Source organism: Thunnus thynnus, chromosome 2, assembly GCF_963924715.1.
Source record: "Thunnus thynnus chromosome 2, fThuThy2.1, whole genome shotgun sequence".
Classification (NCBI taxonomy): Eukaryota; Metazoa; Chordata; class Actinopteri; order Scombriformes; family Scombridae; genus Thunnus; species Thunnus thynnus.
The window spans coordinates 35,104,276-35,220,762 of NC_089518.1; the positions used below are offsets into that span (position 1 = coordinate 35,104,276).

Genomic DNA, 116,487 nt, shown 5'->3' on the forward strand with positions numbered 1-116,487 from the left:
TCTGCACTGATTGCCTTGCATGGTAAAGGCTACAAGAAGTCGCTGCTCCCGGCTAAGAAGTGGTAAAACCCTCTTAAAACAACATTTGATTGTTTTCACACTTTGGTTTTCTCACGGATTAAAAAAACAAGATATATAACGTGTAAATTAGTGAGCTGTAGAGCTGACAGGGGTATCAATCTTCTCATCTAACTCTTGGCAAGAAAGTGAGTAAGTGCATTTCCCAAAATTTTGAACAGTTCTATTTGTATCCGCTCTGAGCAGTTTGCACAGTGTCTAAAGATGGAAGATGACGATAACAAAAAAAAATCTGAATGGATTGAAGGTGCATCTCAAAAACTAAACAGCATGCAGGACAATCTTCTGGGATCAAGCGGGCCTGCCAGGTGCACTAAGAGTGAAAGTAAGTCATATCTACTTTTGTGAATCTCTCACACCATGTTTGGCATTTGACTAGAGGACATCGAAGAATTTAAACTGAGTGTGAAAGACTACCTTCCAGCACCAAGACGGACACAATACCAATATATTTTCTCTTTGAAAACAAATATGTTTTATTCTAAAGTCAAATTCATCCATTTTGAAATGCAGTCAGCATCCCAAAAAATATTTTGTTATTTGTACATGTTAAGATAAATCCCTTAGTCACACTAGGTCTATATTTTCATCTGGGGAATGCCATATGTTGAAATGAAACTCTTGTCTCTATCTTTTTCATTGGAATTGTTGTTGTGTTTCTCTGACGTGTTTTGAAATTTGCTCACTCTGACTAAGTGTCTACCACAGAGGAACTAAACTCCTCATAGTGTAACTTACTCCACTTCTGTCTGCTGATAAGAGAATTCACTGATTACAGGCACTCTGCAATTAAACACACCCTTAACATAATTTTTCATTATGGGGCTTGGCATGTGATTGACAAGTACCAGCAGGAACAGCTCCATAGAGTATCATGCAATGAGCCTTAAGTTTTGTTCTTTGTCATTGTTTATCAGTGTTGAACGCTTACAGTAAGTTTCAGGTTCAGGCTTGTTTTAAGGGTTTGACGTGTGGCCAGTGGTGTCTGGTTCCATTTATCAGAGCATTGTTCTTCCTTCCTTTTTTTTTTTTTTGCAAAGATGTTTTTTTGCAAAAATTATCTCAAGGATGGGTAATTTCCAATAACCACAACCACCGCAGGCTCGGTTTAAAGTCCTGTTTTGAGAAAGTACTTCTGATTTGTTGTACTTGCCAACGGTCACGTGAACTTGCCTCAGTCTTGGCAATGCTTGACTTGCTTGACCTACTTATGTGAACATGAACAACAAAAGATCTTTTTTTCCTGCTTGTCCACCTTTGGGGTTTTCCATCTAGGTACCTCCTATATTTTCAAGAGATTAAATCTGTGTATTCATGCAGTTTTCCCTCAAATGTCTGCACATTATTTGACTGGAAATCTGAAAGGTTCAGTGCAAATAGAGCTTCTTTTAGCTTTGGAGAGATGCTGTTTGTTGCTTGTTTTGGTTTTAGGCTTCATCTGTCACAAACCCTTCAGATATGGAGTCGACCTGTCCTTGGAACTGTGTAAGGCAAAGAAAAAGGAGAAGACTGTGTTCCAGTTTAACAATGCCATTGAGCATCGATTTGGTGCTTTGCAGTTTAAAAGATATTTATGCATCTAGAATAAAACTGGACTAAATTTGGTGGAAAATGAAACAATTCTGGTGGAAATTGGTGCATTTTGTGTCCCTGGGGTTGGATCTGTGCAGTGGGTTAAGGACAGGGTTCAAAACTGTCTGCAATAGTGTCTTTTTTGATACAACCACCAGAAGACATCAAAATCAGATGTTTTAAAATCCTACACATAGCAGCTTTAAATGACTACATTTCAATGTAAATACACACTGAAATAATGACAATCATTATGTCTCCTAGGTGTCTCAAAAAAATTTAACTTTTCAATCAAATCTATCACAGGTCCACATGTCTAGATGTCTTTTGACCTGCAAATCATCATAATCATGCTACTGTAGCTACTGTGGATATTTAACAAAAGAGATCTTTATTTCGCTGCCCACCATATAGATGTGTCTCTATGTAAGACACTTTTGAGGATTTATTGCTATAAACATGCTTTACCCTGATCTTGTTTTAAAGTTTTTTTCCCTCATGCATTGGAAGCGTGAAGTCAAAACTTAAGGCAGACTACATTTCGTAAGCCTTTCATCAAGAGAATCCTGAACTGAGCAACAATGGATGAACTCTAACCGCCAATAAAAGAAGTAGATTTTCAGGTCTGACATGCATTAACATCATTTGATTATTGCATAATAACATATTGCACATATGGAACTTTCCAGTAAGCTTAACACAATAGATTAAGCTTTTGATTATAGGCTTCTGTGTGCACCCATAATGACAAATATCCATCTGAAAAGAGTCACTTTTTCCACTGGGATAGGTGGAAATTCAACCAGAATATGGCACATCATGCTAGTATTTGAGGACAAGAATCAGTTATACGAGACCTAAAACAGTGGTTGTCAAAGTGGGGACCGTGGACCCCCAGGGGTCCTTGAGTGGGTTCCAGGGGTCCTCAGCAAAAAGGGGAATAATTTATTTTCAGTATAATCCCATCCATAAGAAACACAATGACAGAATGTATGATAATTTTGGTCATGGGTTTCATACACTTTCTGTAATAAAACAGATGGGGGACCCTGGGAGAAAATCTTACCCAATGGGGGTCTGTGGTCTAATTTGTTTAGGAGTCTTTGACATGAAAAAGTTTGACAGCCACTGACAGAGAGTAGTTACATTTGAAGAAAGTATCATTATAGTATCACTATCACTAGCTGATGTTGCTGTGATTTGTGGTTTATCTTACCCAAAACAAACCGCACCACCCACACAGCGGTTTTGATTTAATCCCCTTGAAGTTTTATGCTCAAATGAGAATTGCTGTCACCAAGTGTCTCACACAAAATGCTACAATGTTCTTGAGTTTAACTACTGAGGTTTCTGCCTGGGAAACACTCATAAACAACTGGTGACATTTGAGAATTAAGCGCTCCCAGAGCTCCCCCTGCTGGAGAAGGAAGAGTTACCCAGAGCAGCAGGGCATGAAATACTGACATTAAAAATGCATTTAAGGTTCAGGTTGAAATGACACTGTGCAATGTATTAAAGGTACCTCAGTGACTAGAATAGGTATGTGCAATATATTGAAAACAGACCCAGCAAAATGAAAGAAATGAAAATTATATGAGTCACCTTGAATCCTGAATTTTAAACATTTTCCTCTAAGTGATTCATAAATTTGCATGTACACCCTGTCATACTGTAATTTCTTCAGAATATGGTTCAAGGTCATACACCCCAGAACCAAGTTTGGCCATTTTTTAATGCGCCATGCAGTGATTTGAAAGTCTCGCGAGCCCAGGCCGATGCTGCAGACTTATTGATGCATTTTAGCAAGATGTCTCATCCTATATTGTTGGAAATCTAGTCCTCTCTCCTACACACAGCTGATGGGTGGATGAGGTGATAGTGTGTCATCTGAAGTTGGAAAAGCTCAGACACGCTATTCAGGGCCATTCCTGGACTATCACAATGTAAAAATGTCTATACTATACAGGAACTTGGGGTTTGTATGTAAATGTTTGAAAATCCAGTAAAAAACATGTGAAAAATATCATATGGCACAAATGTTTTGGACCATGTTTGGCCCTCAGCAATGTAAATACTCATTATTCATTTACTGCAGTGAGTGCAGGTGCAGTGAGTTTATCATGTATCTGATTCTCTGGTTATCCAGTAAGTGATTCAGAATATGATTTGTGCTTTTTTAAAGGTGATCAAGCCAGTCAGGAGTTCACTGGCATCTTGTTTGATGTAAAATTCAAATGATAAAATTCCTCGTGTTGTTTATATCAAACGAGATGCATCTGATGTGTCATGATGCACACACACAGTTATTCAATAAACTCCCTCCTATGCAGAACATTTCTTAAAACTACCACAGTAACAAGACTTCACACTGTCAACAAGATGTTCAGTATGTCATTTTACTTCCTTTATGATCTGTTTTCATATTGTGTTATCAAACCTTTTTGTCTGTACTGTTTTGTTTCACTTTATTGTCTATCAACAACATTAAATTTGTATAGTCCTTTAAAATTTCTATTTGTAATAATCTGTATTATAAAATCATTACAAAAGATATAGTTATCTTATTCATTATTTATGTGTTTTGGTCATATTCATGTTTTTCTTCTCCTTTTCAATCTTTCCAATTAAAAAAACTCCCTCAAAATAAAGAAAAAAAGAGGAAAAATGATAATGATGATAGCAAATATATGATAATACATACAAGCCATAACGCATATCTATAATAGTGATGTTAACTGTACAATAAAACAAGTGTTGTCAACATCACAGTCATGATAAGTAGCCTACAGTTAATTCAATATAAAACTTGTAAAAACAAACAAAAAAGGCAAAATACCACGAACAGTACGACAACAAAACAAATGTTATGTTAGGATACTCTAAAACTATATCAATACAGCACATTTCATCAAGTTATAGGGTCAATGGAAAAATGTAAAAACAAAAGTACAAATAAAAAAGATGAAGGAATGTTTCAAACATTTGTGGTTTATCTTGTTCTAACATAAGAAATTGGAATAATTTAATTTGTCAGTGTTTCTTAACAGGTTCAGACAGGTTCGCAATTTTTCAAGTCCGTCTTAAAACAACATTCAGGAGAACAGTGAAAGAGGTTTTCCTTGCTGTAATCATTCTTCCTGTTCATACTTGCTATTAAAAGATCCCCTTCAAATGTACTTTCAATGTAAGTGATGGAGGCCAAAATCCACAGTGTGTCCACACAGTCATTTTGTGCACAAATGCATTTAAAAGTTCAAAGCTTCAGCAGTCTGAGTTAGTCATATCAAGTGGATATCTGACACATTTACAGTCTTTTTAGCATCAAATTCCCTCTTTGTCTTTCCCTATTGAGCTACAGTGGAAGTATAGTAACAGAAAGAGGGACTTTGGCACTAAAAAGACTGTAATGTTGAAAGATATCTACTTGAACCTAACAGGAGACAAATATTCCTACAGTCTGTTTTTTGTTTTGTTATGGTTTGAGTTTTTTTTTTTAGGAAAATGTGCTACCCCATTTATGTGGTATTTATTGATGCATGGTGCCTCATTTTTTATTTTTCTAACTGTACTAGTGTTTCATGTTTTGTATATATTGAAAAAGTTATTGAAAATTAATTACAAAAAAGATATCTACTTGATTTGACTCATTTGGATGCTGCAGCTTCATATTAGCTTCAGATAAACTTTTAAATACATTTTTGCACAGAAGGAGGACTGTGGATTTTGCCCCCCATCACTTACATTATGAGTGCATTATGAAGGGATCTTCTAATGGTCAGTATGAACAGGAGGAATGATTACAGCACGAAAAACATGTTTCAATGTTCATTTGGGCTCCTGACTGTTGTTTTAAGACAGACTTGAAAAATGGTGACCCTGTCCTCTAACTATAAACCCTCTAGTCACAAGCGCACCTCTTTAACCATCATTTTGCAGGGCAGCAGCGTTTGCAATAGTGATTTAGGTCCAAGTTTAAGCATTTTATATCATTTTGTTTGCCTCATTTACTGTAGCTCTACAGTACTTTTCTGTACACAGTCTTTTTGATAGATTAAGCACAGCCTGCACAGCATTCAGATGTCCAGGAAGTTTAATCATATATAGTATATTACCACTAAATATCATCCTCTGGTGACAAATATACAAAACCATTGAAAAACATTGATTGGATTTAAAGGTGGACTTGAGCTAAAAGAGATCCAAATACACACATTTATGCATCTAGATAATTTCATTTTATGTGTTTATATGCTAAAAAAAAAAAAAAAAAAAAGAATAAAGTGTGCATATTTTGTCTCCCATCACTTACATTGTAAGTGCATTATGAAGGGATCTTCTAACGGTCAGTATGAACAGGAGGAATGATTACAGCAGGAAAAACATGTTTCAATGTTCAATTGGGAACCTGACTGTTGTTTTGAGACACACTTGGAAAAATTGTGAGCCTGTCCTTTAACGTGTCTTCTTCCATTCGTCCAACAGATGTCAGGTTTGTCCTTCAGATGTGGCTTACCTCGGCCGGGTTTGAGAGGAGGATGCTGTTTGGAGGAAAACCAGCTCTGGGACGCGGTCGGGACTAGCTCTGCTTATTTGGATGGAAAAATGGCCACCGGTAGTGAGAGGCAGTGGGCACCTTTGGATTAAAGCGTTGTTTTGAAACATATGGATGTACACGGAGGGCCCCGCGTCGACAAAGACAACGCATTTGCGGATATTAACGGCTTTGTGATCGACGCATTTTGTAAATGCTGCTTACAGGTGAGTGGATGACGGACACCCGAAAGACAGTGGTCTCTGGAGTGGCTAGTTAGCACTGTGCTAGTTAGCATAGGCTCGCGTTAACGTTAGTTGTCAACTAATTACAGCAGTATTAAAGCCAATGTTAGCTTGTCAGGATACACATTACGTGTCCAGTGTTAACAGTGAGACATAAGCTAGCGTTTGTGTTTGTGGTGGATTTATTAAAGGCCATACAGTTACATGAACGTCACAGTTTAGCTTGACAGTTGTCGTTCAGACGCTAGTGCTGTAAGCTAAGTTAGCTGGCAGCATTTTAGGGGCTACATATTACAGGTTTGCTGCTGTTGTGTGTTTTCAGTTGCAGTGTCCGTTTCCTGTGGAGCTTGGGGGGCTAGAAATTTAACTTATTACAATAACTGGCAAACACATGAACACCGCCGGAGTGTAGCGACATGGCTAGAGTATGTGACGTTGGCTGGATTTATTAGTCAACATTGTGTTATGGGTGGCTAAGAGAGGCTGCTGCCCCGGCCAGCGGTTGTGGTTCGTGTCTGGTATTAAAGTAGCAATGATGATGATGATGGTGGTATTTTTAGTTCGTTTAAATCGGCCTCATTTCATGCTATATGCGCCTTATGTGCAACTTAGTCACCTGTGTGTGTGTGTGTATGTGTGTGCATTGTTCTTGATCATAAGGCTGGCAAAGTGCCTGTCTGCATATTCCAGGCTGGGGATAAGTGAGGACTATGGTGGAAGAAATAACCTTATACATTAAAAGGACGCGTTCATAATTTTTCCAAGTCTGTCTTAAAACAACAGTCAGGTTCCCAAATGAACATTGAAACATGTTTTTCTTGCTGTAATCATTCCTCCTGTTCATACTGACCATTAGAAGATCCCTTCATAATGTACTTACAATGTCAGTGATGGGAGACAAAATCCACAGTCCTCCTTCTGTGCAAACATGTATTTAAAAGTTTATGTGAAGCTTATATGAAGCTTCAGTCGTCCAAGTTAGTCAAATCAAATAGATATCCTTTTTTGTAATTACATTTTTTAATAACTTTTGCAATATATAGGCTACAAAATATGAAACACAAGTACAGTAAGAAAAATAAAAAAATGAGGCACCATGCATCAATAAACATGAATGGGGTAGCACATTTTCCTAAAAAAAAACAACAACCTCAAACCAAAACAAAACAAAAAACAGATTGTAGGAATATTTACTTCCTGTTAGGTTCAAGTAGATATCTTTCAACGTTACACTTTTTAGTGCCAAAGTCCCTTTTTTTGTTATTATACTTCTACTACAGCTCAACAAGGAAACACAAAGAGGGAAATTGATGCTAAAAGATTGTAAATGTGGCAGATATCCACTTGAAATGACTAACTCAGACTGCTGAAGCCTCATATAAGCTTCAGATAAACTTTTAAATGCATTTTCGCACAAAATGACTGCATGGACACACTGTGGATCTTGACCACCATCACTTAGCCTATATCGTAAGTGCATTTGAAGCTAACCTCTTTCAGTGTTTCGGTGTTTCATATGGGCACCTGACTGTTGTTTTAAGGCTTGCAAAATTGTGAACCTGTTCTGTAAGAACATGACAGTGGCTTCTGTCATGTTATTGTAGTGTTTCTATGAGATGAGGCACAAATCACATGATAGAAATGGGTTTACTTGCTAGTAATCATATGCACTTCCCCAGAAAGGGTGTAGGAAGCGTTAAAGTAAATTTTGTGATGTAAAAAGATACAAAATGTGTTAAATACCTGTTTAAAGTTAACAGTAAACCATAGATCAAAACAACAGCACAGTACAATGCTGCACTGAGGGTAATATATATAATGAACATTCAGTTTGTTTCCAAGCAAAATTGCTTCATGTACTTAAATTACTGGAAAGGACATAGTAGATAATATTCCAATTATATTTGGGAAAGAAAGTACTCATTTGTGCAAGGACAAAATAACTTAAATGTGGAATACTGTGAAACACGTCTTCGTGCTTCTGTCATTTGTGCAATCAAGGCATTCCTGTTGGCTTCCCCCACAGTATAATAATTACGATTCCCCCAGTGCCTGAAGGCTAGCTGTAAACATTTGCAGGCAGGGCAGAAAAATAAAATGATATCCTCTGCAAACACGTTATCATTTAAAGTGGGTGTTAGGGTTGGGCCGATGGACAATGGCATCGTCCATTGGCCCAACACTGCTGGGCTGACTGCCCAATTCACTGGTATATTCAGCAGTTATATCACTACGATTAGTATTTAAAATGTATTTTTTATAAACAGATGATCTGCTTAGTGAGGTAGTTTAAGCATAGGCTATAGGGAGGAAAAGTAAGGAAGGACAAGGTGAGTAGGTGAGGATTGGCTGTGAATGGGCTCAAATGTGCAAATAATAGAAAGGGTAATTAATATCCAGCATACATACATATAAAAATTATAGTACCTTTTTATATGAGTAGTCCATAAGATGATCCCCCCACCATCAGTGGCACCATCGTCCATCAGGATGTTTCATGGTGGACGTTGCCCAACGCTGTTGGTCCTAGAAAAACGTATTCAGCCACAGTCAACATTTCCTAGCATTTCTCACTGTGGTGGACAGCATCATGAATGGGATGCCTCGTGTGTAATCGGGTTGGAGACCGTCTACTGGTTCAGTGGCTTTGGGCCACGGCTTAATCTTTTCCAATTACATACCTGTTTCCCTTAATAATTCTCAGTGACATTGTTAATTTAGTCACACTTATTAGCAGCGTAATTGAGCACTGTAAATGTTCTTGCAGCTCAATTGTTTATCTTGGTTGTCTCACCCGTTAACCCGTTACACCTGCCCAAAAAATAAAACAACAACAACAAAGATTCCCATTCATAACTCTTTGTTGCAGATGTACAAAGCCTGAAAGGATAACTTTTAATCCACATGGACAGGTACAGCAGTCTTAATCATTTCGATAGCAGTTTTCTGAAAAGAAGTTTAAAAACGAACAATGGATTGACTCAACACCTCTCACAATGTCAACAAAAACTGAACATTATGAGCTTCATGAGATTCACCAAGTCTTCTTGCTTTTTTGTCAGCCCATGAAAATACAATTTAAAGAGTTTTAATAGAAAAATGCAGGAAATTAAAACAGCAATGAGTACCGACAAATTGTGGATGTCAGGAAAAATGAGTGTGTATTCAAAGAGAGCGTATGGAATAATGGAGTAGTCTAGAAAGTAATGATTTAAAATAAACAGTGGTTTCATAAAGTTTAACATAGGCATTACTAACCTCCTTTGACTTTGGAATTAAAATGACATTTCCACTAATCATTAGATACACCATCCTCATTGGCAGTCACCCATCTTTGTACAAAGTTTTTGGCCTAGAAAACACTGATTTGTCAAACTTGAATTGTAGCAGAATGTTGTATTGGGTGGGTGAAAAAACACCAGCCGGTTAGGTTGTCATTGTCACTCCATTTCAGTATATTTGGCCATATGAACGAATTATCAGAGACGTCAACGCCACCGCTTCAAAGAAAGGCAGGACATAAGTAGACTGAAGAACGAAAAGCAACCACCAGCGAAATGTTGTTAAAGCGTCGGATGTAAATACAGTACATTTAAGTCAGTTTTTCGTCATCAGCGACCTTTGGAGGTAACTGATCATCATTCGAATCCCCTGATCTAATACAAACACTTGATTAGTTAAAGTGGCTGTTGACGTTTGTGCTGCACCAGCTTCAGTAGCATTGAGACAGAAAATTGAATTTCTTCTTGCATATGTCTAGTATGTATGGAAGAAGTAAGAGGCTCTGATTTCATGTACTTTGTAGTTGTCATCTTTTTTTATCTAAAAAGGTAAGTCAGCAATCTAACATCTGAAATAAAGCAGAAATGATTTATCCATTTCTATTTAATATGAATATATTTGGGCTTTTGCACTGTTGGTTGGACAAAACAGGCAATTTGAAGATGTAATACTGAAATCATTTTTCACTAATTTGCAACATTTCAAGATTATTTAATTAATCAAAATAATTAACCAGTAGATTAATCAATAAAAATAATAATCATTAGTTGCAGTCCTTACAAAAATGATCCCATTGACACCAGCAACTGGTGATGTAACCATCATGATGGAGCCTTAAATGTGGACCGTCGTTGTCCACATAAAGTATTTTAAACTCGCCAGGCAGAACTATTACGCATGAAACTAGATCAAATCAGTTGAAAAACAAGGAAGTGTAGAAATCTGATTACTGTTAATCTCCAATAACTGTGAAATGTCTCCATATTACCCTACTTTGCTCCATTGACAAGCTTGTTCAAACATTGAGTTACAGCTTTAAGGTCTAGAAGTAAATAGACTTGTTGGGACATGTTGTTTACAGCGTGACCACATAGTTCAGTTTACTGATGTGACGCACTGATCAAATTACAATTAATTATTGTTTAAAAGGTAACTTAACGTCACATGCAAAGCCTTATATATAGATAAGTGTGGAAAACCTGATACTGCCATCGGCTAACCGTTGGTGCTGTGGATTGTTTTGGTACCTCATGACCTGGTGGACATAAAGAATGGCTTTGTTAGGCATGCGGGGCTGAATCTTGGTGGGCTTATGTATCTGGATATGATGCAGATTTTTGGTTCAGATAAGCAATAATGTCATATATTCGCCAGTGTTGTAGATTTTGTAAAAAAAACATCTTCTGAATTATAGGGCAGAATAAAGTTAGCAAATATGTTTGTGAAAGCCAAATGACCAACCCACAAACATCCGAGTTGTTACTGTATTATTACTATTATTTATTTACACAGAAATGAAACACGTCAAATCATCGTGAAAGTCTACAGAAGGTCAGAAACTTGACCAGGACATTTGTTGACGTATTTAGATTCGAAGAAAGCAGAACTGGAGCTATTTGAATTTCTACAGAAGTTTAGTCACCTTAAATGGCAGCCAGTGAACATTTTGTGATATTCTCCCCCATTTCTGTCAGCTGTTGTTTCACTTTTCTACAATAAGTAATATGGCAATTTTTACTGTAATTTTTACTGTAATTTTTACTGTAATACAAGCTGTAATTACTACCATCCCTCCCCTACCTTAGTTACATGAACATAAAGGCTAGACATATCTCTAAGCTACAATAAGTATTTAGTATTTTTTTCCACTACAGAAACTGACTGTTCAGTTCCCATTTTGCTGTGATATACTGAGATTACTCATGACCTGCCGGTAGTTTGTATGATGAAGTAAAGTCATAACTGAAGCTTCGAGGCCTTTTCTTTCTTCTGCTTTCTTCACACTTTGCTTTCACTGACCGTTGGCTCTTATCACCAGTTATCAGTCATTCAGCTGGATTTACTCTCTACGGCTAAAGCAAGGGTTGATATGATCTACTATATACACACAACAGTCATCATACTTATATTTACAGCTGTAGTTTTCTTTATTTGCATTTATTTTTGCATTTTGTTGCCAGAGGAGCTGCAGTAATCCAGTAGATATAGGTCGAGATTAAACACGCGGTATTTTTATCTGCATTGTTTATAGAGCCCCTGTATGCCTCATGATTGTCAGCAATAACTGGCTTGTATGAAATTGCTTTTTATTGTGATTGAACATTAAACAAGGTTCTGTGGTAGTTAAACTAATGTAGTATGCCTTTGCTTACATTTTTTAAATTTGTCATCATCCAAATTCTGGTAAATTATTACCTGTGAGTGAAGTTTGTGTTTTGCACCTGCTGCTTATAACCAAGTGTTGTTTGGAGATCCTTGGCAGCTTTTTGGGTATTAAATATTTAAAAGTTGCCGGTAAATATTTGGAGACTCTATCAGCCATACTACCTGGTAAACAAAATAAGGACTTAACATAGCCTGAGATTCTGACCAGGTGCAGCATACACTCATTTACCAGTTTGTGAGGTACACCTAGATAAAACGAATACAGTATAATACATGAAGATGAAAACGCTCAGTTTTTATTTAATCTGTTTTAGAGAGGTGTTTATTTAGTTTGTTGTCATTTTGGAGGATGCATAGGGCTGCAACTAATTATTTAATCTATTATCATTTGTATTTTTAAATTACATTACGTTTACATTTTAATGTTTAAAATGAAGGTATCAAAGCAATGTCAGAGCACATAGAAAGTTTTTTTTTTTTTAAAGGTGTCCTGTGGAGGTTTCTTGTAAACAAACAAATTCATGTTTACATTCATTGTTTCCTACCAAAATGCATTATGCGTATCCACAAGGTCTAACAAGTGTGCATTTCCTCCCTCATATGATGTTCACAAAGCTGATTGTTAAAAAATATTTTAAACCCTGCATTGTTTCCATCCATGTTTGCTAGCTAATTGTCGTTTTCCTCACTGCCTTTGTTGGTGCATCGCTATACTTCTTACTTCTCGTTACCGCTATTAACTGTCGATCAGCAGAATAGCATGAAATTTGTATCGCAGTACCCAAGTGCTCGCACATGCACTTTCCAGATATGAACAAAGTAGGGACCCATTAGTAAAAATATTCAAACACTCCATAATGCTACTAGTGTTAAAGAAACAGAAAAGCACATTAATCTTCACACTTTTAAACCTATAATAAGTATTTGTTTACTATTGTCAGTCGACTAATAGTTGCAGCAATAGTTTTGTGAAGTGGTTCCGTAGAGGAGAAGATACAGCAATGTGGATAAGTGTTGTAGGTGCCGTGACAACATTTGGAAAAGTGAAACCTCAAATCACAACATTGGAAAACAGATCGGAAAACATACCCCTACATTTCAAGGGTGTCATTGAAAAGCCTCAGACCGAAGGCTCCGTGCAGAAAAGCCGAGTGCGACCAAAAGGCCTGAGATAATATTTTTATCCGTGCGTTTCCCTCTCTGTGGTGGAACGATGGCACTGATTTGTATTCCGTCCTCTTGTGAGGCACTTCTTATTGATAAATCGTAGCTGGACAGCTACATTACAATCTTGCGGATAAGGCAGCACAAGGCCAGTTCTAATTTCCCTCCCAGTGCACCCAGTAAGCTTTATAAACCTTGTAAAATGCATCACAAAGAAGGAAGAGGCCTCTGTTGTGTGTTTTGGTGTTTCTCAATAAAGATGCCAAACCAGACACCAGACATAAGTTGCAGTTTTGCCAGTTGTTGTCTTTCTTGAGAAGAAGCAGCATGCGGTAATAAACCAGGAGAGGATAAATCTTAATTAGCCCCCAGGGGAAAGGTCTGCACGTCACGAGAGCCAGCAGAGCACAAAAACCAGTGTCAATGCACGCACAGTCTACTACACTGTGTATGTGTTACTGTATACAAACATACACATACATGCAGTTTTTCTGTCATCATTTCACAAAAGATGAGGTTAGCAATATTCTATATTTTTCTTATCAACAAACATTTCGTTTTTATTTATTTAACCTTTATTTGTCCTGGTAAGTCCCTTTTTAGGTTGGAAACCTCTTTTGCAAGGGATACTCGGCCAAGACAGCAGGATAACGAGTTGCAGGCAAATACAAAATAAATCAACAGAAGTATTGTCTGTGTATCCAAAGCCTGATTTACGGTAGCCATAGAGTTCCATTGTCGAACTAACCGTTTGAGTGATGTTCGCTAAAAAAGCTATTTTTGGCAATAACTGAGCCTTAAAGAAAAAAAACTACATATTTGTGATGTGTTTTTAAAGATTTACGTCTTCAGTCTGAAGCAGTGGGCTTGAGGCTGAGTGCCACAGACAGGGTTTAGAGGTTTTGATCTTTTAATTGGAATAGTTTAATAATAAAGTTAGCCTTATCGCTTAACGGATTCATTTTATTTATTATATACGTACATGTTGTATAAAATCTGCTGCAGTGCATGAATAATACAGCAGTTCATCCAAAAGCCTTACCCTCTGTGTTGCTAAATGGAAACTGGAATTGTGATGCGTTTTTAGAAGCTGTCAGGTTGTCATAATCACAGAGAATCACATCCTAACTGTAGAGAGATTCGAGTTGCTGAGAAACCCTCAGGCTCTGATAACACAACAGGTTTCTGTGACTGTAGTTTCAAGCTTCTGGCACTGTGGGTTTTTCACTTTCTAGTGCATATTCAACCTTGCCGCCGGTGGTGGAGATTGTATAGCAGGTGCTCATTCGGTAGATGATCTGCTTTCCCCGCTGACCTGGTTTCCATATGGCCGTAGTGTCCTCCTGCTAGAGACCGATCTTCAATATCTTCATAGTGAACCAGAAGAATCTCTGGTTCTCAGGATTTTCTGATTTTGTTTTCATATATTTATCAAATATAAACATGTCAGTATTAGGTGGCAAAATCCCCATGTTTATCAAGCGAGCAGAGTGTCTAGAGAAAACTTTTTCCATTTCACGTATGTGTCTCCAGTCGTACCTGAAGTCGTAATTATACAAAACCTAATGTGGACACTGGAGCTGGATGTACATAATGAAAGCTAAATCCCCATAAAATTACATTTTAATGGTGCTTACTGGTGTCCACCCCCCCCCCCCTTTTTTTCTTGACTAAATGGTATGTTCCTCACGGTGTGACGGCCATGCATCCCCCCCACCAAACACCCACACACACACACACACTCCACCCTCCCTCTTCTCCCTCCAAAGCCCTGTACACCCCACCGGTGTCAGGGAGGGATCAGCTGTGCCAGTCCCGGCAGGCCACACACACACACACACACACACACACACACACACACACACACACACACACAGTACGCTGGCTGGCGAACAAAGCCCCTGGTACTGCCAACGAAGCCATGCCTCCGCGCTTAGCCTCTCCTCTTCTCACGCTGCCGTGAGAGGAAGGCATGACACCATTGTCGTCACCTTTCCTCAGTAGAGAGACAACAGTTTTAGGGGGGGGGGAAGAGAGAGGACTCCGTCTTCGGCGTATAGTGGAATATTTTTTTTTCCTCTCTTTTTGCCGCTGATGAGTTGAGATGTTGGCGGAGCGTAGAGACAACAGCAGGTAGGTAGAAAAATCAAGAGCCGGATGCTGAGCCTGTCTCCGCGGCGACCGGGGAGGGGGGGGGTTTGTTTACTGTTAGCGATGAGCCTTATCTTAGTGGATTTATTGTCGTTAACGGTGTAAAAACATCGCCTCTCGGTGTCACTGCCAGACTTATTTACATGTATACTTAACATTTAAGCAGTGAGACGCTTACATCCGGAGTGACAGTCGTATAATGAGCTCCTATCGCGATCGTTACCGCCAGGCAGCAGCGAGGGATGCAGTCGAGGGAACGGTCGGAGTTAGTGTAGGTATCAAAATACCCTGGTGTCTCTAGAGCCGTCGTATGCTGCATAAAAAGGAAATAAATGTTTGCTAGGGCTACATGTGTATGTGTAACAAGTCTTAAGATCAGAACATTAAGGACTTATTTTGAAGATTTTGAAGTCTTTTAAATAATCGATGTTTAATCGATGCCACAAATGAATAAAGCATCCAAATCCAGCAAAGGTTAGGACTGGAACATTTTGTTTTCATGATTATTGTACAGTATGTGTAATTTGAGAATAGTCAAGTGAGTGATATTCATTGAAACTCCAGTTTTAGAATATTAAATGCCTCCATTACAAGCAACAAATGATTAGACCGAAACAAAGGCTAAGATGGAGAAGGAGGCACGAAAAGAATAAAACATGATTCTGTTGCAAGTAGTGAAAAGATCCAAATTCAGATGTTGTGAATAGTGGGTTGTAGTTGGTTAGGTTGAAATTGTAAATATGGACCCACAAGGCTTTGTTGCTGATGCTACAGACATGTAAAAATGGTAAATACTGTATTAGACAGAATATAAGATGACAGCACTTGTTTTTGTTAAAAGTCCTACTGAAGATAAACACAAACTTTAACACTTGTCCTTATGGGAAAGTTTCCCTGAGATACTATTTATCTAATGAGAAGAGAGTCCTTATAGTTGAAGCCTTTTCTCTAGTAAAAGTGAAAAACTTCCCCTAAAAGCAGATCCCACATTTGTATATCTTGCTTATTTCAGTCACATACTCACACTCTCTCTCTCTTTTCTGTCAAGCGTTGAAATGATTTTCTCAAGCAGATATCATTTTTCAGACGGTCTTTGAGCTCCTTGTCATCCGGGGTAATTCTTTGCTGCTCGACACATCGGTTTGCAAATCCGTTTCTGCACAAAAAGACGTCGCGAGAAACTTTGGACTCGTTTTCACTCGTTAAAATTATGTCCTCCGTGGCAGAAAAAAACACACTACACAAGCCCTCGGAAACACTTTTAGGGCTGAGTGACTTGAACAGACTATAAATGGACTTGGAGACACTTGCTAGCTTAGTAACATTAAGGCTATGGACAACCCATAATGCAACACTCTCTTTAAACCAGTACTCTCTCCATTCAAAAATGTAATAATAATAATATGTGTAATATGTTAAAAATAACTATTATATTGTGTAAAATGATGCGATTTAACATAATCAGCTCACCTATTTGGGCCTAATATTTTGTAATTATGGTTGTTGACAGCCCGCAACTTTGAATAGGATCCACTTGTTGTCATGGATACCTTACAATGATATAAAAGCAACAAATTATTGTGAAAAAATAGCGAGCCCAGGCTTTTCTCACTGATCTTTGAGAGATAAATCCACGTTTTGCCTTCACATTCACTTCAACATTTACTGTGAATGTTTATCTGCTGGCATAAAAAGACACATTCACCGGCTACAGGTAGAATTCACCAACATCGGCCAGTTGCTGGTGGTAATTGTCCATGAAGATGACACCCCAGGTGTTGTTTACCGAAGTCCTAAATAGACATCCAGTGAGGAGGCTGTAAACTCTGGTCCTGTCTGGACTTGTTTGGCATGAGATCATTTCCTGCCCTTCTGGCTCTTGTTACATTCATACGGGTCATGCATCAGCTGTTATTAAACAGCATGCTACAGTACTTGAAAGCTGCTTCCAGTTCTTCTGTATTAGTGATATTTTCTACTTCTTTTTAATGGCTTGTCATCTAACAAAGAGGCGTCTTCGATATGTGTCACACTGGCTTGCACAGGAATTTGGCGGTTGGTGTGAATTCACCACCCTCCCTACATAGGCTTTTACTTTTTTTTTTCCCAATTTGCATTTTGTTTTACAAGTTTTGGTTTTTATCTAACTCCTGTCAACACAGTTTTTTTTTTTCTTCTTCTCTGTGAAGCTCCTGTGCTTCCACCTACCCCCCCCTTAAACTGTCAGACAAGGAGACATCTCTGTGATTACATCACTTTATGTAGAGGAACAACCACAACAAGCCTTTGAAGAGTTGGGCTTTTCCAGGGCACTGGCTGCCTTCATTTCCCAGGAGTTAGCGCTAAACTCTGTGAGACGTTCATTGAAGTTGGCGTCCGCTTAAAGAGAATGCTTTGAAAGAAGACTGGAGAGCCAAGAAAGCAAGCTCAGTTCCTCACTGCCTAGAAGTTGACATTCCATTGATGCCATTGACTAATTTTCTTTGGTTCAGCCAAGACGAGAGAGACGTGGTCCAATGCTGTGTTGCCTTAAATTGGTCATGGCTGTAGCATGGCATGAAAAATCTGGGATGGCTTTTTTTTTCTATCCGGTACTCTTAAAAAGTATCTTTAGCCTGATAATGATTTTGTATGATGACAGCACTCTTCTAGTCCTCATCAAAGCTGCTGTCTTCATCCTCGCTGTTATGTCACTGCTCCTCACTGTTGATTGTTGAAGTATCTGCTTGCAAAAGGTCAACTGCTGGACATTTAAATTCACATCAGGATAGAAAGATGGACCAGCAACATCTATATCTGTGTGGTTTTATCAAGTAGAGCTGCAATGATTTGTCCATTTTTACAATCAAATAATCATTTTAGTCTTTCTTAAAGAAAATATGTGAAGAAGTTGCTGGTTTCAGCTCCTTATATATGATGATTTAATGCTATTCTTTGTCATGCATAACAGTAAATTGATTATATTTGGGTTTTGGACTGTTGGACATTTGACTCTGGCATATTATAATGTTTATTTTTCCACCATTTTCTTATATCTGATAAACAAAACAAATAATCAACAAAATAATCAGCAGATAAATCAAAATGAAAACAGTCTTTGCAGCCTTAACATTAAGATATAAAAATAGTATCAGAGACAAAACCGCACAACGGCGGCGTGAGAGCGATAACAACAGCATCATGTGGAAATCCGCGATAGGAAATTCTCATTCACATATATACAGAGGAGGAGGCTTCTGGACTGTTTGAAGCACATTTCGGATCAACAGATAAGGCGGCTCTTCATATCTCTAAATGGAAGTCAGAGTGTTCTGTTGCCAAAGGTGTGGACATCTTGTTTTTCCTGGCTGCGTTTCCAGATCTGAAAATTAAAAATAGATCCCAGTAATTTAGAGACAAACACATGCAAACAAGCGCTCCATAATCAAGCTGATACATATTATATCCAGCACATTTTTTATGTAGAGCCCCCTATGACAAGTGTATTTGTGTTATTCACATATATATATGTGAATGATGAATAATATACATAACATTTAGTACTGTTGACATGACTACCATGCCCTCTGTCCTCTTAATGTGACATTTCAGCAACTCAGGTATCATCTAAACACTCAAATGACAAATGACAGTCCAGTCGTTTTGGTGCATTGTTCTCATATTTGTCCATTAATGCCTGAACAGACAATTTTACGCATCTTAGACTTCTAGGTAGCTACTGTCTTGCACACTCTGTATGCTATTTGAGCTTCTAAACCTTTGTTTTCACAGCAGACTGGCTTGTTAAAGAGTCACCGTCTCCTCTCATACGAAGCTTCAGGAAAAGCCAATCAAAAAAACAAAACGTGGCTTTCAGGTGAAGCTATACGCCCTCCTGAGATCTTAATCAAATAAAGCTGCACTAACACTGTTCCAATACAAACCCTGTGCACCCAAATTTATTTTCCATGCATCTTAGTTTCAGTTGTGACTGTACTTAAGAGCCCTTTGTTGAAAGGAAGGTACAAACAGAACTATAAGTGATTTGTCCAAGGCCCAGACTCCGTGGTTTCATGACACTCGTTGCTTACCAAGTAGGTGGAGTGAGATGTAATCCTGCGTTTGTCTGCGGATCAGCGCCTCTCCTTTTGTTGATTTTTTTTTTACAGCTCTGCCTTATGCTGAGTCGTATGACATGTGTTTGCCCCAGTTTGTGGTCCCGGCCCTGCTGCGCCCTGACTGCCGTTCTCTCAACACTGTCTGCTTCAGTGGCTCTCTGTTACATCGGGCCCCAGTACAGCAGTTGCTAACAGTCAGCATTGTTCGGAGATAAATGCTGGCTTTGATCTGAGTCAAGGTTACATTAAATTGCAGAAGATCGTTGTGCAATTTCAGCTTGAATACCGCTGAAAGGATTTTTGTCTGGTTTGTTATGTTGTTTTTTGTGGGTCTAGACTGTGTTTCTGTCGTACTCATCAAAATAATTAAGATTAAGATCTCAGAAGTGTTGCTTCTTTTTTAAACAAAGTCTAATTGTTCAGGAGACGAGTTTTAAAAAAAACCCCGCCAGGATAACTAAACTAAAGCAAACTGCAAAATGATCTGATTGTTTACAGTCATTGCATTGTTTAATTTCAACCCACTGTACTTGCTGTAGTTCACAATTTTGTTGTTTTCTACTTTCTACTTTAGTTGAACAGTTTTCTTAATCAGTGGTGTTATTACTGACAAGATGGTTGAGTATGAGGTGGTTTCAGTGTTAGCTTGTGTTCAGCCTGTCTGATGCATGGATGTATAAAGAGAACTGGATACGGCGTTGGAGGCGGGAGTCAGTGGCGCATGAAGCAAAAAAAAAAATCAACTTCCGGGTATGAAAGTACCCGGATCTTCCGCATTGTGCGGCCCATAGAGCGTGCACACTAGTGACTTTCGCCGGCCGAGTTGGCTACTTCCTGTTTAGCCCTCCGGCTAACTTGAATGGGGATAAAACAACTCAATCATGCGGCTCTTCTAGGCTTTTGAAATGTGATCGGACCGAAGGGATTTAATTCTGATAGTGAGACAAGTCATTTCGAGGGGGTTGTGACGCTCAAAAAAAATGTATCCGCTGATTTACAGACGTCTCTTTCACAATGTAAGTCTATGGGAAAAAATCTTTTTGGGCCCAATAGTGTCACGTGACGTTTTAATTACACAGTTTGGCCACTATGTCAAATTGGCTTCAAAGCCTGGCGCTCTTCCTGTATCCAGTTCTCTTTATACATCCATGGCCTCAACACTAATGTCCTGTTCTGTTGGACCTGGTTTTAGTTTTTAGTAACACCACTGCTCGTTTCTCTGAAGCTTAATATGCCTTAATATTACATTTTCGTACTGGTTTTAGCAAAAGCACTCTTTATTTCAGGGGAGGTGGGAAACTCTGGGAAACTTGGATCCAAGTTTTAAAAAATAGAATTATTCTTTTTGAATAATGGTTTTGGTGGACTGGGCGACATAACTTGTGATTGTGGTTTTTCTGGTTGTTTTTGTTTCATTGAAACGAGCCTACAGGCAGCAAAAATGTATAACTTATTTTGCATATTAGAAAGATTTTGTCAGTTCTGCCCTTTTAAGCTCATTGGATGGCCTTCACCCTTTTGTTGTAGGTAAGAATCAGGTTTCAGTGACACACATCCACTGGGACACATCTTTTTGTGCCTCTGCTGGTTTCTGTCATTCATGTCTTTTTTTTTTTTTTAGGGCTGTGAAACTTGTAGCTTTTTAAACAATGACTCAGGATTCAGGAAGCTGGATATTTTTAAACCAGCCACCGTCCAACCGCTTCTGCTTTTGGATTCTCAATTTCTGACATACAGCAAGATTTTCTCCTTGACTGGCAGGCTTGTCTGTGGCTCAGCCTGAGGTCTCATTTTAGCCAGCGGCGGCTGAAGACTCGCTTTTTCCTCATGTTGCTGAGGCTGCATCTTGAACCTGTACTTGCATAAACTTAATGTTTATAAGGCACACGCTAATGATTAATAATTGGTTCATGTTAATGCAACGGTTAGCTCCACAGCCTGCCTTGTGTTTGGTATCATCAGCCAGACACATTAACATTAACCGAGCAACAGCCACCTGCCAGATGTTGCTTTTAACTGAGGCTATTAGACTTGTTACTACTAATCACAAGCAGAAAACCAGCTGCCACTCAGAGGTTTTAGGCTATTCTTTAGCCAACAGGTTAAATGATTAGTGTGTCAGGTGGATAGGTGTTTTCAGCCACACGTACACTTTTTCCTGTTCACAATATAATATATGACTATAACGGACTGTTGTCTCTTAATATCTGAGATGTAAGCAAAAACCAGGAGTTGTTTGTGTCTGAAAACTAGATCCTGGTTCTGTGGAAAACCCCTCAAGGTCAGCTCATATTGTATGTACTGGAAGTAGTTCACCATCATGGTGTTGTTTGCTGACTAGGTTTGTCTCAGTTGGCTTACATTAAAACAAAGCAAAACCAAAAACATATTTAATTATTTGCTAAAGCCATCTGTCCTGCATGGATCTGCCTTTGATCTTTTTTTACTTTAACATTATGCCATCTAGTCAAATTAGTTTAAAACTTTTCTCAACAGTGTAGTTAATCAGATCCTGCTTCGTAACCTCCAGTGGCTAATGTTCTGCAGGCACTTCCTCTTTATAAATGGAGCGAAAATGAAGCAATAGAGTGTGAAGAGTCAATATAGAGAGAAGTGCTTGTTTTTTTAGGATTAAAAAACTTAAATGCACATGCTGATTCATGAACATGTAGTGGATTGTTGATCTTCAGGTTCAGTTAATATATATATATATATATATATATATATATATATATATATATATATATATATATATATATATATATATATATATATATATATATATATATATATATATGTAAGGCTGCAACTAACAATTATTGTCATTGTTGATTAATCTGTTGGTTATTTTCACAATGAATCGATTAGTTGTTTGGTATATAAATGTCAGAAAATGGTGAAAAATGTCAATTTCGTCTTCAAATGTCTTAATTTGTCCTGATGTTGATCTATTAATCAACTAATCATTGCAGCTCTATATCTGTGTGTGCACATGTATTCTTTCTTGCTGCTAATTTGACATTTATACCTTCCAAAATCAATGACCTAAATATATATTGCACATCATCGAGAGAGCAGTTAACAGCTATAATTGCCGCAGCTTTAGGCCCGTCACCAAGAAAAACAAAAAAAACCCCTCTTCACATGTTCACCAAACTTATCAGTGTCTGCAGCAGGCCTATAATTTAGTTGTTTTGGAAGGATATAGGGCTAGCCTCTCTAATGCCTTATCTCAGACAGGCAGAGATGGTGGGTTAGTAAAAGCGGAATTGTGGAGGATATCGCTGCCAACGTAGGCTGTATTGTAAATGTCAAACCTTTCAGGTCTCGTTTGATCTCCATCATGTGTGTCTAAAAACACTACCGGTCTGTGGTCATTGCCTTTATGAAAGTTCTTTTCAAATTTAGGGAAAAAAAACCCCCAAAGCATCAATGTGGCAGAACAAATTATGTAATCCAACAACAGGATTACAGTAGCATTTGAAATTTCCTTTTATTTCTTACATTTTTTCTTGCTGCTTTAACTATTTCTAGTTGTTAATTGGATGGAGAACCTTCCTTCATTCCCTGTTTAGCTGTAAAACAAGTGTAACAGGTATGCTGAGGCTATACATAAAGCACTAAAACTGCCAGGTTAAAGGATTTAATCCCATGACATGTGTGTGTATATATACACACTCATGGATCGTGTCAGACACTTTAGATAAAAGTGTACCAAACGACAGATGTTAAATGGAATTGCAGTACGAGTGTGAGTTCATGCAGAGTGCAACCCCTGCTGTGTGGGCGAAATGAGTTACTAAAGCCTTCAGTCTTGAGTAATTTTTGTTAGTACCGCAGATGCCGCATTCCTGTAAATCTAAACAACACTCGGAAGCTTCCTTGTAGCCGTCCGTCTCTGACTTATTATGCTGCTCGTCACGTTCTCGCTGTCTTTTATGACAGTCCTTAAAGGAATGAGAGGGACGGCGGAGAAAGTAGATGGAAGTTATTGAGATGCTGGTCATGACGGAGCAGACCTTGAACAAGAAAGCACTCAATAGAGGGCAGACCCTTTGGGAACATCTAATAATCTCCCCATTTAGCCCTTACAGTCACAGTCAACACTGTACTGGATACGTGGCAGAAAAAAAATAAATGGTGTGTGTGATGGTGACCCTAGAGGAAAGGTCATCAAATCATCAAGTGTTTTTTTCCTGTTGCATGACTTTGTTGTAAATATCGTGTGTTAAATGAATTTGCATACAAGTTCAGTTGAAAGTTTGGTTTGATGATGGTGCCGGAGAAAAGGTCAACAAAATCAGTATGTTTCTTCCTCCTGGGAATTTGCAAAGATTATTCCGTGACAGTTCTTAGAATAAACGGAGGGGTGGACGGAGATGATTACATATCTCAGCCTCCCTCGGAGAAGGTGAGGAGTTGGAGTATATGATGCTGATTAGAATTTAAATTATTGCAGCCAAAACAAACAAACAAACAAAAAGTCATCCAAAGACACAATAGAAAGTCCAAAAAGTACAAAAATGTCCACACACTTAATTAATTACAATTATTTTTGGTAAAGGGAAAAAAAATGCACATTAAAACGGAATAAAAGGAGTTATGTAATTGATTTTGGGCGTGTGAACCCTTTTTTTTTGCTTTTTAGCAACAAAATAAACAAAACTTTTCAATAGAAAAGCGTTTTGGCACAGGCACAACATAGAACACTGTTGGATCGTCTTCATGAAGACAGGAAATGCAGATCCTCGGTCCCGTTATTCAGAATCATCTGTTTCTGGCACGCGGTCAAGTCTGCAAACTAATTTAAAAAATACCCTAATATCTCCATAGTGCCAGCATTTGTTACATCACAACAATAGAATCAAATTTATATACAGCCAACAGACGGAGAAGCTTGCCAAGAGTGAATTATCCCAGCTCAGAGGGGCTCTTACCCTGAGGGTGGCTGGTTTGAATTCAGATTCGTCAAGTCTTTGAATATGTGGGGTAAGGAGAGCCAATGAAAAATGCTTTGCCAGTCCTCAGTAGCTACTGCTGAGGTGCCACTGAGCAAGAGCTTTAAGAGTAAACCATTATGCTGACCCATGGTGGAAAAAAATGGGGTTTATACTGGCAGGTGTCAGGAAGTATGTGGCATTGTATGAATGTGAAGCATAGTGGTTCCTCTTGAAAAAATATGTGAATGAGGAAGCTTCTTATTGGAAATATGTTTCTCTGTAAAGGGATACCTGTATGTAGTGTATGAAATTCATTGTTTGGCTTACCTGTCAGGAACTGATTACAAAAGAAATGACCTGAAAAGTACAATAGAAGTTTTTTTCCATACAGAAATGTAAGTTGAACTATGCAAACTATGCAAAGGTTTAGGCCTCGCTTTGTTTTGATTGACCCCAGGGACAAATTTTAGTTACATGCATGAACCATGGACAGAAATGAAGCACGTTAATACGTTCTGATACCTCAACTCTAAAGACACTGATGAAGAAAGTGTAATGTGGATCAGTCAAGTCATGGCCAGTACACGGTCTGCTCTATAAAGCTATTTATAGAGACAATAATTGATCCAGCGTATTGGGTCGCTGCATCCCTCATTTCACCTATTGTAATTTACGGTTCGATTTAATTCCACCTGTCTTGTAGTAGATTGGCTTTTATTGAGCTGTGGCTCAGGAGGTAGAACGAGCTGTCCGCTAATCACACAAGGTCGGCGGTTTAATCTCCTTCTCTTCCTGTTAACATGTTGAAGTGTCCTTCGGCAAGACACTGAACCCCAAATTTCTCCTGATTGTTAAGCCAGCACCTCGCATGCTAGCTTGATGTCATTGGGGTGTGTGTTTGGGGTGTGCCCGAATACAAATACATTATTCGGCAAAGCACAAGTAGTGTGTTTCATATGAATATTTGTTCCCCAGAGATAAAGCTGAGCTACTGACACATGCAAAGTGTTCCCAAGTGCCTCTTCATAACCTGTTGTTCCCCTTCCTCTTTCCACAAAGTTAGGTTGTAAAAAATAGGCAATAAATGAAAATTGCAAAGCCATAATTGCCTTTGAAGTTCCTCCCTACATGTTACATGGTGTGCTGTCTCTGTGTTATGGGTGTATAAATAGGTAGAGGTCTGTAAAAGTCTGCAAAAAGGCGATGAGTTGAGTTTTAGCGCAGTAGTCAGCGCAGTCTTCTATGATCTGGAGGACTCTGGTTCAAAACCCGATGTGGGGACCAACTTTGTAAGGTAGTTTATTTATGAATTCTTATTATAACACTTTAATTTTCTAAAATTAAAAGTGTAATAAAAACAAAAACAGGATTTTTTTAAGCCTCTTTCCACTTTTATTCAAATACAAATGCAGATACAAATAGTTTTACTGCCTCAACAAATACAGATACAAATACAAATACTGGGATCTCTGCACATCCCTAGTGTGTGTGTGTGTGTGTGTGTGTGTGTGTGTGTGTACTCTATTAATGCAACCATTATCATATCATTTTGAAGCTCTGTCTGTTTCTCGGCATCTCAAAGGTGACACAAAGACTGACTTTGAACTGAAGACGTTGCAGTTGTATGAATCACCGTCCAGTAACCACTAAAAAGAGCTTTTATTTTGAAGCTTGTTATCCCTGTAACAAAATTAGCTGCTCAAATAAATTCAGGATATGATGCGTTGTTTTACTGGCTGAGCAGATTACGACAGGAGAGTCACTTTGTTAAAAAATTGGCCCCAGAAAACCTGATTAAAACCTGCCGTCTCTAGTTAGTACTGGAAGCTTTTATCGCTGAAACTAAAGGGCAGGACCCTTTTTGTCGATGTCTAAATTGAGAGTAATCCACAGTGAGGAGTTCACGTTCTCCGCTGGGGAAGGAGAGGTTCTGGACTACATGCTAGACTGTCATGTCTCCTAACCATCCACGGAGGAACTGAACTGTCAGTGCTTTTTAGCTGCGGATCACCTCAACACAGCCCTACGAGTTGGTGAGCAGGTCAGGGACATATCCTCGGCCAGGACTTTTATATATAGCCGATGTTCAGATATGAAGGAAATCCTGTTGTCTTGTACAACACAGTCATAAGGTATTCTGACACTTATGGGCAACATATGACTGTAAAAGTGGGACACAGCTGTGAACCACTACCTTCACACTATGTAAGAGTCCAAAGCTGAGAGCTGAAGGCTGAGAATTCATCGTTTTTAGTCATTTTTTAAGGAAAAAATGCAAATTCTTTCTGGTTCTAGCTTCTTAAATGTGAATATTTTCTGTTTTTTTTAGTCCTCTCTGAATATCTTTGGGACTGTTGGTCAGGACAAAACACTTGAGGTTGCACCAAACGACTAATTGATTAATCGAAAAGATAATAGCTAGATTAATCGATAACGGATATAATCTTAAATTGCAGTTCTGATGTAACAAACTGAAGTGATAATGTACGATGGGAGAAACAAGAGCTGAGGAGAGACGCTGAAAGGTTATGTTCATCTTATCTGGCAAAACAATGATTTCTTTTTTTTTTTTTTTTTAAATATAATGTCATGTGTTCCTAGAGGCTGATCCTTAAACATGTGAGGAAAACAAACGAGAAATGTTTTTCTCTCCTTCGTCCACCGCAGTTCGTTTGCCCTTTAGCAAGTGTACCAGTGCAGTTGCTGACAAGGAGGCTTGTATTTGAGACGGATGAGCAACTTTGTCGCACGCTCTTTCTGTATTTTTTTTTGTCAGTGGATGTTTGTCTGCGTCGTAGGTCGGCTTTGCAGTTCTGTCTCCTAGCAACCGTTTTTAGGATGGTCTGGAGAATTAGATGTGTGGAAATAATGTCTAAATATATAATCAAGCAGCCAAGGAAGGAAGAGAGAAATAAGATTATTATTGGTCATAGATGAGTATCAATTCTGTCACATTATAGTCGGGACAGTTGGTCCTAAACGCTATAAGCTGGTCAGTGTGCAGCAAGCATGGATTTAAATACTGATGAATGAATTTAATAGGTGTTATATGGATAAATGGACCACTGGGAACAACAGGAGGTCTGCCCGAGCCCTGCAAGCTTGCTAATAACTTATGTGAAGGCCTCCAAGATTGTGTTTTAAGACCATAGATAGACTAACTTGTCAGAGTTCACTTGAGTGCATCAGTTTTGGACAGATTTGTGCAGTGATACTAACCAAGCATGATCTCTGGATTGATTTGGCCAGTGGTCTTCTCTGGAAGGGAAAAGCCAACAACCATATATACCCCTTCTCCTCCTCCTCCTCCTCCTCCTCCTCCTCCTCCTCCTCCTCCTCCTCTTCTTCTTCTTCTTTGGTTTTGCTGGCAGCCTACAAACCAACGTTAAAGGTGGACGCCACCACTTACTGTACCAGAGTGTGTAACATCATGCTATTCACAGACGGGTGTGTTATGTGTTTGTGAGAGAGAGAGAGCGGGGTGCGCAGCTTCAAAAATAGAAAATCATTATGTGGCAAAGTTAATAAATAAATTAATGTATGTGAAACCCTGGTTGGGAAAAGAGCTTTAATGTGAGGTGCATTCATATAAAAGTCCTGCACTTAAGCTTTAAGCATCCACACAAGAACTCTGAAGTATGTAAACACCATTAAGGTACTGAGATGTGATACTAGGGTTGTGTATCGGCACGGATCTCCTGATTTGATTCAGTTTTGATTCTGAAAGTCCTGATTTGATTAATTAAGATTCACTTCTTGAAGACTGAGATGCATCAGATACCGATGTTGCATAGATTGCAAGTTTGTAAGTGCTTCTTAGGATTAATTATTTATTCCACATGTGAGCAGTGATAATACACATGTCTTTTTAACTGGATATCCACAACACATTACGCAGGCCTACCCGAACTATTTATAAATAGTAGACCATTTTTGTATGTTATGATTTGTTAAACAAATTTCCCGTACAGGTCTTTTTCTAAACGAGTCCGAGACGTATCGTTAACCCTCCCCTCTCTCGTCCTGCAGTACTGCCTTTGCCTTGACAAAGCCGTTCAAGATGAACATGGTGAAGAGGATAATGGGGCGGCCGAGGCAGGAGGAGTGCAGCCCCCAGGACAACGCGCTGGGACTGATGCACCTGCGACGCCTGTTCTCCGAACTGTGTCACCCTCCTCGCCACATGACCCAGAAGGAGCAGGAGGAGAAGCTCTACATGATGCTTCCCGTATTTAACAGGGTAAGTCACACCGGGGTGGAGGAGGTCCAAACACAGGCTTGCAGGTGAAATGCTGACAGTCTCAGTTACAACCCCACTCCACAAGCACAGATATCAATTCTTATAACAACTTATTATAATTTTGTTACCCTTTACTCACACTTTGCCTGTGACATGATGTACTGAACAGATACTCCATGAAAGAAATGTCACCTGTGTGCTATTAAAATCATGTGGTAACTGCCTAATTTCCATACACACCTGAGAATACAATATGTTAGCTTCATAGCTGGAGCTCAGCACACTACAGTAAAGCACAGAGGGGTTTTCTGTATAGCTTCGGGTCACATATACAATGTAAAGTATCAAATGTCTGTATATGGAATCGTACTTAACAAAACCCATATTACTGACACTTTAAGGTGCTTGATTCAAAGTACAGATTTACTAGGTTAACACTAGGTTTATTGAAAAAAAACCAATGTGATGTCACAGAGCTTTTCCAGGTATTAAGAGGCTGCGACAGCCAATTAAAAAAAAAAAAAGGACTCAAATCACAAACACCTGAGACCGTCAACTCGTCAATAATTGAAAAAAAATAACGCATGAAATTACATGAGCAACAGATCTCAAGATCCATGAAATACAATAGAAGCCTGAAAATAGGAAATACTGACTGAACAATATAAAACAAGTACAAATATTTCACCATATTTGAAAGAAGTGTTTCAGTTGTTGTTTGCTGGCTTATAGAGATGAAAACAGTTCAATCTCACACATACAGTACAGTCAAATCTAGATAATGAGTAATCCTAGTAGTGGTTATTTTCATACTAATAGTGAAAAACATCCATCACTAATTCATAGAAGCCAAAACTCAAATATAAGCAGTCGTGAAACAGCAAATCTTCACATTTGAGAAGCCAGAAGCAGCGAATGTTTGTCAGTTTTGCTCGATTGATAATTAATTGATCAGTCAAGTATTTTAACATGGTTAGGGTCGATCACCTAAATGATTGATCTAATGACAATCAGAGACACACATGAATTGAACAAATGACATCAGCTTATTGATAGAAGTAACATTAATCCATAAAATGATCTCTTCATTTACAATCTTTCTTTATTATTATTCCTCTGCTCGCCATGCGTCCGATGCTGCAGGCGGCCCTGTCGAGTGTCCTCATCAGTACTGGAGTGTCTTTACCGAGGGTCTCTTGACTTGTCAGCTAATTACCCAACGCTGGCTGTGATTCACTCACTGGTGGCATAAATTCATGTCAGAATTCAAAAGTGTAGAGAGCACTCAGTGCAGCGGGACTCCGGGCTCCGGGCCTACTTTCATGTCAGATTTGCTGGATAAATAAATACATGATGAGCCATTGTTGAATGAAGTGTAGTTTATCTTTGACCTGCTCTCCCAGAGCCTCGGGCTGCAGTTTGCTCTGTGGTTGTAAAATGAGGACATGCCGGGAAAAAAAAAACCCAGAGAGAGGTTTAAGCCGGTGTTCCTCCACCTTGATGACTCCTGTTAGTCCATGATTACAGGTGTAATTGTGAGGAACTGCAGAATTTAACTGTAAATAATGACCAATTTGTCACTTTTGCCTACATTAATGCAATGATCTGCAGCTTTTTCAGATGTTTAAATGTCTGATTTGCTCTTTAACCCTTGTTAAACATTAACTATTATTATTATATTGTTGGATTTCTTTCTGTATATTTCTTTCTTTTCCCGATAAACTACAGCTAATCTCTGTGCTTTTAGGTGTTCGGGAACGCTCCGCCCAGCACCATGACGGAGAAGTTCTCAGACCTGCTGCAGTTCACCACCCAGGTCTCACGACTCATGGTGACCGAGATCAGACGAAGAGCCTCTAATAAATCCACAGGTGAGCCCTCTTGATAGGTAGAACTGTACAGGTGTGACAGGAAACACTCGTAAACATCAGTGTGTCATTTTTGTGGCATCAACCTTTTAAGATTCAGGTTTGTTTGTTCTCCATTTGGCTTTTCAGATAAGGACAGATGTTTGTGCCTTCATTGCTATCAGTACTACAGTTACATTTTTTGCTCTAAAGTTGCAGCAAACATATCTTGCAAGAAAAGGAATGCCAAAAAATGTTTTTTAAGTGCTCTTGTGAAAGAGGATATACAGTCATAGATAAGAAGAGGCTTTTTTCCATCCATTAGGATAGATTTTTCTTTGGCAAAGAACAAACATAATGTACCTTTTTTTTAATCTCCTCAAAACTCTGACAGTAGTTACAGCTTTGTGGCTTCCCCACAGACGCACACACACACACACACACATACACACCAAACACACACACACACACAACAAACACAACACACACACAGCTCTCCGTCTCATATTTCTCCTCCTTTATCGTCTCTCTCCATCTCGTCATCATCTCTGTCTGAACATGTGATGTGTTGTTTTCAAGCAGAGAACAGCTCTTGATTTTGCAATTGCACAGTCTAAACACACACACACACACACACACACACACACACAAAAACACACACACACACACCTCCAGCTGGTCACCAGGCCTCTGTAGACTGAGTCAGTAGTTGACTCGGGCTCTGAACTGGTTTTGCAGTACTCTGTCATCATCAAAACAACCAGTTTTGATTTGCTTGTGAGAGCACTAGACTTACACTCACAGTGTGGGTAGATATTTAAATAAACATTTCCAAAAGCCCGTCGTTTCTCCTCCCAAAGCTGAATATAAATGAGGGTTTTAACGTCTCGCTCGAATAGTCTGGACCTCTCAAACGCCGTTCACATCTCGGATTTTGACTCAAAAAGGTCTGACGGACTTCTAATGAATCCTCACAGCTGGTGAAACTAATCAGAGCGGTTGTTGCTGGAACCGAAGTTGATGATATTATCAGACTGTGTCGCGGTGTGATGTGAGATGGGTTTCAGTAGAGCGACGTGAAATGAAAACCACCCCACTAGCAATTATTATCCCTTTTCCTGGGCTCGAGGAGGAAACTTTCTGTGATTACAAAAACTCCAGTTCTTTTGGGCACCTTTAGCGCATGGCAGGAATAGATTTAAACACACTGGTACTCGTGAACCTTCCTCTTAATGACAATCCTAACATCTCAAGTCCTTTTGCTGTCTGTATTCTGCAAAGTTGGATTAGGAAAGGTAGCAAAATGATTGGTGACCTATATTATTAATGGTGTATTTGCTAGCTTTCTCCAATTGTCTGAATTATTTGATTTACCAAGGCATAATCTTTTAAGTATCTACAAATAAGACATTGGATTAGAAGTCAGTCGTTGGGATCAAACCCTAGTATACCCAAGGATTCCCCATAAGAAATTAGGTTGCTTGATACCAGACTCTGTTAATCTTCTGTATACAACACCCTTATTAATAACCTCCCAGCATACTGTAGATCATCAATAAAATGAATTAAAAATGGGGATTGGACCTGGAGTGTTCTTATGATGATGGTGACTGGTCTCCTAGAAGAATCACAGACTAGTATTAATATCCATCAAACACAGACTTAATTCAATATAACATCTTGCACAGAGCACATTATACTCCTCATAGACTAATCAAGCTTAATGGTGGGGTCTGTGCCATGTGTCAGAGATGTAGAATGTTTACTGGTTTACTCTTCTTCATGTGTACTGGAGCTGTCTGGTCCTAGAGGCAATTTCTTGTAATCTCGCTATCTCATATCGACTTTGATCCTAAAGTTTGGATACTGGGTGATGTCAGCTCACTTAACATGACTCATCATAAGAAGTATTTTTTACACTGCAGCAAAAAAAAAAAATGGATACTTGAAAACTGGAAATCTGAAAAGTCCCCAGCATGGAAACACTGGATCAATGAACTTGTATCTTCTATTACTCCAGAGGAAATACTGTATCTGGGCCCCTTTTCTTGATATCTTACCACTGTTACACCCTAATTATTAACATATCTATGTATTTACAGTTGTTATTTCTGGACTTTCCTGTTATTTTACTTATTATTTATCACATATTATCATATTTCTACCTTTATTAATATTTGAATGATGTGAGGGGGAGGGTATAGATATATTGATTGGAAATATACTTTGGAAATATACTTTTAAATAAAAAAAAACAAACTGTTGCAGTCCAAGGCTAATGAAGACAGCCTAGCTGTGCTTGCTCACTAACATTTGTTAGCTAGGTAGCTATGTTGGCTAGCATGTTCAGTACAATTACAATCCCACTCCTGTCCCAACTCACCTATTTTTGTCACGTTAACACAATAAATCTATATGACATAGAAGTATAAATGTACAAACAGCTTAGCTACCGTAGCCAGCCAGCTGGTCCATTAATGACTTCTAAACAGGTAACTGCCTTAGTCAAACAGACACTGTACTCAATGTTCATGATTGCCTTGATTATTTGTCTAAACACGGCCACTCCTTTGTTTCTTGAGTAATACTAGGCTGTCAGATGAGCAATTCAGTTCAGGCTATTGCTCTGAGGCACATTAAAAACAGCTTAAGACCAATATCTGATTATAACAGGTGGACACATTCTGTTGGAACAACACATCTGGTTTTATTTAATGGTTTTAGTGTTCACTGAATGCCAGACTCGTGCGTCAGACAGATGTTTGTCGTGCCACACTTTTACCATGTGGTTACTTTCACCCGTGTGCAGGAGTTTATTTTTTACTAGCTCGCAACAGGACATGTGCGTATGACTTCTAAAAGGACGCTCTGTCTTAAAACACAAACAGTCAGGAGCCTAAATGAACATTGAAACATGTTTTTATCTTGCTGTTAATCATTCCTCCTGTTCATACTGACAGTTAGAAGATCCCTTTTATAATGTGGGGGACAAAATCCACAGTCCTCCTTCTGCAAAAATGTATTTAAAAGTTTATCTGAAGCTAATATGAAGCTTCTGTCATCCAAATGAGTCAAATCAAGTAGATATTTTTCAACACTACAGTCTTTTTAGTGCCGAAGGCCCTCTTTTTATTACTATACTTACACTGTAGCTCAACGAGGAAACACAAAGAGGGCCTTTTATACTACAAAGACTGTAAATGTGTCAGATATCCACTTGATATGACTAACTCAGACTGCTGAAGCCTCATATAAGCTTCACATCAACTTTTAAATGCATTTTTGCACAAAATTACTGTTTGGACACACTGTGGAAGTTAGCAACAATGGGTTAGCCTAACCTGACCAGGCTCACTTAAGGTGGACTGACCTTTAAGGTGGACCAGCTACTCTCATTTTAGTGTCAATCTCAGCCGCTCCAAGAGAGAACAGAGAAACGTCTGGCTGCTGAGCCCCCCTCCCCTTCATCCCCCTGCCTTCGCTGCCCCAAAGCAGTCAACCTGACAAACACTGAATTACGTTTTAGACGAGACAAAACGCGGAGCCGCAACTCCACTCATTCCCTCACGTCGCATTCAGCAAGATGATTTATTTGTCGCGTAATTGATCACTGTTCCGGCAACCCATCTTGCCCGCCACGATGAGCTGTCGCTTTCCATCTAGTTAACCGTATGTTTATCAGTCTGTGATTGTGTGTGTTTGCTTCTCCAGAGGCAGCCAGTCGAGCCATAGTCCAGTTCCTGGAGGTGAACCAGAGTGAGGAGGCCAGTCGTGGCTGGATGCTTCTGACCACCATCAACCTGTTGGCCTCCTCCGGGCAGGTCGGTACAACCGCACTCTATTCATTTACAACACTGTGTTTGTGTGTTTGTGCTGTGTTTTGTTATGTAAGTGTCTTTTTTTGGGGGCGACTGCGTACCAACTAAGTCCTCTTGTGTGTTTTTAAGGATTGCCTTTTTATGTTTGAGTGTAAGATGCAATCGGGGGAAACAACTTGTAAAAAAAAAAAAAGAGGTTTATCAGCATTCTGTCTCTCTTTGACCCATTTACATCTCCGCTCTTTGATCTCTGTGTAGAAAATAGCATCACCCTCCGTAAGAACCGAGGCTCTCGAGCACAAGTAAAAATTCCCACCCGAACCATCCCAGCTTTTCCCGCCCAAACAAAGTCATTAGTTAAACCCACATTACTGTACTGAATGAAGGATTTGATGCACCTGATATGTTTGTTATGCTTTGTCTGTCTGTCCATCCATTTTGAACACAATATCTCATCAAGGCCTCGAGGGAATTTCTTCAAATTTGGCACAAACGTCCACTTGGGACTCACAGATGAACTGATTAGAATTTGGTGGTCAAAGGTCAAAGGTCACTGTGACCTCACAAAACATGTTTTTGGCCAAGAATTCATACGCTAATTATGACAAAGTCTCACACAACTGTCTAATTAGATAAAATGATGAAGTGATGACATTTTCTATCCAAAAGGTCAAAGGTCAACTTCACTGTGACATCATAATGTTCTGCAAAAAACATTTTTCTGGTCATTATTCAATGCTATAACTCAGGTTCAGATACTGAACTGGTGACACTAATTTCGGGTTCCCACCTTTAAACTGTGTATTGATCTTCTGTGCTGTCAGATTGAAGATGTGTGTGAAGCGTCCACATTTTAGAAATTTGTAGCTTCTTTGCAGCAACATCCATATCTGAAGCATCGTCTACTGTCATGACTACAACTTCAGAATCAACTTTATTTCTACAGATGCAAATTAGCTTCGAGCTAACTCCGCTGCAGTGCGCCTTTAATGTTTAAAACTGCACACTGTCCCAATCAATCAATAAATTGGCCTGCAAGGAAAATACACTTAACACCTTTCACTAAATTCCCTCAAAGTCTTCACTAAGATATTATATGAGTCTGGACAGACATGGATGCAAACTGCAACTTGGTTGGTTCGCAGAGGCGTACGACCGCGTGGTGGTATCTCATGAGATCAAGTCAAAAATTGGATCTGTGTGTCTCGGATCTGGTCAGATTGCAACACTTCTCTCCACACAATTCCGAATTTTAACACAGAAGCTGCTCGGTTTCCTGTTTAAACCACACTGTGAGCTGTAAAGGTTAGAGATTAAACTCTCCTCTTTTTTTTCTCCGCGCCTGTGTACTGCGGCCAGCAGATGTCTTTTGAACTTTCTCGGGCCCGCATTCCTCCCGAGGTCTTGAGGGGAGCATCGCTGTCAGTCGGCCGGCTGACCGTCTGTTTCTCCTGCTCCGCTGCACATCACAAATCCTCTTGTTATTGTTGAGTCGAACGCTTCCTCTCTCCATCTGCAAACATGTTTTTAAAAACCTTCCTCCAATCCAAATTTTTTTTTTTTTTTTTTTTTTATCTTCGAGTTACCTTTTCCTGGGAAAAACAATTCTTTCACAATCACTTCGACACATTTATTTCTTCTTCGAGAGAACAACGTCTGGAAAAATAAGTAGTACAAGTAGAAGTAGAACACTTAAAATTTAATACCTTGTGTTCAAAACAGTGTTGTGTGCAGTATTAATGCCAAAAAAGCTCAAAGGAGACATGCAAGTAACACTGCTTCTTGTATATACAGTAAAACACACAGTACAGCAACGCCTCTACTGTCTGGGAATAAAACTGCGCTTCGTTTTTCCTCAAGTTCTCTTTTTTTGCTTAAATTTACACTTTTCTGAAGTCGCCTCCCCTCCGGCGCCCGCAGCAAAAACCTTCAGGATTTCAAACCACTCACACGTCACACTCAAATGAAGTTTCCCTTCTGTTAGAGGCTGTTTCAGCTTTATTGTCCCGTCAGCCTTTTTTTTTTTTTTTTTTTTTTTCACAACGCATTCTTGTAAATTTCATTTGGAAGAAGAAGGATCGTGTCGGTTTAAGTGATACCAGATTGACTGTGTTGTATTTCATGGAAAGACAGAAGTCAGATTATATATTTTTTTTTAGGCTTGTTGAACAAAGGAAGTTTACGTAAGAAAACTCACGATTCACACGTCTCACACACACACACACACACACACAGCTGCAGTCCTGTAGTTTTGCTATTTAAAGGTCTTAAACAGCTCTACTGGAGGAGCTGTGGGGTGTTAAGTGCCTTTGTTTAAGGAACCGTAATGATAGTTGTAAAAAGAGTCTTGAGCAGAAGGAATTAACAATGTGACAGCTTGTATTTCTTCAACTTCAACTTTCAGACAATCCATTCATTAAAAAATAAACATCTCATACACATAAATACAGCTTATTATCAGAGGTCAGATCGTGAGGATTTGAACAGGAGACGTTCAGGTCTTCACACCAATTTTCTGCTGCTTTTTTGTTGATGTAGGAACATTTTATAACTCCCATCATTAGTGAACACTGTAGTTTTTTACCCAGAGATCACCTGTAAAGCAAAACAATTCATACGGAGGTGAATCATTTCTTAATTTCTGTAGGTATTGTTCAAATATTTTCTGTTCACTCGTGGTAGCAAATGCTGCTTACGCTTCTATCCGGTTAGTCATCTTCATCTTTAGACAAAAATAAGAGTTTTATTAATTGGCATCTGTTTTGGTCACTGATTAATCATTTTTCACAAGCAGAAATATGAAAAAAGCTTCTCAAATGTGAAGGATTTGCAGCTCTTCTTTTTCATATGTGATAGTAAATCTGAATACCTTCAGCGTTTTGGTTTTGGCAGTTTCAATTTCCGTCAACTCGGTGGTTTACAGTCATGTCTCTCGTTTTCTAAAAACAAACGATTAATCAGGAGATGAATCAATAATATAAACAGCAGTTAGTTCAGCCTTATGTGCAGGGAAGGAATATGCATGTCGAGCGTGTTTTTCTTTCTTTCAGAAGGGAGTTAATGATGTTTTAACGTTGTGACTTGCGGTCGGTAATCAGTAGACTTTTCTTTATGTGTTGAGGTTAAGAGGTGGTTTGTATTTGATGCACAGCCCAAACTATTCTCAACATAAGCTACTGAAAAACTTTACCACCTCCCAGTGATCCTTGTGTCCGGATGAGTAAACAGTTGTAAAACTAACCAGCATGTGTCTGTTTCTCTCGTATCGCTCCGACAGTCAGGCTACACTTTCATTTTTACTGCTGTGTAACTGTTTGATATCAGCAAACACAACTCACTGACAGGGAAAAAGAATGACCGACCATGAAGCCGGGTAACTCAGGTCGTGTTTTCTTTATGTGTGTGTGAGAGAGAGAGAGAGAGAGAGAGAGAGAGAGAGAGAGAGAGAGAGAGAGAGAGAGAGAGAGAGAGAGAGAGAGAGAGAGAGAGAGAGAGAGAGAGAGAGAGAGAGAGAGAGAGAGAGAGAGAGAGAGAGAGAGAGAGAGAGAGAGAGAGAGAGAGAGAGAGAGAGAGAGAGAGAGAGAGAGAGAGAGAGAGAGAGAGAGAGAGAGAGAGAGAGAGAGAGAGAGAGAGAGAGCAACTGGGTTTAATGGATTTGTATTCCTTTCCTCTGGTGTCTCAGACAGTAAAACAAAAGACTCTCTCTCGGCAGCTGGCCTCCCTTCAACCTGACGTCACCTCCCCTCTCTCTTTAACGCTCTCTCTCTCTTCCTCTCTCTCTCTCTTCTTCTTCTTCTTCTCTTCTCTCGCCTCTCGCTCTTCCTTCCTCTGATGATAAAACAGCAACGTTTTGTTCGTAGCTCTGTCTCTCTACCTTCCACGTTGTCTTCTTCTTTTACAGGGATGCCCTTCACGCTCCGCATTCCCATCGCTCTCGTCTCTCTCTGTCACACACAAAAAAACCTAAAAGCAAGCAAGCTGGTCTCTTCCCCTTCATCTCTCTCTCTCTCTCTCCTCCCTCCTCCTCCTCTCTTTCTTTCTCTCTCACACATCCAATAAAATGTCTCTCTTGGTTTTCTCTCTCTCTGATTGACTGTTCCCAGTAACCTTGACCTTGGAGCTGCAGCAGGGCCAATATGTCTGGCACAGCCTGTAAACACACACACACACACACACACACACTCTACTTCACAAGTACCACAGGTGCTGGTCCAGTCTTTCATTATACCGTCTCACTATCAACTATACCTTCCTCAGTAGACCTATTTCCACTGTTGATGTCTTTCTATCCCCCTCCCCCACTCCCTCTCTCTCTCTCTCTCCATCGATTAGCTGAGAGACTGAATTTGAGTGTGTGTGTGTGTGTGTGTGTGTGTGAGTGAGTTCACCTCCTCTCTGTGATGCACACAGCCATGGAGTAAATGGGAGGGTCATCTCCAACAGCCACAGCGTGTGTGTGTGTGTGTGTGTGTGTCGTTATTGTCTTATATCAGAGCTCGTGTGTAAGTGAAAGGAGGAGCGAGGTAATTTGTCAGTGTGAGCTTCTTTCCTCTGTGTGTGTGTGTGTGTGTGTGTGTGTGTGTGTGTGTGTGTGTGTGTGTGTGTGTGTGTGTGTGTGTGTGTAGGAGGCAGCGTTTTATTATCTGAATCATCCGCCTCACCGAGCACAAACCCCATCTCTTTCTCCAACCCTTTTCCCTTACCATTAAGACTTACACACACACACACACACACACACACACACACACACACACACACAGTAAATACACACCACAAGCCCTCACAGCTACTCTTGCCTTTTATTTCTTTACAGAACCATGTATCATATCAACAACAAATAATACCCGTTTACCAAACTGCACAAAAAACAAAAACATTTTCTTCCTTGTGTCTCGGTTTTGCATCGATACAACTACCAATAATCGTTTTTTTGTTCTCCTTCCCATCAGAAAACGGTGGACTGCATGACGACCATGTCTGTACCCTCCACGCTGGTCAAATGCCTCTACCTGTTCTTCGACCTGCCCCACATGGCCGAAGCCCCCGCGGGCCCCACCCAGCCTCCTCCACCACCGCCGCCGCCAACACCGCCCACCCAGGACAAGACCCCAGGCCAGGGCCACACCCAGCCAGAGCTGCCCCTCGCTGACCGCAGAGTGCTGCTGCAGAAAGTCTTTGTCCAGGTAAAAAAAAAAAAACTGAACTGTCCGATTGGTCCGTAGAGGTTTGTGAGGGTCAACAAGATGTAACCGTACAAGATTCAGGCTTTTTTTATGAGGTCAGGAATCACATTCAAACCTAAATCTCTTGCTTTAAGACCTGAATTCTGTCGCTCGTTTAAAATTCCCTGTTCTCTTCTCTCTTGTGCAGATCCTGGTGAAGCTCTGTACCTTCGTGTCTCCGGCGGAGGAGCTGGCCCAAAAGGACGACCTCCAGCTGTTGTTCAGTGCCATCACCTCCTGGTGCCCCCCTCACAACCTGCCCTGGAGGAGGAGCGCCGGGGAGGTGCTCACCACCATATCCAGACACGGCCTCAGCGTCAACGTGGTCAAATACATACACGGTATATATATCGTATAAGCACATTATATATATAGAACATCTGTCTACACATGTGTGTCTATATATAGCTACTGCATAAGCCCACACAAGATACTTTGAAGATCCAGTCATGCAAACCACATCTGGAGGTTGTCAGATGTCATTTGTTTGGCCACATGAAATGTAATGTGATCCACATATAGGAGCTATAAAATTTAATGCACAGATTCAGAAAGAAAACATGTGCAAAACAAACAGCTGTCACACAGCTCAGAGTCACAAAACAAAATGTTAGGAGAGAATTTGCTTCCCTCTTCATGTCTGCGCTATTTGTTGTTAGTCTTACAAAAAAGTTGTCACATTAAAAGCAATAAGAAACAGGGAAATGAGCCATATTGAATGTATGCTTGTTGTAAAGGTGTTAAAGTCTATTAGTACGGTTCTGGGTGTGACACTCTGGGTCACTTTCTGCAGTATGATTTCAGTGAAATTTCAGCCGGTTTGCCTGTTATTCTCTACAAGAAATGACTCAACAGGAAGAAAAAGAACAGCGGGATGAAATAAGCGCTACTCAATGAAACTGATGTGTGGGAATTAACATTAAGATAAACAAAATCGAACTGTCGGACGCCAACCTCTAACAATAGAGAAGGGGAATGGCACTTCCACCTGACCCTGATTCTTTTCCTTCTTGTAAAACCGTACTGACAGTAATCCCAGCCCAAATATGCTTAATTATTAAAACAGGTCTGGCTCTACAAAGACAACATAACATTTTGATATATTTCATTATATGCAGTTTCAGGTGAAAGTGTCAGTATAAAGAATAAAAGAGACCACAGCCTACTAGAACAAATATCTCATTTCCATACATTCTGTTACACATCACTTCACCACATTCCTCACAAATCCTTCCCTCCTCCTCCTCCTCCTCCTCCCCATTCTCCTCCCAATCTCTCCATCTCCAGAGAAAGAATGCCTGTCCACATGCGTTCAGAACATGCAGCAATCCGACGATCTGTCCCCGTTGGAGATCGTGGAGATGTTCGCCGGCCTCTCTTGCTTCCTCAAGGACTCCAGCGACGTGTCACAGACCCTGCTGGATGATTTCCGAATGTGCCAGGGCTACGCCTTCCTCTGCGACCTCATGCTCAGGTACGACTAAAGAGATCTCCGTGTTGTCCGCAGCTCGTAGTAGCCGGCGATTCATGCTGTTTTCTGAGCTTCTCTCTCTCTCTCTGTGTGTGTGTATCCAGACTGGAACAGGCCAAGGAGGACGAATCGAAAGACGCGCTGAAGGACCTGGTCAACCTGGTCACCTGTCTGACCACGTACGGGGTGACGGAGCTGAAACCGGCCGGCCTGACGACCGGAGCGCCCTTCTTACTGCCCGGATTCGTTCTCCCGCAGCCTTCCGGCAAAGGTTCTGTTCGTCGTTCCTCCTTAGATCCATCAGCTGCTTTCATTAAATCCTAAACTAGCAGCGCTTCACGAAACCGAGAAAGCCAACCGCTACAGAAAATCAAAACACTTCACAGTTTACTCAGGCTCTCGTTTTGTGACATTTGCTTCAAAGCCGTGACATTTGCCTGTAGAGCATCAGCGATATCTTTTAGTTTCATTAAACCAGCCTATCTCCAAGAGATATTCAAGGAAGAATTTGGCAGTAGACTAGATCTCAGGCCCCACCTCTTAAATCTACAGCCCGCCACCAACTCAGTGTTGCCTAAAGCTCTAAAACAAGAGAGGAATTACTTATGGAAAAGTCTTCATGTATATACCCAAGCCGCCGTATCTCCCCCGTCAGATCTTAATCCCCGAAATGACTTTGATGCTCGGCTGATCCCGGCGAGCTTAACCTGTTGACGGGCGCCATGGCAACTCTTCTGCCCTGTCGCACCGCTGAAGACGAATGCCTGAAGCTTTCTGCATACAAATGGGCTCTCTGGGATCCAGAGATGCTGTAGTGGTTAAGAGCGTCGTCTCAGACCTCCAGTTTCACCTCAGTTGCCTAAGAACTAATCCTGTTTTACCTTAAGTGTTGTATCTTTGTCTTCTCTTCTTACTATCTACCTATATACATATTCAAAAAACACACATACCCAAAACAAAGAACACTAAATACAGATTTTATGTATATGAATGAACTAAAGATTGAATGAATGAATAAATAAATGTACTAACTAACTAATTATAATTATATGAAAGAGACAGCAGGAAACATAAGATGCATAAAATTGAAGAATGATAGTTTTATATCAAATATATATAAATGATTTTAGTTTAAAAGACGTCATTTTGGCCCTAAAGCAACTAAACATCTATGTCTTGTTGGCAACAAGAACAAGAACAGTCTCTCAAGATTGGATTCGGCCACTAGTGTTTGTACTTATTTATTATACATATACGTAATGTATATATTAGTAGGCATCATGTGTTCTCGAGCTTGTAAGACAGTTTTATGCATATGTTAGTAATTTATTTAAGTGCCTTTTGTAATATATTAAATCAGGCTCAATTCCTCCCTTGACTTTCATTAATTTACTGTCTTTCTTACTTACTTACTCATTTATTTTAATCCAATATAAATAAATTACAAATATGACATTTTTATCTATCCATTTTGTCTCTTGCCTGGTGAGGTTTCATTCTGTCCATCTTTTAAGCTTTGTTTGGAAGTTTTTAGGAAAGTACACACAGATTGTCACGTCCAGCCCCCCCCCCACCCCCAATATTGCACACAGGAGCAAATGCAGATTAACCTCACACACCACGGCACTAACACATTGGAGCTCTGCTACCACACACACACACTTTACCCACCTAATGACAGCTCCAGCTGTGTGCAGAGTCATTACCAGAAGCCATCACGGTGCGAGAGTCCGCTTACATGCCTTATTAGCTCACCACATTCACTTAACAGCTGTCGGTGTTTCGGTGTGTGTAATGGCACATTTCAGTGTAGGTGTTTTGTATGTCTTCCTACGTGTGAGTGTGAGTGTGTGTGTGAGAGAGAGAGAGAGAGGGAGTCATAGTTTGTACATTTATCTTGTAAAGAACTACTCATTAAAACGGAGGTCAGATCATGTGTGTAGTGTAGTTTATGCATAATGTCCGTCTTTCATGCTCTTGCACGTTATCTGTGCTCTACTTATAGTGAAATATCTTGACAACTATTGATAGATTGCCATGAAAATTGGTACAGACATTCATGTTCCCTGCAGGATCAATTGCAGTAACAGAAGTGGTCCTTTGATTCTTCATCTAACGCCACCATCGGGTCAAATTTTCCGTTTGTCCGATACTTTCTGCAGAACTATTGACCTTCCTATCAGCCTCAACTGTACTTTGTGTTTTGTGCTGATTAGCAACGTTAGCATGCTAAAATGCTAAACTTAGATAACATAGCAAACATTATAATACCTGCTCATAACATCTGCATTGTCTATGTGAGCATGTTAGCATGCTGATGTTAGCATTTAGCTAGCAGCCTTACAGCAAGACTCTTGGTCTTGTTCAATAATGACCAACATAGATTAAATTCTTCCTTATAAAAAGAAAAAAACAGTTTGAAAATTTAGTTAACCATGACTTATTTACTAAGAACAGGCAGCCCGGTCTTGCGTGCCTTCATTAGCCAATCATCGTTTGCTGTCCGTCCAACAAAGATGTGTAACAAAGCTGAATATAACTTTCTTTCTCCTCAAGTTGCAATCACTGTGCTAAACTTTCTCCTAGTTCCCTGAAGGTGCCCATTTAAAGCAAACTGGAGGTCATAACTGGGTTTTATGTTTCATTTTAGCAAATACTATATTGTACTTAGGCTGTGAAGGAAGCTGTGAGTGTGCAACCTTTCTCGTTTTCTCAGTGTCACTCTTCCTGCAGAGACTGGGTCTTCAGGTTTCATGTCCCTTTGAGACATTTTCTTATGTAACGTCAGGAATGGTTTCAGATATCTGCTCTTAGTTTAAGCAGGGACGTTTCAAGGCCAAAACAATAGGTTTTTGTATTGTTGGATTAAGGCCAGCAGAGTCATATGTAGGTCTTTAGTCTGTGAAATGATCTTGCGTCATTAGCCGCCATATGTCGCTGTGTGTGTCTGTCAGCGCTTTTAATCCTCGACACTCAAGTACTTAATGATTTGCATATTGACACTAAATATTTACACAACTGCTGAGTCGATTAGGCTCGGTTAATTTATATTTGTGTCGTCATCATGACAAACGCTTATTTTCTTCTTCTGTTTCATGTCTCCTCTCGCAGGCCACACAGTGCGTAACATCCAGGCCTTCTCTGTGCTCCAGAACGCCTTCCTGCGGGCAAAAACAAGCCGCCTGGCCTGCATGCTACTCGACGCCATCGGAAACATCTACGCCGCAGAGCCAGCCAACTACTTCATCCTGGAGTCGCAGCACACCCTCTCACAGTTTGCCGAGCGCGTTGCCAAGCTCCCCGAGGCCCAGACGAAGTACTTCGAGCTGCTGGAGTTCGTCGTCTTCAGCCTCAACTACGTGCCGTGCAAAGAGCTGTTCAGCGTGAGCGTGCTGCTCAAGTCCAGCACGTCGCACGCCTGCAGCATAACGGCCGTCCGCACGCTGCTGAAGCTCGCCAGGCACGACCCGGTGTTCAGCGACGTGCTGCGGGAGGTCGGCCTCCTGGAGGTGCTGGTAAACCTGCTGCACAAATACGCCGCCTTGCTGAAAGACCCGACGTCGCAGCAGCCGCACAATAATGACCAAGGTAAGTTAGCGTACTCTTCACTCACAGCCAGGTGATGCTCAAGCAGAAGTAATATTTGTCATAAAATCAATTAATCATGACATATATAAATTATATCAGTGCGCAGCATGGTTTTAAATGTGTTTTTGTACTCTCTGTGTACATTTAATGCCATCAGATGCTTTCTACAGCTGATCTCTCTCTCTCTGTGTCTCCAGCTGACTGTAAGAACAGCACAGTCGCAGAGGAGCAGAAGCAGTTGGCCTGGCTGGTGATGGAGACGCTGACTGTGCTCCTGCAGGGCTCCAACACCACTAACACTAATGCAGGTAACATACAGTACAGTAATGAAACTCATCATAATTAACTTTTAGGTAACCTTTTATCAAGGTGCTTATAAATGTCATAATTTAATTCAATCAGTAGCGATAAGAAAAAAAGCTTTAAAGAAGACTGACCTCACTTTAAAGGGTGTTTCATCATCTTTGTAAGGTTGGATTAGGCTAAATTTTCTATGCCAGAGGGACACGTTGAGCTAATAATAATAATAAAGCATTTAAACTGGACATTTACTTATATGATGTCCCAGTGCAGCTGCATGTGATTTGATTTATGCTGTGCAGGATGTTTTGCAGGAACAGACTGTCAGTGAAGGACACCGCCTGTTGCCGGTGCCATTACAACTGATGATGCATAAATTATACTTTTAGGCTTTAATTATCAAGTTCATCAAGTTTGAGACCTTGGATGCTGCCCATCAGTCTCTGACACTCTCTGTGTTTATGTGTGTGTGTGTGTGTGTGTGTGTGTGTGTGTGTGTGTGCGTGTGTGTGTGTGTGTGTGTGTCTCAGTCAGCTGTAGAAATGTGATGAGTCACAAAGATACCCGACAAAGCTGCACACCGACAGCTCAGAGCTCTCTCTCTCTCTGTGACCTTGACGACCGGTCGCTTTCGTCAGAAAAACACGATGATGACGATGTGTGTGATATTTGTAGCACTCCGCTCTGACACGTCGACTACATTCACACTTGTGATGAGTGCAAGAGTAGAAAGAAATGAAGTGTGTCACCAAAATTACAAGAATGCCAAAATTCAGGGTCAGAGCTACGACACCTCATCAGTAAAAATATTCCAATTATACGTTTTAGCTTCTACTGATAAACTAGTTTTCCACATGATGAAACATGAGAAACAAACCTTAACAAACCCTTCAATTCAAATAAACAAAACTTAACCAAAAATAAACCTTATGAAAGTCTAAAAGCAGCATCCAGTACAGTCGAAGGAGCAAATAAAGGTCAAATGTTGACTTGAATACATTTCACCAAAACTTTGGCATCACTTTCACTTAACAAAAGGCATCAAAAGCATTAAAATGGTTGTGAAACTGTGGGACATTTTGCAGAAAAATGATTCTTAAATGAGAAAAAGAAACATTAAAAAGACTATATTTCTGTCTCCTTCTCTTCCAGCCCTCTTCAGGGAGTTCGGTGGCGCTCGTTGCGTTCACAACATCGTCAAGTACCGTCAGTGTCGGGAACACGCCCTGCTCATCATCCAGCAGCTCGTCCTGTCGCCCAGCGGAGACGACGATATGGGAACTCTGCTTGGCCTCATGCACTCCGCGCCGTCCAGCGAACTACAGCTGAAGACCGACATACTGCGGGTAACAACACACGCACTGATCTCTTTCATCTTTTTTTTTTTTTTAGGTTTCATCGTCATCTCTTTAGATTTTGTCTTGTGTAGTGAAGACAAGCTTTGAAAGTGAAGATGTGGAGGAAAGTAAAGTCTGTAATTTGAAGAAATCAATATTCATTTGAAGGCCTGCATACGGTAATTGCTTCAAACCAGGGGAACCAAGGTTCACATTAAGGCGTACACACACACACACACACACACACACACACACACACACGCACACACTCACTGGATGAGAGAATGGCGGCTCAGTTTTTTGAAGCATAATTGCATTTTCAAATTCCAAAGCTTCAGACGAGGTAATTCTCACGCTTTCTGAAGGCTGCGGTTGGATTAACCCGTCAGCATTTTGCTCCTAATTCACTAATCAGGGATTTTAATGATCACTCTAAAAAAAAAAAAAAAAAAAAAACTCCAAATGCTGCAAAGAACTTGGAAATGTACTGTATCAAATCCAGTTTAAGAGTAAAATAATTTTTCCTCGCTGGTTTTCAGGGTTTAGAAACCGTTGACAGTAACACACTATGGATGCACTAATAGATCTAAAAACTAATCTGATTAGTCTTTTGAATGTGCACATTTAACAGCAGGATGAGGAGACAGTCTAACGCTGGTAGGTTGCATTTCATTTTAAAGGCGTCCACATGGTGAACACCCCAAAACCAAACATTTACCAACACATAGTCTGAGCCTGGTGGTAATTTCCCAGATTGGAAGACAGGAAGAGGATGTCTTCAACATCCTGTGATTGGTGTTAAAATCGCTGTGCTGAGTCTGGCAGTTCTTCTAATGCAGCAGGAAACAGCTGGATCAGCGAAGCACTGTATCACAGTTTTTACTTCTCTTTTATTCACTCTCCGTCCAACAGGTTGAGTCATTATAGCTAAAGCTTTTGAAATTTGTACTGGAGGTGTAGGCGTAATAATCACTGATCACATGATTTATATTTGTATTTGTATATTTATAAGGTGATACTGTTATAGTACATTTTCTAGAGAGTCAATTGAAAAACAATGAACAAAAACAACAAAGTGCTCTTGCTAGATTTGTTCAAGGCTAAAAACTTTAAAAGCTCTGGTAAAAGCTCTTAAAAACAGTTATTGGAGAAATAACCACACAGCTTTGTGTGTTTTCTGCTAATCCAGCAAAATTAAATACTTGACAGATCATTTAATTGATGCAGACATGATCTAAAGTCAAGTTCATCTCAGCCAGCTCATCTGTTACAGTTCTGCACCACCTCCATTTTCCATCTTCCAAGTTTTCTTTTGCCTGAAGAGGTCAAATTCAGTGCAACTTTCGGGATGTGATCTGCCTTCACTCAAAGCACATGACCCAGCTACTTCTGCCTGAATTGATGTTGCCATAAAACAGTCCTGACCGATGATTTACAGAACTGCTGATGTCGATGGCCAAATACATCCAGAGATATTAAAGGGAGAGCTACCTCAGTATTGACAGTATGGCAAAAGTCTCTGACAGTACACAAATCTGCATACTGACTTATTGTCCAAGCATGTGTCAGTGAGTAATAATTTACTGTATTTGAGCAACTTGAAGCTTCATTTCACCCAAATTATAATCAAGCATTTTTGCTCTCTGACCCCTTCAATAGAGTGGAGGTCATGGACATTTTATTTGGTTTGATGAACCATCAAAAACTCATCACAGCAACATTTTTATTCCAGTTGAAATGTTTCTGATATTTTGGATAAGACACAGACCTCACTGACAGTAGTTTCCATTAGAGCTACAAATATTCTACTGAAGAAATAGTCACTAGGAACTCTGATCTATCAGCGACACAGCGTTTCTTTTGAGGTTTTCATCAGCGGCCACTCAGTTGCAACACAATATTTAAAACATATTTAGTTTAAAAACTTTAGTCTAATACCTCTAGAGGTGTTTGTTGTTGGTTTTGGGTGAATTGACCCTTTACAATGTTGAACTACAGTTGATTTTTCTTAATGAGATGCTACCACACTGAATACATACCAACATTTGCCAAATTATTAGCTGAGTGATATATAAACACCATTACATCGCCATGGATACCATACTGAGGTTTTGGACTGTACTAATGTTATTGTCTTATACTTACAATAAGCACTGACCTGCTCTAGAAAAACAACTGTACATGTACATTTTCAGAAATAATAACTTATCAAATCATACACTTTGTTTTTATCATATCACTCCAAACTTTGTACCAAAGAGAGAAGTTTAGAATTCATTCAGTCAATCATTCAGAACTAGTATTGAAACAGCCGTGTTTTCCCTGAATGCAACACAGCGTTTCTTTTGAGGTTTTCATCAGCGGCCACTCAGTTGCAACACAATATTTAAAAACATACATAGTCTAATACCTCTAGAGGTGTTTGTTGTTGGTTTTGGGTGAATTGACCCTTTACAATGTTGAACTACAGTTGATTTTTCTTAATGAGATGTTACCATACTGAATGCATACCAACATTTGCCAAATTATTAGCTGAGTGATATATAAACACAAAGTTACATCACCATACTGAGCTTTTGACTGTATTAATGTTATTGTCTTATACTTACTTACATTTTCAGAAATAATAACTTATCAAATCATACACCTTGTTTTTGTCACATCATCCCAAACTTTGTACCAAAAAGAGAAGTTTAGAAATATTCATTCAGAACAGCCGTGTTTTCCCTGAATGTGTCTAGAACACACTTCACCTGCGTCATTATTTCACTTTTTTTACTTTTAATTGAAGACGTCGCCTGTCACAGCCATCGGATGCTCACAGGCTGTTTTTAGGTCCCCCCCCCCCCAAAAAAAAACTCATATCTAGGTCACAGTTTGATGTTTCATTATAGGTTACTTGCAAAAGCGAACCATAAAACTTTGGGAGAAATAAAAGAGGAAAAAAAATTTCAGTCAGTTCGGTGCGGCAGAGAAAACCCTGAGGGGCTCATAAATACGTCTCGGCGCGAGAAGAAGAATGAGAGGAAAAGAAGTTGATGAATAGCGACATGACTGAATGAGGTGACAGAAAGCAAATAGCATGAAAACTCACAAATGTGGGTGAATAGATGAGAAACAAAATAAGTGTGTGAAGTAAAGTGAGCTAAAGTGACGCAGGGAAAGTGAGTTGGAGGGTGAAACCAGAAGAAAAACATACACGTCTACATTTACAAGTCATATTTATGTGTTATGTCCTTGTAATCAGCTTATTATTATTGTGAAATTAAGAATATTTACTCTAACAATCTGTCTTTCTTCTTCTTCAGGCTTTGTTGGCGGTATTGCGTGAGAGTCACCGCACCCGGACGGTATTCCGTAAAGTGGGCGGCTTCGTCTACGTCACCTCGCTGCTGGTTGCCATGGAGCGTTCGCTGTGCCAGCCGCCACGTCACGGCTGGGAGCGCGTCAACCAGAACCAAGTGTTCGAGCTCCTGCACACCGTCTTCTGTACGCTCACCGCCGCCATGCGCTACGAGCCCGCCAATTCACACTTCTTCCGTACGGAGATCCAGTACGAGAAGCTGGCCGACGCTGTAAGGTAAGGACTTGTTCACGCAGCGCTCGTATCACCTGGAGTTCTCTTTAGATTTATAAAAATTGCATTAATCATCTGTCATCTGAATCCTGTGCAAACTTGCAAAGTCTCCGTGTTTGTTTTTTCTGTGGATCTCTCAGATTTTTTCTTTTTCTTCTAAATAGAGAATTAAGGAGGCTGTGAATGATTAATGAGAACTTTGATAAGATTTTCAGTGCAATGAGGGTTTGGCTTTGCTGCTCAGCACAGAGGCTGATTCAGTTTTTTCAATTAAATGTTACTTAAGAGAATTTACTTAAAGGTTCTCTGTGGATATATATATATATATATATATATATATATATATATATAAATATATACGTAGACATCCAGTGTTTCTCACCAAACACATTGTTTGCATCATTTTCCTTCCTCATAAAACATTTGCAGAGCGGATTTCAAAGTCTAATCCTGTATTGTTTACATCCTTGTTTACTTGCTAGCAGTTTTCTTCCTCTTAGCCTTTGCCTGCACTTTGCTGTTACAAGATTTGGCAGGACTGTGTATCACGACTCTTACATGAACCCAGCACATGCATTCTCATGTGATACAAACAAAACGGGTACCAGCTCTTAAAAATAGTGCTATGTGGCGCCACTGGTGGTCAAAAACTCAACAGGCTGTCCTTAAAGTTGACTTATTTAAAGGTTCCCTGTGGAGATGTCAAGCTAGTGGCGCTAATAGCAATGCACCAACAAAAGCAGAGAAGAAGAACACTACAAGCCATGAATGTAAACAATGCAGGATTGAAAATACTTAAAGTCTGCTCAAAAATGTGTTTTTCTTCTTGGCTGTACAGTTGGATGTTTGAGCTCCAGTGTGCAGAATGATGTATGTGCAGAGTTTGACACTAGAAGGCTGTTTTTTTTTTACATTCATCTGCTGAAAGTGGAAAAGTTTCTCTGAGCTCACTGAAAATCCGATGTTAAGGGACGGGCCTACAAGCATGATTTCTGACATCACAAATAGTTTGGAGCCAGTCGTGATCCAGTATACAACTTATAGAAGTATGATATGGAAACTTTTTTGTTAAACCCTCAGCAGACTTTATGATGTGTGAACTTGATGCACCCATCACAAATTTGGGGGTCAAAAGGTCACTAGAGTGCATGTAGCTTTGTTTAGTATCACTCTACTGCTGTAGTAACGTTGCATAGAGGCAGGATAGTGCATGAAGAACCTCTGACGTCCCAAAGGACAACATCTAGGCAGCGTCTTTCATGATTTTTTTATATGTAATATTTTGTGTCTATTCATCTTCTTTAAAACCAAACTGTCCTCAAGATAACCACTTTGTCTCCCGCTCTCCAGGCTGCTGGGTTGTTTCTCAGACACTAAGAAGCTCGGTGCCACAGGCGTGTTCCCGTCGAACTCTCAGCCTTTCCAGAGGCTGCTGGAAGACGAGGCCGCTCCTGGAGGCTGTGCAGGAGAAAGCGTCTGTCCCACGCTCAAACACTGCAGCAAGCTCTTCATTTACCTGTACAAGATGGCCACAGACTCTTTTGACAGGTCAGTGGATTACAGGAACGAGGCATCATGATGTTTGAAGTATAGTGATTAACAATGATTATTTACGTTGTGTACAGCAAATCAAGCATGTGCATTTTACTGAATATACTACATGCACAGTGTGATCTTAGAGGCTAAAAACTGAATTGCAAACACCTGTAGCAGGAAATCTGTTCACACGTATGGCCGGCATATTTCATATGCATGTTGGAGTTTAGAGTCTGTTAGTAATGTGTATATCGTGCTACAAATAGGGCCAGAAGGGACAGATGCAATTGAAGCAGCCACGTGTTTCTGCAGAGGATTAGGAACTGGATTCTTTTAGCCTCCTTTGATTCTTAAAAGATCAGATTCTTCAATGCAAGATTCAGGATCCAATTCATTGAATCTGAGAGGAATTTTATTTTGAAAAACAACTCTGCCGTACAAACACAAGTGTTATCAAATGACCTGTTTCATCTAAACTGAAGCACAGTGAGCAGAGATGACTGAACCTTGAGGACGTATTTGTTCAAATTCTAATTACTTTTCTTGATATTATGATCAAATATTTGCGGTATAAAGTTAACTCAGCGCATCCTCTACAAACATAACTTGCAGCTGGTGTGAGAATCGGTATATGCGTATTTAACTGTTGAAGAAATAATAGTAATTCTCTGAAAATTAACTGCAAAATGTGTGTAACCAAGTGAAAACGTTCTTCATCGGTTCAGACGAGTCAGCAGCTTCTCTGTGGACTCGAAGTGTTGAAGCGGCTCCACAGCCGCGTTCGTGTTTACCTCCAGCATGTGTGTCTTCATCTGCGATAGCTAAGTCGGTCTCAGACATTTAATCAAGAGGCTCACTGTGGTTCTGAGTCAGCTGCGCAGCCTAATGGTGTTGCCATGACGCCAGAGTTACAGATTTTGACACAGGCGTGTACATTTTTTAATATTCAGACATGAGTTACCGCTGTGATACCGTGGAAATACATGACAAAGACATCAAGAAGACTGCAGGGGAAACATATTTTTGAAGTGGGTCGGGATTGAGTTGATTCTGTTCCCAGCTGATTGATTAGATTAAGAAACAAACTGCCTCTTCCTCCTCCTCCTCTTCTTCTTCTTCTTCTTCTGTTCCACCTGGGGGTTACAATCAAAAGAGAGAAACGTGTTTGCTGGAAGTATTAAACTCCCATCGAGTTAAACGCCAGTTTGCCGGCTCTATTAAACTTTAAATCCTCGGTCGCCGTGACGACACTAAATGCTCATGTACGGTTCTAGCTGGCGTCGTGCATGAGCTCCAGCTGTAGCTCTGTTTCTGTTTCCTGTCTGCTTTCCACTAACAGCTTCTTTCCCTTCTTTTCTTTCTTTCTCTTTTTCTTCCTCTTAACCTCTGGCGCTGTCTGGCTGTTCATCCTCGGTCTGGTCCATCTGCACGACTGCGTGTGTGTGTGGGCGTGTGTGTGTGTGTGTGTGTGTGTGCACATGGGTGTCTTTGTACTTGCGCTTTCATGTCTTACGCATGTTCACCCACATCTGTTTCTTTGTTTTTTTTGTGCGGATGTTTTTGTGAGTGTGTTTTTTTTTTAAATGTCTGCATGTGTGTGTGTCTGTGCACTTTCTTTTTTTGGCATTTGCGTATGTATGTCCGAATGTGTCTTCCTGTGTTTGTGTGTGTGTGTGAATGTGTGCACTGCCATGCAGTCGTGCGGAGCAGGTGCCTCCCTGCCTGACTCACGAGACCTCGCTGCCCTCGCCGTGGGGCACGCCAGCACTCGCCAGGAAGAGGTAGCTACAGCGCTCTGCCACTTTTCTCACCTTCATCACCTTCCTCTCCCATTTCCCTCACCTTCAGTCGACACTAAGAGTGCCCACTAGTGGCAAAATAACCACGAACTTTTCTCACTTTCATGCAAATCTTTTGGTAAATCATGAAAATGTGGTTAGAAATCCGAAAAAGGCTTCCTGATTAAAAAAAAACAACAAAAACAAACATACCCATGAGAAAAACGGAGTGAGAGTGAGAAGAAGTTGGGTTTTTTTGTCAGCTAATAATATCTTTAATTGGAGGTTTTTCATCTGATAATTAAAACAATGACGTATAACTCTGTCTTCAAACTGCTTGTTTTGTCCGACAAAGAGTCCAAACCTCAAAGTTTCAAATTACAAAGAGAAAGAACGCTGTACATTTGTTGGTTGCTGCTTTTCCTGGTCTTACTCACTACTAAATTGTGATGACAATTTGTCTTTATTCTGATGTTTTATAGACCAAACAATGTATTTTTTAATCAAACACTAAACTGGCTGATTACCTGATAATGAAAATGCTCATTTGAGAATCTGGGACCAAAGAAAGGTTGGTATGATTGCTGATAAATGACTAAAACATTAAACCGATAATCAAAATTGTAGTTCTTTTCTTATTGATTCTTATCATTTCAGCACTTAGTTTCCATTTCTCCCAAAGAAAAAAAAATAGCTTAACAAAAATACTGCATCTGTTTTTTTTTGAAGAATGACTTTGAGGAATGACTCAAAGCTATTTTTAGGCGTTAAGCTTCTGCACCTGTCCGCATGAGTCTGCTCTGACTCGGCTTCAGGACATAAAAGCTCTCCTTGTTAGTACTGTACAGTGGACAGTATCTCTGGGTTCAATTCCCTGATGGGAAGAAACTCTTTAGCTACGACTACAAACACACAAACTTGTACTTTTCTCTTATTGAAAGCTATAAGAAAGGGAGCATTTTTACTATAAACTTGATGATCTTTCTGGTGACGAAGAGACGGAGCAGCAATAAAAAAATTCAGTGGAAAATCAGCTCCATGTGACAAACCAAAATAAACTTTGATAAATAGTTTACAGAGACTAGACTATTCTTGTCACCACATCAGAGAAATAGATTTCTCTCTACTTTAATTGAAACAGTGTTTCACAGCTACTTTCAGGCAGAGAAAAGCAGACAGAATAACTCTCGGTATAAAGTTGGCATTTTTTCTTCTCAACAAATTCCTCCTCCCCCTCCTTTACTCCTCTCAGCTGAACCCAGACTCTTTGAATTTCATTTACTGAAGGAAAACAGTCAGTACATTTAAAATATACTTTACTGAGCTATATAACAGTCAAGGTGACACTTGGGGGGGGGGCTCCTCTTAGTAGTCTCACCTTCTGCCTGTCTGGATCAGCTCCAACAATGCATATTCATGAGGTAGACTAATCTGACAATTAGAGTAGATAAGGCTCTCGTCCTTGTTTCTGTACTTGACTATAATCTATTCTTTCTGCACATAATTGCTTTTTTCAAAAAATGCTATTTTTTTTTACATTTGTACCATCAGTTTCAACAAGCATTTGATTAAAAATGAGCTTGAATAAAATGGCAGCAATCAATGTTGGATTATCATGTGTTACAATGATTTCCAGACAACTAGATAAACATAAGATAGTGATATGATTGTGGCTTATTAATGCTTCCTGTAAACCAGGATAAAGGTAATTCTTGTACTGTTACACTGAGACGTTGATCTATTCACTATTCTATAATCATGAAGCCATCTAACAACTTTACTAGACCAAAACCCAGTTTTTAGGTGTAAATAAATGTCTGTTTAGTGAAGGTAAAAGTGCTTCTTTAGCTTGTGTGTGAAACATTAACAACCAAGTTCCTGCCCCACATCCAAACCCCTCCAGCACTTTATGCTGACAGCAGCTTTTCCAGCCCACCGTCTCTCCTGAGGGGGGTGGGGGGGATGGGGGGGGGATTTGCCGCTCTGTAATCCGCATCGCAGCAACAAGCCTATTTTGCCTAATTGCCCCAACAGCAGCCCCCCCCCCAGAAGATCTCCTTCTCTCCACTGTTTACACACGAGGAAGGCTCTGAAACCGTAGCCGACTGACACCTCGATCTCTGAAGCGTGAGGGACGCTGACTCATGTTAAATAAAGATGGAGTCAAAGTGTCGAACGCAGGACTTACATTCACTCAGTGATGTCATTATTTCACTTCTTTTCCAGCCACTTTCCTTATTTTTGCGAGCCAGTTACATATTTTACAGAAAAGTAGGACCTTCTAAAAAAAAAAGGTCGCTTGTATGGTTTGGAGAGTAAACAAAATATTTCCTATATTGTTTCACTGCAACATTTGTTTAATTTGCATTGTGAGGTTTGTTTTCTGCAAAGCACTTTGTAAACAAATATGTCTGTATGTATGATTTGAATAAACTGGACTTAACTAAATATGACTTTTTATTCTCGCTCTCTGTGCTCCCAGACATGGTTACTACGGGACGTCAGGACCCCCCGCCCCAGTCAAAGCCCTCACAGACCTGAAGCTCCACTTAGCCAACCCTTCCTCCCATCCTGCTTCCTCTTCGTCTTCGTCTGACATGGTTGTCATTCACCCGGGGGCCGTCCTGGCCATGCTGGACCTGCTGCCCTCCGTTTCCTCCGACAGCCAGCCGGAGGTGAGGAAACACAAGAAGGAAATGCGCCAACATGCACTTCCTGTTTAAGTGGGTTAAGGGGTTAAATGCAGGGCAGGAAACTTGTCAGTCGGACAAAGTGGTTTTGTCAACCAACCAGACAGTTTGTGCCAGACATGTATGTATCTACAAAAAAAGAGCATTTTCTGGGAAGTTTAATGAGAGCTCATTTGGCAAATCCTCTAAATTAAATACTTAAAAATTAACTTACTGACACAACTGTTCTGTAAAGCCAGTATAAAAGAATATGCTGAAGTTATCATTTCCCCCCCCTCCCTTCCCCTCCAGCATGCCCTCGACCTACAGCTGGCAGTGGCCAACATCCTCCAGCTCCTAGTGAACAGTGAGAGGAACCAGCAGGTCTTGTGCGAAGCCTGCCTCCATCAGCGGCTGTTGCAGCGCTGCAGTCAGGCCCTGGGTGATGAAGATCACCCGCTACACCCCCCGCTGCAGAGGATGTTTGAGAGGCTGGCCTCGCAGGCCCTGCAGCCGATGGCCCTCAGGTACTGGACGTGTCTTAAAAACACCTTATATTTTGACTTATCTGATGTACATTACCATAACTTTAACACAAAGCTACTATCTCAGTACTGCCCCCTCACTTTGTTAAATTGGTCCTGACTCTGAGGGGTTAAAACTCAAACTCCTGAGTACAGAGGTACAGAAGTAGTTGGTCAGGATGTGAACATTAACACAGATCACTCAAACCACACCATGTCTGAAGTTAATTTCACTTGTGATGGAGCAGGAGAGGAAAGAAGCTTTTTTTTTCCAACCATCATATTAAATATGCAGTTTAATGAACCTGCCAGATTCTTAAAATATAGATTTTCCAAAAAAATAGTTGGTTATGTGTTGAAATTGCTTAAGGGCAAAGGCACATAAGTGTTCATTTTAGTTAACTGGTGTTTAATTAAGCAAAAAAGCAAAGTGATTTAAAACAAACCCATAGCCAAGCTAGCAGCATCAGAAAACAAAATGGTTAAGTGGCTAAAAAACTGAGAAACATGACACTAAAGCACTAAAGCAGTTTTTGCCAGAGAAAATACCATGTTGTTACCTAAATGAAATGAGTTTATCCTTTCATTTAGGTAAGACATCTTAAGACTCAGAGGTTTTCAGGCTCAGCAGGACTTAGCTACTTAGCTTCAAGAAGCTGCTAACTGTATGCTAATAGCGCATGCTAATAGCGCATGCTGATATGCAACTGATAGCGTTCATGCGTATCAGAAACTATTGGATGTCAAAATACTGATGTTTAACGTGAAACATTTGGAGTTTTATTATGCTAACGCTTAGGATTGAACATTTAATGTTAGCTTAGTAGCATGCTAATATGCATACAATAATATCCAGCACCATGCTAGTATGTTTGCTAGCATGGTCACTTAGCATGGTAAACATTTAATGTGATCTATTGAGATATATACAGAGATGAGGTTTTTTTCCTCCAGTGACTGAAAAATTGTGTCTTGGCAGAATAATCTACTTTGACAGGTTTCAGCGTGTGAAGGAGGCTGCGCATGTAGACAAAACTGAGCAATTCTCATTTCCCGCTTGACTAGTTAAGTGAGATGGGAGATTGGGGTTGAGGAACCGGGTGGGGGGGCGGGGGGGGGGAGAAGTTATTTGACATGCACATGGTCGGTCCTTTTCATATGTAAATGCAGCCTCCCCTGCCTGATATTCTCTCCTCCCTAAATTGTGCTGGAGGTAAACATATCTGTAGCTGTCAGTCTTTTCTCCATCATCCTCCTCCTCCTTTTGCTCGGCTCAATCTTACGCTGCCAGTCTTCTTCTGTCACACCTCCTCCCTTCCCTTCATAATTCTCCTCTTGTGTTTTTTTTTTTTTTCCTCATTTCGTTTCTGCCTTTCCGATGTCAGCCAGCAGCGAATCTCCAGAGTGTTCCTGTCTCTCTGTCTGGTTAAAGCTGCTAGCGTCGCTCACTCAGCGCTCAGACAACTGCCACAAAACCATCACTGGGACACTTTGCATTCAAATCTCTCACATGCCAATCAACCTTATCATTGACTTTAAACAGACCAGCACATGTTGTTAACCACAGCTGTTGAAAAGCAGAAGTCAGCCCTACAATGTAACTGCTGACTGAACATATTGTATACAGTCAGGTGGATACTTTTTATCCTGAGTGCTTTACAGCTTCATGAGAACATGATCGGTGGCACTTCTGGAAATACTAGACCTGGCAGCGTGGGAGTCAGACCTCTTACTGAGCCTATACAGGCCTGAAGTTAATAAAAAATATTGTAAAACATACTTATCATTGATTTATTATTTTATTGTACCTTTAAATGTCTTTGGGTATCATGAAATGCTCATTATTACTGAGATAAATAGGCTACAAAACAGGAGAAATTAAAAATAAAGGCCTATTTCTAATGAAGATTGGTAATTTAACAATAACTATAATAAAATTAACAATAGTTGTCTTAATAAAAGATACTTTGGAGTTTTATTTGTCCTTTTATTTGTTTTTTCCCCTCAGTTTTCATGATTGTTTTTATATTTTGCATATAAAAACAATCACATGAGCTCCGGGAATATATATATATATATATATGTATATATATGTGTATATATATATATATGTATATATATGTGTGTATATATATATATATATATATATATATCCATTAAGTCTACAGTGTTGCCTCCTTCCTTTGAGATAATGTCCATTTTTTTGCAGTTTCTCAACATGTTTTAGTTTTTCCATCTATCTGTATCCACTGATCCATAGTTCAGTGTTAAAGCCTTTTCACAAACCACTTTATACTTTTTAGTTGTCGTGTTTTTATTGACATCCTGGTTTATCTTTTTTTTCCAGGGAGTTCTTGCGTCTGGGAAACCCTCTGAACTGTGGCGCGTGGGATAAGAAGCTACTGAAGCAGTACCGGGTCCACAAACCGAGCTCTCTCAGCTACGACGCGGAGATGAGAAGTAAGAATTTAACAACTCTCTGTTTCATGTTTGTTGATGATATTTAAGGATTCTTTATAATCAAAATAAATCAGCTTTAATTGTACTTCTGTACAGTTAGTTCCTATAGAGACACTTAGGGGTTACACTTCTTCCATAACATCTCAAACAATCACTTTGAAGCATCAAATATTGTTTAACTATGACGTAATACAATCCTATATATGTTTTAAACTTTAAATGATGGCAACACATTGAAAATAAAAAGTATCAGAATCCAGATGAAGCACAGCTGTTAAATGCTGTTGAGTTTATTTTGCAGTAACATTTTCATTTGAAGAAAAGTCTCTGGATATCTTACATAATTTTGTTAACTCCCAGTTTTGTTGGCAAAGTGGGGCTTCACCAGCAGTTGCCTCATCTTTTAGCTCCAGTACATCCCTCAAAGCTAACGCTAAATAACTGAGACATTCTCTAGTGGATAACAAAGTAATATAAATTGTATACAAACAGATGGAGGAATGAAAAAAATAAAAAAAACCTGGTAAAAGATCTGACAATGTATTTTTATCATTTCATTGAAGTTATTTGAAATAAAATAACAGCCTTGTTTACCACCGAAGAGTTTAGTTCACAGCAGTCCTGCAGTGCAGTCCTGAAATGATGTCATTTAGGAACCGTTCCCGTCTGCCACAGTGATACTAACTTCCTCCTGGGAGAAAGTTTTTTGCCCGGAAAAAAAAAAAAGCACATCAATCTTCTATCTTCACTCAGTCTGCGAGCTCATCGGGACCCTGAGTCCTCCGGTGAATGGGACCGTGATTGCAGGGGGATGAGCTTTCTGTCGCCGTTTAATTGGCAGTTGAGATTACTCGCGGTGGCTCGGCGGTCGAAAGCGAGCGGTTCTATAGGTTTACAAAAAAGGTTCACATGATTGCTATGTCAGTGGAAGGGATCTATATACAGTAAAGTATGTACAAGCCTCACATTTTAGCCACCGCAACTAAATTCCTCCTCAGGATCAGAATGTATCTCCACTTTTGATGCATACAAACATTTTTTTACATGCATTCATTTGTAAGCAAAACAACAAGTTGTCAGCTTGTAGAAAAGCAGTCTTCTAGTCTCTGATTAAAATCCAGTTGATGTGTAAACTCCCTGCCTGCAACTGTGAATCTAATGCTAATTGTTTGTTGTCTATTAGCAGCTGTTAATGTTTGTAAACTTCGGGCTCGTCAGCCGCACTAATTACTTATTGTGTCTCCTCTCAGCTGAGAATAGATATTAAGTCCCTACTAATTACTGCTCTTTACTAGCAGCCACCGTTAGGACACACAGCGCTATGTTTCTCTGTCTCTGAGAAGATCATCTAGTATGTTTTATTAGCCGCCGTCGCAGGATGTCGTAATTCTTGCTTTGAGCTCATTTGTTTTTTGTCCGATCTGCTTACTCTTAACAAATAGGAGAGGCCATCTATGATCTCAGCAGAAATATTCTACATTAGACCAGGACTGACTTGATTTACTGCTTCCTAATCAAGTAGAATCACAGCACATAACATCATCAGCTGGCCGGGACACTTCCAGTTGACGATGCATCTAAAAAATTTGAAGGAAAAACTGCCTGTCCTTTTTTTTTATATAAACATGCTGCTCTAGTGAGTTACATCTTCAGCCTAAAATGTTATCACATAACTTTTTTTGTGCAGTAGAGGCAGTAAACAAAGTATTGAGGTCTCATATCAGGAGATAATTAGTGCTACTAGTGATAATATATTAGGCAAACAGCAGGAAGGAAACAAAAAGAATAGAAATACATGAAGTTTTTGGCCTCATTTACATAACACAAGGGATTTTTATGCAAATCTCATCGCAAAAAATGCACCGGACTTGGAGCGAATGGTTTATATGCATATGTTTTTTGTTTAGAAAAAGAAATAACCCTGAACATTGGATAAAAACTGAAGCTTATGTGGTTCATTACCTTGGAAAAAGGTGCAAGAAGAGTCTAAGAATATGATTATTTCAGGAAGATGTTATAAATAATATGTAAGTTCTGTCTCTTTTTAATTTACGGTTGCTAAGCGATAGTTGCTTACAGTTGGATTCTCACGTCAGCACTGTGGTTGCAGTTTCTAAACTTAATCTAACCCCCGCTGGCTTCACAGACAGTATGACCATGTCCATGGAGGGCTTCGGTCCCGACAGCGTCTTCGCCACGCCGGCGGAGGACAACGGCCAGTACCGCATCAGCCGCAGCCTCGTGCGCTCTGCCGAGGGCAGCACCGTACCCCTCACCCGAGTCAAGTGCCTGGTGTCCATGACGACGCCCCATGACATCCGTCTGCACGGATCGGCCGTCACGCCCGCCTTCGTGGAGTTTGACACCTCGCTGGAAGGCTTCGGGTTAGTAGGAATGATTACTAAAAAAAAACGAGCTGCTGATGTTTGTAACTGCTGATTTTTGAGTGTTTACATCTGAGGTCTTCCAACAGTTTTTCTTACACAGTTCTACCTGTACTTGCTCAGGAAAAGAGCTCTGATCACATGCTGTTTTATCACATTCCTCATGTGAACTGCACTGCAAAGGAAGGAAATGTGTTCAGTGAGCAGTTTAGCCTGATCACAATGTTAGCCCCCCCCCCCCCGGTGCTACTTTCCAGCCTCTAGACAGCACTACAGCATCATGTGCTCCATGAAATGAGGTGGAAATGGTTTGTATTGCAAGTATTTATCTAATTCCTTCTTCTACTACTACTCCAGCCCTATAATAGATTGTATGGATGAACTTTTAATGCTGTATTATTTAATTTTATTTGACCACTTTGGGGCAGGTAGTGTACAGTGAGTTTATTGCTGCTGGAAACTGGGTTGATGACAGTATTTGTGGTGTAAAAGTGAAACAATGAGCTAAAAGAGGCTACAAAGCTCCGTAAAGATGAGGAAGACTGCAGCATTGGGCGATAACTCTGGTAAAAAAAACCACTGTGTCTACAGAAAGTGTAGCGTGAGCAGCACATTTAGCAGAGCATCAGCGGCAGCAAGTCCTCAATCTGTGTGTCTTACGCTGGAGGCGTTCAGGTACAGTGTTGAGCATAGGTCACCCACATTTTGGAAGCGCTCAGAGCCCAATACACAATGCAGTTACAGGCATAAACCAGAGGAAAATAGACTTAAAGCCTAAAAAACGCTGTGCAGACAGCTGTATTGATTAACATAAAAGCATAGTGTTCTGTTGGACGTGCATGAGACAGACAACTGAAACACTTTCTGTGTAGACACAAGGGATGTGCAGAGGGCCCAGTATTTGTATTTGTATTTGTATTTGTATCCAAAGTGGTAAAAGGTTTAAAAATCCTGTTTTTGTTTGTATTACCCTTTTAATTTTAGAAAATTAAAGTGTTACAATAAGTGTTCATGAAGTGTTCCCTTGGGAGCACTTCATTTGTGTCAGTAGTTCAGTAGTTTATCTCTGGGGAACACCCCCGAACTCTGGAAGTGATGCCCAAATTAGGAAATGTGCGTCATGTAGCGGGTGGATGTGACCGCCCTCGTTGAGACCTGCTGATAGACGTAACAGCGGAGCAGAGGAGAGACACTGAGATAATGATGTAATCGACCTGTGCGCTGGTATTTAACATGTTTTTTTTCTTCCCAAAACAAATAATTTTTGAATCATTTGTATGAAACAAACATTCGTAAAAAAAACCCCACTATTTGTGCTTTGCCGAATAACATATTTGTATTTGAGCACACCTCTAGTAGACACTTAGAGGATCTTAAAGAATAGTTATCCTCTATACTATGACAGAAGATATGAAATACATATAAATGGATGCAAGATGTGCATGTCCACTGTCTCCCTCTGAACTCCAGAAAAGAACTGGTCTTCATTATATTCTTTTAAAAAAAACCCAGTTGAATCATCAAAACTGCCAGCAACAGATGATTCTGTAAACTACTTTTCTCTAAATCTTTCTTTTTCCGGATCAATTTTCCTCACCAGTGACACACACCTCAGGGTACCGCATGTTATTTTTCCTCTGTAATGAAACAGGTTGTGTTTTTTTTTTTTTTTTTTTTATACCTTTCAGCAGCACCTGCAACCGTCTCAGCAGGAGGTTGTTATTCGCCTCCAGTTGTGGAAGCCGCGCATACAAATAGGCTTATTTTCCGCCTTTTTATGTCGTGATTGTGTGGTTTGTGGGTGCTGCTGACGGGGGTTCTGCCGCTTTACGCTGTATGTTAGCGGCACAGTGAGTGTCGGGGTCAGAGGACATGATGGCGTGTGGGATGTGACCTTGGTAAATCGCCCACACACACACACTCACACACACTTTTTTAGCAAAACATACATGGCACACGCTCACTTGTTACGGTGACACACGGTAAACAACTTTTAGAAGCTATGATATGTTTTATTCAACATTAATATTCATTAGAGGTTTAAGAAAACGGAAGATGTCTTGCAAAAGGTCATTGTAGATGTTTTTTTTGTCAGGTTAGTGGCAGAATGCCAAAGTTTAGTTCCTGTGATTACTTGACCAGCATTGAATTACTACTGTAGGTAAGTGTAGAGATGCTGAAAGGGAGGAATTATAGATTTTTAATGAACTATTCTTATTCTTTTTATTATTTCCAATGTTGCAGAATCTTTTATGTGTTCACTTTTTAACACAACACATCGGCTGCATCACATATCATTTGACGCACATGATCTGTAGCATCCCACACACACACACGCCAGAGTTGTCAGTTAGACAGAAGGAAGTAGTCATGGTACAGTGGCTGGGATGTGCCAATCTGCTGCTTTTCTGAAAGCTGGGAAATGGAACAGTAGCGTTTTCTTGATGCAGCTTCACCTTTTTTTTTTTTTTTTGGTGTCTTGACCCCATTAAGGTGTGTTCTGTGTGATTACACAGAAAACAATATATATATATATAGAGAGAGAGAGGTGTTTTTATGCTTTGCTGCTCCTGTAGTGTTGTTCTCTCCTTACAGTGCTGTTTGTTCTGGTAGGTTTGTTGTTGTTGTTGTTTTCTGCCCCAAATCTGGTTATTTTTTGATAATTTTTCTAAGCTTTAATGTTGACAGAGTGAATAAACAACACATCAAACAGTTAATACACTTAACTTAACTTAACTTCAATTACTTGCTTCTTCTGTAGCTTTCAACCACATCACATCTTCATCAGCAGATAGAATGAGCTCATTTCATCTCAGACGACATGTTGAAAGCCCTTGAAAAAAAACCCATCAAGTGGACCTTGAGTTAAGATTATTTAATCAAACTGCTACATACAAGGTCAAGTTTATTTATTTGTACTTTTCGTACGGTGCTCATAACTCAAGGTGCTGTTCACATAAGAAAAACATTCAAATACATTAAAAACAGAGGTTGTATTTTTATTTTCTGCTGGTAAAGAGCTCCAGATGTTTGGTGTGTAAGCAGTGAAGGCTGCGTAGTTAAAATGTTATTCTGCCTTTTCACAAACAATCAATGATAACAGATCACAATCAATTCTCTACAGATTTTCAGGGGTGCCTGAAGCATAATGTGAAAGTCAGCTCCTCTTACTTATAGATATACAGGTTTATCTTCTTATAGTCGACAGACACCAGTGAAAGAACATCTGTGAGATTCATGGATTTCATCTTTAAATCCACAAGATCAATCAGCGAGTTCAGCCACCTTTGACTTATTGCTTTTTTTTTACGCCCCCCCCACACCCACCAGTTAACATACTCCGCGGTTCATAATTTGGCGAGAATCGCTGTTTCCTTCACCCACCCGCCCGCCCGAACCCATGTGACTCGTCACAGCGGCCGCATCAGAATAGAACATGGAGTTTCTCCTGAAAACACAGCAAAGCAGCAGCAGCAGCAGCAGCAGCAGAGAGGCTTTGGCCCACTTTCTGCTCAGCATAAACAGAGGAGCGCGCACACACACACACACACACACACACACACACACACACACACACACAGAGAGAGTACCCCTCCTTCCCCTTCCATCTGTCAACATGAAATATTGATGCCCCTCCTGCTATTAAGAATCACACACACACACACACACACACACACACATACACCTACCCACTGTATATGTCATGCGCAACATGCTTACACACACACACACGGATACACACACACACACACACCCAGCCAGCCGTCTCACAAGGGGCTAGGAAGATGGGTGGATGGGGCTTTTTTTTTTTTTTTTTTTTTTTGGTAAGAATTAAAAAACTGCATCTCTTTCTGACTTGGAAAAGAAAAAAATTAGCATGACAAGCTGCTGAAATCCCTTGAGTGTTTTTTTTGTTGTTTTTTTTTTAAAACCCCATCAAGATGATGACTAATGGGGAGGGGGGGAAAGACAGCATACATGTCGTTATTCTGAAGCAGCAGGGTAGCTTTCTTGTTATTTAGACAGACTGTTAAACAGAGGACCGGAGTGTTTACCCTTGAGAAGTGTCATTGAATCCTTGCCAGTACCGGAGACGCTGTCATGTAGCAGACCCTGACCTCTGACCTCCCTGTTGATGATAATAATAATCAGGTCATTTTTGGGTTGAAGCTGTGTCCAAACTCCTAATTTATAAAGAGCTAATTAAATGATCTTGTAATAAGAGGGTTTTTTTTTATATATATATATGGCTGCAACTATCATTTAATCTAGTCTGTGGTATCAATCAATCAGTTTCCCACAGTGTTTTTGCCCCTCGTACATTTTTTTGAGGTCTCGACGAAAAAAACAAGGCAAAACAAATTCCCACATTCATTTCCCAGAGTCTCAGTCAGTGATCTTTGATGAGAGAGGAGGAAAAAATGGCACCTTCAGCGAGAGGCGGTGAGTCAGCAGAACACGACGCCGACTCACAAGTCGAATTCTCTGCAATTTTGTGGAATAATTATCGGTCTTTGTGTGCTGTCCTTGAAAGACTGAATAACACCGCATAAACACACACAGCCTTAAATGTGTATCTAACAAAATAATAGTCTAGCATGTTAGCAGAAAGCTTACTGGGGACTTCAACCTTTTATATTTTATATCTCAATGCAATCACCACCTTGTGTTATGCAGTTAATTGTGATATTATCATCAATACTAACCTAAAGGGGTGCAGCCGACTGAGAACGAGCAGATTCCTTTTGAAAATACCAGCCTGGATGTATGCTTTCATCCCACCTCTATCCTGCTTTCATACATAATTAATCCCTGAGTATTAAGCAGTTGACATTTCCATATTATAATACAAAGCCCCCTGTGTCTCACAGCGTCTGAATCACCAGACTGTTCTTTGAAAGTTGGGATGAACTTTTCCTCTAGTTTATCTCAGGGATGGAAGCAGACTGCAGCAGTGATACTTGTACAATAACTACATCTGTAAGCTGACGACACGCTCTGTGTCTGTAACAGATGTTTCCCCTAAGTGCTGAGTAAAAAAAAGCCATTAATCTGTCTTCTGTCGTCCTGCGTAGGTGTCTGTTTCTACCCAGCCTGGCGCCCCACAACGCTCCCACCAACAACACCAACGCCTCCGGTGTCAGCGATGGAGCAGTGCTGAGCGGGATGGGTACAGGTAAAAACAGAGTGTTTTTCATTGGAATAGGTTATATTTTACTGAGAAAAAAATAACGACGAGTGTGTTTGTGGTAGAGATTGCAGACGTAGAGACATTCAATCTGCAAAAATGTAATCATGGATCATGCACACAAAGCTAAATTCATTTGTGTTTCATCACAAAATAGGTGGTGGTGGAAGCTTGGTGATGTAGTGACTGCTAGCAGGGCTAGCTGGGGAGCTACTGTAGCTGCCGAGCTGACCGGTAATATGTTAACCGGTTGGGAACACATTAGCGTGTTAGCCAGCAACAAGCTGGTAGCTGGCTTGCTAACCGGTAGTTTGCATGCCAACTAGCTTCCTCTATTTTGGACTCCCTCACTCTCATTTCCCTCAACTTCAACCACAAGTTTTAGCTTGATTGCCACCGAGGAGGAATTTTCTTGCACTCACGTGAAACAAGGAACACACACAGATTTAAATATAAAATACATAAAACATACAATGAAAATATGTAAAAACAAATCCCACCAGCTAAGCTCACATAAAGCCATGAACACCAGGTGACACATATCATTAAACCGAAGTACATCTAGACATCTTCATCCAGCCTCAGTGGCTAAAACATGGACACTGTCCCCACTGATTGTAAACGAGAGGCTCATCATCAGTTGACTCATCACAGTTGACCAAAGTTGAATTTTTCTTGAAAGCTCTCAACTGATTATTGTAATTCTATCGAAATTTACTAATTCTGTGTGACTGGGCCCTCAGTCATAAAGTCAGGCTTCGGCTAATTTGTCACCTGTACACAAAAATAAACAAAGTTTAGTTGAGACATAAAACTCAATGAAATAACTACAGTAATTTAACTTCTAAACTTGTTTTTTTAAATTCAATTTTATTTATATAGCGTTAAATCATAACAGAAGTTACCTCAGGGCACTTTTCACATAGAGCAGAGACCCAAAAATCCCCCCATGAACAAGCAAGGAAAAAATTCCCTTACAGCATAATATGTTAAATAATAACAAAAATAGAGAAGTAAAACTAGACACAACCAAAATATACCACATAAAATTGTAAACAAGTATATTGAATCAGTTTCTATCACTGACATGATGTTGAGGTGCTGTTTCGTTGGATTAGATGGAAACTAACACAACGACAAGATGACACATTTGTTTTATTTTATTACTTTCTATGCAAAGCATGTAAACATGTTTGTCACTAAACTAGACAACGTTTAACCGGCTGATTTATTTCAGCTTTTCATTGCCTTTTAAAAAGCGGAGGCCGTTGCATAACAATTGCAAAGTATTTTAATATCTTTGTGGGATTTTAACCACAAATTAACAGCCAGTCTCTGGTGCATTTTATTTTGTCACTTTTCCCGATGAGTTTGGCAGACAACAAACTGTTTGTTAGAAGTTTGTTTTTTTGCCTCCAGTGTACAAAAATAGCACAAAAATATTTCTTCCTGCTGCACTGCCTCAGGATCATCCCACCTGTTATTAATCTTTACCCAGTGAAGCACACACATATAACACATGATCTCCCTCTTTGAACATATATACACAAAAACTCTCGCACCACATTGTGTCCCAATTTTTTGTTTTAACCACATTGAGTCATTGTGTTGACTTGTTACATCTGTATTTATGCATCCCCATCCTCCTCCTTTGAATTTAATATCCTTTTGTTTTCCCCAGTTCACTTCTTGTTTTTCATCTTGATTCTCACTTTTTCTCCTTTTTGGGGTACTATGTTTTGTTTTTTTTTAACCTCACAGGATTTCTTCATCCCTCCCCCCTCCTCATGGCACCCAGATTTATATCTGCTGTTTCAAAACCTCGTCTTTCCTCGAGCCTTTACTTTATCGTCGACTCTGGTTATGTAGTGCGTTATAAAAACAAATCTGTTTGTTATAAAGCACCTCACATAGAAAATGGCTTTCCTGGACCTGAAGGCGGAGATAATCTGTGACGTTATGGTTGATTTTTCTAGTCTGTAGCTTCATTTAGTATTTATGAAGCGCGGTTAGACTCCTCTCCTCTCTCCATACACTCATACATTACGATCACTCCTCTATATCTGTTTACCTATTCATCTGCTCTTTCTTTACTCATCCGCCCCACGCCGTCCTCCTCTTGTCTTCTCCATCCAGTCACCCAGCACTATTTATAGACCTCGCTCTCTTTCCTGCCCCTCATTTGTTCCTTTCTTTCTTTTCCTTTCCTTCTTCCTTTCTCTTCTGTCCTTTTTTTTTATTGCTTATCTCAACCTCAGATCCTCGCCGCCCGCTTTTCTTCCTCTTCCTTGTTCCCAATTGTTTTTTTTTTCCTCTTTCATCCCCCCCCCTCCCACCCTCCCATCTTTCTCTCTATTCCCTTTGTCACTTTTCTCCCCCTCCTCTTTGCCTCATTTATCTTAGTCCTCCCCTCCTTTCTCCTTTCCCCTGCTTCCTTGTCCTCTCCCAATCTTATGGGCTGACCCATATCCTTGGATGACATCATCAAGAAGCTCATTTATCAAAATATCCTCAGTCTGCTCAGGAACTCATTGCACCTCTGTTGTATCAACCGTTTATCTTGTGTTTTTGTACCTAAAGCGAAGCCTCAAACCAGTTTTCATCACCGTCTCTTTGTTCCACTGCAGTTTTTCCTGCAACGTTTATAGATTTTTTTATTTTTTCTAATCTATGTCCCAAGAGTTCATAGTCAGCTTCACAAATAAGAAGTAATGTAATGGTACCATTTGGCTTGCATTTAAGCTTGTAGTTACGTCTGTCCTTCAGTAAGGCCTAATAGAAAAATCAATGGCAGTTCATCTGGCTCAGAGCAGATGGTCGAGTGCCAGCAGACAATGAGTTATGGTACTCTGGCCAATTTTAATTTGGTCCAGTCTGATAACCTGTTGAGTGACAGTCTGATCCTGATGAACTGGTGGTTCAAAGGCTCAGCTCTGACTTCATGTTTTGGCAGCTTAGTCCGACATAGTTTGTCTTATTTTGACTGTTTTTTGATTATAGAACAACACATCGTCTGTCTAATTCTGCTCCTAAAGCAGCGTAGGGCTTTTACACTCAACATAATCATTTGTATTGCAGCTGCAATTGAGTCTCTATAAATAAACTTGACTCTGAAGTGAAATGATACAATGAGAAGCCAGAAAAATGAGGAAGGAAAAGAAAATATGACCCATTTATAGAGGGGAGATAATACAACCCAAGGGGCTGACTGGTGTTCTTCACCTTAAAAGAAAAATATACATTGCACACTTGTCTTTACATTTCGCCGCTAACTGTGTGTTCAGCGGGAGTCTGGTGTTGAGTGATGGGAAACATTAACAGTTTGAGTCAAGCATAGAGGCCGTATTACGCGTAGCTCGGAAAATAGCGATATGGGGGCACTGAATTTGATGAATATAGACGACCGCCTCGCCTCTAAAACAACCAACCGACAGTTGCTTTCTGTGAATTTATCTCCAGCAGGAGGAGACGGTGAAGAAGAGAGCGAATGAAAGAGAGATTCAGTGTCTCTTTGTGGTCTGATAAACAGTAAACTCATCAAATTCATTGCCCCCAAATCGCTATTTTCCAAGCTTCAGATAATACAGCCTCTACGCTTGACTCAAACTGGTAACGTTTCCCATTACTCAACACCAGACAACCCACTGAACATACAGTCAGGAAATAGCAGGCTAGCGGCATGTACAGTCGATCTATACGCTCTGATGTGATCAACCAATAGTGACCCTGCAAATGACAGCCCCCCCCTCATTTACATAATGAAGCAGAAATGCATAAAAAAATGTAAAAAGAAAACACAGAGATAAATAAGTTTGGGGAAATAAATGGGGGAGAATGCAAAGAGAACATAATAGATAAATAAATGTAAAAATTAATAAATAAAATGGAAAATTAAGTGAGAAAGTAAATAAATAGGGTCAAATTAAAACAGAAATATCAATTTATGTCACACTTTATCAATTATTTAATGCCTATGTTTACTTTTAATATCATTTTTGGTGCATTTAATGGTATATTAATTTATTTATTGAGTCTTTCTTTATTTTATTTATTTTTGGCAGTTTTTGTCCTCCATAGGTATCAGCAAACTGTGCTGTACAATCTGTACACAGTTCCTGCTCCATATTTCATATACTTTAATATCTAATATGTGCTGGCAGCAGCGAGACAAGAGTAAACATGTAGTCATTCCACTAATGACAATTTCTGTATCACTCTGTAAATAAATGAATGTCTCTCAGGGATTTTTTTTCTCCAGTACTCTAAATGGTTGAAACCCAATATGGTGTTCACTGATGATCCTGAAGGCATATTTGTGAAGTGTGTGTGTCCTATTTTCCAGTATTACAATGTGCAAGATTTATAAGTAGTGGTAGATATCACCTCATTCCAGTCAGTATGTGTTATTTTAAAAATATGAGGAAGCAAAGTTGAGGAAGATGCATCATCTGAGCAGACCACAGTTTCCTCCACTGTGACGAAAAGCAGAATAATCTGAAAGAAAATATCTGACGTGCTCCCCCTTTCACCTCGTTCTCTCCCACCTTTGCCCTTGCCTCCCTTTTTTTCCATCTCTCCAGGGGAGCGCTTGTTTCCTCCTCCGTCAGGCCTGAGCTACTCCACCTGGTTCTGCGTGGAGCGTTTCAGCGCGGCTTCTCAGGCTCACCCGGTGCGTCTGTTGACGGTGGTCCGTCGGGCCACCTCCTCCGAGCAGCACTACGTCTGCCTGGCTGTGGTGCTGTCGGCCAAAGACCGCTCGCTCACCGTCTCCACCAAGGAGGAGCTGCTGCAGACCTACTGTGAGTACAACACAGTAGAAGTTTAATCATTTTCACAGACCGAATGGAGTGAAATCAACATGTTCATATAACTCTGAGCCATTAAAATGTTTAGTATGTTTGTGTAAACGTGACAAACAATCACAGTTTGGCTTTTGAATGGTTTGGTCCAGTCCATGTTGTAAATTTTGGAACATTTTAGTACATTTCAACCAAGAAATTAATGCTCTCAGCATGTATTTTAATGTAAAAACTGTTTATATTTTGTGTTTAAAGTGTGCATTTTGTTAAGATGATGCCTTGTTAGTATTGTTTGGGTGGAGGCAGAGTAAGGGTGGTACACTGTGAGATTTATGTAGATGTGTAGGAGGCTGTCCCTTGTGGGATCTCAGTCAGTAACCCAGAGTTAATGTTTTTACTTCTGTCAAAGCCCTCTGACTCATCGATATCGCCTCTCTGTCCCTCCCCCCATCAAGCAGCGGACGAGTCGAGTGAAGAAGCCTCCTTCTATGAGATCCTGCCCTGCTGCGCTCGTTTCCGCTGCGGCGAGCTCATCGCTGAGGGCCAGTGGCACCACCTGGTGCTGGTCATGAGCAAAGGCATGCTGAAGAACAGCATGGCCACACTGTACATCGACGGCCAACTGATCAACACCGTCAAGGTAATGTTATAGACCGGATGATATCTGATGATATGATGATATACACTGTATGCTCTGATGTTTCTGGAAAAGTCTTCCTCAGCAGTTTGCTGGACTGAGCAGTTAATGGATAATGACAGACACATTGTTTCCAGTGTGTAGCAGATATCACAATGCAACTAAAATTGTTCATAGGTTTCCTCCTGTTAATATGAAAGCTTACTGTATTAGTTACTCATGCATAGTTGTGTACAGTTATGGATGTATGTACAGTATGTATGTGTTAGTTTATGTTTCCAAATTAGGTTAAATTAGGTTATTAATGACCCATTAGTCTATTAGATATGACAAATTGTGAAAAATTGCGAATTTCAAGTTCCCATTCTCATCCTACTGTCAATATTTGGTCTCAAAGATGTCAAAAAAGAAACAAAAATTCAAGGTTACAGCTTCAAACGTCTTGTTTTGTTGTTGACTAAAAGTCCAGAACCCAAAGATATTAAATTTATAATAATATAAAACAGAGAAAAAAACATTTAGGAAGCTGGAACCAGAACATGTTTGTGATTTTTTACTTGATAAATGTTCGATCAATTATGAAAATTGTTGTCCATTAATTCTCTTTTTGAATCGATTGTCCAATTGATTATTTAATTAATCATTTCATCATTGTCCTAAACGTACATCCCCTCTCAGAGAGGATTTGTTCAGAATATGCTGATGTGCATCCTTTTCTCATTATCAAGTAATGTAGATGTACAGATAGACACAAAGAGAAGATATCTGACTGTGTGTCATTATCATCTCACATATACTAAAATCTAATTTTAAGGATGGCTACTGTCTTTATAAAGCAGCAGAGAGTGAAGCTGTTATTGCTCTCAATTTAAGTCCCTGGATGGAACTACGATGTTATGTTATTGATAATAACATTAGCAAGTAAATAGCTATGATTATTAGCTGGAACCTTAGTCCTGAACAGATGGGGAATAGCACATAAGCTGCAGCAATGACCACTATTCTGATGATAAAGAATCACAAATAAACAGTGAGCCCGGCTGTAAACAGCAGTCTGGCAGCGCCACAGTCAGCAGACTGTGATGTGGCTTGTGGTTTAGCGACTTCAGATTCTCCTGAGATAAGACCAGCAGAGCAGCGAAAACGAGTCGACAGACCGCAAGTCTCAGCTTCCTCTCAGCAGCACCGATAACAACGGTTTCATTTCCCGCTGACGTCCACACTCAGGAAACACAGCGGTAGCCGTGTGTGTCTGTGTGCATGTTGGAGTTTCCTTGTGGTTTTTTTTTTTCACCCCCCTTGTGAATTAGTGTCTGCAAAGTTCACAGTCACCCCTTAGTTGTTCTTCAAACTGCAGTCTAAAAAAAAAAAATCAATAATAAGCAATTATCCAGTCATAAAAAAATCTGACAACATTGATTGATTGTGTGAATATAAGGTGCAGCTTTCATAGCCTCATGTGCACTCAGGGATCATTTCAGGGCGTACCTGTAAATAAATCACTCACCTGCATCGCTGCTTCTCTCCTCCCTCTCCTCCAGCTTCACTACATCCACAGTGCACCGGGCGGCTCCGGATCCACCAACCCTCCCGTGGTGAGCACGGTGTACGGGTACGTCGGGACGCCGCCGGCCCAGCGCCAGCTCTCCACCCTGGTGTGGCGTCTGGGGCCCAGCCACTTCCTGGAGGAGGTCCTGCCTGCCACCAGCGTCGCCGCCATCTATGAACTGGGACCCAACTATGTGGGAAGCTTCCAGGCCGTATACCTGCCCTGTGAGTGGTTCTTCCTGATCTCACCGTCCAGTCCGGGAGATGATTTTTTACCAGATGCCCCTCTTATGCTCCCCTTTTTTTTCTCACTTTATCCCTTCCATCTGTCTTTCTACCGTCCCAGGTAAAGACTCCAAGACAGAGGTTGCCCCTCCCTCCGCAGTGGCTTTGGTACCAGAGGAGAAGGTGTCGTTCAGCCTCTACGCTCTCTCTGTCTCAACTCTCACCGTGGCCAAGATCAGAAAAGTCTACAACAAACTGGACAGCAAGGCCATCGCCAAACAGGTCAGACACACCGCAGCGACATGCAGGTCTCAGTTAAAGCAGATTAAGTGGCAGGCTGCTTGTACTCTAATGCACACTGTTTTTAAAACATGCATTACATGATCTTAGAGAGGTTGACAATAAATCACTTATTTTATTAAAACCACTGTGTGTAGACTTTAAAAAATTCCCAACTTTGGCTGTTTTTCAACAAGAACACAAACTTCCCCTACAGTGACACCAACAACAACTCCTGTGTCTTCACAACACAAACCCCCCGACTTCCTCCTAATATATGATAACACTCTTATACAAGCAGTTATTTGGCCAACTGAGTATGATGCGAACAGTACGAGAACACTTTATGAGTACATATGTATGGATGCCATGCATCGCTATGTACAGTATTAATACATGGAACATAACATCGGCCCCTCTCAGTATTAATACCAAACAGACACAGCAATGCATGCAGCAGCTGTTGAGATTCATGGGTGGGTACCGAGATAAATGTGCCAATTTTCACTGGGATTTTTCTACATACAAAAACAAAACAAAACAAAAAACCCATCATGGTGGCTTTAAAATTGTAGGATGAGGAGGAAGTTTCCAATACAGAGTTACAAAAACTTCTTGTGGCTCCAATCTTTACAGTAGTTGTTGTTCATCTGACTAACATTGAAGACATAATTGACATCAGTAGTAACAGTGAATGCAGGGAAACTGTCCTGTCTTCTCCAAAGTGTAAATAAACGTGTATATCCGAGCCGTTGTTTTCACTAACACATTAACATTTTCTTGAACAGCAGTGAGTGATCTCCCTGTTAGGAAAAAGCTGGAGCCTGACTGAGCAGGGAGCGCTGGAGTGTTGGTTTACTGAATTGCATTACATCATGCCAGACTGATGTAATTGACTAAAAAAAAAAAAACCTGCTCCTCTTTCCCTCGGCCACAGTGCAGAGCGCCGTGCAGTTTTCAGTGCAGACATTTTGCAAGATTGCAAAGTTTGCAGAGCAAAACGATTTATATCTTAAATAATAAATACACATAAAAAAAAAAACTGTGGAGGTTTTTGCTGCTGCTCACTCTCTATTTATAACACACACACATGCAGGTGGTGTGCAAAGGTCAAACTCCTTCCTTAATAAAAAAAATAGTCAATCTACTCGCACGGATGTTCATTCACATACACACATCCTATTATCTCACCAAAAGTGTGTGTGTGTGTGTGTGTGTGTGTCCTTATCTCTCTCCTCCCACCTGTCAAGTTATTTCCCAGCCTGCTCGGCTCTCCCTGCTAAGCCTCGGCCCACGGCGACTCGCGGGAAGAAAACGGAAACAAAAAAGTGCAGAGGCAGCATTCCTGCTACAGCCGAGGCCGTCATAGGATAGGAGGAGGGTGTTTTAGTAGCAGTGGTTAAGAGAATACAAACATAGTTTTTTATTGTTAAAGTAAACATGGTGACATAATATTCTTTTCTGTCTAAACAAAGCAAAGAAAGAGCTGTCAGCAATAAATTCTAAATAAATGTCCTTGAAACAACCACATCCATAACAAGCAGAAATCAAACAAAGCAACAAAAAAAAAGAATATATCAGATAAATTAGACGATGACAAATGGAAATGGTCAGAGAGTAATGGTTAGTTAGTTTGCTAACGTGCAGTTTTTTTGTTTGGATTTCTTCACTGAACCTCTTTCTTTGCTTCTTTTCTTTTCTCCTTTAGCTCGCTGTGTCCTCTCATGAAAACGCAACACCGGTCAAGTTGATCCATAACGCTGCCGGCCACCTCAACGGGCCGGCTCGCACCATCGGAGCCGCCGTCATCGGATATTTAGGTAAAGAAACGTCTTGAAATCACCCACGATACCTCCTTGTAAATAGCAAAAATATCCAAATTAGCATTTATCCTTTATTTAAAAGTAACACACCTTTCCTTCCTCTTATCCCTCCAGGTGTGCGCGCCTTCGTGTCCAAGCCCGTGGCCACCAACCTGCAGTATGTGGGCGGGGCGGCGGCCATCTTGGGGTTGGTCGCCATGGCGTCAGACGTGGAGGGGCTGTACGCGGCTGTCAAAGCGTTGGTGTGCGTTGTGAAGAGCAACCCGCTGGCCAGTAAGGAGATGGAGCGCATCAAAGGCTACCAGGTGAGAGACTGTTACACACTTTACACCGGTCACATGACAAGCACGTAGACATAAACTGGTTTTTGTACGATGACAAAAACACAAAAGCGATTAAGTGACGTCTTTGTCGTCGTCCGTCTCCTGTAGTTGTTGGCGATGCTGCTGAAGAAGAAGCGCTCGCTGCTCAACAGTCACATCCTCCATCTCACCTTCTCCCTGGTGGGAACGGTCGACAGCGGCCACGAGACCTCCATCATCCCCAACTCCACCGCCTTTCAAGACCTGCTCTGTGACTTCGAGGTGAGGGCTCGGGGACGGTCATTCCTAGAAGACCAACAGAATTACTGTTGTTTAGAAGTCTGCTGTTTTGGCAGCTGAATAGCTATTATCACAAAACAGCACCAGTGAGAATCGCAGGTATATTTTGGGATGAATTGGCAGCTGCGAACGAGAGGAAGAAAAGTTTTTTTACACTGCGGTTGAACCTTTACGAAACTGAGCCGCTCTGTGCCAGGATGCCACCCCCTGCTTGCCAGTAGTTTGCGTTGCCAAACACAACTTGTGTCACAGAGGTCTCCTTCTGCTCCTTCTGCTCCTCAGGTCTGGCTCCACGCTCCCTACGAGCTCCATCTGTCTCTGTTTGAGCATTTCATCGAATTGCTGACAGAGTCCAGGCAAGTGTCGAGTTTATTTTTCTTGAGAGAAAGAAGCAGTAATTTGGCACCAAAGCTAAACTTATTAAATTCACATTTCTTATTATTTTTTTTGTTGTTGTTCTAATCTAACTGTGCAAAAAAAACACTTTCCTTGTATTGAGCAGTGAGGCAGCTAAAAATGCGAAGCTGCTGAGGGAGTTTCAGCTGATCCCCAGACTGCTGCTGACGTTGAGGGACACGTCGCTGTCGCAGCCCACCGTAGCCGCCATCAGCAACGTGCTCAGTCTGCTGCTGCAGGGCTTCCCCAACCCGTATGACCTGCTGCGGTAAGCACACACATACATATAAACATACCCGTACACAAGGAGTAAACATGTTTGTCTGTCTTTTTTTTGATACTAGTGGTGCCAAAGTTCCAAATTTTCAAATTGTACATATCCTGTAGTGTCTTTTAAATGACATTCAGGACATGATATCTAAAGATGCTGTTGAGTTTTATGTGCATTTGTTGTTTTTTTTGTCTTGATATCTAGTTAATTAACTTGGTCCAAAAACTGGACAGAAAGAAAAAAACACATTCTGTTTTTTTCTTGTCACAGGTTCGGCCAGTTCATCTCCTCTACTCTCCCCACATTTGCTGTATGTGAGAAGTTTGTCGTCATGGAAATCAATAATGAGGAAAAGATCGATGGAGGTAACAGTAACATATGCTTGTAAATACTTAAGCAGGTGATCTGTCTGCCATTATTCCTTTTTGAATCATATTTGGCTACAGAAAAATGTACGGTCAGTTATTTAGCCAGAGGATAAAATGACTCATTTCCTGACCTGAACCATGTGACTATATCCTTGTGACAACTTTATTTTGTCTCAGGTAATGACGATGATTTCGGCGGCCTCCTGTCAGCCAACCTGATTCTGCTGAGAAACCAACTGCTGGAAAACCTACTCAGACTGCTCTTCACCACCAAAGAGAAGTGCACCGTCAATGCACAGTAAGCTGGATAAATATAAATATTGACAATATAAAGCTAAATATGTGTACTGGGAATGTTTTCCTGCTCTATCAGACACTTTCTAAGACTGAGAAAACACTATGAATGATCCTAGATGGAGATGATAATGACTTAGGTGATCATTTTTGAATCCGGCAGCATGTTGAATCTGTTGAGTGTATAAGTTTGGGGATTGTATGCTGTAAGAATTATCAGACCAGATTACAGGCTCTTGGGTTTGGGTTCGTAATTGTCCTGTAAGAAAAACAGCCCTGTTCATTTGTTTTAGGATAATTTAACAGCTTTTTAAATGTTTATTTAGCTTAAGAAGTATAAAGGAACATGTAATCCTTCCTACTAATAAAAGAGCAAGCTATAAGATAATGCTTATAAGAGTATGGAAAAGCTAATAAATTAAACCATTTGGGTGTATTTTTGACAGTTTACGTAGCGTAATAGTTGACAGTTTTGATAGTTGACAGTAGCCATAGAGAGTTTATTCACTTGCTCTCCGTCTCCCCTCGCAGGGCGTGCGAAGAGATGGTGCGGACGCTTGGCTTCGATTGGCTGTTGATGTTCATGGAAGAGCATCTCCACTCGAGGACGGTGACGGCGGCTCTGCGGATCCTCGTGGTGCTGCTCTCCAACCAGTCCACCCTCAACCGCTTCAAAGAGGGCCTGTGCGGAGGAGGCTGGCTGGACCACACCGACTCCGTCCTGACCAACAAGATCGGCACGGTGCTGGGTGAGCGCGGGACGCCGGTTACGCGGCAACGCAGTTAATGAGACAAAAATCTGAAGCCTCAAATTTAGTCTTGCAAGGAAATATGGTTGATATTAGTTGACATTAGGAGTGTTAATCCATTCTTGTGACTTGAATGTTTGACTTTCCCTCTCCCACAAGAGTCAATAGCATAATAATAACGTCCAGTGTATATACTTTATGTTGTAATATGGCTCAGCAGACGCCTCTCCTCACTCTGGCAACGCTTTCCGCCGGAGTTGGCCTTCGTTCAGTAAACAGAAAGCTGCACAGTTTGTGCGCCGCACAGCCAAGGGTTCGTCTTCTCATTTTTTGCCTCCCTGCTCTCCCTGTCGCTGCGATCATAGTCCCTCCCCGAGCTTAATGGTTTTCAACCTCCTCAGTTTTTTCACCAATTTTTTCACCTTCAACCAATTTGATAATTCCTCCACATAAATATCAGCTGTTGCAAACTTCATATTATGATTTACATTTTCCCTTTGCAGGCTTTTTAACTGAATAAGATTTGAGGGCATTAATGCCAGAAAATAGCCACCAATGTATTCATAAGATATATTTTTTACTTCTTTAAATTATTTTTGCAAAATCATCTTGCCGACCTCCAGGTTGAGAACCATTGCCTTTGCTTATGGAAACCACCCTGAGTAGTGACATGGCCTAACAGCTGTAGCTTTGTCATAATGTGTGCTATAAGGTGAAAACCCTTAGTTTTATTCAAGGACTTTGGACTTTGTCATGTAGCTCAACCAAATCCTTTTATCTTTTGAGTTATTTTGTTAATGCTCAGTTTAAAATCCTGCCTCAGTTAGAAGTTTTAGTCCTGGGTTTGTGTACTGTAACCACCTCCTCGATAAACCTGCTTTGTTAAATTCTAAACCAGGTACAGATGTTATAATCAGCCTGTAGGTGCCTTGATCAGAGGTTATACGGCATAAGACGTCCAAATATTCCTCCCATCAGTCCCCCCCCCCCAGTCCTTAACTCTCCACCCTCGTGTCTTCAGGCTTCAACGTGGGCCGCAGTGCCGGCGGGCGCTCCACGTTGCGGGAGATCAACCGGGACGCTTGCCATTTCCCGGGGTTCCCTGTGATGCAGACGCTGCTGCCCAAACACACCAACGTGCCGCAGCTCTACTTCCTGCTCATGGCGCTCTTCCTGCAGCAGCCTGTCATCGATCTGCCTGACAGCCTGCAGGTACATGTTAGTATACCCAACCTTCTTTCTTCTTCTACTGCCAGTAATAACCTTTTTTTTTTTTTCTTTGCTGATGCACAGTTTGAAATTTTAAAATGGACCATGTAGTGATGCAGTGAGAAACATTTGGAGCATGTAGTGAACAGCCTAATCCCAGTAATCCCAGTCCTACTACTTCATAAATTACAACTCTAACCACGTGTAAAGTGTGCCACAGAGCCCTTACAGGAGATCTAACAAAAATAATCATTTATATTAGAATTGTACTGGTTTCCAGTCACCAGATGTACAGATATTAGCAAGCAGAAGTACAATCTTTAACCGCTAACATTAACAGAACTGTTTATAGATGATTTACGTGGCGTTTATTACCCCAGTTTGTGTGTCTTTTTTTCCTCTCAGTTCGACCTGGACTCCATCTGGACGTTTATCTTCGGCATACCGGCCTCCAGCGGGACGGTGGTGGGCTCCATCCACAGCGTGTGCACCGACGCTGCCTTCCTGCTGCTGGCCATGCTGCGCAGCATGCTCAACCTGGTGAGAGAACCACCGTTCAGACGCAAAACAAACTTATCTTTATTGTCATTTACAAGAAGAATATATGAAATATGACAATTAAATAATATAACAATTATATGTAATCCTTAGGATAAATAAATAGAGATAAAACAAACATATTGAAACAGTTAATACAACAGTACAGAAAGGGAAAAACACAAAAAGGAGCCCAACATTATCAGATGCTTTACATAAGTTAAGTGCTTCACTATGTAAATTGGCCAGAAATTGTATTTTTTCCAAAACCTATAAAGGATGTTTGTTTTTTTTGCATCTTTTGTAAAATATGTAATCTCTTTCACCCACTGAAATACATTTTTTACACAATGATATTCATCATGTACAAAAATGTATTAAAAACCTTTTAATTTCTAGAGGTCATAATGCTCTCAGGATACATATTCTGAATAAATAGTTTAGAGGAATCTCTTTTTACTAGTAATTTGACTAATTGGATCCAGCACCTTTTTTTTCCCAAAAGCAGATTATCTTCAAACGTTCCCCACACAGGGAGCTTATATCTTGGAAAACACCCATATTTGAGAGCTTTCTCATGTTCATCAGTTCATTTTAAGTGGTTCTTAAGAAGGGACTGGATCAGCCTTAATTCTCTAAAGGTGCGTTTTTAAGCTCCATTAATCCATTGAAATGACTCGGCACACATGCTGTTTTCATCCTCATCCGCACACACACGTTCTCTCTCAGAGCATCTGCGGTGTTTTCTACTGGTTTGTTAAGAAGCTTTACTGGAACCTCTCGGTGTTTGAGGGAGTTCCTCTTGACGTAGAGTTTACGAACCAGTTGGAGATTTGAATTGACAAACTAGCACTTCTGCTGCCTCCGTATATGAAGGTTGAATGGAAATGATTTTTCCTTGTGTCTGCTTCCAGCCTTGGCAGTCGGAGGAGGAAGGTTCCTGGCTCAGGGAGTACCCGGTCACACTTATGCAGTTCTTCAGGTATCTTTACCACAACGTGCCCGACCTGGCACCGATGTGGCACAGTCCAGAGTTCCTCTGCGCCCTGGCAGCGTCTGTCTTCCCCTTCAATATCAGGCCGTACTCTGAGATGGTAAGACTTTTTAAACTTTACTGACTGTTAAGTTCTGTTAAACTGAAGGAGAAATAAGAAATCTGTTGCTGTTACTGGTGAACAGAAGGAATTGCATCACCTTCACCTTTTCATAAACATAAATTCTGCTGCCTCAAGACTTTTTTTTTTGTTCCAATACTGAGCAAATGGATCTGAAATTGGGTTTAAAAGCCAAAAAAATCTCATCACCAGAGCCAAACAATCACAGGTATTGATCAGTAACCCTATCAACCCTCTGCAGATAGACTGTTATTCTCTCTTATGGGGCAATAAATTACTGTAACTTATGGAATCTCCTTAAACCAAGGACACTGTAATACTGACCACTGCAGTTTGAAGAACAAAGAGCAAGATGCTGTTCAGATATATATGAAGACAGAACATTATTTAAACGGTAAACTTTGTTAGACTTTATATATCGTCTTCGTCTGTTCCAGGTCACTGATTTGGACGACGAAGCGGGTTCTCCCACCGAGGAGTTCAAGGCTTTCGCTGGGGACTCGGGTATGAACCGCAGCCAGTCCGAATACTGTAACGTCGGCTCCAAGACGTCCCTGACCAACCACCCGGCCAAAAAGTACGTCTTTGACTTCATGAGAGTCCTGATCATGGACAACCTGTGCATGACCCCGGCCAGCAAGCAGACACCCATCATCGACCTGCTGCTGGAGGTGAGGAGATGAAACAGCGTCTTCATTAACGCTCTTCCGCTTCTGGTCCGCTCTCTGTCGGTTGAAGCTCTCAAGTGTAACGGGGGACTATATTAGCTTCATCGCTGATAATAGTGACAGCCTACAGTCTCTGCGTTGTGTTGTGATGATGATGGTGGACTAACGGCTGACAGTTAGTAACATCAGTTGACTCCAATGAAGACACTCAGACGCTCCGACGTCGATTCAATGATTTCTGTTAATTGCTTACAAGCACTTCGGGATCTGGGGGTAAAAGCCCGGTCTCAGTAAAACTATTTAACATAAATAAAATCATAATCAAAGGAAACTTACAATACTAATAAATTATTTCTGTGACAAAGCTTAATAACCGTTAAATATCAAATTACAGGGCCAACGGTCGAACCTTGACCAGGATCAAAAACTCACTATATTACAGATTATTGATACAGATGAATCAGTTCACATCACTCTGAATGTCAATATGATTATAATTAGTAATAAAGTCTATCTCAGGTCAGCTATACATTATTATTTACAGGTTTCCATTTAATAGTCTCACCTGAGGGATACAAGCCCGGTCTGACTTGTTCCCATGGTGATGGGCTTTACTGCTTCATCGTTACCTTGGATACTATGTAGCCAAGTATTAAATATTAAATATAAGATAACAGCATAAAATAATGAAAATAACATAAATACGTACACCTTACAACTATTAAATAAAGGTAAAATTACTGACAAAATTATATTCTATACTAAAAGATTTAGCTATGAGACATAGTGAACATTTAAAGCACAACTAATGTATTTAATGTAACATGCGAGAGGCAGATGTTACACTAGCATTCTGCTCGATGCTAATATCACCATCACTGATATTACAGCAGGTGTTTTCATCACCTGTTAAAGGCAAAATACCTTTTAGTTTTAAGGGTTCAGGAGCCAGTGGTCTTCAACACTGTTAAAATGTGCTATTTCAATTATACTTTCCTTGGTATTAAAGACCAGCCAATAGCAGACATCAGTTCTAGTTCACTTTTTCTTTATTACTTGCTAAAAAAAAAAAAGTTAATAGTGAATAATCCTACATATGTGTGTGTGTGTGTGTTTTTCCTGCTTTTTGCGCTCATTAGGCCTCCCCAGAGCGCTCCACCAGAACTCAGCAGAAGGAGTTTCAGTCCAACATCCTGGATGGCGTCATGGAGCATCTGCTGGCTGCTGATGTCCTGCTAGGTCAGAACAAATTCCTCAACACCTCATACAGTAAAATCCCCCTCCAGCAAACTTCAGTTTATAGTTTTACTACCGACTTCTTAATTTCACAGTAGTGTGGAGTCTTAAAACGGACATAAACCTCCCAACAATTTCCCCAAGGGGGACCACTGATGTTTGGTCTTATCTTAATAGTTCATTTCCTGCCAAACTGGTAAGAATGGAAGACAAACACCATAAAATTTACTCACTGTACTTGGCAAATGGCTGGTGCTAATTTCCCCACTTAGAAAAAGCTGATGATGAGGCAGAAAACGACCTGGATGAGCACATGCTGCAGGACAGAGTTGGCTCTGTGAGAAGCTTAAATTGTTGCATCATGATTCAGCAAATTGCAGTCTGAACCGAAGCCCACAGAACTGGGAGCACCCTCGACGTTTTACATGGCAGCTTATGTTTTAATTAGGGTAGTCTATTTTTTTAACAAAATACATGTGCATAAGAATTAGAAACATTGCATAATAATGATATTTAATATGTTTTTGTCCTTAGAACTCAAAAACAGTGAAAATCATTAAGTTGTGTGTCAGCTTATTTCTTCATCTTATTGTCTTTTATAGCACATATTGCTGTCGGCACTATTTAGTTAAATCTCAAAGGTAATTTCTGTTAATAAAGACATAGGATTCTTTCCATATAGGGAAATTCACTTCTCATAATACTGTTGCACCACTCAGTCTCCAAAATCCATAGTGTTACCGTATTTCCTCTAATAGTGGCCATTTACCTCGACTGCAGAGGGTACCAGGCCTTTAATGGAAGCAGGCTGATATTAGAGAGGGAGCTTTATTTCTAATTCCCTCTCTATGATAAGTATATTTGCTCATGTTTTAGTACAAAGCCTCCTTGTTTTCTGCTCTGCTTCCATTTTCTCTGTTAAATTTACTGCATTACCGATAATCCACTGACTCTTTCCACCCCTAATGTTTTCGCAGTGCACCATTTAGCTGTAGCATGCAGGTAGCATGCTCCTGGATGTATGCTCACCAGTTTAGTCAAGTTACCCTGGTTACCCTGGTTACCCATGCTCATGTAGTGTTGCTGCCGCCATTATTATTAAAATATGTGCTGTTATCCCCGTATTTAAACGATATCGCGTCTCCTTTCTGTGATGGTTGGCTACACATGTACTCATAGAACTGGAGTTACATCCAGGTTACTATTTATGCTTAACTGGCGTGCACACCAGGAGTTTATCCACCCTTGTTTCTTCCCTGGCCTTTTTTCGGGGCCGGCCTTTATGTATTCGTGTCAACCACACCCCAGGCCATTATCAGAGACCAGGCTTTTAATTGACTACCATCTTTTATTTGAGGAAATATGATATTTCTTCTCTCAGCTGTTGAAAGGAACAAAGTTTTGTTTGTTTATGTGATTCTACTGTAACATTTAAAACAATCTTCAGTGTGACATTCAGGATAAATCCATCAAAAGGAAACATCATCAATGGTCCAGAATATTATGTAACCTCCTCTCTTGCTGCTCATCTCCATCCAGGTGAAGACGCCTCTCTGCCGCTCAGCAGCGGCGGCAGCTACCAGATTCTGGTCAACAACGTCTTCTACTTCACTCAGCGGGTGGTGGACAAGCTGTGGCAGGGTATGTTCAACAAGGACTCCAAGCTGGTGGTGGACTTCATCGTGCAGCTCATAGGACAGGTACAAAAAAAATCATCTCCATCACTTCATTATGGTCCAGAACGAATAAATGTAGTAAACAACATTTGCATGTATCAAAATGTACCAAAAAATCTTATTTTACTGATGAAGATATCACTTAAGAAATAACATCTTAGACCATACTGACAACCTCTGCACACTTTAATCTTTCAGCTGAGTTACTGTTGAGTAATGTCAGTGTTAGCAAGCTAGTTAGCATCGCATGTTCACTGTAATCACAGTGTTAGATTTATGGTGATGCTGTGCTGAAAATGAACAATTTAAATTATAAAAGTAATGCTTAGTCTTGAGGAAAACTTTGCTAAATATTCCAACTATGAATAATGAGTAAAACGGCTGCTTTTTGACAGAAGTTGGAATTTCCTACGTCTCTTCAAGGCATCGTACAGAGTCCACCTCCAGTGTGTATCTGCCTGCAAAACGTGGCAGCAGGCATCATCTTAAATAGACTTATAGATGATGTTTGGCAGTGTACCAGAGTCAAATTATAGTCAACAAACAAATAACAGTCACACACAGCGTAATGCACCAGCATTCAGTCGGCGCTTCGTATAAGCAGCATGAATTATAAGAGCGGGAGGTTTTCTCTGAAGCAGCCTGAGGCAGACAGACGGCGCCTGCAATGGACAGAGAAAGAAAACAGTCCTTCTGTGAGGCAGTGAGATTAAGTAAGATTATTGGGTTAGCTGTTCTTTCATAAAAGTATAAAAGTATTCTGTTCTTTTTTTTTCAGTGTTCAGAAATCATTTCACAAATAATTGGTCATTTCTGTTTTAACTCGCTAGTAAAGAGGCGTGTGTGTGTGTGTGTGTGTGTGTGTGTGGACTATTCTGCTTTTCATGCAATACCCTCTCTACACACCACTGTACAAATGAGAAGATTAGGAGATTATGCACTGAAATTACTTTTTCAAACCATAATAAGTGATTGTGTCTTGGAAATAGCCTGCTGTGATAAGTGATTTAGATAGCCGTGTACTTAACGCTGAGGCATACAGTAGTAGGGATATGAATGTATTTTTTTTTTTTTCAAATGACTAAATATAACCACACAGTCCATTTGTACCTGCAGTATACCACTTTAACCACTTCCTGAACAAACTGAGATGTTAAAGGAACAGGGTTTGTTGTTTGTTTCTCATATATTAATTGTGCTTTTAGTCTGTATTTGCATGCAGACTAATCAAGCAAGTAGCTACTGCAACTTCCAGCAGCTCGAATCTGAAAACTTGACCTTTCCTCCTCTCGGGTGTGCAAACAGTGCAGAATATATTATAGAAGGAGTAAAACATCGACTCTAAACTCGTCTTTACAAGTAACACGTAAAAGTTTTATTTGTACATTTGCAGTTCTCTGCTCAGACACTAAAACAACAACAGTAGAGTAACAAAGCTACATTCACAACCCTCAGACGACTTAACCGGGGTTGAGCCGAGGTTACTCAAACAAATCTTCTTTCTGCTGAAGTATTTCCAAAGCTTTATCCATATCCAGACCACTACGGTGTGACAGCCACACGCTCTTTCTGGTATGAAAACACTTCACATCTAACCTCCTACACTTGTTTGCTTCCCTCCAGTCTAAGAGGCGTTCACAGGGACTTTCTCTCGACACCATCTACCACTGTTTGAACCGGACGGTGCTCTACCAGCTCTGTCGACCCCACAAGACGGTGGCTCAGCAGGTGGCCTTGCTGGACGCTCTGCGGGTCCTGACTGTCAACCGCAACCTGGTGCTCGGGCCGGGCAACCACGACCAGGACTTCGTGGCCTGCCTGGCTCACTGCTTCATCTGCCTGCACAGCGGGAGGTAAGTTGGCATGAGACCAAGGTGGAGATGAGGCTGTAGATGTTAGCAGGTAGGATAGTAGTTTTAAAGGATAAAGCTGCTGTTATTTTATCTTTTTATTATTATCAACAATAACTCAAATGAATTTATCTTGCTAACAAGTATTGTTTGTGTAATCTGATATAGATTATGCCTCCACACCAGAGGACTCAACCTATTTTTATGCCTCCGTGCGGGCGACAGCTGTGACCGGAGGCATTATGTTTTCATGTTGTCCGTTCCTTTCTCCTGAACGTGATATCTCTCGGAACGCCTTGAGGGAATTTGTTCAAATTTGACATAAACGTCCACCTGGGTTCAAGGATGAACTGATTAGATTTTGATGGTCAAAGGTCACTGTGACCTCATAAAACACGTTTTTGGCCATAACTCAAGAATTCGTACAAAGTTTCACACAAATATCTAACAGGATAAAATGATGAAGTGATGGCATTTTATATCCAAAAGGTCAACTTCACTGTGACGTCATAATAATCTGCAAAAAACACTTTTCTGGCCGTTATTCAAGCCATAGCTCAGGAACAAGAGGGGAGATTGTGACCATATTTCACATTCGGTCGGAAACTGAATCGGTGACACTAAACTCAGTTCCCACCATGAAACTGTGGTGATTGTTTAGATCTTCTGTGCTGCCGGGTTGAAGATGTGTGTGAAGAGTCCGTGTTTTATAATTTGTAGCTTTGTTGCAGCAACATCCATATCCGAAGCATCGTCTACTGTCATGGCGACAACAGAATCAGCTTTATTGGCCTGTGAACACATGCAAGTAAAACTATTAAATTCCTTCAAAGTCTTCACTACAAATATTATATGAGTCTGGACAGACATGGATGTCAACTGTAACTTGACTAGTTGGTGGAGATATACAACCATGAGGCAATATTTCTAGTTTATATATAAAAGATTTATGAAATACCAACAAACCAGCTTCATAGATCAATATAACTGTTACACCGGGTGACCTTCATTGGAATCAACACTGCTGGTGTATTTTATTCTGAAACAACTCTGTGACTGCATTTACTTTCATTTTCAAACGCTCAAGCATTGGGTAGACATCATGTCTGGGTTTACATTGCTTTGCTAGTTTTGACAAACTGAGAGGAATAAACTGCACTTGGCAAGTTCAACATAATGAAGGAATATGTCACCCAAATTCAACATTATGTTTTTTGGACAGCAGTCAAGTTCCATAGCATAGAGGCACTAGTGATATCAGGCTGTGGCTACTGTACATAGACATTACATGTCAGCTGGATAAAATTATTGTTGGTTTTGGTTTAATTAAATAACTCCAGTTTAAACTTAGATGACTGTCCTTTGCAGATATGTGTTGAAGAGGTTTACATATTATGTGCAACTTCATAAATAATTACGCAACTTGCTCTGAAAGGAGATGAACGCTGAGACACACGGGGAGGTCCAAGTACAGTGTAATGACAGTACAGTTGATAAAAAATAAAAAAACACCCTCTTGTCCATCAGACATCGTTCTCTAGTTTTACAGTTTGAAGAAATCCAAGAACTAGATATTCTCACAATGTAAAGCTGCAATTTTCTGCATGTTCACACCAGAGAAAGACGTTTAAAACAGCTTCTTTACAAAGACGTCCTAGTGAATTAATATCTGTGTCATCAATACATCGCATCATCGAAAGAACTAAATGAGCAACATGATTTCTGAAGCTTTTGTTCTTGTCGTTATGTCAGATAAAAAGCTGTTTAAATGGTGCATTTGGTTGAACACATGATTCACAACCAGCCCTGACTCACGGCTTCTGTGCACGTTTGCTCAGTGTGGAGGACGAGGCGACGGACGTGTAAACACGATTATAAAGACACTAATCATCAGCATTTCTTTTCTTTTAAATGCTGTATAATGAGGTTTAACTCAGATGATATTTCATGACTCAAACTGTGTTGTTAGTAAATTGTGATCATGGTTAGTATGTTTTGTTTTGTGTGTGCTCGTGTACGTCGTGCCAGAAATACTGATAGTTTCCAAAACTGCAGCAGGTGGGGAGACACTGAGTTTCCTCCCAAGCTGGGAACACAATATGCTTTAACGCGACCCGCTGTACGACTTCAGAGAAGCCGACTTATCTGCTGCAGAGAAGCCAAACAATCCTAACTCTCCCCGCGTGGCGTCCCCTCAGGTGTCTACGTTGTGCAGGTTTGTACTGAGCCGCCCTGTGTGTGTGTGTTTTTGTCTCCGCAGTAGCGTAGAAGGATTCGGTCTGGAGGCGGAGGCCAGGATGACAACCTGGCATGTCATGATGCCCACGGAGAACGAATCCGACTCCACACACAGCCACGACGTCAGCGAGGGTGAGACACTGTTACGTGTATATGTGGGCCTGCATAAAGCTATTTAACCCTGATGACTGTTTTCATGTTTTGTGGTGTTGCAGGAATTGAAAATGTTTTGATTTGTTAAAAATTAAGACATTCAAAAAATATTCAGATGCTTGAGTCAAAAAAACAGTCTTTGGTTATTTTCTCCAATATTTGTTACTGGAGTTGGATGGAGAATGCTTCATTTAATTTGTATTTTTATATAACTCTCCCTTGATATGAGGGGATATTATGTTTGAAATGACAAAAAAAAAATCAGACTAAAACACTGTTTAATCCAGAGAAAGTTACAGGATTTTAACACTTACTAAAAGCACACATGAGGTGTTTAACAAACTGGGAGGAAAAAGAATGTAATGAATTTGTGTTTTGAAGTCAGTTAATATCAAGTTTTACAAATGTTTCTACACCTACACAGTTATAGCCGTACAAGACTGTTCACTAGGGATGCATGATATTATTGGCACGTCATCGGTATCGGCCGATATAAGCTCTAAAATTAAATATCGGCATCGGCCCGAAATGAATGTTCACCCTGACGGGTCCCAGTGCTTCCTCCGCAGGCTCTACTTCACTCAAGCTGCCCGTCAGATCAGCTGCTTCTTCCCACTTTAACCTGCGGAGCGTTAGCAGCAGCATGACCGCTAACGTTAGCCCTGGCTCTCCGCGTGGGTCCAAGCAGAGCACTGAGCCCTGGTTTGTTATTCAGGTTAAAATAGGAAGGAGCAGCAGGTCTTACGGGCAGCTTGACTGAAGTGGAGCCTGTGGAGGAAACACCGGGATCGTCAGGGTGAAACAATCCGCGGAGGAGCTGCACAGATAGGAAACACCTCAGCTGACAGGATGTACCACTCTGTTTGGAGAAAAAAAATCGAAAAAAAAAATCTTCTTTTTGGTTTATAATGGCAGTTGGCAACCAGCGTATTAGGTGCATTACCGCCACCTTCTGCTCCGGAGTGTGGACCAAAGATTAAATCCTACACATTAATCCTGTCTGTCTAATAAACTCAAAGAAAACTCTACTGCTCCACCAACTTGGCAGGTTCATTAAAGTTTTAATGCTGAACTCCTGAACTCCAGTCTTCCTGAGTTCCTCCTTCACATATTGTCTTTCTTGATCATACTTAGTACAATCTAAGCTTGCATGAATAATAGTCTCCTCAGCCAGCTGGAAAAAAATATGTGCATATATCAGTATCGGCAATCGGCCATGAGTTGTTTTTAAAAGTGATGATTGTTGCTCTGCAGGGCGACAGCTGCTGCTGAAAGCGGTGAACCGCGTGTGGACGGAGCTGATGCACAGCAAACGCCAGATGCTGGAGGACATCTTCAAAGTGTCTCTTCCCTGCAACGACAGAGGACATGTGGACATCGCCACTGCCCGGCCCGCCCTGGAGGAACCGGCCCTCAAGAGCTGGCAGAACCACCTGGGTGAGGAACAGATATATAACCACTAACTATACACATGTCCTTGTCTCTGCCTGCGTTGGATTTGTTTTGTCCTTTACTCTACAAGAGTGAGTGTTTGTGGCGTATTTAGTCATTACGTAACTTGACCAAATATTCTGGGGGCTCCTCGTGTTTCTTTTGCAAAGGAAATATTGTAATCTGGGAGTCCTGCCAATAGGGCAAAAATACTGCTGATCTGCTCTTTTTTTCCTGCTGGCTCTCTCTCTCTTTATTTCACTTCATCAGGTTTGTAATTTAGCTGATGTAAGCAGAGCGGTGATTACTACATACTACGTTAGACTCAGACGCTTTGGCGAGTAACCAGAGATTGTTAAAAGTTTCTCTAAATCTGCAAAATCTGGTGAAGTGCTGAAAGAGTTTCCTATATTCCAAATACTCTTTCTGTGATAGAAAATAGTTTATAATGAAAACTGCTCACTGTGAAGTCTGTGAATTACCCAGAGCACAGAAAATAAATGTTTTGGGCACCATAACCGAAATTGCATCCACCTCCAATATATTGTGATGGATGCAGAAAGCTCAGAGACAGATCCCAAAACCTGGCCAAAGCAAAAATATAGAAGTGGCTTGAAGGAAGTGAGCATGTTTTTCATAATTTTTGTGAACCACCACTTTTAAATTCCTTTAAAAAATCAATTTGACCCAGAAATTATTGTCATCAGTCATTCAAATGCCAAATTAAGGCAGTTACAAAGGCAAAGCTCACCACTTTGTCAGCATCGTACCCCTGGTTTCATTCACTTAGAAGTGTTTTGTAGTGTTTGTAGTACAGTGGCTTAGTGTTATAAATATAAATAATCTACTATCTCTTCTCCGCCGGTCAGTTCATGAGAAGAAGTGTATCAGTCGGGGCGAGGCGGTGGCACCGGCGACCCAGTCCAAACTGTCCAGGGTCAGCAGCGGCTTCGGTCTCTCCAAGCTTACGGGCGTCCGGCGCAACAAGAAGGAGAACAGCCTGAACAAGAACAGCCTCTCTGCTCAGGTACACACACACAAATCACTGCTTGGCTGTAACAGATAGTAGTAATAGTTGTGTGTTAAGCAGCTTTGTTGGATTATATTCTTGTCTTTCTAACCAACAGGAGACTTTCCAGTGGATGTTCACACATATCGCTGTCGTTCGAGACCTGGTAGCCATGCAGTATAAAGAATATCAAGAGGTACAGCACTCCCATCTTTCTTTCTTTTTAATTTTCCAAACACAGTGGGTGCACAAAGAACTCACGCTGGTTTATTGGAGATGATTTATTACAGCGCAGCTACACCGACAAAGCAGCTGCAGGACAAAACAACAAGCTGTTACATAACGGTGCGGTCAGGACTGCAGGACAATAAAACCCGAACACATTGCAGATACAATATCACAGGCTAGCGTAGCAGCATGTATTCATTTAAAACAGCGTTTCTAAAGTGACAGATCGTTGTTTTCGACTCGCCGTTTAACTTCATCCACCCCCTCTCTTGTCTCCCAGCGGCAGCAGAACGCCCTCAAGTACGTGACTGAGGAGTGGGCGTCCATCGAGTACGAGCTGCTGAGAGAACGAGGCCTCTGGGGGCCCCCCATCGGCTCCCACCTGGACAAGTTTGTGCTGGAGATGACGGAGGGGCCCTGCAGGATGAGGAAGAAGATGGTCCGCAACGACATGTTTTACATCCACTACCCATATATCCCTGAGATGGAGACAAACACCAACTCTGCACAGGTATTACTATGTTCCCATGATCCTCTGCAGTCACCCCGGATTGCTTTACTTTTAGTGATATACAGTGAAAAGGTCTTACTTTTCCATTATCATCTGTTTCTCCAATTGATTAAGTATTTGTAACTATCCAGGAACACTTTATATAAATTTTAGACATTTCGCTCTTTTCTAGCAACTAATTAGTGACCATTAAATCCAAAAAATAGTGCAAGAATTAATGTTACAGTGTTTTAAAAGTAGAGGTTGTAATATTCAGGATTGTATGACACTACAATGTTCATGTATGATGTTAGAAAAATATATTAAAGCAGTTGAAAGCAATGTTTAAATCAGAATTAACATATAAAAGCAGGTCAATGAATATTCTGGCACAAACACCAGCAATATTACCGCAAACATTATTCCTAAAAAAATGAAATGATTGTCTCCATTTTGTCCATAAAAACAACCACCGATCACCCCGCGGTCTGGTGAACTCGTCAGAACAGCTCATGGTGGTGGAGCTCATCGCCATCATGTGAGGAAGCGACACCGACAGCCGGCGGCTCGGTTTTCCTGGCACCGTCAAGACACATTTAGCTTTGTTTGCTTTGTTTCCTCCTCCGCTTGTTTGCCAAAGGCTTCCTTTCTCTACTCCGCCATGTTTGATTTTCGGTCAGGAAAACACACAGCGGAGGTAGCTCACAAGGAAGATCTGTATTAATGTCGGCTTCACGTGGAAACTCAATTTAAATTTCTTAACTTTTTAAACATTTTTCTGATGTTCTGCACAGAAAATAAACCCCATAAATGATCCCCATAAACCCTCCATACATCAGTCAAAAGCTTGTAGAAGAACAATCGAGAGTTCCCTTCCAGGGAGAAATTTCTGGCTCATGACCCTTTAAAATGAGCCAGAATAATTAAGTCCAAAGTCCTCTAGGCCTCATTATAATACGTAATTTAAACATGCCTGGGGACCACTTGCAGGGTCTTGGACAAAGTCATACACTTGTGCCTTGCAGTTGAATACCATTACCAGTCTTGTTCTTGCAGCCTCTTAGTATTTCAGCCGAGCAGTTTGAGGCTTTAGCGTCTCGCTCGAGGTAACTACAGCAGCAGTAGTTTGATCCAAGAATTCCTGTTTGATCTTTTGTTTCAGTAAATTTGTTTTTATTTAACTATGTTAAACGCTGCTGGAGAATTAGTAAAATATTGAGTGAATCATATAATCTTGTCACGTCAGATTGATCTGGCAGTGTGTTTCCTCCCTTTGATTAATTTCTTCAATTAGAAAAACATGTTTTATACTAAAGTTATGTAGTTTAATGCCATTATTATTGAAATTGAGCAGTCAGACTGACATGTAGACATGTAATCTGAAATGAAAGGAGGTTTTTATAGGGAGGAAACTTGATAATATGACATGAATCAGCAGGTGCCTTTAAAAAGAACAGAATAAGAATCTGTAATTCCAGACTTAACACATCCTCCTTCATAATAATCCTTCAGTCTGGTTTCCTTTTGGCAGAGCAACAAAAAAAATTAAGATTTAAAGAAAATGCATTTATTTTGCAGATTGGTAAAACACTGATTGTGTATTCTGAATAATTATTTAAGTACAAATAAAAAGCAGTGTTGTTTTCTTCTGTACTGACTCATTGCAGTCTGGCGGTTTAATAATAAACATTATTAGATGTGACATTATTATTATAATCAAGTCTCTCTGGGAAAAGAGATCTCCATCTCAATCTGATTAAATAAAGATTACGTAAAATAAAATAAATAGCGGCTTTACAGAGCAAATAAGAAGGAATTATTCCCTTGTGAGGTTCAAAGAGTCTCATCCTCCCTCTCTTTACCTTCTCCAGCCCCCCTGCCCCCCTCTGGTGCCCCTGGTCGCCTCACCCCTTGTCTGGGGTCTTGACTGTTTACAGGTACCTGCCTGCAAGTCCACATGGGAAAAAAAAGATAGTGGAGTTCTCATTGATGCCTGGTGTGACTGCATGATAGTAACAACAGTGCTTAAAGAGAAATATGAACGACATAAACCAGAAGATGGTTGAACTCTAAATCCTGTTTGTCAGTGTCGTTGCAGCAGTTTTCTTCCCCGTGTGATTCAGTTTGGATGCTTCATCTTGCATTTTCAGCAACAGTGCAGTAAAAACATGGACTTCTACATTTGCTGTGGAGTTGTAAACTCACCCCGTGTGTTACGTGTCTTTCCAGGTTGAAAAGTGAAGGAAATTTTGTTAAATTCAGGGAACAAGGGAACGTCTAATGTCGTGTTTTTAATGAATTACATTTTTGCATGTGATCATGTTTATGTTCAGCTGGCCTTGTACTCATATTTTGCTGTGACCTTGAAATTATTCTCCAGCCGTTATTAAATCTCCTAAAATATACGAAAAAAATAAAATACACAGTGTGAATGCCAAGAAAAAAATAGCAAAGCATGTTAGAGACGACACTGGTGATAATTACAGATAATCTCAGAACATCAGCCGTCGTTGGTTTTCTGTAAGTTTGGACCAACATCTACATTATGTAGGTCACAGTATGAGAATGAACATCATGGTAATAAAACTAACTTGCTGTTCAGTAACGTCTTCTGCATGTAACTGATTGCACATATCTGTTTTTGTCTGTGGTTCCTCCCCAGTCCTTCTACTTTAAAAGTCAAAATGTTGTCCCCTTGTAATAATACAAAGTTTTAATAGAATTAAAAAATAAAAATGATAATGAAGCACAAGCAGTTCCTCTTTGATTGGATGGAGTCAGTTCTAACTGATATTTAAGCTACAGGACCCTCATTTCTTTGTCTTCTTCCGTCTCCAGAAGCCTCTTCGTTACCGGCGCGCCATCAGCTACGACAGCAAGGAGTACTACATGCGTCTGCTGTCTGGAAACCCCGGCATGTACCAGCACTCTGTGGAGCACACCACAGAGGGGGAAACCACACAGCATGAGCCCGAGCACGGAGAGGACACCATCGCAAGAGTCAAAGGTATGGAGGCAACAGCGGGGAAGAGACATATCGTCTTCTACGTGTCTTTCTCCAAGCGATTCCTCTTGGGGATGGGTCATAAGTTTACGTGTAAAAGTACAAAATTAATTTGCTTTTGTTGAAATTACACAGGGCTACATTTTAATATGTTCAAAGCCAGTTTTACCCGTTATCTGAGGACATCAAACATGGCCGCCAGAGGTTCGTGCTCCCTCACCTGAACCCCGTCTCTAACATGTTGCCGCGCTCTTCTCCTCAGGCCTGGTGAAGGCTCCTCTGAAGAGGTCTCGGTCCACAGCGGACGGGGCGGACGAGGACAGTCAGGAGCAGCTCCAGGAGCAGCTGCTGGAGTCGGGAGGACCGGAGGAGGAGCAGAGGACAGACAACACATCACTGCTGCGCCTCCTGGAGGAGGGAGAAAAGGTCAGGAAGAGACACGGGAACATGACAGGAGGATTAAACGTTTATGATAATCATAATGTTGCCTACTGTTATATTTAAAAGAGCTGGGAGCTGAAAGCTGTTGGAAGTTCTTTATACAGTAGATTGTGCAGAATTTTATCAGTATTAGAATCTAATTTTCTTTATTTTTCTATTTCTTTGTTCTTATCATTGCAATGCACAAGCAATAACACAGTATTAGTCATTAACATTTTATAATGCTACCTCTCTGACATCGACAGACACAAAAAAACATACAGTAGGTGCTTTAATTTTTCCTTAAAGTAGCTATAATATTTATATATTTTTTTGTATTAACAATGAATCTCAGTACTACTTCTAGTTTGTGATAGCGGTTGCTCTTAGTGCCCTGCAGAACCTTTTAGCATCTTTCAGCTCATTGTTTTGGTTTTGCAGCCCACAACGTTACTGTTCAGGTTCAGTCTCACCACTCATATATACATCGTTTTTATCTGAATCAGGGCAGGCAGCTGTTTTCAGCAGTGTTAAACAGCAGATGGACGATGTTAACCACTAGCTGGTGAACATTGTTGGCAAAAATGCCAAACTTTTAATCATTCCAGCCTCTCAAATGGGAAGATTTGCTGCTTTTGCTTGTCTTATATTATGATTACTGAATATCTTTCAGGTTTTAGACTGTTGGTCAGACTAAACTAGACATATGATGATATCACCTTGGGCTTTAGGAAGTTGTGATGGCCTTTTATTGGCCATAAATTTAATCAGTTAATGGGTAAAATGATCGTCAGGTTAATTGATCATGAAAATAGTTGTTAGTTGAAGCTCTACGGTTTAACGGCTACCCCCAAGTGACCAAAAGTTGGGAAAGAATTTGGTGAAAATGAGCTTTGTTAACATGTTTCATTAAAAACTGTCCTGCTGCAGGGTGAAAATTGCAGCTCAGGCAGGTAAAAATATTATTTTTGATGCAATATTATGAAAATACACCAGTTTCCTAAAAGGGAGGCATTTTAGAAAACCATCACATGGCTTTTTACATACTTGATCTCACGATGGATCATGAATGAACTTTACGATTTTGACTAAACTTGACTTGGTAATAAACTAAACATGCTTTTCAGATCTGCATTTTATCGACCAATAGATTGTAGCGCTAAACTTCAGTTAGTGAAGTTTATTCCCTGCATTGTCCGATTTATTTTAAAAAAAAAAGCTACCCAGGCACACAGACCTTTAAATCAAGCTCTGCTGCAGTCTGTCTGGTGGCCTCTGAACAGCTCAGCTGCAGCACCGGGAGATTAAGTGTTTTTTGCTCGAGGCCGCTTCACCACCAGTTACTGAATTCGGGGGGGGAAAGCACATTTCCCTACTCGTTTACTTTTTTTCTCTCCAGATTTTTCGCCTGGAGGAATTTGAGCTTGTGACTTTTCATCACAAAAAAAACTACTTTTTTTTTCTCTAAACTTTAGGTAATCACTTCTTCTCTCTATTCCAGATTCAGCACATGTACCGCTGCGCCAGGGTGCAGGGCCTGGACACCAGCGAGGGTCTGCTGCTGTTCGGGAAGGAGCACTTCTACGTCATCGACGGCTACACCATGACCGTCTCCAGGGAGATCAGGGACATCGATACGCTGCCCTCCAAGTAGGTTCACGCTTCTGTACTTGTCACTTTGCTTCAAGGTTCGGACACCTGCATAATTAACCCGTTACCCGCCGCAGCTGACGGATGACACGGTTACTGTACTTTCCTCTCACTGAATAAAAGATGACATCATTCCTCAGGACGCTGCAGTGGGAGTTTTCTGCTGCTCGGATGATGTAATGCTGTTGAAAGAGCATGCGTTGTGAAAGTCAGCGGAGATACTGTATTACCTATTTATCTATTTAGGGAACATGTTCTGTCTGTTATCTTTAGAGACGTAATTTGACAGCTGCCGACAGCTATCTCCCGGAGTTTTAATTGTGTTTCCTCTCAGTTGTTTCTGTGTTTTTACCTTCTCTAGAGCTGAAACAATTAATTGATTAGTGGATCAACAGAAAACTAAACTAATGTAGAGCTGCAGCAATTACACGAGTAATGGATTTGGGAGCAACATAAAAAACAGAAGTTTCAGTTTCTAAAATGTGAGGATTCAAAACTTTTATGTGTCATACGTGACAGTAAACTGAGTATCTGTTCAAAACAAAACAAAACATTTAAAAACCTTCAAAATTACAACAAGCAATTTTCAATTTTATGGATTAAACAATTAACTCAGAACATAATACCATTTTGGTAGTTTATTAATTATATAACTCTATTATAGAGAGGTATGTAACTGTCTTTTGGCCATCACTTTAGACACTGGTGAATTTTTTTTTGAGTGTTTATATTGTAAATAAATAATCAAAATAATTTTAAAAAACAGTACATAAATCAATATAGAAAATAAGCATCAGTATCTTCTGTAATTAGTTTAATTTATTTAGATTTATTTAATTTTTTTTGATATTATTACTGGAGTACCTGACCTTGAGACAGAGCCAAAAGGTTATGACACTGGTTATTTTTAACTGAGTGAAATATCTTATGTTTTTAGCTGTATATTTATATTTGTTAAATTCTTTAGGGGAGGGGCAGCAAAATATATTATAACAGAGAAATGTTCCAGTGTATTTTCAATTTATTTTGTATCACACGTTCACCCTTGCAGAACGTACATTACCTGAAAGACAATGCACAGAACAGCAAAGGAAAAGCAATTTCAGATCAGGGACTTGCTTCAGAGTCAAGTCTTAGAATGAAATTCTTTTGTACATGAAGTCCTTTTTAGGTAGAATTTAATGCAGAACTGAAGTGACAGCTCATAAATGTCTCACTGACTGTGTTTTTTTTTTGTCTTTGTCCAGTTTGCATGAGGCCATCATCCCCAGAGGAGCAAGACAAGGTCAGAGCCAGCTGAAGAGAACCTGCAGCATCTTCGCCTACGAAGACATCAAGGAAGTGCACAAGAGACGCTACCTGCTGCAGGTCAGCATGCATGTATCACACACACACGTTCAGGCACTCATGAACCATATATATACACACTTTACACATGTAGACATGTAATTCTAAATGTTGCATTCACCACTTTGGTATGAAACCTATGTGTTGTCACCTTTTAGCCCATGGCAGTGGAGGTCTTCTCAGCAGACGGGAGGAACTACTTGTTGGCCTTCCAGAAAGGAGTCCGCAACAAAGTTTACCAAAGGTATCAAACACAGGCAGAGAAACAGTACACGAGCTGAACCTGGAATAGTTTAAACAATCATTTGATAAAAAGGTTTTACTCTCACAAATTATAATGGATGATAATTGACTTTAGATGCAGTATATTTATGTTAAAATATGCTGCAAACCGTTGAGAAATAAATGATCAGCAGCAGTGATTCAGGCTGGTTATTTGGGATTCAGGGTATTTGTGGAAAGAAATTATTTTACAAGGTTACAGCTGCGTGATATTAAAATAAAATCCTCACAGGGGGACATTGTAAGCCTCTCATAAAATGTCTTGTCACCACAATATTTCTGCTTTTGAGTCAGTCACTATAAAACCTGCATTGTATTTTTTTGATCAGGATACATTGGTGTACGGACCGTGTTAAAGTCAGACTGCAGTGGGTTTAAAAGAAAAGTAATTTTTGAATTGTCCTTGTTTATTCCTGCAGGTTCTTAGCGGTGGTGCCTTCACTGGCTGACAGCTCAGAGTCCGTCTCAGGCCAGAGGCCCAACACCAGCGTGGAACAAGGGTAAGACTTCCTCCAGGTTTCACACACTCTTTCCTCTTCATCAAGTTTTAATTCCACCGGCTCTCAGGGAACTTTATGACCATTTTTGGAGGTTGTGAGATGATTTATTGAATGTGTGGATACATATTCGTATTAATTAACTTGTTTTTAATCTATGTGTTACATGCATTTTCCTAAATTTGTAGTAATTAGTGAAAAACAGAAGATTACTGAGCTGTTCTAACTAAACATCTCCTCTGTCCTGGTATCTGTCAGATCTGGACTCCTCAGTACGCTGGTTGGTGAGAAGTCAGTCACTCAGAGATGGGAGGTAGGAACCTGGACTCATTGGTCTGATCTTCCTGTTCAGTTCAGCAACATCATTTATATATGATTCTCCAAATCTAAACCTCACTGATGTGTGTTTGATCTGTTATCCAGCGAGGAGAGATCAGTAACTTCCAGTACCTGATGCATCTGAACACGTTGGCCGGACGCTCCTACAACGACTTGATGCAGTACCCCGTCTTTCCCTGGATCCTGGCCGACTTTGACTCAGAGGTGAACTTTGGGACAACATTAGTAGCAGTTAACAGGGTTCATCTTAAATAAAAGTTGGTGTACTCACATTAATCCTGTTGTGGTAACGTTGGTGATGTTTGCATTGGGTTCAATAACCAGGAGCTGGACCTGAACAACCCCAAGACGTTTCGTAACCTCGCCAAGCCAATGGGAGCTCAGACTGACGACAGACTAACCCAGTACAAGAAGAGGTACAAGGACTGGGAGGACCCCAATGGTGAGACTGGAGATAATAATATTTATATGATAACAAAATAAAACGCAAAGTAAGAAACTGGAACCAGCTAACTTTTATCCCAAAGCAGAAAAAATGTCACATGAAAATCTGAGAGCAGAAAACCAGACCGACTGTTTATCAAACACTCATTGTTTTTTGGTTATTTTACAAATTTCCCAACATAATTGAAATTTTTAGATTTAAAATCCCCCTTAAAAAGTTTCAACTAAGACCTCCTTGTTGTTTTTCTGTGGTTGTTCTTATCTTTTATCACTGCTGTTGTTCTCTTGTTCAGAACTCCCTGCATGTACCAACGCTGTGTTTCCATCTACTATCTGTATGTGTTTGTATGAATGTTCTGTTCTCTGTCCTACCAGGTGAAACCCCGGCCTACCACTACGGCACCCACTACTCATCAGCCATGATAGTAGCTTCTTATCTGGTCCGGATGGAGCCTTTTACACAGATTTTCCTCAGACTTCAGGTTTGATCTCTTCTGAGTTTCCCAACTATTCATGAACTTTCTGAAATGTCCCAGACAACTCAGGCAAAAAAAAAAAAAGTTGTTCTGATATAAAGTGCAGATTAATAAATGTTTTAAACCAGGAAATACTAGTTTTACATCTGGAAAACATTAACTGGATTGGGTAATTGTTTTCAGGCCAATTGCAGGCGAAAATGGAACCAGATTTTATGGAGATAAACAAACTAATGTGAAGTTATTGGGTGTTTCTTTCTCTCTGAAGTCAAGTTGTTTTGCTTTTGATAAAGAAAAGATTTGCTTTTTAGTAGTATTTACAAAAAAAAAAGACTGCAACCTGCTGATGCTCTCAAGTGTCTAGACTTTCAAGTTATTCTTCAAACTGTATTTTTGTGTGTTCTTTCCAGGGAGGTCATTTTGACCTGGCTGACAGGATGTTCCACAGTGTGCGTGAAGCCTGGCTCTCCGCCTCCAAGCACAACATGGCAGATGTCAAAGAGCTCATCCCCGAGTTCTTCTATCTGCCAGAATTCTTGCTAAACTCCAACAACTTCGACCTGGGTCAGTACGAGGAAGCGTGGACAGTCACAGCCAAACTGACTGAGATAAAATATGAAGAATATGAATATTTATGTCCTGTCTGCCCTCTGTTGTTTAATATAACAGGTGCCAAGCAGAACGGCACAAAGCTGGGTGATGTGATCCTGCCTCCTTGGGCCAAGGGTGACCCCCGGGAGTTCATCAGAGTCCACAGAGAGGTACGGGAGTTAACACACATGTTGCAATTTAAGTGTGAAGTGAAATCAAGATAAAGTTAAATACCGTTTTGTCTTCCCGTCCTCCTCCAGGCGCTGGAGTGCGACTACGTATCAGCCCACCTCCACGAATGGATTGACTTGATTTTTGGCTACAAGCAGCAGGGCCCGCCAGCCGTGGAGGCAGTTAACGTCTTCCACCACCTGTTCTACGAGGGTCAGGTGGACATCTACAACATCAACGACCCGCTCAAGGAGACAGCCACCATCGGCTTCATCAACAACTTCGGACAGATCCCCAAACAGGTCAGACACTGGCTAACGTCTGTACACATGGAGCTATTGCTACTGTACTACTGCTAGTACTACTTCTTCTACTACTACTACTTATCTACCACTACTACTGGTAATCCTATTAATACTGCTGGTAGTGCAGAAGCTACAAACACTGCTATTCACTGCTGCTGCTAATGCTAATATCACAAAACTGCTTCTTAAACCTTTATTACTGCATCTACTGCTGTTAGTATCACATTTACAACTTAGACTACAGCTACTGTTGCTCCTAATACCACTACTACTTTTTAGCTGCTAACATGGCTGACACGGCTAGTGGTGGGTATCTGAGAATGACAGTGTTGTCTCTCCATTTTCTATCCACCAATCAGCTTGTTTCCTGTTGTGTAATTAGCATTATAGCCTCACAGAGCTGCTAGAGATGATGTCCAAAAAGTGGTTGGTTACAGAACAATCTTACCATCATTTGGCTACAAGTAGATGTTGAAGTGTCGTTCTTAAAATCGCTGACAGTTGATGTGTGTGTGTTTGTGTGTTTCAGCTGTTTAAGAAGCCCCACCCTCCCAAACGGGTACGCAGTAAAGCTAACGGCGACATTGCGTGCGTTCCTCCGAGCTCCAACAGCGACAAGATCTTCTTCCATCATCTGGACAATCTCAGACCTTCTCTTGCACCTGTCAAAGGTACATTTACACACACAATGACATACTTAGTACCGATATCCCGTTTCTCAACCAGTGTTTGAGACGTACTGTATGTATAAATATAAATTAAAGTGTTTGTACTCACACACAGACTCTTAGACCTCTTCATTACTGTACGCTGTTTGGTGGACACCTTGATGTCCATAAAGTATAATGAATTCATTTCATTCTGTGAAACATGTGTCCCACAGGACGTTAAACTCTATCTCATCCTGACAGAGTTAGTACCATTCTCTGCTCATAAAACTGTGCAGCACCAATTCCACAAGGTGCGTAAATCCCCTTCAGCACTCACATCCTTCTCTTCCCTGTTGTATTTTACTCTTGTCCAGAGCTGAAGGAGCCTGTGGGCCAGATCGTTTGCACCGACAAGGGCATCCTCGCTGTAGAGCAAAACAAAGTTCTGGTTCCCCCGACTTGGAGCAAGACCTTCGCCTGGGGCTACGCCGATCTCAGCTGCCGTCTGGCTAATTATGAATCTGATAAGGTCTGTAACAGTCTAACAGCCACATTTTCTCACACTGTATTATATAATTTTTTTTTAAACTAATTTTGCAGACTTCCTCATTCAGGATTACTTGCATCGAATCAGCAGTTCTGTCCAGCGTTTTGATTTTTTAATGCTACTCCTTAATTGAAACAGAGTACTGCAGGTCTCCAGCTTATTTCACCTTCAAACTGATGAAAGTTAAAGAATATTAAAGGCAATGTTTCCCCCTGCTGGTGCTTCAGTAAAAATACACTTTCCATACTGAACCCTCAGTTTGCACAACAGCAGCCGTTCCAGAAATTCCCTTCGTGTCTTCATTGGTACATAACTGCTGTTTAAGTGTCACACATAGTAGAATCACTATATAATATTTACATGTCTCTCAGATACCAGACTGTTCCTGTTAACTGCTAATAGTAAACATTAGATTTTTTTTATCTGACTGAGCTCAAACACACCAGTTTTGTTAGAACCAGTCTTTGATCTTGGCTCTTGTTTCAGGCGTTGGTGGTGTATGAATGTCTGTCAGAGTGGGGTCAGATCCTCTGTGCCATCTGTCCCAACCTGAAACTGGTTATCACTGGTGGCACCAGCACCGCCATCTGCGTGTGGGAGACGGGAACCTCCAAAGAGAGGGCCAAGTCTCTCACCCTCAAACAGGTAAACACACAAAGTGCTTCCTAAAGATGTGATACGAGGTCTTTCATACATAAAATATCTGCTTTTATTTAACCTTTTGTTAAAAGTCAAAGGTACAAGGCTGTGTACATAATAACTTTCTAGAAACCTGATAATGCCCTCAACTGGTTAAATTAATTTATTTTCAGGTTCTAGGTCAGTGTTTGATAAATTCAGCAATTATGGTGCTGTGCTTAGTCCCAAATTTCACCAACAAGGTCATCTCCAGGGCTTTCTGTTTTCACAGAGCCAATTTTAAGCCTCAAGCAGGGCTTTCTGTTTTAACCCTTTAGTGAAGTTTCTCATTTTTCTCCAAAGGTTGATTGATAGCAAGACCTCGAGAGGTGAAAATCCTCCAAACCAAGATGTTAAAAATGTTAAAAATTCAATCTAATTATTTGTTTACTTGACGTGTTGTGTTCTAGGCTTTACTGGGTCACACAGACGCTGTAACGTGTCTGACGGCGTCGTCAGCGTACCACATCGTCGTCAGCGGCTCGCGGGATCGAACCTGCATCATCTGGGACCTCAACAAGCTTTCCTTCGTCACGCAGCTCAGGGGACACCGGGCGCCCGTCTCTGCTCTGTGTATCAATGAACTGACGGTGGGTTGGAACATAACATAATAACCTCGTATCTGTCAAAACTGATAAAAGCTCTTCAATGACATAATATATGTGTGTATCTGTGTTTGTATAGGGGGATATCGTGTCCTGTGCAGGCACCTACATCCACGTGTGGAGCATTAACGGCAGCCCGATCGCCAGCGCCAACACCTTCACGGGCCGCAGCCAGCAGATCCTGTGCTGCTGCGTGTCGGAGATGAACGAGTGGGACACGCAGAACGTCATCGTCACGGGACACTCCGACGGTGTCGTCAGGGTAACTATCCACTTGGTTTGATTTTACAGAATATGTTATTATGCTGACAAAGTATTTTATTCAATTGTATTTTTGTTTATTTATAGAAGATTGGGGACAATGCACATTAATCAACATAGACTTTTTAACGGCATCAATGTAAATGTGCCAGAGTTAGCTTAACAGTTAATCTGCTCCTGTTCTCCCAACACAACTTAATATAAACAAATGTATAAAACACTTCATACATAGTGGAGTTGCAATCAAAATAAGAGGAAAAAAACTGGAGAAAATGTATCACAACTCTTTGTCTTAACAATCTTAAACTTAGAATCAGACAAGAAAAAACATAATTCATGAGTACATATCTCGGTAAACCATATTTTAAGTTTGATTTTCAAAATGTTGTATGCAGCACAGTTCCTTATTTGAGTAGGTAAAGTATTCCACAGTATCACCACTAGCTGTTTCATTTGTTTCTGGAAAACAAAAACATATCGGCAACAAGAAAAAGTCATCAATAGCACTGCAGAAATATAATTATGGTCTTATTTTATCTTAGTTTAAGATCAAATCAATAATCTATAATAATCAATTGAGGTAGAGTGTACAGAGAACACAAGTGTTTGTGAAGACATGTCTGTATTTGCTTTGACAGAGTTATAGTTGAATCATTTTTTATCACTTTTATGTTTTATTTTTGTATATGTATGTTAACTGTATTAAAACCTTTCTTGTAGTTCTGGAGAATGGAGTTCCTCCAAGTCCCAGAAACCCCTGCTCCAGAGCCGGTAGAGCCAGATGTGCCTGATTGCTGTGGTGAGGAGAAGATTGGTGAGTCCTAATCTGACAAAAGATGATTTGTGCTGCAGGAGATTTTCAAAAGAAGGCTGCATGTGTACTCAAGTTGTTAATTTCTTACACTTGTCTTCATCTCACAGAGGGCGGCGAGAGTCACAACAGCGGTGGCGGTGGTGACGACGACAGCAGTGAATCGGAAGGAGATGAACCCAGTCTCAGCCAGGAACCCAAAGCACCACGTAACCCGTCTTCTGGTGGAAGCAGCCAGCCAGGCAGCGCTGTCCACAGACCCAGAGGTACACGGCTGTCAGCAGCTCTGCTTATCCACATTTACAGTTTACATCTCTCTGCTGTGACTGAAACCTGCACTAACTGATTTTTTTGCCACTTGGGAGCAGCGGAAACAAGCCGTGAATACAACATATGACACATTATCACCTTATAAAAGTCGATAGCGAACGTGTTAGCAGTGTTAGCAAACAGTTGCCTATTTACACACTTAAGAGGAAGTATGAGGTGTTTCTGGGCAACCTGATTAATGTAATGTTAGTCCAATATTCACTCTCCTTTTAGCTTTGTTTTGCTCTCCATTAACTCCTGAGGGAAATATCTAGCTTCTTAGATGCAAGATAGACTCTAACTGTGCCTGCCTGCTACACCTTGAAACAGCAAACCAGTAAAGTTGCGAGCTGTAAAGCTGTAAAGTTTCTTCTTCTTCACATTACATGCAGGCATTTGATCAATTTTTAATATAAAAATATTGATTAGAGCAGCTTTAAATCATTTGTTCAAACTTTCCCAGAGGCCTTTGTTTACCTTGTCATTGACCTGCTCCTTTTTCTGTTGGTTCATTTTAATGTGTCATGTGCATTTCCCCTATATGGACTCAGTCCTTTACAAGGCATGAATTATAGTCTGTACTGATGTTCACATTCCTGATATTTAAATTAAGGTCCTTCAGCCAGAACGGGAGCCTCTTGGTCAATGGACAGCGGCTCTGACGACTCTCACCGCTGGTCAGACACCCTCAGCATCGACGAGAAGGACGGCTTTGTGTTTGTCAACTACTCTGAGGGCCAAACCAAGGGCCCTCACCCTCATCCAGCTCACCCAGGCCAGAGCGCAGTGCCTCAGCCTCTCCAGCCCTCCATCATGGAGGCGCGGACGTATAACCAGCTCAGGGCAGGTGGGTGTCCAAAACAAGGTTTTATATTCAAATCAGAATTGTTGCAAAATGAATTTTCTGTCAATGTTTTCAGCCTTTTAAGCAAGTTAAGAAAACACTACAAGGCTACAGCAGGGGTTCTTCCCTGATAAATGGATAAATATCTCTCCACTGACATGATGATGGTGTGTTTGTCACATTGTTGAAATGTTGCTTATTAAGTGTTTATTTGTGTGTGTTTCGCAGGCTACAGATGGGAACGCCAGCTGGTCTTCCGGAGCAAACTTACCATGCACACGGCGTTTGATCGCAAGGACAATGCTCACCCAGCCGAGATCACCTCGCTCGCCATCTCCAAGTAAGCTGAGTGTCTGGCACCAAACTAATGAAGATGAGATTTTATGTTTTTGTAGATTTTATAACATACTTATAGTTGTCATATTGCTACTGTTGAATACAAACCACAATTTAAATCCAGTTAAAGTAATTATTTTAGAAAGGGAAGATGTCCTTGCTGAATTATTCTTCTCCCTCTATTTGTCTTTGTCTTTTTCCTGTCTTGTCATTTATGCTTCCCTTTTCTCCTCCACTTCTCTCTACTTTCTCCTCTTTTCAGGGACCACAGTAAGATCCTGGTAGGCGACGGACGCGGTCGAGTCTTCAGCTGGTCAGTCAGCGACCAGCCGGGCCGTTCGGCAGCCGACCACTGGGTGAAGGACGAGGTGGTGGACAGCTGCTCAGGCTGCACGGTTCGCTTCTCCCTCACTGAGCGACGCCACCACTGCAGGAACTGTGGGCAGCTCTTCTGCCAGAAGTAAGAAATTCGTAGCCGTGCACTTTACTTTCCAGCACTGATGTCTTTTATCTACATTTTTTCTTTAAAATTTTCAGAGGAATGGATGTGCTGCTGTATGTTTCTGATTTTTTAGGTCATGGTCACACCAGAGATCATAGATATTATACTTTAGTATGATGATATTGATGACTTAAGGGGTCCATTATTTAAATATGTATATGTTTATATGTATGAATATTTACATACATTTATGTTTTAAGGTTTCTTCTTTATTTATATCGCCTGTTTGTAGTTTTTGTGGTTACATTAATTATTTCGTGCAGTTGTTGTTGTTTTTAATGTATTTCCAAGTAGTTTTACATTGAAAAATTTCTACATTAATTGTTCAAACTTCTCGATGACCAACTTGAACATTTAGAGAGAATTACAGGCATGGCTCCTAAATATTTTGCATCCTTTCTCTCACTCTGTTAATATGCCTGTTAATATATTAAGTTTCACCTCATCCTCATCTTTTTACCTTGGTGTTCCCCAGGGCTCAATTCTGGGTCCTCTATCATTTTTTCTGTACACACCTCCATTGGGTCACATAATTAGAAATCATAACATCATTTTTACTGTTTTGCATCCAAATGTATCTACTTATAAACCTTATTAATTCTGTAATCAGTACTTTTCCCTGTGCTTTCCATTTTTTTGTTCTACTCAGCTCATCCTAAAATGCTTCGTCAGTTAATTGATTCGTCAGTTGCATGTTTTCTTATGCTTCACAAATGTAAAGATATGCATTTTTTTCTTTCTTTATTTTTACAAATTTAACACTTCAGGGTTTTTAGTCTAGAAATTTTAAGATCACTCTGGGTTCTGGGAACTTTTAACAGGCCTTAATTGTGTGATATTTTTGACAGTATATTTAGTGTAAATAGTTAAGCATTTGCTCCTGTGATAACCTGAGTTTCCCACCAACCATTTCCACCTTATCCCACTCTGTTCTGCAGGTGCAGTCGCTTCCAATCAGAGATCAAAAGGCTGAAGATCTCGTCACCAGTGAGAGTTTGTCAGAACTGTTACTACAACCTGCAACACGAGCGAAGCGCTGAGGACAGCAGCCGAAACTGAGCTCCTGCGACAAAAAAGAAACACCTCCTGAGGACTTGAGGACCTGAGGAGCTTTTCATTCCTCCATCTGCCTTGTTCTACCCTCTACTCCTCTCACATATCCCAAAACAAAACCCTCTTTATCCTCCTGTACGTCCAGTAACCACATGTACTGTAACACACTGACAGACTGTAATCCGGAGGGAAAACGTCGTCTTATTCATCACCACAGCGGTAAAGTTCAGTGAAGGAGGCGGGAAAAAATGAGCTTGAAAGAAAACAGGGGGGGAAAAAAACAAAAAAACAAAACTCAATCACCACTTTTACCACCTGCACTCATCACCTGACTGGAGGAGAACAAAAGCAAAAGCACCCCTGATGCTGCGGCATGTTTGAATCAAATCACTCGCCATTTTTGCTTTTGAGGTCAAGAACAGGGAAAAAAAACTCCTCAAGACATAACAAACTTGTTTATATTGTAAATATTTACCATGGCCTTTTTAACTCTAAGAGGAACAAACACAGAACAAAAAATAAGGTCAATGATTGAAAAAAAAAAAATAGAAAATTGCCTGTAACATAGCGTTGTGACTAACCACTCCTGGCTTTAAAAAAAAAAACAAAACAAAATTGATTGTGTGTAGTCTGCGTCACGAGTCACGGCGAGTCCAGAGGAATAACACGGAGGGGAGGGAGGGATATGAATGTCAATAATAATGTCTGTGGATTGACTTTACTAGTGGATCTAGTTATGCAAAATTACTTATTTTCTTTATAATTTCCCGATGATTTTTTTTTGTTGTCGTTGTTGTTTACCAAGGTGATTTATTTTGAGTGTGTTGCCCACAGTGTCAAGCCATTACCATCATAGAGATTTATTGTCATATTACGTTTTCCCTTTTTTTTTTGCCAAATTATTTTATTAAGTATGATATTTTTTATCATTTATTTTTGTCCTTTATATGAATTCCCATTTGGAGAATTTTTGTTGTTGCTGCTTTCTGAAGACTGGACACATTATCATTTCAGATTTTATTTTTTATTTTTAAAATCATATCACTCCCTTTATTCTTGAGATTTTTCTGTGTTTTCCTATTTGTTTGTCTTGGACAGAAAACATCATAGGGTTCATTGTCTGTGAAAAAAAAAAAATCATATGAATTAGGCTAAAAAAAACTACGCACATTTCTTTCCATCATGTCTTTTCCATGTAGCCTTGTTCCATTACTGTACAGCGTCAGAGCAGCTTTTTGAATGCACACAAAAAAGGGACTTCTCGTATATATTGTAGTTTTTTTTTTTTTTTTGAGTCGGTTTCTATTCAGATTTGTCGTTTGCTGACATTTACTCCAACCCTGTGGCATTATTACAGCAGATCAGCACACGAGGCACTCTACCCACTTTATCCTCAGTCCTTGTTGAAGATGTTAAACTGCAGGAACAGCAGCTGGGCACCTTTTTTTTTAAAGAGAGCTTGGAATTTGGAGGACATGTAAATATATCATTTAACATGAAATTATGTTAAACAGGATGACATCCAGATTCAGATTTTAGACACCAGGGGACAGAACTACTGCTTTCCCTTTGTTTTTATTAATGTTGCAGTTGTGGTACAAATGCAGGATTTAATGTCCAGAGATTTTAAGAGAAAATAATAATGTGCTACAATAAATTAAAAAAAAGATTGTAGTAGTACATCCGCAGTATGATGTTACATTTGATCCGTTTTTTACTTGGCAGTCTCTGAACCTGGTTTCAGGATAAAATGTCTTTTGAGGTGACAAAAGTGACACAAGACCAACCTCGTAATCTTCTTATGTTTAAAGAACCCGGGGTGTAAGATTTAGTGGCATCTAGCAGTGAAGTTGCAGATCGCAACCAAGAGCAATCCGTTCTGGGCTACTGTAGAAACATGGCGGTGCAACACGGCGGGCTCGGTGGAAGAGGAACCCCTTCTGTAGATATAAAGGGCTCATTCTAAGCTAATGAAAACACAACGATTTTTAATATCAGGTGATAATACACTAATTAACACGTACTTATGAATATTCCATTTCTGCCAAGTCCGCTCCGCAAGATGCCACTAAGTTCAACACACTGCACCTTTAACTCAAGTGCAAAACACTCATATCAGTTGCTCTTTTCTAGCTCTTTTGTCCTAAACAGACAAATTAAGCTAACTCGGATCTCCATGAACTAATTAAATGCATTGTTATCAAGAAGTTTCAAATTAATTCACCACTTGCTGAGTTTACTTGATTTTAAGAGTAAATGTACTGTATAACTATATTAAAGCTGAAAGTTTCAGAAAAAAAATAGTCCAATGTTAGCAAGTCATGACCTTCAGACGAAATCTATGAGGTGTTATTTGTGCCAAAAATACAACTTTATAAATGTTTACTATTGTGGCTAATGGTTAAGGCTGTTGTCTCTTGTTATTGTCGCTTTATATTCTCCGTTTTGTTGCGTCAATATCCGTTTTAGTACTGTACAACGCAAATACATAGGCCAAGAGAAAAGCAAAAAATGACAAGACATGACAAGATGTATTGTCATCATTTAGTCAACTAAAGTGATGAGTAACTAAAAGCAACACAAATCATAAAAGACAAGATACAGAGATAATGATTTTAAAGAAAAATGTAAAAAAAAACAGACATTTTAAAATTTCAAATTATTCTGGTGCAAAAATGTCTTTCTGTTGTCTTTTTTTTTTATACTTCCACTAAGTCGCCAAAGTCAGAAAAATATAAAATATGAAATCCAACTTACAGCCTCCGTTACGACAGAGCTCAACTCCAGTGACAAATGTCAATGAGAGAATGTGAAAATGCAAAAGTAAAAAAATGCTAAATTAAAAAAAAAACAATAGATTAAAAAAAAAAAAATGGCACAAATTGAACCTCTTGCAGGGCTTCGAAGGTGAGGCGGTAATATCAGAGAGGTTTGATATGTTTTTCTGTTGTAAATTACACAATTTAACATTTAATGTGAATTACACAAAAGTTTGCCGTGTATTGAAGTCAGTAATTTGTCACCACAAAATACATTTTTACTCTGCTGGATGTGGCTGCTGCTGCTGCTGCTGCTTGGTTCAGTAGTTAACACAAAAGAAAGGTCAGTTCATGCTTTCTTTCATTTGTCACTCCCCTCTTCTCTCTTCATACATGTATTTGTTGTTTTATTCGTGGTTCTGTGGGCAACAACTGTGCATTCAAGTGCTGCTTTTTTTTTTTCTTCTTTCCCTCAAACAAATTTTTGTTTCCCCACTTGTCTTCACAGAGTCTCAAACATGTAAAGAAAACACTTTTCAGAGAGTACTTTAATATTCACCTCCACAGCTCCCTGGCGTTATAATAATATGCACTCTTGTTATTGTCGTCCTTATATCATTCTGCATTCATGTACTGTAATTTTAGCGTGCAATCATGCCATCTAGCTGAAGTCGGCTTTTATCAATCAAGAGTTCCTTTGCACCTTCACGTGTACAAAACAAAACAAAAAAAAAAATGTCAAGAGGAATCACAAGTTTTTATTGAATGCAGTTTTTATGTTTGTCATTTTAACAGAAAGAAAGGTGCATTTCACAGCGGATAAATGAACTGTACAAAGTATTTATGCAATTACAACAGGTTTTAGATTTTTTTAATGATTATTGCGATTTCAGCAAGTTTTGTTACTTGTTGCATGTCTATTAACACAGCTGACTTTCTGTGTCAGTGCATTGTACATGTTCTTGGCATTATATTATCGTTTTTTGTTTTTTTTTTGTTTTTTTGTTGGTTTTATTCTTTTTTGGGTTTTTTTTTGGAGGCACTGTCTGATGAGTTGTCCCGACCGACTGACAGGTTTGTGTACAGATCCAGAGATTGTGTCCCCAACTCTGGGTGGACTTTTGTATTCTTTATGGAAAAAAATTAAGGACTAATGAGAGAAGAAGAAGGAAAAAAAAAGAGAAATCCTGGATTATTTTGGTGGTCTTGTATTAGACTGCATTACTACAGTATCTGGTGTGCAATCTGTGATAGCTGAATGTTTCTTGTATATTTGTGTTCACTACATCCTACAAGAGAAAAAAAATCAGTAGAGTAACCCCCGCCACCCTTACAAAAACGAAATGTTACAATAATGCAATAGATCTGGTACTTATTCTTTTTAATTTCATTTCAATAAATAATTGCTGTTTACCACCGAAAACAGACTCAAGTCTCTTAATTTCTGATTTGAGGCTTGTGATCAGTTTTCCTCATGATGTGTCAGCGGGAAAATTTACAGTGTTAATTGTGGGTATAAAATGTTGATTTGAGAGTAATAAAAGAATTTTAGATATTTAATTACTCTAAATAACTCTCAATGGAGTTTTTAAAAAGTTTACTTAATACACAAATTACTAATTTAAGTGATTGCCAAAAATTCTTCAGTTTGTATTTTATAAAATGAGTAACTTGTTTACAAATTTAACACATTTATTAATCAAAAAATTCTATTTGTGAGATACAAAAACATGTTTAATCAAATTTTTTGGTAAGTAGGAATTTTAGAAATCATTAAACTGAGGTTTGTATAGTGAAAACACAAATTACTAATTTATGTGATAAATTTACCAAACATTCAAATTTAAAACATTTATTATTCAAACATTTTGATTTGTGAGATACAAAAACATTTTTAATCAGTTTTGTGGTAAAACTAAGTAGGCTGTCAGTGTATATTTAAATTACCCCATGCTGCTTTTTTAAGGTCTGTTTCAACTATTAATTCAATATAAAATAACGCTTCATTCCCTGTGGAGGAAATTCAGGTGTTACAGAGTTACAAGTCTGAATAAATATGCATTGAAAAAGACTTAAAAATATAATACATTGTAGAATAAAATAAAGAATATAATACAAAATAAGGAGTGTGTGTGCGGTATATGTGAAAGAATAAAGTGCAGACAGTGGTAAAGAGAGACGAGTTAAACACTATCAAACACTATTAAACAAAATAAGATTTTGTTGTCTGGAGAAATCCAATAAAGAGAAACAGGATACAAAGAAAACAATGTTCAAGTAAAAAATAATGAAGTTGGAAATGTGGGCCTTGAATACAACAAACACAACATGGTCATGAATTAGTTACATCACATATACATTCGTACAACATTACAGGCCATTGCACACTATATAAACTAAATTTCTAATTAATAAGACTAATTAAATCCATGAACACAATGGTGAAGCTGCTAGATCATAGTTGTGTTACTGTGACTGATGTATCAAAAAAAAAAAAAGTAGTATTAATCTTTATGTTGAAAGCTTCTGCAAAATATGAAAAAAGCTAATTCTTAGATGTGTGTGTGTGGTCTTGTCCTTCTATCTTGGTGAGGACTATGAGTTTTACACCTTTGAATGAGGACATTTTTTTGGAGAGTCGGGGCATTTTACTCGATCCCTGCTTCGTTAAAGAGTTGTTTTACTGTTAAAATGTAGTTTTAGGGTTAATCATAGAATGAGGTTTATGCTAAGGTTAGGTTAAAGGACAGGTTTGCAGTTTTTCAAACAATAGTCAGTCGCCCATTGAACATTGAAACACATTCAAAAATGTATTCAAATGTCCATGTGATGTAAATTTCATCATCAGAGGGTGTACATGTAGGCTCTGTGCAGACATCCGTATACCTGCAATTTGTTGTGTCTGCACGGACCTGTCCAGACCGGACCGCACGGTCACAACACTGTGTTCCTGTAGATGGAGATCTACTGCCGATGTGTGGAACGCCTCCTCCGAGCGGACTCCAGAAAGTAGTATAAACAGAACAACAACCCGTCTGTGGTGTCCGCAGCTGTCTGCGTACGCTTCAGCTCAGGAGTATAAATTAAGCTTAAGGCAGACATAAAAAATTGTGAGCGTGCATTTGTGATGTTAAGAATGGGGTTGGGGGACAGGGAGTGTATGTGATGTCAAATATGGTCCCCACATATAGTGTGTGTGTGTGCGTGTGTATGTGTGTGTGTGGTCCAGGTATTCCTCATGTTGTGGGGACTTGCCCCCCTTAACGTAAATCACTAATTTTAGGGTGAAAACTTGGTTTAAAGTTAAGGTAAGTTTAAGGTTATGTTAAGGTTAGTGTGTTAGGCATGTGGTGGTTATGGTTAAGTTTAGGTTAAGTATCCAGGAAATTAAATGTAAGTCAATGTAATGTCCTCTAAAGTTATGAAAACATGTCTGTGTGTGCGTGTGTTTTTATTATCTCTTGGGGACCTTTTCTGGTATAAACACTGACATTGTCCGGATCAGTAGTCCTCATGGGGACCAAAGCCCGGTCCTAATGAGGCAAAACCTCATTTCTGAGGTCCTGGTTAAGGTTAGAGGTAAGGTGTGAATTGATGTTAGGTTATGGTTTGAGTTAGGCATGAATTAGTTATGGTTAAGGTTTTGGGTTAGGCTGTCCATAGTGAATGGAAGTCAATGCAATGTCCCAACAAGGATAGCTGTGCAAATGTGTGTGTGTGTATATGTGTGTGCGTGCGTGCGTGCACGTTTGTGTCTAAGTTGGGACCAGACAGAGAGAGGTTGTCTATACCGCAGCAGCAGCAGCAGACCTGTGTGAATATGTGAATGCGTGAAGTTACACACAGAAACACAGACTGAGACCGGAAGTGGGGTGGCTTGTCCTTCAAGATAAATCTCCCGCTCAGTTAAACATTACTATATTCTTAAAAATGAGAAATTAAATGATTGAACGTGGATTAAAACAGTAAATAATTTGTATTATGGTCCATGAAACATCCTATTTAAAAGCTTAAAATAAAGATGTTTGTTTTGGTATTTGTTGCATCTCTTTTAATCTTTGTGTTTTAAGTTTTGCTGTATTTTTGATTTGAAGGTCATTTCTCTTAGTAGTTTACAGAATATTTAGAATATTTTGTAGTGCTGTATTGTTACTAATAAATACTGAATACCTCTTTTAATTATTTGAACTCTTTAACCTTTGCACTTTTTATGCAAAGGGTTTGTTTGTGTGTAGCATCAATAAACAGAAAAAAAAAACATCTGCATTGTTTATTCATGTAAAAACAGCTGCAAACTAAACTAAAAACAAAAAGTCTTGCACTCTAAATTTACATTTTTGCACAGAAGGAGGAGGACTGTGGATTTTTTCCGCCATCACTTATAGAGATGCACTGATACTGATATTAGTCTGATACTGACTCAAATAGCTGCATTGGGTATCGGTGACAATGGGCTGATCTGGTATCAGATATCATTATTTTAATAAATAACAATTCAGTAAATTTATAGCTGTATATTTATTTGTTACATTTTCTTTTACAAAGTTAGGAAAGCAACGTTCAAGTCAAGCCTGATGTTGCTTTACACGTAAAAGAATGATCCCAGTCTCTCAACACAGTGAGGCAGACAGCTTATTAATGAAACACTGGTATCAGATCAGTACTCAGTATCGGCTGATACCCAAATCCAAGGTATCTATGTCAGTATTGGTATCAGAACTGAAGAAGTAAGTGCGTTATGAAGGGATCTTCTAATGGCCAGTATGAACGGGAAGAATTATGTCAATTCTGAACCAAAATATATTATTTTATTTTAGGTATATCATGACCTGAACTTACATTAGAAATAGACAGATATCTATACAGGATACTTAGAATTGCTGTAATGAAACAGATAACAAGGAACTGGCTAAAACCTACTCCACCTTTATTTAACAACTGGAAGGCAAATGTAAACAGTATCTTAGAAACGGAAAGAATAACTTATAGAATCAGTAATCAAGAACAAGAACATTTGAAACGGTGGCAAAAATGGATTAAATATGTGGACCACAATTAAACAATGTTGATGGATTCAGCCCTGAAGAGTTAGAGGAGTTAATGTCCTTCCTTTTTTTTTCTTTTCTCTGTGTATGTGTGCATTATTCAGTTATTTATTTTATTTTATTTCCCCCTTTTTCTTCTTTATAATTAATATTTCACAATATAAAACATATAAATGGTGTAGGAATGATGTAGGTATGAACAATATCACATGTATAACTCTTGCACTTCTGCAATAAAGTATAAAAAAATAAATAAATTAAAAAAATGTTCATTTGGGCTCCTGACTATGGAGCCCTAAAGTCCCAAAAGGTGATAATTTTTTATCTATCTTATCTTTTATGTATG

The 116,487-nt window shown here is 40.0% G+C and overlaps 1 protein-coding gene and 1 long non-coding RNA gene across 7 annotated transcripts; one reads left to right on the forward strand and one right to left on the reverse strand.

Annotated features, from left to right (window-relative positions):
• The first annotated feature begins 6,238 nt into the window (after positions 1-6,238).
• Positions 6,239-112,519, forward strand: wdfy3 (WD repeat and FYVE domain containing 3). Of its 6 annotated transcripts, none has more exons than XM_067572176.1 (68): positions 6,239-6,408; positions 28,475-28,685; positions 30,433-30,556; positions 34,244-34,353; positions 39,300-39,533; positions 39,721-39,913; positions 40,860-41,046; positions 41,148-41,314; positions 44,155-44,631; positions 44,829-44,939; positions 46,084-46,277; positions 49,577-49,848; positions 51,196-51,393; positions 53,079-53,162; positions 55,642-55,834; positions 56,141-56,355; positions 58,700-58,812; positions 60,959-61,196; positions 66,272-66,372; positions 70,965-71,183; positions 71,639-71,823; positions 73,362-73,593; positions 73,715-73,875; positions 75,581-75,692; positions 75,810-76,000; positions 76,127-76,279; positions 76,580-76,657; positions 76,804-76,961; positions 77,235-77,329; positions 77,510-77,630; positions 78,158-78,375; positions 79,397-79,593; positions 79,990-80,124; positions 81,036-81,215; positions 81,674-81,907; positions 83,044-83,143; positions 84,680-84,840; positions 86,440-86,669; positions 88,927-89,036; positions 90,312-90,494; positions 91,358-91,515; positions 91,616-91,693; positions 92,006-92,236; positions 94,087-94,152; positions 95,054-95,222; positions 95,482-95,645; positions 97,141-97,289; positions 98,537-98,657; positions 98,795-98,880; positions 99,338-99,418; positions 99,674-99,728; positions 99,839-99,958; positions 100,079-100,196; positions 100,574-100,680; positions 101,085-101,238; positions 101,344-101,435; positions 101,526-101,738; positions 102,271-102,412; positions 102,766-102,920; positions 103,425-103,583; positions 104,027-104,206; positions 104,301-104,483; positions 105,203-105,296; positions 105,404-105,559; positions 106,216-106,449; positions 106,675-106,786; positions 107,045-107,242; positions 108,223-112,519. In XM_067572176.1, exons 2-68 carry the CDS (start codon positions 28,506-28,508, stop codon positions 108,341-108,343), a joined length of 10,740 nt encoding a protein of 3,579 aa, XP_067428277.1. In that variant the 5' UTR covers positions 6,239-6,408; positions 28,475-28,505; the 3' UTR covers positions 108,344-112,519. The 6 variants fall into 6 exon arrangements, with proteins under 6 accessions (XP_067428277.1, XP_067428293.1, XP_067428286.1 ...); XM_067572192.1 differs by having other exon boundaries at positions 79,397-79,587; XM_067572185.1 differs by having other exon boundaries at positions 71,642-71,823.
• Positions 18,496-20,668, reverse strand: LOC137172571 (uncharacterized). Its single transcript, XR_010925010.1, has 2 exons — positions 19,479-20,668; positions 18,496-18,769 (listed from the first exon to the last, which is right to left on the reverse strand). It is a non-coding gene; the product is annotated as an uncharacterized lncRNA (long non-coding RNA).
• Positions 112,520-116,487: the final 3,968 nt, after the last annotated feature.

Excerpts from the sequence above, each read along its gene's own strand:
- wdfy3 (XM_067572176.1), top strand. The coding sequence starts at position 28,506 with ATGAACATGGTGAAGAGGATAATGGGGCGGCCGAGGCAGGAGGAGTGC. Across the intron at positions 28,686-30,432 it reads TGCTTCCCGTATTTAACAGG|GTGTTCGGGAACGCTCCGCC; the intron begins GTAAGTCACACC and ends CTGTGCTTTTAG. Across the intron at positions 41,315-44,154 it reads CCCGCAGCCTTCCGGCAAAG|GCCACACAGTGCGTAACATC; the intron begins GTTCTGTTCGTC and ends CTCCTCTCGCAG.